We start from the raw sequence: 144,179 nt of genomic DNA, 5'->3' as shown, positions 1-144,179 counted from the left end.
CAAGGTGAAGTCAGAGAGACTTTGCTAATCAGGACAGATTCCTAGCTGTCGGGCCTGACGCAGTGTACATTTTCTGGATCCATCATTATCTCTTAGGGTATCTTGGCCCAGTGCCCAACAAATGATATAGTCAAGAGCTTCCAGCTAAAACAACACCCTCCACATCTTTATCTTCCCATCTATCAGAGGTTGGTGGAAGAGAGGTCTAATTTGTCACTCTATCCGTTGGGGGTGGGGGAGTTTGATAAATGGTTTAATTAGATTTTTGAAAAGAAAAGAAAAGAAAAGAAAAGAAAAGAAAAGAAAAGAAAAGAAAAGAAAAGAAAGAGGAAGTTGACAACTTGGCAGTTGGAAAAACAATGTGCAAGAGATTTATTGGTAAATGAAAATATTGTTTTTCCAACAAGCATCGGAGGACACTCAACTGTAACACAGAAGCAAAAGTGATAATGAACAGGACGAGTCCAAAGAGGCTGACTAGCAGTGCTAAATAAATACCCTTTAGTATGGGGTAGCAATTCTAAAGCAGACTCCCACAGTAATAATAGCATGCAAAGTTATGGCGCCAAACTGCCTGTGACATGAACGGTGTGTTTAAAATAGTGTGTTTTAGGATTAGATGAGCCCCCCTTTAAAAGAACGAAGAAGCATCATCATGCCCACCCCCACCAAGGATCAATACTGTGACTTGGGAGAAGGAAATTAACATCCCACCTCACAGTTCTCTCCTGCTGAAAATTTCCTTCAGAGCTATTATTGGCCCCAAGATGGCTATTTGCAAAAGTAGCATATTCAGAGGCAAACAGCCGCTTCCATGATGGTTTTCAGCTGGAAAACACTACAGGGGGAAATCGTTAACCCCCTCCCCATGCTCTGCATTCATATGAGGACCCTCCATAGCTATTTTTTTTGGCAAAAAAGGGGGGGGGGAGAAGAGTTGTGTCCTGTACTAAGCATGCTATTTTAAACATGTTCTTTATACATCATGTAGTATATTATGACAAAATGTAGTAATATATTTGACTATTTATTGGAATACCTCTTAAAGCCGTGGAATATTTAATTCAGCATAAGGCAACCACTCCATTGAGATTAATGCATGACTGGAGAACTAGGCCCAAACTAACAAAATCAATTTTACAAATATAAGACGGGGGATACTTGGCTTACAAGGAGTGCATGTGAAAAGGATCTAGACCACAAGCTTAACATGAGTCGACAATGTGATGCAGCAGGGGGGGAAACTGCTATTCTAGGCTGCATCAATAGAAGGTCTTTTCTGAGTTGCAAGTTTCTTACTTCCCTCCAGATATTATTTCCTGAAGGTGACTGGAGGCAGAAATAAACTTTCAGCTTCCAGCAAAATCTTTTAGGGTGCAAAAGACAAATATTTTCCAATTACGCAGATTTCAAAACTCTGCATCTATCATATGTTAATATGAAGTGACATCCAGGACAGGGCATCTATCCTCACATCCCTTAGGAAATGTCTTTTTTGACAAGGCATTTGACATAGCATTTCTTGCACTAACTAACACAGCCTGTTTTGGCTTCCTGTCAGTGGAAACCTTTTGTACTTTAAACTGTGGCTTTGGGGGAAAGCAAAGCAAAACAAGACAATGTCAACAAAACAAAATTCCCAGATCCCAGTTGTGCAACACCTTCTCAATGCACGTGCCTGTTAAAAGCTGTTTCTAGAATAGCTCAGCTGGTAGAGCAAGAGACTCTTAATTTCAGGGTCGTGGGTTCAAGCCCCACATAGGGCAAAATATTTCTACATTGCAGGGGGTTGGACTAGATGATCCTAGTGGCCCCACCCAACTGTACAATTCACATACCCTCAGTCCTAGAAGTCTTCCAAGCTAAACCCCTAGCGCGGCTATTATATGGAGCTCAGATTTGGACTGGTAACCACCTTGGCACTTTGGAAGCTGTTCAATCAAAGATTTTAAGGCAGATTTTTTCTGTACTGTCCTGCATCCCAAATGCATCATTGCGACTGGAGGCAAGTCTCCCCTCAGTAGAAGTAGGGATTTGGCAAAGAACTTTTAACTTCTGGCTCAGCCTAAACTCAAATCCCCCTGGTTTATTATCCCTAGTAGGTCAAGACTACCACAAAAGTGCCTGGCTTAAAACCGTCTACCAAAAACTCCACCCTAATGGCCTTTCCCCATAACAGCTACTCACCATAGGCCTTACCAAAGCAAACAGTCAAATTTGTCAACGTCTAAAAGATATTGAGCATCAGAACAACCTGGCTACTATAAGGAAATTCTGCCCATGGTATGATCAATTTCCATCTTCATATTTTGATTCTCTGGCTCCATACCTGCACAAACTAGCTAGCCCAAAATACAGATGTTCTTTCACACTTGCAAGACTGAACGTTTTGCCATCTGCTGTACTTGAGGGCCGATTCCAAAAGATCCTGCATGAGAAACGCCTTTGTCCCTTTGGAGACGGTAGCACCGAAAAAGTGGCACACGTCCTCCTGTCTTGCACTCTCTATAAAGACCTGAGGAACGAGAGAATCACCCCACTTGTCCTGACCATCCCAGGGTACACAACCACTACCACAATGTCTTTTCTCCTGGCAGACCAAACGGAGCAGATAACAGCAAAGGTTGCTAGGTTCTTAGCAGAGGCAATCAGAATAAGGGCCACTATCTGACTGTTGATTCAGGACCCTAAACTGTGCTTTTATACTAAATTTCCTTTTTTCTGTGTATATTGTAATGGTTTTTGTTGCTGTGGCCATCGGCTAGCGTGAATAAGGTTTCTATGCTTTCTATTCTATGATCATAACAAAACACACCTAAAATTAGAATGAGATCTTGTACTTTCAGTTGCTACTGATGTCTTTCTAAACTAATTGCATCACTGTAAGCTTCCCAAAAAAATCCTTGCAATGTCACCATAATCATCTGGTATAGCTGTTATTCTCTCTCCTGAGGATTCACACAACGTATATTAAACATGATGGTCATATAACTTTTACAACATTTTTACTAGAAATATGGAAGGATTCCATTATATCAAACATTTACAGACAGATAATTAAGGCAGCTCTAAAACAATGTTTTAGTATTAATGTAGGAATTATATATGCAGTTCTATCTCCCTCTTCATTGGTTAGCCTTGAAATTATCCTTATTTTGCAAAAGCATTTCAATGGGTGGAAAGAAGCAGGCAAATGACTAAGAAGTATGTTAGATAACAATGAATAACTATCCAGGGTATAACCATTCAGAAGGCCAAATTAAACAAGATGCTAAAACTGGCCCCTCCTACTGATTTATAAAAATGGAACGTGATACTTCAGAGCACTGTTTCCTGTTATATTTGGCTATAAGTGGATGGTTCATTTACAACTTGGCTGCCTTATTAGGTATCATATTGTTATGTGCCTAACCACATTCATTGTTTTGGTGATTTTTGTTGTACTTGTTAAATGTTTTTGATCATATGCTTTGGACAGTTATTACCCACAGTAAATTAATCACATCTGCTGCAAACGAAATATAAAAATAATCACGAGTGGAATAGTAGCTGCATGTTAAATGATAACAAACGATGTAGAAAATTCATGTATTCACAGAGAATGGTCTGCTTGCTTTAACTCCAGTGCAAAATTATTTTGGGATGTGTGAAATCAAACTAATGCATTATGTACCATGTACCATTTATTCATAGGTAGGGTAGAGTTTCAGTCATTCTTACATTTGGAAAGCCCCGACAGCTGCAGGAAGAAAGCAAAACACGGCTTAACAAGGGTTCTTTTGCATGTCTGAGGATTCTGTTTGATGGTTCTGAATGTTCTCCTGCTGCTGTAAAGCATCTTTTGTCCAATGACTCCTTGGCAGATCAGCTTCTTCCTACGTGCACTTGGATACATCTATGAAATTAGATATCAGCTCCTGTCAAAAGTAGAGAAGAAGGCCTGCACAGTGCCAGCAGAAGAACCACTCCAGTCCAAGAAAGGCAACATGGAAATGATTGTTCAGTCCTAGAGTTTCAAGATTCTATATTTAAATAATTGTGTTTTGTTTTGCAGGGTTACTTATTAACCCTAGAAGTAATTCATACTAATCTCTAGCATCAGCTTTCTTGGCTTTTCAAATATGTCTGAAGTAGAACTTTGGTGTCAATCTTTTGACATGTAAAATGTGAAACTTGTCAACTCTACTTTTCAGGGTTCAGCCATAACTGCAAGAAATAGTAATAATGTGATGACCTGCTGCTGTAACTATGTACAGTTCTGTGCCCTTGGGGGGAAAAGGCTCTCAGAACAGTTGCCTTTGGGATCCCATTGCTAGATTGAAAGCCTTCATGATGTAGACCTGAGCTTTCCAAACTGTGTGTTGTGACACGTTAGTGTGTCAGCTGCAGTGTGTAGGTGTGTCACACAAACGCTTCCCACACTCCTCCTGGGGCTGGAAAGGGGTTAATTTAACCTCTAATAAAACTGAATTACTGTGTCACGAAATGATGCACGTCTAAAAACTGTGTCACCAACATGAAAAGTTTGGAAAGCCCTGGTGTAGATAATATGACAGCATGTACAACAGACAAGGGAGTCTGCTGATATATATATGGTGGTATTTGGTTGATTAGAAAGAAACAGCTATATGATAAAATAAGAGAGATACAATGAGGGCAGAGGCCACAAATCAATGATAGTCAGCATTTGGGGGACCCAAAGTTCTTTGTGATAGTAGGATCCTGAAGGCAACTAATATGAGAGTCTTCCTCATATCTTATAGGTGTGAAATGGGAGGAGTTTTGATTTTGGCTGTGTCTTTTGCTGCCCAAAATTCAAAGAATAGGGCATTACTCTTCTGGGCACATGGTACAGAGTTCTACTGCACACTCAGCAGTAGAGCTGCCCCTGAAATTTCTAAAATTCCCATAGGAGGGAAGTGAGGAACATGTAAAAATGTGCAACAATATATACCAGGATGGTTAATTTGTCACCCTCTAGGTGGTGTTGGAATACAGCTCCCTTCATTCCCGTCATTTCATAAATGAACCTGGAACCTGACCTCTGTGTAGTCCTGAGGCTAAAGAATAGAAACTTCCTGTTCTTTGTACATGAAGGTGCCCTCAGATTTGGCCAAATGGTAATTTTGGAACAGGAGGATCCTCTGTTGACAGAAATCCAAAGCTCTCAGTGGACTTTCCTAATTGTGACAGGGGAACATTTCCTCGAGTTTTATTTTCAGAACAATATCATTTCTTATTCTGATGCTATAAAGTAAACAATTTACAATTTCCCATATATTACTGAAATATAAAAGAACCTTGACTGATTGGTACATAATGAAATGTGCCAGCTGTATGATGCAAATGTTTCAGAACACTTGAAACATTTTCATAATGCTATTGTTCACATTCTTTTTTTCTTTTCCTCCAATTATTCAGAACTTTAAACATTTTATCACATGTGACACCTGCAGCATGATGTTAAAATACCACTTTTCTCAATATTTACAAACCTGGCAACAGTGCACTTGGTTTCACAGGTTGTCTTCCCATTTTTTTGCCTTTTACAAATTATTTAACTTTTTCTGAAGATTTCACTGTCAGTTATTTGAGTTGATGTGCCCATGGGAGGCTATAATCCAGATTATGCTGGTTAATGTTTGATTGGCACATTTGAAAGATGACCACAATTCTAATGCACTTTGGGGCAACCCTAATCATACAATTCAAGATTAATCATTTAACGGAATAAACACTAACGTAAGATGAAGTGCCTCTCTAAAAGTGTCAGATTAAAATAATTGAATAAGGTGATTCATTTTGAGTGGACACTGACATAATTAAGACATGTTGCCGATAAGGATGGTCTGTTACTGCAGGGAACTGTGGGATAAAATTCTCACATAACTTCTCAGTACATTACCTTTCCACTTCTATAAGTAACTAAAAAGGCAGGAAACTTGAAAAAATGCAAAAGGCCAAAAAGTAAATTAACCATATTTGTTGGACATAAGCAATGAATGATGCATCAAAGGATACATGAGCTAGCATGAAACTGGATTTAAAAACTCAAAATGAGTCGATGTTATACAAAGTAATTCTTAACTGCCACGTGCTGCCGCAACAGAATAAAAGCAGAATAAATTATATAACACTTGCATTTTATGATTCTGCTGCAACTTCTGTGAGAGTCCAGTATGACCATATATCTCTGTCCTCAAACTGTCTTATAAAGAGGATTGTGTTTCTATATTAAGATGTTCATTATGATGTTCATTAGTGGGACAGAAAGCACAGTTTATTTATCACTTTTAAAAGAGAGATTAACCCCCCTTTGCTGTATTATTCAATGTGGACAACACTTTACAATTAAAAATGATGTAAAGCTGAAGGTCAATCTATCTATCCTATGTAAAATATAATAGCAGATCCACATCTATAAAATACAATGTGGCAAATCTACAGTGAAAATAATAATGATGGGTTGGCATCTAAGAGAAGAATGTTTGTTGAAAGCTTTCCTCCCTCTCTCCTCCATTACAGTCCCCCTAAACTACATATGATGGTTAGGATTGGGTGGGGGGGAGGCAAGGGGCAGGTAAGGGGCAGGGGGAAGGAAAATCCCCCAGTTTCCAGATGGCTCTGTAATAAACAATAGCAGCTTTTCAGGAGGCCCAAGGGATGGGCAGGGTGGGTAAGAAAGTCCCCTTCCACAATCTTTCACCTGCTCATGGTTCTAAGAATATGAACCTATGTCCATGCACCATACAAAATGGTCCATATGCGTTTGCATCACTGTATTCACTGTAACAGCCACACCACTAATGGTTTCCCATCTTTAAACTGCATTTCTTATTTCTGTATCTGCTCTGGTGCAATTAATAACATGTTGGCTTTGGGCTCCTTCAGAGCTTTAGAAATCAATCAAACCTCAGCAAATCGTTTCAGCTTAATTAGCTGTGCCAGTGCAGATAAGGCTAATTGTGTGATACTTGTTTTTTGTTTTATAAAAGCGTCTTCCGTCATTACATTTTAATGTGCTGTCCTGAAGTTTGTTGGAATATCCCTTTGCCCTTGAAGAGAGGGGGATATGCAGGTGTTTGGTGCTAACTCCTAGGAAGAGAGAACTCCTAACTCCCTTTGCAGCAGTTTGAGTTACATCTATCAGTCTCAAACTACAACAAGGACATTTCTATGAAAATGCAGTCTTCAGAGGGGCAGTGACTTCTTTCTAGATTAGATTGAGCAGGTATGAAACAGGCATTGGGGGGGATGATGTATTTCATGAAAGTTGTCCATTGGCTGCTCATCCTGTTTATTCTGTCTGTGGTTCTGTGAGCAGTAGTGACTATGGTGCTCCACCCCCCCCCCCAGTGCCAATCGTGGCCCCCTTCTTTTGGCTGCCCCAGAACAAGAAGCATTTTTTATTGGATGTACCACCTTGCAGCCAGATTTGCCTGTCTGTCATAATCACTGAGTATAATTGTGGACTCGGGCACAGTGAAGCCATGGGGAGTGTGCATGCACACAAAGAAGGAACTACACTAGTGGGAGACAGTGAAGTCATTCCCATAGCGCAGTGGGACTTCTCTGTGTTCCCACTGCACCCTCCCCAAATCTGTTCCAGAGGGTCAGGTAAACCCCCAGAACATGACATGGGGGAAAGAAAGGGGACATTATTCTGTTGAGCAAGCACTGACTGAATGATTGTCTTAGCACTATGTTAAATACAACCCAAAACATTCTCTAACAATAGTACTGGTTTTGTAGAACTCAGGATTGTGTTTGCACATCACCTATTTTTTAAACAGAAAATAATTTCTACAAATGAAAGATGGTTTTGACTCTTAACAATGTCCCTTCATTAAGATGCAACAAAGGGGGAAAGACCTTGGAAAGCAGTGATGGAGAGAAGTAAGGGACTGCTCTTTGGAATGCCCAATTTACTCTCACTACCAGCCAACCTGGTGCTTGTTCTAAAAACATATTGGAGCCAGATGTAAGGGTAAATTGAGTCATATAAGCTATAACCAGACCTACTCAAGTTATTTATGGCCAAGTTCCCCCATTCATGAGTTATTTTCAGACAAGGAAATGGAAAATTTGAGGTTCAGCTCAATGAGTTTTCTTGTAATTTTTCACACTAGGAAGGGTTGTTCCTTCTCCTACTATCCAGAAATGCTCCAGGTCTGCCCTATGTTCCTCATTCTCCTGCTTTCTGTTGCGTTTGTAGGTGTTTGCTTAGTGAGTCATCTCTTCCCTGCCCTCCATTGTTCAAGAAACAAAGGCATTTTTTAGAATAAAGCTGTTTTCGTCTTTAAAATGGCGGCTCCAGATGCTGTAAAGTGAAATGCCTGTGGAGAAACATGGTCCAAGAGCCAGAGGAAGAATAATCAATCAGTAGAGGATAGTATAGGAAACATAGCAGTAAACAAACTGATCGTTCTGAGGCCTTTCTTATTATATCAGCTAACTTCCTGTTCTGTCACTACACGGATGCCTCCCTGTATTCTGGCTGGTTCATTAATATAATAGGTGAAGTTATCCTGGCCTTATTTTCTTCATTCCCATTCTACCTACATCCTTTGTTTGTGCTCCATCCAATGAAGATACGTAGTTCCTTCCACGTTCAGAGAGTACCTAAAATATATAGACAATGATTTCAGATATTCATCATCCTGTTTAAGAGTGATATTTCTGGGAAATAAGCAAGCCTCACTGAGTATTAATACCCTATTGTTTTGATGAGGGTTTTTGTTTGGTTTTGCTTTATGCATTGCTGACTTCATGCTGAGATAATTCCAAGGGTGCATTTGCACTTACAATGTCAAAGGACATTAGTGTACTCCCATGTTAACTTAAGGGACGCAGGTGGCGCTGTGGGTTAAAGCCTCAGCGCCTAGGACTTGCCGATCGAAAGGTCGGCGGTTCGAATCCCTGCGGTGGGGTGCGCTCCCGCTGCTGGGTCCCAGCGCCTGCCAACCTAGCAGTTCGAAAGCACCTCCGGGTGCAAGTAGATAAATAGGGACCGCTTACCAGCGGGAAGGTAAACGGCGTTTCCGTGTGCGGCTCTGGCTCGCCAGAGCAGCGATGTCACGCTGGCCACGTGACCCGGAAGTGTCTCCGGACAGCGTTGGCCCCTGGCCTCTTGAGTGAGATGGGCGCACAACCCCAGAGTCTGTCAAGACTGGCCCATATGGGCAGGGGTACCTTTACCTTTACCTTTTTATGTTAACTTCTACACTGTTTTCCAATGCATTGTCAGAGGGGTAGACTAGAAACCACAGCTGCTCAATCTCCACACTGGGCAAATGAAAATATATTTTGTTGGAAGTACAACTGCAAGGGTTATTCAGTTAGTAATCTACAGGTTAATTCTGTTGACAGTCAGTCAGTCAGTCCTGGGGTGGGAGATGCTGGCAGAGGTGCTGCCTAGTAACCAAACGGAACGGCATGATCCTTGCTGAAGTAGTATGCTCCAATTGGCTATGCAGTTCTGAGTTTTCCTCTGTATGCTCAGTTGTTGAATGCCATCATAACAGTACCAGACCTGACCTAAGGAAGACAAAACCTCTGTGTTCCTTTCCCCTCAAATTATACACTGTTGTTGTTTAGTTTGCTCAGTAAAGCGTTATCAGGACTTTCTCATCTCTCTGGACTCCATCTGTGTTATTTAAGTGACTTTGCTAACATATTTTGTGGTCAGCAACTGAGTTTTCACTTTTTTAACCTGCTTTCTACCTCCAGTGTGGACATGTAGATGACACTTGTTTTGTGACATATCATTAAAAACATAGAGTGTGATCCAGTGGCTCTCCATTCCTTGTGTTTCCCACTCAGACTCCTGTTACCCCTTTGGCCCTATTCATGGACAACGTAACTTAGCTTGCATGAGTCCATTGCCATGTGCTGTTTTAATCATGTGCCCACAAAGTTTTTTACTGTGTAAGCTTACATTAAATTACTACAAGTGTAACAAATTCAGATTACTGAAAGACAGAGGACAATAATTATTATCACCATAACTGAAAACATTTATTTTTAAAGAATCCAGAGATTTATCAAAGACTTATCACTATGGATCAATGCTGAGCAAATGATCACTAGCCTGCTACTGTAAAAGGTTTAAAGGTGTGGCTATTTAATATACACTTAAACTCTAATTATCACTTACTGTAATTTCTGCATCTCATTGTCATTCAGTTCCCACCTCACATTTCTCTCCTGTCTCTATATCTGCCAATTATTATCAAGTTGTTGTTGTTGTCGTTAAGTTTATCAGCCACCCTTCACTGGCAGGTCACAAGCTAGGTTACAACAATTAATTTTTTAAAAACAGGTTACAATCACAGTAATAGAGTGGGCACTGAAAACACACATCTCAGGTGTCAAAAGCCAAGGTAAATAAATGCTAATATTCTTCAGTATCTGGCGAGGTGGGCCGGAGTCCAGGAATGCTTATTCCATAATATGTTTGTAAGTCTTGAAGGTGCCACAAGTCTCTTGGTTATTTTTATTTTGAAGATGCTCCTCTGTGCTAATTCCTCTCCAGTCACAGTAATTTCCTTGGTTTAAATTGGGGACTATTTCCCCCCTAAAACTTTAAATAATTACTTGGTTTTTATGGTAAATTTTGAAAACTGCCAAGTTTTAATATGACACTGACTGTTCTTAACAATGGCACTTCCTCTCTTTTGCAGAGACTAAAGGTCAAGTAAGGGGGGAAGTAGGTTATTTTTCTTCTTCTTTTCTGTAAAAGGAAAAACACATTCTTATTCTAACATGTCCTCTATTATACTATTAATTGGTTCAATGTGCCATCCATATTTTTAATAAAATAAATATACAATAAAGGTCAGGCGTTTTGGTTTTCAGCTGTTCCAGAACAAGGCAAACCACTCCTTATGTCCTTCCATTATAATCCATTCAGCATTTCCACCCAAAGGTTAGTAACTAATAAATTTCTGAGAATTGGGAGTGGATGGTCATTACTAATGTATTTGAATCATGGTTTTTGTTATACTTTATTTATGGCGTTCCCTCTTGGGAAACTCCTGCTGATGGTCACTTTCCATAAAAGTATGGAAGAGTTCAGAACTGAATCTATTCACTTAACTCATGAAATTTCCACAATATATTAAATTGATACTTTTAGGTCAAATTGTGCAGCTGCTTGTACAGAAGAAGAAGAAGAAGAAGAAGAAGAAGAAGAAGAAGAAGAAGAAGAAGAATTTGGATTTGATGTCCTGCTTTATCACTACCCGAAGGAGTCTCAAAGTGGCTAACATTTTCCTTTTCCTTCCTCCACCACAACAAACACTCTGTGAGGTGAGTGAGGCTGAGAGACTTCACAGAAGTGTGACTGGCCCAAGGTCACCCAGCAGCTGCATGTGGAGGAGCGGAGACGCGAACCTGGTTCCCCAGATTACGAGTCTACCGCTCTTAACCACTACACCACACTGAGTTCAAAACCCATGGTGTTAAAATTCTGGACAGTTGTCCTTGCGATATTTTCCTTTCAGTGTGTTAGAAACCCTGTTCAGACATCATGCACTGGAGTGGAATGGGATGGGGATGTGCATTGTGTGCCTGCCCACAGCCCACAGCCCAAAAAAGCAGAGCGCCCATGTGAAGTAAACAATTTTTGCATCCAGTGGAATGCATGAAGCTTGAGTGCATTTAATTCCACAACTACATATTAATCTAAGAGCCCAAACAGCTATCTAGGTCCAGATTTTCTCCCCTGCAAATGGAAGATGCTCTACAGGGTGTGAAGGAGGCACCTACCTGGCCTGACTATGCAGGGATGCCTCTACTGTTACTTCCACCCCTCCCAAACATTTTTTTTAAAGCAATTTGTAGCATGAAGTAAAAGGGATACTCACCAGGCCTGAATATTCAGGGATACCTCCCCAACCTAAAAATAAAATAAAATAAAATGAAGACACAGCACAGGATTAAGTAAACACCCATCTCTGGCTAATAGGAAGTAGTGGCAGCCTGGACTAAGGTATCAGCACTACATTCCGGAACATTCTGCCAGAAAAAAGCACTGGTAGTAGGTAAGTGGTTCCAAGGCTTGAAACTTAAGTCCAAGGGACAAGCATTTTGGAACAGGAGAAACAGAAGTGCAGTCATACCAACTCCATTTTAGCTATTGTTGACTTTCATATTTATACATTTTCTTGTTTACTCTATACCCTACACTTTTTACAAGCAGAAACGAAGCAGCTTGCAGCATAGCAAAATACAGTGAAATCCTGACTAAAAATTGATATACTGTGAAACGGTAAAATCTGCTATGATTAAGTGGGCACAGGATATTGGATATAACATTATGTTTGCTGACTGGGAACAGTTGTGGACCACAGGTATGAAATTTACGGCATGTAATGCCCTACGAGAGAATATTATGAAAATGATATACAGGTGGTACATGACACCAGTCAAGCTTGCAAAAATCTACCATTTGCCCGATAATAAATGCTGGAAATGTAAAGAAACTGAAGGCACATTCTTTCACCTTTGGTGGACGTGCCCAAGGATTAAGGCTTTCTGGGAAATGATTTATAATTAAATGAAAAAAGTATTTAAATATACTTTCCTGAAGAAACCAGAGGCCTTTCTCCTGGGCATGGTCGGCCAATTGGTGCAAAAGAAGGATAGAACTTTTTTTATGTATGCCACAGCAGCAGCACGAATACTCATCGCAAAGTATTGGAAGACACAAGACCTATCCACCTTGGAAGATTGGCAGATGAAAGTAATGGACTATATGGAACTGGCGGAAATGACTGGCAGAATCCGAGACCAGGGAGAAGAGTTGGTGGAAGAAGATTGGAAGAAATTTAAAGACTATTTATTGAAACATTGCAAAATTATGGAATGTTAAAATGATGTTGGAATGAAATGAAGTGGTTTTAGCAATAATGTTAAAAGGAATATGTAAAAAGGGATTGATATTAGATGGAAATTTGAAATTATAATGTGTGATGACAAAGAATTAAGAGAAAAAGAGAGGGTAAGGATTTGCTGAATTAAATATTTGAATTCGAATACAAAAAAGGGAGGTGTGAGGAAGTCATGAAAATAAGTAAATGAACTGCAAGATATAGAAAGAGGGATTTGTTTTTAATTGTTTCTTTATTTTTCTAATTGTTTTTGTTTTTCTTAGTGTGTGTATTTTTGGTGTTTTCTTTTTACCATTTTTGTAATCTTTTTTTGTGGAAACTTGAATAAATATTATTTTTTTAAAAAAAGGAAACGATACAGTATGAGCGAAGAGAAGGCAGAATCTTTATGAATCTTCAGTGTAAGCGGAAAATGTTTTCCTCTATGTTAAGCTCAGTCTACTTTCCTCATTTTAATTCGTATTTGCTAACAGCCAGCATAATCTCTAAAGTGCTACTTTTAATCTTATGACTGTCCATGCATGTTTATGTACACTATGAATCATTTTTTTGTTACCTAGTTTCTTTTAACTTCATTAGAATTCTCTTGATTCGTTTAAGACTATGATTCATAAGAATTTGTTTTGCTGTATCCATCAAACTATTCAGTCTGTAACCATTGCCCTTAAAATAAATCATTTTACATTTAAAAAAAAAATAAAAAAATTGATATACTGTACACAGAATCAGGAACCAGCAGTTGAAAACAGCTACAGATTCATAAGAAATCTATATTCTGAAGGGGAAAGGACCAGTTAAATAAAATGAACAAAATTTATGAGTTACTGTTTTTCCACCTTTAGAATCCTCAAAAGAATGCATGCACGAATAGATAATTTTATTTGTATGCCAGCTTTCCATTGTTCAAACCTTGCTCAAGGCAGCCTACAACATAACTACAATATAGTAAAACAAGTCATAAACAATAAATGAAACATTTAAAAAATACACTATTTCCACATAAATTACTACAAGATCTTTCATAAAGATACAAAAAACCAACAGCAACAACTCCACACAACAAAACTCCCCAAACACCACCCCTGCCCAGGAGTGAAGATGTGAAGACATCCACACCATGCATTTAAAAGACTCTTATACCACATTAACAGTCATTATTTCCTTGAAAGAATAATGAGAACTGTAGTTTGTTAAGGGTGCTGAGAGGGGTTAGGAAACCCCTCACCAGCTACAGTTAGCGACACCCTTAGGAGACCACAGTTCCTAAGATTCTTTGCAGGACTGTTTGCAGCATGGGTAGGCAAACTAAGGCCCAATCGCCTTCAAAATCCGGCCCACTGACAGTCCGGAAATCAGTGTGTTTTTACATGAGTAGAATGAGTCCTTTTATTTAAAATGCATCTCTGGATTATTTGTCAGGCATAGGAATTCGTTCATTATTATTTTTTTCAAAATATACTCTGGCCCCCCACAAGGTCTGAGGGACAGTGGACCATCCCCTTGCTGAAAAGGTTTGCTGACGCCTGGTTTAAAGTGGTATAAGGATGCTTTAGATATATGGTGTAGGTGGGACATTCAATCCTGTACATGTCTACTCAGAAGTCACTCTCACTGACTTCAGGTAAGGAGATACAGATTTACAGTATTTATTTATTTATTTTTGTCCTTATCGGGTGGTTTTTCTTTAGCTGTATCTTTGCCCCCAAAACTGTTCCAGAATAAAATCTGGCTTGTAAGGAATAGAACAAGCTGGTTTTGCAAATTGGAAAGATTCTCCAAAAGACTTGATCCCCACCCTGGTCATTTTTTTTTATTTTTTTTGTAAAATGCATACTTTGAATTTCTTAAAAAGAAGTAGCAGCTGTACTAATTGCTACCACACAAGCCTATTCATATTTCAGTGGCTGGCATTTAAACTGAAACGTATACATTCTGAGACAAACCACACCTTAATCTGCTTTAAATCCTGGCTCGCTGTATCATCTCATCTGACATTTAATTTAAGCATTTAGAGAGGAATGTTGAGCATTGCCATAATAAATAATAGCTCACACTGGTAATAAAAACTCTGGCTCTGTAAGAGTCATATTATACATTTATATTGTACCCAGAGAGATAAGAACTAGGCCAACCTATTCATACCAAGGAGAAATCACTGCAGATTTACAACTCTAGAACACAATCCTCTCTGAATTTTTCCTGCATAGATTCCATTGAGATGATTAAGAACTGCAAAAGAGCACATGTTCTTGCACCATTCTCCCATTCATTCCCATGGGATCTATGCAAAATAGACTTTTAGTAGGACTGCCAAATGTCTGGAATTCCCCAGATATAAGATGGAACATGGCAGTCGGAAAATCCGGACATATGGCAACCCTTTAAAATAGCTTTGTGTCCGGATTTTCACTTTTTGAAACCCTACCTTTAGACTGCAATTGCATCCCTTCACTTTCCTGGAAGTAAGCAACATTGAGCTAAATGGGATTTACTTCAAAGTAGACATGGATTGGCTTGCACTGTTTGCTCTCTGGGTATTTGTAGCATTTCCACCCATTTCTATCCAAACAAAAATATCAGCATGACCCCACCTGAATATAAATGTCTGTTTACATCCCCTTGCTTTGTTTTAGCATTATGAAACTGATCACATTTTCCATCTCCTTTCCATTTTGTATATTGTATGTTGCCATTTAAAAGCCCCCTTCTTCCTGATGTGACATGATTTGGGAGAAATATTAGACTGAAAAGTAGGATAAATAAGTAGATATAAACATCCATCTTTATGCCACCATCCTTCAGAATTCCAGTTGTTGGTAAAGTTTATTTATTTTCTTTAAAAGCCTTTTATATAGCCTTTCATTAAAAATGCCAAGGTAGTTCGCAACACTAATATAAAAACCTTTTACTGATTTTATTTATAACAGGGATCTCACAAGCCAGTTCTCCCTACAACCTCTGTACTATGCACTTAGACCACCTGCATCCTCCTCCTCCTCATTTACTTATTGTACCCCACCCATCTGACTGGTTTTCCCCAGCCAATCTGGGTGTCTTCCAACAGAGTATACAAAAACACAACGTAACGTTTTTAAAAGCTCCCCATTTCAGGGCTGCCTTCAGATGTCTATGGAAGGTTGTATAATTATTTGGCATCTGATGGGAGGGCATTCCATAGGGCGGGCATGACTACCGAGAAAGCCCTCTGCTTGTTTCCCTATAATCATACTTCTCGCAGGCCCTCAGAGCTAAACCTCAGCATCTGGGCTGAACGATGGAGGCAGAGACACTCCTTCAGGGCCAAAGCTATTTAGGACTTTAAAGGTCAGCACCAACACTTTGAATTGTGCTGGGAAATGTATTGGGAGCCAGTGTAAATCTTTTAGGACCAGTACTATAAGGTCCTGCCGGTCAGTCTGGCAGCCACATTCTGTATTAGTTGTAGTTTTCAAGTCCCCTTCAAAGATAGCCCCTCATAGAGCACATTGCAGTAGTCCAAGGAGGAGACAACCAGAGCATGTACCACTCTGGCAAGACAGTGTGCAGGCAGGTAGGGTCACAGATGGCGTACCATATGGAAGTGTTATACCTGCGCCTCCATGGAAAGCTGTGAGTCCTAAATCAGTTTAGCTGCCATGGTTTCTGCCACAGAACTCTGGAAACTGTGGCTTTGTGGTATGTGGAGAATTCCCTGACAAAGATATTTAGACACTCCATGGCAGATTTTGCCAGCCTGGCACCCTCCACATGCCCTGGACTACATTCCCACCAGTCCAGCCAGCCCATGTTTCACTGGTGATCCCATGGATAAGTAAATGTCTTGTGTTGACATTTGCTAAAGCCACCGATTGGATTCTGTGACCTTCCAGTCAGATCACCACCATATCCTCTGCGAGTTCTATAAACAGCTTTTATAAGTAATGGCAGAGCATTGACCCTTCTCACCATGAAATGAGAAGATGAGTCAGGGTTCTACCTCTTCCCCACACCATCCATTGTGATGTAGATGTGTTGTACCACAGGCATGAGCAAACACAATGAAAAGAGGGTTGTTGGTTTTTTTAAAATAAAACACACACACACAAATGTGACTCACATATTAAAACAAATATTACAAATTCCACACATGAACTTCATCTTTATATATGCCATATGTACTCATGTTCAGTCAACTCATGCTCTTTTAGGCTAGTCCTAAGAACCACAGTCCCCACAAATAAATAAGAATGCTTATTTGTGGTATATGCAAAAACTGGATGAATCACAAGAACCAGTAAATGACATTAGATCTGCATGGAAATGTTATAATGAATTCTTGTGTCGCAACCGTGTATGTTTTATAAAGGGAGCCAATGGAAACAACAGCTAAAACGTGGCATCTGGATTCTTCATTTCAGCCATTCAATCACGTTTTCAATATTTCATCCCTTTCAAAATTAAAACCAAACAATTCCAGAATGTCCCTTTAAAGGAACATGGCCACATCTCATTTTCTGAACACAGATGCCCCCCACACTCATTATTTATCGAGCCAAAATAAAATTGTGCTAACCAGTACTAGTCTACATCATTCAGGAGATATTCTCTTTAAAACTTTCTAGCAACTTAACAAAAAACCTACTCCTTAAGCAATTACTTTGCTTGCTGTGATAACAGGAAGCATACCAAGTCTTCTAGCAGAGTCCTCAGCTGCATTCAAGAAAACTCCAGCTATTACAACGGTGGCATAAAGGTACAGTGATACTGCTAATGCAGTAGTTACCAAATGATGGGTCTAGACCAACTGAGTGTGCAGTAAGGTGGACTGGTGTTACCAAAGGTTGTAGGCACACACACTAAGGTGTATTGTGAGATGAGCAAACAAACTGCTTCCTGTTCACTTTGCAAACCGTTTGTTAGACTCCTCAAATGATACCAATAAAGAGCCATACTACATGTTTAGTAAAATCCTTGGGATTCTATCACTTAAGATTGCTGGTGTGTAAACCTTAAAATAATAATAATAATACCTTCTTCGTGTAGAAATGCAGACTATTAAGACATTGGTAGGTTTTCTTTCTTTCTATTTATTTATTAAAATATTTATATCCGGCTGTTCAGGATAAATGTTCTCACAAGGCAGTACACAAAACCAGTCATATAACATAAAATTAGCTATTACGCTAGTTTAAAATGAGCAGTAAATACATCAATAAGATGCAGCAGTTAAAAATAATTATTATTATAAAAAGTGGATTAAAGCGCAAACATCGAGACGAAGGATTTTTATGACACTTTATGTATTAACTGACTTAACGTCAGCTTTATCAGCAACTCTTTTCTGAATGCAGTTACGGTAGTTACATAACTATCAGTGTCTGTTCTTTACTGCATTTTGTTTCCCTCTGACCTCACTGGGTGATATCCAGTGTTTGTCCTACTCAGAGTAGACCCACTGAAATCAGTGGACTGAAACAACTTTCTACTCTGAATGTGATTTGGTTGGATGACACCCACTTTTTACAATCTGTGCCCTCCACCACACCACAAAACTATGTTTATGAGTTGCAATTCAGGATGTAACACTTTATGCATCTGATGAAGTGGGTGTACGCCACAAAAGTTTATGCCACAATTAATTATTTTAGTCTTTAATGTGCTGCAAGACTCTTTGTTCTTTTAAAAGTCGCTAATGAAAGGTCCATATGTACTTCATAGGAAATCACGACTTTCCAAAAGCAGGGAACTGTGGTGGGGCATTTGGAGTACAGGCAGCCACAAACATAATTAAGTCATCTATACAGGAAAGCCATGTTGTGTGGTTTTTCTTCATGTGTTGATCAGCTCAAAATGTGCTGTGTATCTGTGGTGGTCACTTGGAACTGGAGAACCCAGTTAGGCTCAGCAAAAACCGCCCCAGCTCACCAGACAGCAAAGGCATATCGTTTTCCTAACAATTTGCTATTTTGTACAACATTAATAAAATAACAGTTTTCTGCGCTTTTATGATGCCCAGAATCTGTTGCCTTAGTCAACCACCTCATTGGGTAGGGATTCATTTCAGCTCGCATTTCTTTGCAAATCCATATAACTTACACTTTCTGAAAGTCTACGTGTATCAAAACATATGGATCCTTCGAAATCTGCACTTCTCTGAATTTTGCAATGTGAATTACTTCAGTCAAGTAATGTGTGCAAAAATGCATATGCTAAGGTGAAGTAACATACAAAAATGCATTATATTAGGGGAAATTGTTTTACAAAAATGTGTATATTAGAGGAAATTGTTTTACAAAAATGTGTATATTAGAGGAAATTTGCATTAAAGGGCTGAAAAATTATCATGAGGACTTGTTAAAAAATAATTTGCAAACTGAAGTCAAAGTGCAGAGAACTGAACTTCAGACTGGAAAAAAAAGAAAGAAACCAAGGCTGGAAGATTGGCCTATCCCTAATGGTATGCAAAGCAGCTGTTGTAGCCTTGTATTTGATTTCACTCAAGCCTCTTAGTGCAATGCTTCACATTTCCACACTGATGATCATGAACTTCTTTGTGATTCTGCAGTGGCCTGATATATTCTCATCTAGGCATACTGATACCAGAGACCTAAGCTGGTTCATTAGGCATTCATTTATTCTCTCCAAGAATTTCTTGAGAACTGTGAGGAGAGCCTACGATAATTCTCAGCATCCACACTAGATGCAGTTCCAAGTTTCTTTGGGAAAACCATGACAGAAGTGCTATAAAAGCAATGTAGGTTTGTAGTGTAGAAGTTAATCTTTCTAAGATATCACAACCTGTTTCTGATTTGACAGTGTTTCAAAAACCAAGGGGGAGATTAACTTAATTATATTATTATTATTATTATTATTATTATTATTATTATTATTATTATTATTTTATACCCTGCCCTTACTCACAAAGGAACTCACAACTTAGCAGTCCTAACCATGTCTATTCAGAAGTACAGTGGTACCTCAGGTTAAGTACTTAATTCATTCCGGAGGTCCGTTCTTAACCTGAAACTGTTCTTAACCTGAAGCACCACTTTAGCTAATGGGGCCTCCAGCTGCATGATTTCTGTTCTCATCCTGAAGCAAAGTTCTTAACCTGAAGCACTATTTCTGGGTTAGCAGAGTCTGTAACCTGAAGCATCTGTAACCTGAAGTACCACTGTAACCCCTATTTAATTCAATGGGGCTTGCTCCCAGGTCAGTGGAGTAAGATTTGCAACCTAAGGCATTATTGTTCCCAAATTGTGTGGCAGAAACCGTAAACTTTATCTTGCCAACTTAAAAATAATTAATTTATTGGATATCATGGAAAAAAATATTTTTAACTACCAAGAACTGGTATTGTCTTTTTCTGCTTGAAAGGTATACTGATTGTAGCACATCCCTCACCCAGCTAATCATACCACAAAGGTTGTGCTGAGAGGATCGATGTTCTGTTGTTTGCTAGCAGCACGGGAAGTCTGGCCTTACAAACCAGGCACATTAGCTGACAAGAACAGATTAGCTTTCTTCCTTGGCTCCAAGTTCTCAATAGGAAGCACAGACAATGCTCCCTTAATTTGAAACAATGGCTGGATATTCCTAGGCTGTATGATTCTAGGATGAGTTTGTAATTATGGCTTTCAAGAGGAAGGGGCCGTGAGAAAGCAGCACACGCAAAGAACCTTTCAGTGGGAGAATTACGAAGAGCTTTTCATGAATGTGAAATCATCGTTTTGATGTCTATGGACACACTCTCTATAGAAAGCATCTGCCTAGATAAAACATGCCGCCTTTAAACACGCTTCTGTTGGGTGTTTTAGAAGCATATTTATCTCTGCAGACATTCCTCCTTTCCCAGCCGTTTCCCTTTAGATTGGTTTTTCACCATGGCTGTATTACATACCGTAATGATCTCAAGGGCATGGATGGGAGAGAATGACAATTAAATGGCAATAATCAGCATTAGGGTCAATGCGGTATTATGGTGTGGCTTTAAATGTACAGGGAATTAGCATAAAGATGAAACTTATATGGAGACCCAAGATTGGTATGAGATTCTAACTTCCTATCTGTGAACACTGTTCACTGTTTAATTCATTTAGGATTTTTTAAAAAACTGAATTGAAAGTCTACTTAATTAAACTGGTTTATATCATTTAAGGCGTTTTGTGTTATTTGACCCATGTGCAAAACAGCAAAACCTGAAAGCTTAAGTGGATATTTTACTAATATGTTCTAAATAAGCAAATTATATGTCACTGGATTTCCCCTTTGGATATCTGAAAATGCCATGAGCTGCAGGAAAATACCAGCAAAAAAAGATTTCACTTTACATGAATTGGATTGTTGATAGTAAAAAAACCCCACAACTTTTACAAGGGCAAGTAGATTATACCATGTACTTTCTTTTTTCTTTCTTTTTAACACTATGTCCTATATTATTTGGTAATTTTATTTCCATTCTTTGCAACAAAGGAAATATGCACTGATAAAAACTTGGGAAATAATAAATATGATAAAATAATTAAACTTAAAAAGGGAGGCAGCCTTATAACTGTTTTGTGGAAAAGTGGAGTATGTTTCTAATGTATTGGTGCAACAGAGTACAGGAAACTGCAAAGTTCAATATACTTTTAGGAATGTTGTAATTCACCTATTTAATTATATTCTGCTGAATAAACAGCATTTTATAATACATTTGCTATTCTCACCATCTGTTTTTTATTTACGATATACATTATTTATATCAGTAATGGATCTTTTTTTGCTTCTAATTATATTTTGACTGACTGGCACTTTGATGACAACAACAAAGCAAAGCAGGAGGGAATCTGATCATTAATGACTGTCCTAGGATAGCTCAGTTGGTTAAAACATGGTGCTCATAATGCCAAGGTTCCAGGTTCAATCCCTGTATGGGGCAGTTCCTCAGGGTCCCTTTAACTGTGGTTCTATAATTCTAATGCAATTTCTTTCAAAAGATGACATTTAAGATGACAAGAATTTAAGGTGAGTGTAATTTATTTTTATAATTGCTGTTTTCCTTTTAAAGAACATTAAAAAGCCACTTGGGTCACAAGTAACTTCCATGGTTTAGAGAGAGGGGTACAGTGTAGTACATGAAAAGAATATACAAGCCTCCCATTATTGGTGATGGACTTTACACTGTATACATGTGCACCCCTGCACTCACATTGGTCAGGGAGCAAGGCAACAATATTCTGTTGAGACTTGTGGGCTCCAGATATATGCTCTGTGGGGGATAAATCAGCCTATATAACCAAGATGCTTAGCTCTAATTAGTGCATGAAGGGGTTAAGACCATAGAGCAAACTGTCCTGCCAGGCTTAACTAGCTCACACCCGTCACATTGGGAGGAAGCATTACCAAAGCCTTTGCTCTCTCTCCTTCCATCATGTGAACCCTTACAGCAAGGAGGTCTAAGCTGGATGCTCCAAGCTTAAACCACTTGCTGGGGTTCTCCCACCAAATACTACTTTCCCTAAACCTGGGTCTAGGCATCCAGGGAATTTTCCTTTTATTCTTTAACCAAATTACTTAAGACCTACACTCTGTTATCCCACTTGACTGGAGTGGGGCACACATCTCAGTCACTGGAGTGGACCAAAAATCTCAATCATGCATTGAAAATCTATTTTAGGGAAAATATATTCAAGTATTGAATGTCATTTTCTGTTTTGCCTAGTGAACATATTTGCATTAATCAGAATGATGTTCTTTTCAATGATGGTAAAGTATCAGACATCATTTAGTTTAGCTACTAACACTCATTTAAGAGAAACGCAAGCAAGCTTCTTAACTCTGCTTATTTATTTTCCATTTACAAGCACAACGTGCAACCAGAGAAATGGACCTGTCCCTGTTTTGCTTTCAAGACATATGGGCAATTATGGGCTTGAAATTACCGTCTTTTAATAAACAGCAAAAACAAATTCTGTGCCAATGGCATCAAATTAAGACTTGCTGGCTTTTTTTGCCTAATTATAAAAGAAAAAGCATCTTAATCAAAACACATGAAGCATTAATGATAGTGATTGGTTTTTGATTGCATGGATTTTTTTTTTTACAGCGCACTAAGGCACTTTGTGGAATATGACAGTATCCAAATGAGTAACACAGGCTACACGTAAAGTTCAGGCAATTAGACTCCACCAAAAGTGTTCAGCCTATTTATTTATTTAATTAATGCAACATATTTTTAACCCATCCTTCATCACGATGTGATACCACAGTGGGGTACAATAGCATACAACCTTTTCTTATCCCCAGTTCTAAGCCATGCACCTTGAGTAATTATAGTCGTCGACTGCAACACTTTTGAGGCAAGAGGTGCCACAATACGTTGAGCACTAGCATGGGGTTGTTTACAAGAAAATACTAACTATAACTTCTGTGGAGATTCAGCAACTTGTCTTAGCATCTCCCACCTCCAATAATAATACAGTGGTACCTCTGGTTGTGAACGGGATCCGTTCCAGAGGTCTGGCCGCATCCCGAGGAATTTGCAACCAGAGGTAGTGCTTCTGCGCATGCGCACAGTGCGACTTAGCGCTTCTGCGCATGCACACACAGCAAAACCTGGAAAAATACTTCCAGGTTTGCTGCGTATGTATCCCAAAGGATACGTAACCAGAGGTGAACACAACTAGAGGCTGGTTTGCTGCGTACGTATCCCAAAGGATACGTAATCGGAGGTGAACACAACTAGAGGTTGTTGTTGTTGTTGTTTAGTCGTGTCCGACTCTTCATGACCCCATGGACCAGAGCCTCTTCCTCTGCCTCCCGTAGTTTGGTCAAACTCATGCTGGTAGCTTCGAGAACACTGTTCAACCATCTCGTTCTCTGTCGTCCCCTTCTCCTTGTGCCCTCTATCTTTCCCAACATCAGGGTATTTCCAGGGAGTCTTCTCTTCTCATGAGGTGGCCAAAGTACTGGAGCCTCAGCTTCAGGATCTGTCCTTCCAGTGAGCACTCAGGGCTGATTTCCTTAAGAATGGATAGGTTTGATCTTCTTGCAGTCCATGGGACTCTCAAGAGTCTCCTCCAGCACCATAATTCAAAAGCATCAATTCTTCAGCGATCAGCCTTCTTTATGGTCCAGCTCTCACTTCCATACATCACTACTGGGAACACCATAGCTTTAACTACACAGGCCTTTGTTGGCAAGGTGATGTCTCTGCATTTTAAGAGGCTGTCTAGGTTTGTCATTGCACAACTAGAGGTACCATAACAACAACAACAACAACAACAACAGTAATGCAAGAGACCCAGGCAAGGATTATTAATGCAAATAAGTACATAAATGTGAAGAAGAAAAGGACGCTGGGGAGACCAGCACCAGCCACAGTGAATCTTGCTATGTTGATTCAGGCCCAGGAGCTGATGCTGAGCCACTTTGCTGCTGCTCCCTGTCATCTGCTATTCTCTGGGTGGTCGTTTGGGAGGCCTTGGAGTTCAGCCCCAAAGCACTTCTCTCAAGTAGCAACATGTTTTGGGCTGGCCCTGTCTAAAGAATCCGTTAAGCACCTTCCACTCCCCCAAGGGTTTTCAGATATAGGCCTGCCTCTTGGTGATGGATGGACATCAACTCTCCCGGCTTCTTCTGCTCTCTGAGTTGTCCCTTCTCAAGAAGGGAAAACGGGCTACAGTAAGTTTGGCCTTTCCTCAAGAATTTTCTGTGCTGAAGTATGAGTCAGTGTAGACTAAGCTGAAGAGTGACAGCCTGCAGCTGCAATGTGCTTGTATATGAGGCGTAAGAGAGTTATATGTAAACATGCTAAACGTGGATTAAATATGATTGCCGTGAAAGAGTTCTACTTCCCTTATCCTGACAATAGCAGAAATGAACATGTGTGGTGTGTGTTTAAGTCCTGTATAGCTCAGAGTTGTTCAGACGTTTTATTAAAAACATAGCTCTCTCTCCCTCCACTCTAAGTGTTCAAGAAAGAATGCCCAGAGCTTGTATCATTTGCTTCACATGTTGGGTATGGGTGTACTGATATATTTGCCATTTCTGCTGCTTTCATCTAGTGAAATAATGGCAATATTTTTGAGGGAACAGAAAGAATGAAGGAAGGCTTAGTACTAAAAGTCAAGAGATGAGAAAATGTCCCAATGTTTCTGCTACTGTATCTGTGTGCCTCATGTTTTTAGATTCCCCTGAACAGGGGCTTCTGTAAACAAAATGAATTGTCTCTGAATGAAAGAGGAAATCGGAGCTTTGTAATGTTCATTCCACATCTCTGTCATCATCAGGCCATCTCTACAGTATATGCTGTTTATAGAGTTTGTATAAGCAGGAAACACCACCTGGCTGTAAATATGCAAATTCTTGGGCTGTATTCACAAGCCAAGAATGGTTTGTGATAGATCACAGAGTTTGCTATACTAGGAAACAACTCTAGAATAATACAATGATATATTATTAAATAATCAGTGAAGTATTTAAAGGAGATATATAATCCTAACAATAAACTTTGTTTTTGACCTAGTCTGATGCCAGCATACAACATTTTACTTCAGTTTACAACATTTAACACAAGCATAACCTCAGAATCAAGCCCATTACGTGGACCTAAGGGTGAACAAATCTATACATTTCAGTTTTTCTCAGTTTCTAATTTCCCTTTTTATGTGTATTTTATGCACTCTTTTCCTCAACATTTTTGTATATATTGTGTGGTTGGGGAAATGTGAATTTCAGAATTAGCTGCATTTCAGTTTGCTTGCTGGTATTAAGTTCGAGTGCAAAATAAGTAGTTTCTCATTCAAATGCAAGCAAAATGCACTCAAAATGGGACAAATTTAATTTCTCCCCCAGCGATATATGGAACTTGCCATTGTGCTAACTCTGCTACAAGAGAGTAAAGATCTCTCTTTGAAACCTCTCTCTCCAGAAAGTAGTATAGTCTCATTCAATATCTACTAAGCATAGTTCACTCTGTTCTCTTGGTTTGCTATTCTAACCAACAGAGAATGAGAATTTGACTACATGTTAACCCTGCAGATTATATTAACTCTTTATTATTAAATTTTGTGGTGTGCTGAGATAATTTTGCTAGAGAATATGGAGCATGTGGAGAGCATTCTAATTCTATACTCCAAGGGAAGAGTAAACTTTGTTTAGTATTAAAAAATATATGAAAAGACACTGTCAAGTTAAATTGTCAATTAATGACTGTGGTTTTCAAATTGTCAGTTATCACTTGCAGGCACTTAAAGCCTGAAGTTCCATGACAAGCTGCCAATATCTTTTTAAAGACATTAATAGATTTTAAAGGCCAAGCTGAATTCTTAACTTTCATTTTTTAAAAAAACCTTATTTTCCAATTACATTTGAGTTATTTTAGTAAGCCTGGAGATGTATGTTGTAGTGGTTTGAATGCCATATTCTCTAGCAAAATTATCTCAGCACACCACAGACTAGGACTGGAGAGACCTGGGTTCAAATCCCTAAGATTACTGTTTGACCTTGACTCTCATTAGCTGAAAAACTCAAGAGCAGGATAGGATAAAGTTCCAAAAATCATCTAAAATCTAAAACACCCGGGGGAAATGCTGTAATGTTATTTTAAAAAAGCAACCCTGCAGTGTCTGAGTGCCACTGCAGAAAAGGCCCTTTCCTCTGTGGGAGCATAGCACACCCCTGGTAAAGAGAGTAGTTGAAGCAGGGTCTCTTCAGAAAGTCTTTAGACATTGCTATTGAGCTAAGAGGCAGCCTTTCAGGTATATGTGTCCCAAATCATGTAAGGCTTTAAAGGTAAGCAGCTGCATTTTAAAACGGGTCTCAAATGACTATGGTTCTAATGAAAGTAAGTATGGAAAGGTTAGGCATAGTGGTTCGGGACACTATCTCTTTTGTAAACATTGATCAACACTGGCTCAATAACTCTTAAAATTGTTTCCGTTAAAGGGCCTGAATTCTCCCACTGCCACCCCAATATCTTCTAAAAATTGTGTTTCATTTCAGGTCATCTTATTCTAAGCAAATATAGCTGCAATTCACAGTAGAGGTGGTTGCAATTAGTGGTTCCTGGAACCCGCTCAGGGAGGTCCATTCACTTAACAAAAACTCCCAGAGATACCAAAATTTTCATAAGTAGGGGATCCATGACTTGGCTTTTGAAAACCAGGGAGTCCACGGTACTTAGCTAGTTGGGAACCACTGCTGTAATGTAAATCCTTTCCTTATTCCAATCCCTTTGATGCTATTTTAGTTCAGGGGCATCTAATGTTGGCCATTTTTGATATTTTTGGACTATTATCCCCAGCCAGACTCAATGATGATGGGCTCTGTAGTCCAACATGTGGAGGGTGACACAGAGAACAGAGGAAGCTGCCTTATACTGAGTCAGACCATAGGCATATCTCACTCAGAACAATCCCACAGCTGTCAACTTTCCCTTTTTTAAAGGGAAATTCCCTTATTCTGAACAGGATTCCGCACAAGAAAAGGGAAACATTGACAGCTATGCAATCTACACTGATTGGCAGCAGCTCTCCAATTTTCAGGCAGCAGATAGTCTCACTCCTTCCTACCTGGAAATTGAATCTGAGACTGCCTACATGCAAAGGAACATTTGCTATCCTCACTTTGCTTTAGATCTGACCTTGCTGTGGTTTCTCCTCCTTTTAATCAAGAATTGTTCCAGCTGCCAATGTATCTGGTGTAAGTGACCTACATTTGTGTCTCTAACACAAATTGGTATGCAGGAAGGAGGACTCCACCTCACGGTCTCTTCTGGAATGAACCGCATGTGGCTAAGCCAATGTCAAATATTGCATGGAAGCCAGTGTTCCACTAGCCAAGGAATGCGGCAGGATTTATCAGCATTGCCTCAGGACTGGCTAGAGAGTTGATGTCTCTGCACGGCATTTGTACCTTCAGTGTACAATAGCAATTATCTTCCCTGCAGGGAAATTTAATCAGGCAGAAGGTCTTAACGGCCCCCTGCATGTCACACATAATTACCTGTACCTGTTAGAGATTAGTTCCAACTAATAAAGCAATAACATGAGTCTCCAGTGGATCGTCGTTTGACTTTAAAGTCTCTAACAAGAAAAAAGTACTTTTAAATACCAAGGATACAAAAGGAGGTGATTTACAATAATCAGAAAGAATGTAGCTAGTAGCAATAAAGCAGGAGAATTATGCAGGAGAATTCCTATCTGCATTGTAGGAGCAGAAAAATGTATCTAGGAAGCAACATGTGATCCTTTTAACTTTAGATTTACAGTAAGCCACAGAAATATATTTGCTTTGGAGAGTTAAGAAAAAGCTGAAATAAGCAAAGGAAAACCACTCTCTTGTTCTGAGACAGCTGCCGTCAGTCAATGTAGGTAATCCGGAATTTAGTTGGACCAATGGTCTCAGTTGGTATCAGACTTCTTCCTATGTAAACACAAAAACCCACACTTTGAATCATTGCAGTAACCCAATGAAGTGGAAAAAAACCTATAACAACAGGAATACCTCAGAAGCTTAATTTGCAGTGATTATGATTATATATAATTTATTGAATTTACATCCCACCCTTTCTCCTAAAAGAGACCTGGGTGATGACAGTATATCTTAGTATACATATTACCACATAAGTTTATAAATTAGATCTTAGTATTTTTAAAGCAAATTTGGAACCTTTAGAATACAGTTTTATCCAGTCTTTCTGGAAACCCGACAAACCAATATATGCATGTATTAAAGTTTTGCTTTAATACATGCATATAATATCACACATGCCTCTAAAAGAATTATAGTCTCATAATTCAAAGCTGCCTAAAATGTAATGCTTCACACTGTGGACTAATTTTTTTTTCCTAACTCACATTTCAGGGAAAAGGCTAGAATATATCTAGACCATAAATTATTGCAAGACCTCATAAAAGCTATATAGTATATTGCAAACATATTGGTAGAATAAAATGCTTCTCTTCATTCTTCAGTTGTGCAGTCTGAGGCCATAACACACAAGAGGAAAACTGAAAACTCATAACTCGACATTAGCAATTTTGTGTGTGAGAGAGATTGCACCATCTTTCTCAAAACATATACATGGCTGATTGAACTTTCCTTGTCCTTAATCTAGAAAGTAGTAATTGCTAATGCCATGAAAGAAATCATAAACGAACCAATAAATAGTTCATCAGAAATTATGCAGTGTATAATAAAATGAATATTGTAATGGGTTGGATCTAGATTAAATTAGTTGAAGTTAGTTCCCACTGATGGGAACTTCTCTTAGTCGTGACTAAAGGTAAAGGGACCCCTAACCATTAGGTCCAGTCATGACCGACTCTCGGGTGTGGCGCTCATCTCGCTTTATTGGCTGAGGGAGCCGGCGTACAACTTCCGGGTCATGTGGCCAGCATGACTAAGCTGCTTCTGGCGAACCAGAGTGGCACACGGAAATGGCATTTACCTTCCTGCCAGAGTGGTACCTATTTATCTACTTGCACTTTGATGTGTTTTCGAACTTCTAGGTTGGCAGGAGCAGGGAGCGAGCAACGGGAGCTCACCCCATCGCAGGGATTTGAACCGCCAACCTTCTGATCGGCAAGTCCTAGGCTCTGTGGTTTAACCCACAGTGCCACTCATCCCTAAATTCAATGCACTAACAGTACAATCCTATGTGTGTTTTCTGACAGGCAAGTTCAATGGGACTTGCTCCTAGGTAAGTATGAATGGGTTGTAGCTCCCTTGCAGTAAAGGTAAAGGGTAAAATGACCCCTGATCATTAGGTCCAGTCGTGACCGACTCTGGGGTTGCGGCGCTCATCTCGCTTTATTGGCCGAGGGAGCCGGCGTACAGCTTCCGGGTCATGTGGCCAGCATGACTAAGCCACTTCTGGCGAACCAGAGCAGCGCACGGAAATGCCGTTTACCATCCCGCCGGAGCTCCCTTGCAGCATCCCCAAAATGTGTTCTGGAGGGTTGGGAGATCCTTTGGAGTACAGCACTTGTGGGGGGAAGAGGAAAGTCCTGTTAAGTAAGTGAAACATGGTCACACAGCTTTGATTCCAACCCAAAAGGACTGTGATCCAGGTCTGGATCCAACCCTAGGCATTAAAATAAGAGATATCACAACTTTCCATAATTTATTTAACTACATTTCAATCCTAAAGTACACATAGTTAGTTCCCCACATTTTATCCTTATAACCATGTGAAATTAATTAGGCTGAGAAATGCTAACTGACCCAGGTCACCCAGTCAGTTTGACAGCTGAGTGGAAATCTGAATCTGGGTCTCCCCAGTCCTAATTAGACACACTAACCACCAGACTATCCCAATATTAGAGCAGAGTGGGGGAAAGCTGGTGATGCAATGTATCTTCTGATTCTGAAGAGCTTTGATTGTGTGGACCTGGGCTGGGCAACTAGTGATTCTCCAGATGTTATTAGACTACAGCTGCCATTAGTCTTAGCCAGTGTGGCCAGTGATCAGAAATGATGGGGGTTGTGGTCCAACAGTACCTGGAGAGCCACAGATTTTCCTGACTCTGGCCCAGAGATGGGGAAACGGTTATTGCACTCTATGTTCACTCTTCAGTGCTACCACAATGTTTCCTTTCTCTTTAGTATACTGGAAGTCTGTTCTGATTGCATGGCCAATGACACTTTATACAAAGCACATCATGAGTGCAATAGGGAGAAAAGGGAATGGTGTGGCCCATCCTGCACCATGCCTAATGCCCTTTGACTTTTCCAGTCTAAGAAACCAGGGCTCTTCTTAAAATATATTAGAAGAGGCAATAAAAATGTCTCGAAAAATTCCAGATTGGGGGGGGGAAGAACTGCATTACAAAATTCAGAGAAGGGCGGATTTCAAAAGATGGCTGTGTTTCAATTTGCATATTGTTGCAGAAAGTGCAAACTGTGTAGTTTTGCACTTAAATGTGACCTGAATAGAATCTCTTTCCCATCCCTATCGAGGATTAAGTGCCACTGGGGCTTAATTTTGAGCAGGCATGTAGAAGATTGCACTCTTGTGAGTTTGTCTCTGCTGCCGTCTTTCTTGCTCCACATAAATATATTGATGAACCACCACTGGCGAAAAGTTTTAGTCCTCTAAGAAATTGGTGGCACATGGATTCTGTCGGTATCACTTGGTGCTCGAACTATTTTGCAGTGTGCCAGTAACTACACTTCATCAGCTCTTGCCATAACACCTCATAGGCCCTTGTTAGTTTCCCTCCATTTTATGGTCTTCTAGGTGAAAAAGCTCATCTTGCTTAAATGGCCCTCAGGCTACTAGCAAGAAAATGCTGAAGAAAGAAAAGAAGCGAGAATAACGCTTGAATATAAAAAACAGATGCATATCTGCAGTTTGGGAATGAAATGCAGTATGAATGCTTGGGCAAAGCTACACTCCACTTCGAGTAATGACAGCCTAGTTTTATTTGACTGAAAGCTGCTCTAATTGTACTCCCGTGGAGAAAAAACCAGAACTGATCGTGGCAATTTTACTGTGACTCCCACAATAACCTTTACACATATTATAGGAAGTAGATATAGTTCCTTTCAATTTGTGAGATACCAATTTAAGATGACTCTATTTTTCCTGGATCTGTCACAGTATTCTTCTAACAGCTCTCCTTTATGTGTCAATAAAACAAACACAAAAACTATCAGTATATGAAACAGGAAAATTATTCCTGCAGCTTTTGTTTTCTAGTTAACTAGAACTAACTGACTCATGAACTGCCTTGTTAGAAATCATGGCAGACAGAGGTAGAAAAGATACACTGTAGATTACTGAGGGCTAACCTGTTGCCCTCCTAATATTGTTAGACTACAACTCCCATCACCCCTAACCATGACCATGCTGTAACTGTCCGGTTCACGGGCAATCGAAGTCCCGGCTGGGAATGTCAGGACCGGGGACAAGATGGCAGGGTGGGAGCAGGAACGGGAGTCCAGAAGCCAGGAGTTGGGAAGCCAAGAGTCCGAGGGTCAGAGAGCTGGGAGTCAAGAAGCCAAGGGTCCGAGGGTCAGGAAGCAAGGAGTCACAAAGTCAAGGGTCCGAGGATCAAGAAGCAAGGAGTCAAGGAACCAAACACAGCAAGGCAGGGAATGTGTTGCTGTGGCAAAGAGCTGAAGGGAAATGCTGACCTTATATCCCTTCCCAGCTTTTGCCACCAGGTGCTGTGAGTTACCAATCGGCCTCACCTGTGAGGCTGCGCCTTGCCTCTTCAGAACAAACTTAGGAAGGCCCCAGCCCTGGTCACAGGGCCTGGCTCCTGCACGCACACCTGACACATGCTAGCTGGGGCTGATGGGACCTGGGGTCCAATAATATCTGGAGGACTACATATTAGATTTAACCGGCCCATGGATCCCCGCTGCCTGCTCGGTCGGCTCCCGTGCACCGCACTAAACTGGCACGGAGTAGAGCAGGGACCCTCTTCTGCAATGCTGGCCGGCTTCCCATTGGCTGCAGAAGGAGCACTGGAAATAGCGTTTGTGCATGTGTGCGTGTGCACACACATTCTGGCCCACTGCGGCGTCTGTGGGACTGTGAAGCGACCCAAGCCACAAAAACTTTGCTGGCCCCTGGTTTAGGTGCTAGGCAAAAAAGTTCATCTTCAACCAAGCTTTTGGCTTATTGACATTCTATGCCCTTTTAAATGTGTTGTGGGAGAGGGGATTATTGATTTGTTTTTGTTCTTATTTTTATTATGTCTTTTGTGGGTTTTCATATTGTAATTCTATGCTGTGAACCACCCTGAGATCTACAGATGAAGGACAGTATACAAATTTTAATAATAATAATAATAATAATGCATGAAGAGGGCTACTGTTGCAGAATCACAGAAACATCCAACATTCTGCATTACATTTCTAGGCATTAACTGCAAATGGAGCCTTAAAATTACTGTGCTTTCCAAATCAGTTTTTACATTTATCCTTCAGATGGCATTGGCAAAATTCTAAATGTGTAGTAGATGCAAAGCCAAATTACAAATTACATGGAACATGGTATTGATAAGATTGGGGGGGGGGGGGTTCCCTCCAAGCCCCATAAACTGAGTAACACCTATGCTGGCAACCGAGCCAGTACTGAAACTATCCTGGCAGCCATAAACACGATTTAAGCTTAACTTATCCATCTACAGCTTTTCCTGATACTTTATCCCTGGTTTATCCCAGGTAGACCCATAAAAGACCCTCCTTACAGCATGTTAGAGAGGATTAAATCACATTAGGATGGAGAGAATGTTCATTCCTGGAAAAAATGCACATGATGCTGTTATGACACTGAATGATTTTTCTGTAGTTTCTCAGTACTCATCTATAACAGATTTTATTGGGATTTAATGGGGAAGGAGCCTATTGTGCAGTTGGGTTACTGGTTTGGAAAGTGTGTAATGTGGCACTGCTGAGTCTCTGTTCTTCATTCACGAACAACCTGGACTGTATCATCAAGGTATTTATTTTTGCAGCAAAGTATTATAAACCATTGCCAGTTCAATTGGCATTCCCTTTCCACAACCTTATTTTGCCAAGTTTTCCCAGCGTTGCTGACGCAGAGTGCATATGTTTATTTCATGGGCCATGTAGGAGTGAATTATGCAGGGCTGCCCATTCCAAACTGGAGGAAGAAACAATGGAGAGAGGGAGCGCTGGGCGGTTTGTGGAGAGGAAGATTTGTGTTGAAAAATTATCACTGATAAGCAGTCTTGGAAAAGTCTTCTTGACTTTCATCACAAACAACCGTGATCATGTTGATTATATTGTAAGATGGAAACCTTGCTAGTTAATATCTAGCCTTGTCTTGGGAAAACCTTCTTGGCCTTCATGAGAAAGAGCATTATTTTGATTTGCTATATGACAGTAGTAGCAATGTGTAATGAACGCTTTAAAAAAGTAATTACAAATAAGCAAAAGCAGAGCATTAAGAAAAAGATAATAACAGAAGCTTAAAATTTGGGTCTGCCCATCCATCTTTTCAGATCCTTGCTGGCCCTTTTAAAATTGGTTACAGCTTTCCTTCTCTGGCTTTGTAACCAGCCTGGTCTAATTTAATACCATTGTGATGTGATTCCAGAAAAGGTTTTTCAGCCTGCCAGCTTTGTATATATTCACCTTCTCTCCCTTCATGCATCACTCTGTATTTGTCTATATGAAATCCTTGTCCTTTTTTCAAACAGAGAACTGCTACACAAGAAGGAGAACCATATATATTGCAATATCCAATTTTTCTCTTATTGGGCTCCATTCAATAAATATGAGTTTGCCAACCTATAAACTATTTGGATTGACAAGACAGGCTCTATAAGTCTAGGTTTTGATGTCTTCTTTGTGGAATTTGCTCTATACCAATGATGTTTTTGAGTAATAACACAAAGTGGATATTATTTTAAGTTTAAAGCTTTGAGTTGTAACACACAGTAGGTATTTGTTTAAGGCTCCTATCCACACTTACCTGGCTACTTCTGAATAGACACCCATAAGCTGTATATTTCACAATTAAGCATATATTTAATTAGGCAGTAAATTATGTGAGAACCAGACTAAGTGTAATGTGCTTTAAACATAATACTTTTCCTTTTGGTTTCCTGAGGACTTGTTTAGAATATTAATACCAATTGGGCAATAGCTGTCTTAATTAGATATTGCCATGTATATAGGGTAGACAGTTGTGCATTGCCAAAAAGAAACAAAAATGTTTTTGCCTTACTGCAGAAGAGGACACCAATTAAAATAAAATTTGAAGGCAATTTATATGTATAGGCACAAATTTAGAAATAATTACTATAATTAAAATAGAAATACAGCACATCTCACCATAGCAGTGCTCTGTCAGCACACCAGGTGCTGCTAATTGTGGATGTGCAGCTTTGATGCTCCTGCTCTCCCTTCTTAGGATTCCTCATCTTTAAACCAGACCTGGACTGAACAGCCCTCGTGTACAGGACACCTTCAAATAGATGGTTGTCCACTGACAGCTCTACTAAATATCTGGGATGTTTGTACTGATTTACTACAGTAGTGGCTGGTGGGGCGGTGTTGCCCAGCTGACTTACCAACATGGAGTTTGCTGCCAACCAAGAGGAAGAGGAGGGAGGCAGTGTATCTGAAGAAGTGTGCATGCACAAGAAAGCTTATACAGTGGTTCCTCGGGTTACAAACACCTCAGGTTACTAACTCTTCGGGTTACAGACTCCACTAAGCCGGAAGTAGTACCTCGGGTTAAGAACTTTACCTCAGGATGAGAACAGAAATCGCGTGGTGGCGGCACAGCGGCAGCAAGAGGCTCCATTAGCTAAAGTGGTACCTCAGGTTAAGAACGGACCTCCGGAATGAATTAAGTTCATAGCCAAAGGTACCACTGTACCCAGAACAAACTTAGTTGGTCTCTAAGGTGCTACTGGACAATTTAATTTTTTAAATTTATTTCAACCTTCACTTTGGTGAGCAACATCACCCCCACTCCACTAGTTGCTACTATTTCTGTAAGATACCTTATACTTTCTTCAAGAGCTGTACAATCTGGCAAAACACAGCTCATTTATAACGTCTGCCCATACATATCTTGGTGCTGGGCGAAAGAAGGCTGTCCATAAATTGGAAGTATATATGTGTGTGTGTGTGTGTGTGCGCGCGTGTACACACACACACACACACACACACATATTTCATCATCAGATGGAATCTTATAAAGGAGGTATAGAGAATATGATCAACACTTACAAATATCTTTTTTAAAAAAAATTATTGAAAGATTTTCATGGATAAAAAAGTACATATAAAGTTTCTGTTTTCAGCTCATAAGAGTCCTATCTACAAGTTAGTTATGTTTGATGTGAGACATTGCTATCATACGCATTGTGAGGTTGCAGGGGGAGAAAAGGGGGGCAAGATAGAAGGGGGGTTAATGATTTTCCTTTTTTGCATAGTGTATGTGTGGGGTTTTCATGTCAGTGTCACATGGATCGGTTCTTCATCTATTCATTTATTAGTTGTCGGCAGTGAGAGAGATTGATATGGCTAAAGTGACCCAACAACCACTCCCCCTCATATACACAAATACTGATTTTTTTTTTTAAAAAAAAAAACCTTGTCAAATTGCGTCCTCATTCTCAGGCTGTTCTTTAGTACAGGTGTTGCTTTCCCCAGCAGAAGAGAGCAGCCCACCCCAGCATGGGGTCTTTGCAATGTGTCCCCATGTGAAGTATGAATGGGTCTTTTCTGTTGCACTGAGCATAATGCAAAGGGGGGGGGGGCAGCTATTCTTCCAGATAAATGACTGACTGACTGACTTTAAAGTCACTAAAAAGGAAAATCAAGAATGTCTGGACCTCCTCCTTTTTCCGAGCCTTCTTTTTCACAATGCTTAACATGCTAACACATAAAAAGGCATTTTGTTTTGCAAATGAAGTCTGGAAAAGGAATTGTGCTTCATAAAAGAAGTATCAACGCAGCAAGCTCAGTTAGAACTATATGCGTAAACAACACTGTCTCTTAAAATAAATACTGAATCTTTGTGCACATGCCAAAAAGCCCCAAAATGTTGTAGATGCGAACATTAAAGAAGACACATGAGAAAGAACGACAATTTCCTGTTTGGAAAATGAGGAATATACCATAATTATTTACAATAATCATTAAGAGTTGTAAAGTGGTTACAAAACAACATGTTTATGGTGCTGTTTTCCCCCTCCAAAATGAAATTTCTTATTAACAAAAGGTTTCTAAAAAACCTGTCCAGTACCAATTTAATTATGATCTTTAATTGGCTTCAGATTAAACAAACGGCACAATCCTCTGTCCACAAACTTGGGAGACGGACCCATTAAACAATCAGGACTTGTGTCTGAGTCAACATGTATTGGATTAAGCAGAAAGAAAGGTATAGAACAGCAATATGTTAGTAAACTGCAAATATAAACTAATGCAATACAAAGGTATGGTCTGTTATTTAACTTAATAAAAAATATTTGTCAACCACCTTTCATCAAAAGACTACAGGACAGTGCACACAAGTGTGAATAAATTCACAAAACATAAAATGCAGTTTGGAACATAACAAAATACAAGAGAAAGGAGGAGATCCTTTAAAAAAAGGCTCAGGACCGCCTCTTTCCATATGAACCTAACCTGACCCTGAGATCATCTTCTGATGCTCTCCGTGTGTCAGGAGCTTGTCCTACACTCAAGTAGGACCCTGGCAGAGACACATGCCCAACTGGCTTCGCAAATGGTGTGAACAGCTGGCTTCGCAAATGGTGTAAACAGGAATGGTTTGGATTCTTAGATCACGGACTGCAGTTTCTTGAAGATGGACTTCTGGCAAGCGATGGGCTGCACCTCACAACGGTTGGGAGGAATGTTTTTGCCAAAAATCTCAGAAACCTCATCAGGAGGGCTTTAAACTGACTAATGTGGGGGAGGAAGACAGTGCTCCTGAAGGTAGGAGTCTATCAATTGATGAACATGATCATCCAAATGTCATAGACCAAATGGAGCAAACAGCACGCAGACCTAGTGGTGGGAGGAAAAAATCCTTAAATAAGAGACACGGGGGAATGATTAATGGACTTCAATGTCTGTACACTAATGCGCAAAGCATGGGAAATAAACAAGATGAGCTTGAGCTCTTGGTACAGCAAACTAAATATGACATAATAGGCATCACTGAAACCTGGTGGGATAAGTCCCACGACTGGAATGTAAAAATGGAGGGTTACAATCTATTTCAGAGAAACAGACCAGACAAGAAAGGAGGAGGAGTGGCGTTATATGTCAGGGATGTGTATACCTGTAAAGAGATCCAAGATTTAGAACCTCAAAGCCAAAGTGAGAGCATTTGGGTCAAAATTAAGGGAGAGATGAATAACAGGGACCTCATTGTGGGAGTTTACTATAGATCCCCAAGCCAAACGGAGGACATAGATGATGCCTTCCTGGAACAGATGGCCAAGCATGCAAAAGGAAGGGAGACAGTAGTAATGGGGGACTTCAATTACCCGGATATTTGCTGGATGTCAAACTCAGCCAAGAGCATGAGGTCAAACAGATTCCACACTGGCCTTGCAGACAACTTCATTATCCAGAAAGTGGGAGAAGCAACAAGAGGAACAGCCATTTTAGATCTGGTCCTAACCAATGTTGATGACCTGGTTAGTGGGGTAGAAGTGGAAGGATCATTAGGCGCGAGTGATCATGCTCTTCTGAAGTTTACTATACAGCGGAAAGGAGCAGCCAAGCATACTAGGACTCAATTTCTTGACTTTAAGAAAGCCGACTTCATAAAACTTAGGGAAGTGCTGGGTGAGATCCCATGGACAGTAATACTAAAAGGAAAGGGAGTTCATGATGGCTGGGAGTTTGTTAAGAGGGAGATAGTAAAAGCACAACTTCAGGCAATACCAATGAGACGGAAACATGGAAGGTGCCTAAAGAAGCCAGGGTGGCTATCTAAAGAACTTTTAACTGAGTTAAGATTAAAAAAGGATGTGTACAAAAAATGGAAAAGGGGGGAAACCACCAAAGAGGAATTCAAACAAATAGCCAGCACGTGTAGACACAAAGTCAGAAAAGCTAAAGCACAGAATGAACTCAGGCTTGCTAGAGAGGTTAAAAGCAACAAAAAAGGCTTTTATGGGTATGTTCGTAGCAAAAGGAAGAACAAAGAAACCGTGGGGTCACTCAGAGGAGAAGATGGTGAAATGCAAACAGGGGACACAGAAAGGGCTGAACTCCTCAATGCCTTCTTTGCCTCAGTCTTCTCCGATAAAGAAAACAATGCCCGACCTGAAGAATTTGGAGCAAATGATTCAGCAGAGGAAACACAGCCCAGAATAACTAAGGAGATAGTACAAGAATACTTGGCTAGTTTAGATGTATTCAAGTCTCCAGGGCCAGATGAACTGCATCCAAGAGTATTAAAAGAACTGGCAGATGTGATCTCAGAACCACTGGCAGTCATCTTTGAGAATTCCTGGAGAACAGGTGAAGTCCCGGCAGACTGGAGGAGGGCAAATGTTGTCCCTATTTTCAAAAAGGGGAAAAGAGAGGACCCAAATAATTACCGCCCAGTCAGTCTGACATCAATACCAGGGAAGATTCTGGAGCAGATCATTAAGCAAACAGTTTGTGAGCACCTAGAAAGGAATACTGTGATCACCAATAGTCAGCATGGATTTCTGAAAAATAAGTCGTGTCAGACTAACCTGATCTCGTTTTTTGACAGAATTACAAGCCTGGTAGATGAAGGGAACGCAGTGGATGTAGCCTACCTTGATTTCAGCAAGGCATTTGACAAGGTGCCCCATGATATTCTTGTAAAGAAGCTGGTAAAATGCGGTCTTGACTATGCTACCACTCAGTGGATTTGTAACTGCCTGACTGACCGAACCCAAAGGGTGCTCATCAATGGTTCCTCTTCATCCTGGAGAAGAGTGACTAGTGGGGTGCCACAGGGTTCTGTCTTGGGTCCGGTCTTATTCAACATCTTTATCAACGACTTGGATGATGGACTCAAGGGCATCCTGATCAAATTTGCAGATGACACCAAACTGGGAGGGGTGGCTAACACCCCAGAGGACAGGATCACACTTCAAAACAACCTTGACAGATTAGAGAACTGGGCCAAAACAAACAAGATGAATTTTAATAGGGAGAAATGTAAAGTATTGCACTTGGGCAAAAAAAATGAGAGGCACAAATACAAGATGGGTGACACCTGGCTTGAGAGCAGTACATGTGAAAAGGATCTAGGAGTCTTGGTTGACCACAAACTTGACATGAACCAACAGTGTGACGCGGCAGCTAAAAAAGCCAATGCAATTCTGGGCTGCATCAATAGGAGTATTGCATCTAGATCAAGGGAAGTAATAGTGCCACTGTATTCTGCTCTGGTCAGACCTCACCTGGAGTACTGTGTCCAGTTCTGGGCACCACAGTTCAAGAAGGACACTGACAAACTGGAACGTGTCCAGAGGAGGGCAACCAAAATGGTCAAAGGCCTGGAAACGATGCCTTATGAAGAACGGCTAAGGGAGCTGGGCATGTTTAGCCTGGAGAAGAGGAGGTTAAGGGGTGATATGATAGCATGTTCAAATATATAAAAGGATGTCACATAGAGGAGGGAGAAAGGTTGTTTTCTGCTGCTCCAGAGAAGCGGACACGGAGCAATGGTTCCAAACTACAAGAAAGAAGATTCCACCTAAACATTAGGAAGAACTTCCTGACAGTAAGAGCTGTTCGACAGTGGAATTTGCTGCCAAGGAGTGTGGTGGAGTCTCCTTCTTTGGAGGTCTTTAAGCAGAGGCTTGACAACCATCTGTCAGGAGTGCTCTGATGGTGTTTCCTGCTTGGCAGGGGGTTGGACTCGATGGCCCTTGTGGTCTCTTCCAACTCTATGATTTTATGATTTCTATGATTTCTAACTGGCATGTTCTCTCCCTCCTAGTCGATTGTTCGGGAGCTTCAAAAGCTTTCTTCAGCCCGAACATCACAGTAACCGATGCCAACAGACATCAGCACACTTAGGGATCTGCAGAGTCTTCGCAGCCTGCGTACCAGACCTCAGCAGCTCAGCATTTTGGCTAATCTACTTTATTTACATATAAACACACATGGAGCACTGCAGCATGGCTCCCTCTCTCTCTAGCATCAGACAACAAAGAAAAAGAACAAAGGACAATACAGTGGTACCTCGGGTTAAGAACTTAATTCGTTCTGGAGGTCTGTTCTTAACTTGAAACTGTTCTTAACCTGAAGCACCACTTTAGCTAATGGAGCCTCGTGCTGCTGCTGCTGCGCCGCCACTGCACGATTTCTGTTCTCATCCTGAAGCAAAGTTCTTAACCTGAGGTAATATTTCTGGGTTAGCGTAGTCTGTAACCTGAAGTGTATGTAACCCGAGGTGCCACTGTAGTCCCCCTTCACGGAACACAGTAACACAAACATCCTGTCTCTGTCACTTCCCACTTTGTGGAGTCAAAAGATACACTGTCATGTGATAGACAAAAATCCCATGACTGCAATCATGGAGCAGGAATTCTAACACGTGTGCCTCCTCCTTGAGAGGTCCGGGGGGTGGAAACACAAGAATGGGCCTTCTCCGCAGTGGCTCCCCATCTGTGGAATGCTCTCCCCAGGGAAATTCACCTGGTGCCTTCATTATACACCTTTAAGCACTAAGCAAAATTGTTCCTTTATAACCAGGCCTTTGGTTGATTTGACTGACATCCTTCAAAATGTGGTTGGGGGGGGGGAGCAATTGGGTTGTTGTTTTTATTTTGATTATGTATTTTGTGGTTTTATATTGTCATTTTATTCTGTGAACCATCCTAAGACCTCCAGGGCGGTATATAAATTCAACAAATAAATAATAATCATAATAAAACAAATCTTAGAATAAAACACAATTCCAAAGCAAGAAGTAAAAACCTACAATGTAAAATATTGAGGAATGTATGATGCTTAGGTTATTATGAAATATATATAGTGTGGATTTTTTGGAACAGTGTTGCGGGCAGGCCATGTGGTCTCCCACTCACTGCAGGGGCGGGGCTAAGCCCCCACATCATGAGGGAGTTCCCAGCCACGTCACGGCCCCTGGCCGGCCAATCCGGTTGGCTGGGGTGGGTGAGCATGGCTTAGCGCATTTAAGCAGCTGCGTGGGTGGGAAATCTCCCTTCTTCCTGCTTCCGCAGATCTCGCTGCTCCCTTTCGGCTTAGCCTTGCTTCCTCCTGTGTAAACAAACAGTAGCTTTCGTGGTTTCTGCCTTTTCATGGGTGCTGGAACGCCCTCCAACCCAGCCTTCGACTCCATCAATCGATCAAGGGATTCCCTTGCTTGTGAACAGCTGAATGGCGGTGGAATTCCCCTGCTGGAGAACAGCTGACTGGTGGCAGCTGAAAACAGCTTGTGGGCACACGCTGCTACGAGGGCTTTTTCAGAGGTGTGTTTGGGTGCCGTTTGCATTGGAATTTGGGTTGGGAATTCCTGGCAACCGACTGGCACGAATGACGCAGCCTGCTGCTCACACAAGGAACAGTTTCATACATACACCCAGCTCGTCGGTGGCTGCACAACCACTGCCACCACCATCGAAAGAGTAAGCAGCTCTTCCCTGTTCCACTCCTGAACTTACAGGATAGAGCCACTGCAGGGATCTAGCACTGAGCTTTGTTTAACAGTCTGGCAGAAATGTAGCCGAAAATATAAAGAGCTCTAGCAGAAGCTCAAAAACATAGAAAATGGGTTTGGTCAGTTGCTGTGTATATTCCTTGGTTTCATGCACATGGCTGCAGAATTCAGCTTCCAGATACAGAATTCTCGAGATTCAAGTGTTTTCCATGAACCTCTGTGCAGTATTTTTTCCCCCACCTCATTTTTGCTATTAATACAATGAAAACAAAACAGTAACACAAACAATAACCAATATCTTTTGCCAAATTAATCTCTAACACACATTACAAACAAACAAGCAAACAAACAGAATCCTACTCATTTATGATTTAACTCAACATGTTAATAGCAGAGTTGACAGCCCCCTGCTATCTGACCTTCTTCATTTACCTTAATTATCCTAAATTGTGTTGACAGTCAGTCAAAACTATAAGTAGGAAGCTAGCTAAGTCAAATATCCTATGGGTCTGACTTGTCAGTAAAAAGACTGGTACATACTCTCCTACCAAAAATATTTTTTTCCTCAACAACTTTGCTCTAAATTTCTAGGGCAACAATATAGACTTTCCACAACTGGTTGTCAAGACTGATGTTGGTGCTCCTTCTGGGGAATCCCTCTGAACCGCAAAGGAGAAGCTATTCAACCCTGCCAAGGTGTTTTTTTATATGGTTGAAGGGAGCCATATTTTGAAATCATTGTAATTGCCAAGAGGTTTTCAAGGCAGCCCCACTTAGAACATAGGGCAGTAATCCAAATGAGTCATTATTTACTAGACCTAGAGCACAGATTGGTTACAACCAGTGCTTTTTAAAAAGAGGGTACCCAGTACCAGCACCTCTTTTCATTGTTGGCACTTACTGTAAGTGTGGCACTTACTGTAACAAGGTGTGGCACTTACTGTAACAAGGTACAGATTTGAGACTTTTAAAAAACTACAGGCCAATATCTTTATTGAATATAGACTATAAAATATTTACTGGAGTCCTTGCAAATAGAATGAAAACTCTGCTAAAAAGGATAATTAAAAAAGATCAGGCAGGATTTTTACCAGCCAGACAAATAAAGGACAACACTAGAATAATTATAGACTTAATAGAATATGCCGAAATGAATCCAAGTAAAGAAATTTCAATGCTTTTAGTAGACGCTGAAAAGGCATTTGACAGTGTCTCTTGGAAATTTATGATCAAAACATGTGAAAGCTTAAATTTAGGTAAAAGATTTATGAATGGAATTCAAGCAATCTACAAAAAACAAACAGCTAAATTAATCCTAAACAATGAAATTACAGAAGAATTCGACTTTGAGAGAGGGACACGACAGGGATGTCCTTTATCCCCACTCCTATTTATAACAATATTAGAAACTCTATTAATAGCTCTGAGAAAGGATGAAGAAATAAAGGGCATATGTCTTGGGACACAGTGTTATAAAGTAAGAGCAGACGATGTGATCATTACAACCGAAACACCAAAAGAAAGTATAAATAAAGCATTGGAAAGAATGAAAGAATTTGGTGAAGTAGCAGGATTCAAATTGAACAAAGATAAATCGAAATTGATAACTAAAAATATAGGCGAGAAAGGAAAAAAGGAATTAGAGGAAATAACAGGACTAAAAATAGAAAATAAAGTGAACTACTTAGGGATATGGATTACAAAGAAAAATACAAATTTATTTAAGGATAATTATATTTAAAAATGGAAAGAAATTAAAGGAAGTATGGACAAATGGGGAAATTAAAACTATCATTAGGAGGAAGAATATCTATGATTAAAATGATGATACTCCCCAAAATTCTATTTTTATTCCAAATGATTCCAATTGTAATAGGAACTAAATATTTTATAAGCTGGCAAAAAGACCTTGCAAATTTTATATGGCAGGGGGGGAAAGCAAGGATAAAATCAGAAGTAATGATGGGCCCAAAAGAAAGTGGAGGATTTGCAGTGCCAGATTTAAGGAAGTATTTTGAGGCAGCGTGTTGGTGCTGGATAAAAAAATGGATATTATTTAAAGATAATGAAGTCCTAACATTAGAGGGCTGGGACAAAATATATGGATGGCACGGCTACTTATTCTATGATAAAAAAGAACAAAACAAAACATTTACAAACCACATAGTAAGAAAGGCTCTATTGGATGTCTGGGAAAGAACAAAAGGAAAAATTATTGAGAAAACTCCCCAATGGGTTTCGCCAGTGGAAGCAACTACAACATTAAAGAGTAATGTAAAAGAGACTTGGCCAACATATAAGGAAATATTAGAGGAAGCAGATGGAAATATTAAATTAAAAACTTATGAACAATTACAAACATTTAGAATAAATTAGTTACAATATTATCAATTAAAAGCAACTTATGAAAAAGACATAAAAAGGGGGGGATTTGAAAATAAAACCTCAAAATTAGAAAAGGAAATACTACAGAGCGATCAAAAAATACTTGCAAAAATATATAGACTATTTATGAAAACCACCCTAGAACAAGAGACGAAAGGGGAAAACATGTTAAAATGGGAACACGATTTGGGATATGAGATAGATCTGGAAAGATGGAAAACTTTTTGGGAGGAAAATATAAATTTTACTGCTTGTGATTTATTAAGGGAGAATTTCAGAAAAATGCACCACAGATGGTACCTAACCCCTGACAGATTGTAAAAAATAAATAAAAGGAACAACGACAAATGTTGGAAATGTAACAGAACAAAAGGTACCGTATTTTTTGCACCATAACACTCACTTTTTTCCTCCTAGAAAGTAAGGGGAAATGTCTGTGCATGTTATGGAGGAAATGCCTACGGGTGGCATGCCTATGGATTTTCATCCTCTAAAAACTACGTGCGTATTATGGTCGGGTGCGTGTTATAGAGCGAAAAATACGGTACATTATATCACATGTGGTGGACTTGCCCAAAGATTAAAATCTTTTGGGACATGATCCATGACGAAATAAAAAAATTGATAAGGACATCACATAAAAAAAAGGCAGAGGCATATTTATTAGGAATCTTAGATAAAGATATCCCCAAAGAGAAATTTAACTTATTTCTATACGCGACAACAGCGGCAAGAATTTTGATTGCTAGCTACTGGAAAGAGGAAAGTATCCCAACAAAAAGAGAATGGTTGGGGAAACTTTGCGAGTACCTGGAATTAGCAAAATTGACAGATATAATAAGGAGAAAATCCAAAACTATGGTTATGAAGCAATGGGAGTGTTTAAATGATTAATTACAAAACCAGGGCTCAACTACAAAAATCTAGTTGTGTTTAGAATAACCTTGTGCGTAATATAAAAAAAATACAAAGTGAGACATTAAGGAAACCCAAAGGGAAAATATGAAGAACAGAGGCTCTGAAGAATGGATTATTAAAAACGTGTGAGCTAAACGGTGGAAGTCGGGGTTTTTTCTTTTTTTTCTTTTTTTTCCTTTTTTTCTTTCAAAAGAAACAATTTGTTTAAGGTAGATAAGGACAAGACGAAATTATACAATTGAATGTAAATATAGATGAGAAATGGCTATGTATTGTGAGTACTTATCTACTTTTTAAAAAAATTCATATATGACCTGTTTTTTACTTTTTTATTCTCTTTTTGTTCCCTTTTTCTTTATTCTGATATCTTACATTTCATTTCACTGTGTTATCATGAATAGCATTTTATAGAGGTATAAATAACTGTAAATATGAAAAGAGACAAAATATTCTCTAATTCCTTTTCCTTGGATAGATGTATTTGTTTTTCTCTTTTGTATTTTCTTTTGTTGTGATTATGTATGTATTTTAACTTGTATTGAATAAAATTATCTATTAAAAAAAAAAACTTCATGGTGAGTACTGGCACCTACTTTTGTTGGGAGGAAAGCATTGGTTACGACTATAGCCAATATTTCACCCAGCAAAACTATGGGAGACTAAATGTCCCTTCCCCCAATGTTTGGAAAACATATAAACTATGTGTGTGTGTGTGTGTGTGTGTGTGTGTATTTAAATATATATATGCCATATTTATATACATTTTTAATCATTATGCATTTTTCTTTCATTCTTTTTTTTTTAAAAAAACAACCTTTATAGCATAGATTGCTTTTCTGGACTTAAAAAGCCAATGTGTTTGAGGTCATTAAAAAGGAAATTACTTCAATTAATTCTGACCCACCACAGGTTTAAAAGAAATAAAGAGCTGTGAAACTTAAAAGGGAAAGGGTGGGCATTTTATGGATCCATGTGAAATATTTTGGTTACAATGAAAGAGAATTCTGATGGCTGCCAGACACCCAGAGTTTGGTCTCCTGTGACTAATTCTTTTTAGCTAGTTTGTAAATTAATCTCCATGTTCAGCTTTCCCTCCCCACTCCACTCACGCCCTAGCTCTAAACTAACAAAAGCAGCCTATACCAGAAATCTACAGGTAAAGGCTGGAAATTAAAACTACTTCACACCCTCATCTGACCCTGTGGCACACTTTTATCTGAAAAAATATTATTTTACAGGTCCTCTCCTGCCCCCACTTCAAATGTGTTTTTCATTTACAGCCTCTGGGCATTTACTTGACTTTTGCCGAGACAGCGCACACTTCTTCTTCTTCTTTATAAAAAAAGTGGCTCTCTTCCTTCCGTTGCGATGCTTTTAGTAGTTTCTACGAAGTAGTAACCTTTGGTCTCAGGGGATATGAAAGGGAAGCAAAACATGTTGTGGGAAAGTGACAAGGCTTTACAAAGCACCTTTCTCAAATAGGCTTCCAGATTTTTGAGCTGAAACGGGTAAATGTTTTCCAAAAGAAAGTATCATTGTACAAGATCTGTATACATAATTACTAAGCATGAAGCCAATCTCCTCCCCCCCTTTCCCTTTTCAGACCTACATTGCAAGTTGCTCATGATGAACAGGTCATGAGAAGACTCCCACACAAGCTCATAGTGCAGTTATTTTGCCAAGGAATGGAAGTCTTCCAAAATTTCCTTGAGTGATAATAGCACTCCCAAACCACAATCTTGGCCCATGGCAGGGTCCTTAGTTACTCTGAGCTGGCTTCTATACATTTTTAGTAACAGGATCTTGCATGTAAGATCCCCACATGGTTGTATCGGACAGTGGAGGAGAAGTTATCTATCCCTGTTATCCTTCTGAGATTTGGGGTGTCGTTTTTACCCCCAACACTTCGTCCCAGACCAGTAAAACTCATCATATGCCAATGCTGGAATGTGCAAATCAGTTGAGAGGGAGGTTATTGGCTCCTCTCTGCTCATCAAATGATCACTTTGATTACTAGGAAAGGGGAAATTTGCATCCCCATCACCATGCTGGACCGCCACCAGTATAGTGTCTACCTTATCCCCCCCCCCTTTTTTTCAGCTGCCCAAACCATTCAAGTCTTGGAGGGCCAGAAAAATTCACTCCAGGGGCTGTATAAGACTCCCCCCAAAAAACTGCAAATTAGCCATCCCTGCTATAAGCGACATTAAAATAATAATAAAAATCAGCAGCAGGCAATCCACACAATATACTAAAACCACCTTACCTGCAGAGGCCGCAAACCTCTCCAAAATAAGGATGGTTTAATGACTTTCCTAAAGGTGCTCATAGGTATTTCCAGCACAGATTGCAAAATGTTTTAGTAAGAACGTGGTGTATTTCAGATGCATGAAGTTCAGTGTTGAACTAAACAATGCAAACAGACTGATTACTTCTCAAAGCAAATGTCCAGGTTTCTTGTGATATGCCCCTCCCCCCGACAGACCAGCTGCTACTTTGACTTTTGAGGTTACAGCACGTGGATCTTCACAAAAGCAGATTCAAGCCCTGAAGGTGAAATCTGACAAACATTAATGGGAACATTTGGAAGTCATACTATTCATTTTGCACTATGAAAACAAAAACCCAGTACTTTAACATTCCATAGAATCATTGATGTGGTTATTCAACTAGGAGCACCCTTAACAGGGTGATAGCCAGCATTAGTCATACTTAGGAGTACACCCACTGAAATCAGTGGGTTTAAGTAACTGAAGCCTATTGATTTCCATCAGTTTACTCTGAGAACGACTATCCTAAATTGACGGATCTTCATATGCAATCAACAACCAATGACAACTCTCAAGCAATTGGATCAATGGAAATATCTAGGTGTGCCGTTTACCCGAGAGGGCCAAATAGCCATACGACCCCTTGAGAGATTGAAGGGGACATTAGAGTTTTTATGTGTGGGGTGGGGGTGGGGAAACCCACAATGCTTCCATCATATATTAAGCTTCTGCTCAGAGCTGTCATAAAACTTTCCCAAATCATCATAATCGTACTTGCCACCTGCTTACCTAAGCATCTTCTGAGACTGCCATTTAGGAGACCAAAACCACCCCCAAAACCTGCCAGACCTCCATCACTGGAGAAACCTGTTAAGACCACAAAGAATACCAAGAAGAAGGTGATTTCTGCTGATTTCCCTAACTTATCCTACAGCCCCTGTAATCAGCTCCAGAAAGTTGGGGTACCTTCCAAAATTGGGTGGAAGGTGGGATGAGGGACTGCAAGATCTAATAGTATAGTGTATAGGGTATAGTATACAATTACCCTTCTTTTCCCTCAGCAAAGGCATTTGTTGGATCAGCGGAGGTTAGCTCAGTTGGTTAGAGTGTGGTGCTGATAATGCCAAGGGTTCAATCTGTGTTCAGGCCAGCTGCATATTCCTGCCTTGCAGGAAGTCAAACTAGATCCTTGGCATCCCTTCCAACTCTACAATTCTATGATTCTATGAAAATCTCTTCCATGAGTACAAGGACGCCTAATGGGCTCCACCAAATATGCTTTCAGTGATTTGGAAATCTGAAGTGATGGTTTTGTCTTACTGATGAACAGTGCTTTTTTCTGAGGGGGGCGCAGGGGTATGCATACCCCTAAACATTCTGCATGTTCTTTGCACTTTTGTCCATTTACTATATTTATTTTCCCCAATTTGAACGATAAAGTGGTGATTTTCTTGAGTCAAAATGAGAGTATCCCTAAACATTTTTTTAAAGAAAAAAAGCACTGCTGATGAACCTGCAAACTACTTGTGAGACTGCAACTATCACATCATATTAACATATTTCAACACCCTCCTCCAAAGTTGTACGGTCATACTATGAATATTATCCTATTCTATCTTCACAACCAACTTATGTAGTAGAATAAACCAAGCTGATAATGAACAATTTTCCATTGATAAAAAGTGATTTTTATCAACACAAGTTATCTGATGGTATTGATTTCCATAAAGGAACTGATACCATACGAGATACTATCTTATCAGTTGAACATAGCCAGGACAGCTCCACTGTTACAAGACAGAATGTTGCTGAATACCTGTTGTTGGAGAGTGCAGCTAGGGAGAATCTTGTTGCACTCAGGTGCTGCTTGTGAGTGTCCTAAAGACATCTGGTCGGCCACTGGGAGAACAAGATGCAAGGCTAGAAGAACCTTTGGCCTGATCCTGTTGGATCTTCTTATGCTTTAATTTTTAAAAATAACATTTGCAAGGTTTGAGATTGATAATATGGGAGAAAACAGTCAGCCCATGTAAGAGATCTGTGACACCAACCACAAAACCTGTTGTTTTAGCTTATTCGGTTATCTCACACTTTCCTTTCAATAATAGCTCTTAATTGACACTTTTCATAATTGAATTTTGAAGTCTGTGTCGTTGTTTTTTAAATACAATGTTCAAATGTTACCATTTGTGGACGACTTACATTGCATACCATTTGTTCTATTATTAGAACACAGATGGGCAAAAATATTTGGTGGATGCAACCACCACACACAAAGATGTTAAGTTATTAGAGGAAGGTCAATCTTTGCTTCCCTGCTAAGCAAGCTGAGAAAACAATGAGAAGACAACTAGTGGGCTACACACATTGTCAGAATTAGAGGAAAAGATAAAACAAATAGGCCTTCCATTGTTCTATGATCTTGAAAAATGCAGAACATAAGGTGTTCCCCTCTCCTGTCTCTGTGCAACTAGTTGCTACTGATTTTCACCTGATGTGAAATGTGGGATAAATTTCTGGAGGTTTTCACTCAAGGGAATCATCCAAGAAATTGTGATTTACACAAACACACAAAGTGTGATGGTCAAATGGTGACAGTGCCTCTGATCCCCTCTCCCAGCCTCAATGCTCCCTTAGTCATGAGTTGGTGAGGTATCTGTTTCTCACCTGACAAGTATCTAGGGCTGAGGAAGTTGAAAGTGTGAGCTTTTCCCCAATTCCTCTTTCAGCTCCTTTTGCCTTTCAATATTGCTTCTACTGGATCACACTTTTACCAGAACTAGGACATTTTTTTCATCCAGAACTCACCGGAACTCAGTTCTGGCACCTCTCATTTGGGCACCATTGCCATTCTAAGAGAATGAGGGAGGTGTTCATGTTGAGTTCCGACATATCTTTTTCTAGAAAAATAGCACTGGGAAAGCAATGTGTGTGTCCATGTTATCTCAGCACAGGGTGATCCAGGAGATGGGCGAGATAACTGACCAGAAAAGAAAAAGTCCATGACATTCGTTCATAAATCCAGATGTGCAAAAAAAGTTTGCCAGCCCATGGTTCAGGTAATAAACGGCCAGTGGTTCTGACTTGTTATGGCCCCTTCCTGTGTGTGTAGTTCTGAAGTGCCCTTCCTCTCCTCATTTCCTGCAACAGTGACATATTGATTGACACTGAAGCCTTGAACTCACTGACCAAACTGCAGAAACATTGTAAAAACCATTCAGTCTGACTTTCAAAATGGCTGTTTTTGTACGTGGCGTGTGTTTGGACAGCTGCCCCTTCTATAGTTCTACCATATCATATCCCAGCAGGTTTGATGGTTTCCATCTTAAAATCACTTACTGAAAGCTTACTGTATTTTTATTGTTATGATTTAACCTTCCTAGCACTATTTTTAAATATAAAATCAGCACAGAATAATAATGAGAATATAATCACTAATTTAAACCAGGGAATTAGATGTTTCTGCGTATTATATAGTCATTGAGGGAATGTAAAAGAAACTCTTAGTTTAATTCCAGCTCCTTGCTTCACTAACCGCAAGCCACCTGCAATCATTATTTTCGGACATATTGCAATGTTTTGTTTTTTAAAAAAGATACAACTGTGAAAGGATATAGTGTGGTATTTTAGGTGATTGCTTTTCAGATGCATTGAAAGAGGGTCTAATTTTCAGTAATTTCATACATTAAGAATTTGATATGCCATTAAGAACTCAAGCCTTGACACTACTTCAGTGGAAATAAATGGATTTTTCAAAATATTTTCCTAGAGGCATGATCAAATTAAAGTATAGTACACAGTGGTTCAGCAGGTTCCAATTAATCAGTTCATATCGTGTTTACAGTATTTCCTGGCCTGATGTCTAGAATAACCTTAAACTTTTAGTTGGAGCAAAACACATAGTAATCTTGCATATAGTCAAACCTTCGACAAGCTGGAAAGATGGAGGTATTGAATGATGGTCTTGCGCTTCCGCAGTAACTATCCTTCCAGCTCACCTATTTGCATTTTCTCATTTTGCATACAAGATAAGTTACTCAAGTAATGCTATGAAAGAAATGGGCTGCTACGAGTTTAAATGAAGTGAAGGAGGCCCTCTGCCCAGCTCTTCCCAATACATCCACATGGTAGGTGGGTGGAAGCCAGTGTCCATGGATTTCAGCAGAAACACTTGAAATGGGATCACTGGCGGAGGAAGAAGAGTGCGGGAGGAGCCCTGCCCCCACCTGCTCTCCACCCCCACCCCCACTCCCACCCCCGGTGCCTGAGCATGAAGCTCTACCACTGAATGGGAAGTTTTGGAGCAGGGTGGGAGGGAAGCAACAGAGATGTACTAGCAAAGGATCCTAGACTGATCCTCCTGCTGTCGTGTAACAGCAATGGGCACAATATGGGCTTCTTTGCAGTGGCAGTCAAGATTTGGCATGGCAAAATGCAATTCCCCTCCCCTCTCACTTTCCATCTTCGCTGGCATGAGCAGTACAACAGTTCAGAACAAAATAGTAGAGCTTTGAGAATTAGTATTGGGGGATGTAAGAGCAAACTTCATATGAACATTTGTAGGATGTAAGCATATCCCTGAGGCACCAATGTTTTTAAAATCATTGTTTTTTGGCTTTAGACCAAATGCATATGCCTCTGTATTATGCAAATCTGAGGCACTCTGGATTTTCACTTTAAACTCTGCAAGTCCGATGGACTCAACAACAAGTTTGACTTCTCTGCGTATTTGTAGCATCTGTTTCTGATCATTAATGATTAGCCACATGAGAAATTACCCTCACAGCTATTCAAATTACGTTTCATGGAAGAGGTGTTTATTCCATTTTGTCCCGGGAGCAGTGTGAGAATGGAATTTGAGTGGAATAGTCTACTTTCATCCTATTAATTGTGTGCTGTTTATATATTTTGTGCATTTATACCACATAGAGCATGAGGTTGTAGGGATAGTTTATAATCCGCCAACAAAAAATGCAACTGCACAGGCAAAAGAACTTCTCTTGGCCAGTGAAAGAGACGATTCAGTCAAAATGGACTTTCAGCTGGGCTTCCGTCTTCCGATATACATTATATTTCTGTGTTTAATAGTATCTTTGCTTACTTTTTTGCTAAATTGTAATTATTCGTATATAGGAATTGCTTTGCCCATGTAAATACAGAGTCCACTATATTTTCATATTTTGAGTCTGGTTTATGCACCGACATAAAACAGTGGCATGTAGACTTGGTGATGGATTACTCTCTTTGCCTTCTGTAGCATGTATTAGTCCCCTCTTATTCCAGATCTGAGGGTGTCACCAAGAGGCACCAGGGAGATGTGGCCATTTATAACATTTTCAGTTGCTTTATGGGCCCCCTATTTTGCTAATAAAAACCATTCACAGGGATTTTCCTGTTGTTAGAACACCTGGACCTGTGTTTCAAATCTAGTATTTCTCTCTTTGCTATTTGATGCTGGGGTAGGTGGAAAGAGTCCATGTATTTTCAAATATAAATACTCAGCAAATGTGTACAAGGTGAAATATGTAAAGGTTCATTTGTGTCTGAAATTTGCCTTCAGGGAAATTCAGAAAGAACCTTCACATTTTATATTAAAGCTGGTGGTCAAACACAGAAAAGTGGCTGATGCTAGGTGTTTGCAATATATCGTTTTTATGCACAGGTGAGCTAATATACTGCCAGCCTAACCAGTCACACAACCCAGCTCTCCTGGACCGAAATTGCTGTTCTTAAAAACAGGTGATGGTATTACAGACTCTTATTTCTCTCAAAGCATGATAAAACTACCTGATTTATTTTACCACTGTGGTTGTATGGTTTTTTATGGTAAATTCAGTGTAATATAATATCTATAGGGCCTTCAGCTGCTACATTAAACAAAAAATCCATGCATTGGGGTCCAGGATTAGTGATACTTAAGGAGTAGTTAAGGTTATGAAGAAGCTCTATTAATGCAAGGATTTCTGTTTGTGCAACGGATCTCCCCCTACTTCTCCCCTCCACATGCACCCTTCCCAAACTCTTTCCACTGGTAGGCATTCTTTAACAGGAATGGTTGTGAGGTGGTCAAGGGGGCAGATTTCACACCTCAAACAATATTTTCTGGTGCTTCATAGACTTATACAAGTTTATTTTAATGTTAATCAGTGATTTTAGGAGGTGTGGCTAAAAGGTCTGCTCACAATTTCAGCTTCTAGGAAAAATGGAAGCTTCAAGGCTGTGACACAAAGAGATATTCCACATGATATCCGTGATGTCCAATGCCAACTTATTATGGAGCCTGAACAAGACACCCAGTGTGTTTTGATGCTTCTGGGTCTGTGGACCAGTATTTGAAGGATAGATCAGAGATGGTGGCAATCTCTGATCTACAGCACTATCAGAAAACTTGCTTCATTTTCTTCATTCCCCATACATGTAAACAAGGGAATTCTGGTCTATATTTATTCACAGTAGATGCACTATAGCAATAAAGAGTACAGCACTAAAAATTATGAGTGATTGCAGCACTTTGGCAAAATTATATAGATTGGAAGCACCAGCTATTCTCAAGAGAAAACAAATAATAGTAACACATTTGGCTAACAATATACAAATTATCTGGCTGGATAAAAAAAAAAAAGTGGTGGAAAATATGGAAGAGCTCATGGAATTTGGTGTGAATGATTTACAATTACATTTTTTGGCAGTTGTGTTATTTATTTGTTAAGGACACTTCGTCCCTTGTTAATACGGGATGTTGCAATATCATTTAGGGATTTCATCCAAAATTACTGAAAATGAGAGCCTATTAGCTGAATCGTCCAATTAAAAAAAAGAAAAAAGTTCCACGGCAACCAAAACCTGCCAAATAAACCTCCCTCACACAGCAGTCTCTTTTAACATCTGGCGATGTGAATCCTTACGTGTCTTTTTATATACGTACATATATATACACAAAAAGAGGGAAATTGCATTTCGAAAGTCTAGTGGGAAAGTGTGTTTTTAGGGCTGCAAATACTTAAGTGATCCACTCATGGTGTTGGAGCCATTCAACAAAATTACAGCTTTGCAACATACGATTCCGGGAGCTGACAATTCCAATTCAAAAATGGTACTTTTATTGTAACTGCTGAGTATGCCATATGACTTGCATGTCGTGTTTTTGTGCCGTAAGCAGCTTAGGCGGCCAGTTGTAGTCCAAAACATCTGGAGGTCACTAGGCTGGCAAAAGCTGAGCTACACACTTGTTCATCGTCCACCTGGCTGAAAGGGAATGAATGCAACAGTGATAAGGGATTAGCAATTAGGAGGAATAAAGTACATGCTGGACACTAAATACTCTTAAAGAACCTTGTTCATGGATCATGCCATAAATATTTTTATATTCATATCCATATCCTACTTTTCCTCCAAGGAGCTTGAGGTACAATATACCGTATGCTTCTTTCTCCCTTCTCCCCTCCCCTTTTATCCTCACAACCACCTTGTGATGTACGTTAGCCTAAGAGACGGTGACTGGTGTGAGGTCACCCAATGAGCCTCTCAGGTACCAGTCCAACACTTTACACCAACTGTCCCAATCGTTGGAAGCCTTGTAAATTAGCAAAAAAATTGCGAAATGTAAATTAGCAAAATTAATGTATGATGATTGTAGCAGTACCCCAAGTTGAGTTAGATGTACTTAAGACCTGGATAGCTCAGCTGGTTAGAGCATGGTGCTGATGATGTCAACGTTGTATGAGACAACTGCATATTTTTGAATTACAGGGGATTGGACTATCAGCCTTTCTCAACCTGTGGGTCCCCAGATGTTGTTGAACTACAACTCCCATCACCCCTAGCTAGCAAGGCCAGAGCTCAGGGATGATGGGAGTTGTAGTCCAACAACATCTGGGGAGGTTGAGAAACATTGGAATAGATGATCCTCAGGGTCCCTACTATTTGCTTAAGTAGGCCTAACACTGTGTTGGATTGGGCCAATAGAGGCCTTCAAAGAATGTCGTTTTTCTATCACTACAAATCGCCTTCTAAATCTGGCCCACGGACAGTCCAGGAATCAACATGTTTTTACATGAGTAGAATGTGTCCTTTTATTTAAAATGCATCTCTGGTTATTTGTGGGGCATACGAAATTGTTCATTCCCCCCCTCCAAAAAAAATATAGTCTGGCCCACCACAAGGTCTGAGGGACAGTGGACCGGCCCCCTGCTGAAAAAGTTTGCTGACCCCTGATTTAAGGGATGTATAAGTAGGTGACTGGACAGTGAACCAATAGATTCATTGTATACAGGTAACAACACACATGATTATTTGTGTACTAAGTTTTAAACTTGCCATACTTTGTGAAATGTTTCCTACACCAATGACTTTGCCAGTTGCAGTGGCGTAGCGTGGGGGGTGCAGGGGGGGCCGGCCGCACCGGGCGCAACATCTGGGGGTTAGGGAAATCCTCGGGTTAGGGGGCGCAAATCCATGGGTTAGGGGGCGCAAATTACTTGCCTTGCCCCGGGTGCTGATAACCCACGCTACGCCACTGGCCAGTTGCAAGTCTTGCTCATAAAGTTGTGGCCATTAACTCCAAAGTGTAGGTTACTTCTGTAGCTGTATGTTCCTTCCAACTCCTGCAGCAATTTTCACTAATTTTATGGGTATGTATTAAGTATGTCCCCCTTCATTCTTGTAGTTTACCCTTCTTGCTTTTTGTCCTTTTTCTGATACATTTAGGAAAGAATTTATGGCATGCTCCAAATTCCTCAGTGTATGAATTATGATCATACTCAGGTTTACAGAACTACTTCTTTTAGGCAAAGGATACACCATTGTACATAATGGGAGAAACCAGGATCTGTCCCTTAATGTGAAGTCAGAATCAAAGCCTCTCTTTATCTGCCATCTTACACCTAAGTAGACTATGCTCTTAACAGCTACATGGGGTGTGTCAGAGTTTATCTATTGGTTACCTAGGTCAAAAGTAATGATGGAATGTGAGATAACAAGCTCCAGTGTCTCAAAGCAAGAATCCCAAAACTCTAAGAGAATATGAACAAAAGACATTTTGTGACCACCAGAAACATGATTAATTGAGAGTGACATTCTGCACCAAGTACAGGTGACCCAATGATTGGGTCATGCCCTGAAGGTTTAAAGTCTCATGTCTTTCCCAAGGAAGTAGTCAAACAGGCATGTTTAACGGCCATTATCCAACTACTGTTTACAAATTTCAGGACTGCATACGGTCCATCTATTGTTGTCAGACATAAACACAAGCTATACCGGCATATGAAATGGCAGACGGACAGAATGGAGAGTGGCAGTGAGAGAATGCTAATTACCAATGACATTAATGATGAGTTAACCTTCCTTGCTTCACATTATGAAGTCATGTGTTCATTTATTTGCTCCAAATGGATAACAAATTACATGTGTAATGTTTGATACGGTAACAGAACTAAATTATCTGCTCTTTGGGGAGATTTGTTTTCTCCTAATTGCGCTAAACAAATCAATAAAAGAATTATCACTGGCATGATCCCACTGGGAGTTATGGTAGCAAAGACAAAGTCAATTAGTTTCCTGCAGCACAATGCACTCAAATGGAAAGAGTCATTATACCCAAATGTAAGATTCAAGCTATCTGGTATTTGCTTCCAGTGGAGAGAAAGGTTAGTAGGGAACTCTACACAAAGCAGGCCACACACGCTGCTGGTTCTGTGTCTATATCCAATTCTTTGTCTATATGCAGACTTTAGTCTGCCTTTTTTATTTTCAAGAAGAATATTTTCCACAAACCAATGACAGAATCTTTAGACTACTTGCTTTTAACAGAATGAAGTGATTCCCCTCCCCCTAACTCATAGCTCCCATTTTTCTCTTTCCGATAGCAAGAACTACACAAGGCCAATGTTTAGTCTCTTATGATGGCAAATGCTACTAACAAAGTGGAATATAACACCGTTGGGTTTAGCTGATGTTAGACATCTGAACATTTTACATTGGTGCTCTTCAGATAAACAAGGCACTTTTAAATAAAAATCTGAACCACTGCACGTGCCAAAATAGTAAAAAATAAAAATGTTCTGACATATATTTGCCATGTTCAGTTTTTGTCTGTGCCTTATATTTCTATGTCAGTTTTACATATTATATTAAGAAGTCTTCGGCCAACAGTTTTATTCATAATTGCACTCAGAAAAGGAAGGCAACAAATATAAGGTACAGTCTTGAGTTGATTGCATGTCTGCCACAATAAATAAAAGCTAGAAACAAAAGTATTTTCTAAAGTCAAATTGCATCATTGTCCCTTTTCCTCCCAGATTTTCTTTCTACTTTGGATTTATTATCTTTGCTATTAAAGCCTCAGTTTCCTAATAGACAAAAATCACTGACCACCCAAGGTTTTAATGCCTAGAGCAGTAAGCTGAACTCAGCAGTGATGTAATGTTGTATTTGAAAACACATTATCATTCTGGTTTCTGTTCTGTGCTTGCATACAAAGGACTCGATTGATTTTTACACGTCAATACAATTTCAAAGGCATCCCAAAACTGTTGTTAAAGGACCATGAGCAGTTATCAGAGTCAAAACAACGATTCTATTTAGAAGTAGCTAACAATGTGTGGTTGTCCTTGCCAGCAGGAATATATATATATGGCCACAGTTCCCTCTATTCGTAGTATATACGTGTGTATGTACAAGACAAGCCATAAAGCCACTAATTTAGTGCCACATTAAAACTCATTGTGTTTCTTCTCTTCTTCCCCTAGCAAAGTCAAGTACCATGACCTCTTTTTGGTCGTGATGGGACAACAATTCATGCGACTGGGATTGAATTTGAGCAGCTAATGAAGCTACCCAACATCATCATAAACAATGAGGTAGTATCTGTTAAAATAGACCAAAATGTTACAGATTATATCTGTATACATTATAGTCCTATCACACTAATTTCCCTATTTTTTAAATAGTCTCAAAGTCTGCAACCCAATGTACATTTATCTGGGAATAACCACCACTGAATGTAGTGGGACTTGTTTCTGAATAAATATTCGTAGGATTAGGCCTGTGCCCCAGAGAGGCCACTTTGTGCTAATGCAGCAAAAAACAACATGGGAGGCAGCAGTTGTGAGTTACTGGTCTCTGCAGACACAACAGGCGCTGTGATTCTCCAGCGATTCAACTTCACCCCGGAGGAATATTCCATTGTCTCTTGAGACAGGTGGATGGCAAGAACAACAATGATTCATAGGATCAAGGTACCTGATACATTAACAGTGAAATCTAAACTTGTCCACTAAGAAGTGAGTTCCATGTGGCCTGTTCCCAGGTTATTAGTACAAGATTTCCACTTAAATGAGGAAAATGGCCCTGCCTTTTTTTTTAGTGAACTACTCTCTGGGTGACATACACACAAATGGATATGCAAAACATTATTTACCAGCCACGTGTAAGAATAACTATACAGTACAATAATGAGACATAGAACAGATTGTTTATGTGTTTTGTGAGCCTCCCTGTTTGCCTGTAACAATAATGTGAACAATTTGATTCTCACAGAGTTAATGAACTGGATCGGTTAACAACTTCAGCCTCATTCAGTGAAATGGATCTACTAAACAATTTCTGACAGTGAACGAATAACCACTTTGTATAGACATTGGAGGGTTGGCGGGTGCAAAATGAGGTTTAAACATTTTTAAAAAGCAAATGGACAGAATTCAGTTGTTGTATTGGGGTTACTTAACAGAACATGATACCTGAAGCTTAGGACTCCTGAGACTGTCAGAAAATTCATACAGTTTATGATAGGTATGATAATGCTTCTGAATCTGTAATGATTACTAATGTTCTCTTTGGGGCTTTGATTAGGGCTTGTATTGTGCAATTATGCCTCTTGACAAGGGTTTTGAATTACCCTCATGATATGATTAATGTCATTTTTCCCTTCAAAAACTGGGGAAATTTCTTCCCCTAAAAGTGGACTTAATTTGCATTGCTATAGGCTTTGATGGCTTAATGATAAATAATTCCATGCAAAACCTTCAGATTAAATTGCCCTTTCTTCAGTTTTGCTTCCGTTTTCAATGTTATTTTCAAATGCATTCTTCTTTCATTTGCTGCTTGTTTTATCTTATCTATCTATCTTATCTTATCTTATCTTATCTTTGTTTTGGGGTTCTATTAATACCCCGGCACTGCATTTCATCTTAATCACAAGAAAGCCATTTTATTAAAATTCGTATTTAAAAATCATTTTATTTAAATTTCGCCATCACTTCTCTTCTCATTTTATACCATCAGGTTTTGTGCCACTGGAGTCTTCAATGCCCCCAAATCAATATGGCACTTTAATTTAACACAGTTCATTTCTTTGGCTACTGATGGATTCAAAGAGTTCATTGTACAACACTGCCAGTACATGAAATGCTCTACAATTGTTGTCTCAACCACCCTCATGACAAAGCCTGTGTGGTTATGTATTAAAGAAGGTCAGTTTTCGTGATCAACTTTCAGTTATTTGGGAGAGCATAGTAAACACGGTTGAATTGCAAAGCAGGCATGAATCAAAGCAAAGCACACAACCAATTTTATACCTTTAAATATAATGTCTATACAAATCTAGTCTGGTCAAATTCTTAACACTTCAGTTAGCCTGTGTGAGAGTCACACTAGACAAGACACCATACAATTAGCAAGGAGTAGGTCCTGGTGGGGCAGTCTGTGATTAGATCCCACTCAAAAATAAGGGCAATCTAGAAGCGCCACAGGGTTAAAACCAAGCAAATTGGTAACAAAAAAAAGTTCAGGGCATTTCAAATAAACATTCAATGCTGTAAAAATGTTTAAATGTTCTAACATATGGGAATCCAACTTCTTTTAGCCATGCCTCCTTTCTCATACAATGGGGGGACTCCAGCTTCAAAAATTATTAAATTCCTTAACCAGCATTTTCAATTTTGCTGTTTCATAATGGAAAAAAAATGAATCACAAAACAAATGTGTATCAAATATCCAGATGTGGGTGTAACTCTGCTGGTATGTATTTGCATACATACAGAGGCAGACTAGATAGGAGGGTGCATCAAATGGGAAAAAAACAGTTCATAGAAGAAAACCTTCTCTGAACCTTCCCCACCGCTTAAATATTTCAGTTTCCTTTTTTTTTCATCGGGGACAATAGCATATATAGAAAACTTTTATAGTTTCTTTTGATGGGAAGCCTAACTGACTGCATGGTGCTCTTTTAGGAACAGTGCTGGCACATTAAGGTTTCATAATGACAACTAAGGAATGAAGAGGTTGGAGGATAAAATATATCTACCCTATAATCATGATTTTTCCTCATGTATGTTCTGAGATGTGGAGAGATATCCTGCTGAAGACTATATTAAAGATGCCACAGAGTTTTCATTGACGCAATGAAGGCCTTGTTTGAAACACTACTTTTCTGGAGGAGCAAAATGGAAGTGCTGTATTTTCTAGAAAGGGGGTGGCAGAAATTTGATGGCTAAACTGGTATTAAGTCCCAATTCTGTTGCATTCAGGTGCTAGGTCACTCTTCTGCCCATTGCCATGGAAGATGGAGGTCAAAAGTTGAATTATTTTGCCATTAACTGCTAGTGTTTGGCAGCTAGAAACAGACAAAATGGAGGCAAGCAGACAAAATGGAAGTGACCTAGCAAAATATGCCCTGGGCAGGAGCAACTATAGTAAAGATTTTAATTCTCACCACAAAACTTGTGCAGTATATTATAGCTAATTTTGGGCAATATGATATTAGTGACACTGTTAGTAATATTCCATTGCAGAAGATAAATATAAAAAGTTTTACACATAAGCCGTTGTTGCTTTCAGAATCAGCCTAGATCCCTCCTGTTCAAATGCTATCCTTCATCCGCTTGACGTGCTTAGAAGAGGAGATAATCTCATACACATGTGCTTCTGGTAAAATGGCAACCATCCCTGGCTAAGAAATTAACACCCCCTTTAAGTTTATCCCTTTTTTCTCAGCTTCCAACAGATAAATTAAAACCAGCATTAAGCAAGTGCAGTTTTGCTTCATATGCAATTTCCGATCATCGCTCCACAAACGCGGCATCGTGAAACAGCCTCAGGCCCTGTTGCAATTGAATCATAACCAGTGACACTCTGTTTCCCATCCTGCTGTATTGATTTATCTCCAAAGCCCCCTGCAGAGGACTCTACATGCATTCCACTAGGGAACAATGTTGGTAACAGCTGAAAAGTGTTATTAAACATCTCTTTCAGCTTCAACTTGAACGCAGGCAAATTCAACCGGTACCCAAAACATCGACTCAGTAGGATTACACACACAGCCGTAACTATGGGACCCATTCATAGTAATTGATTAATAATGAAGACATGTGCTGATAATCTCTTTACATGTGAACTCTCCCCTCATTGACAGCTACCACATAACAAAATGATCAAAGGAAGAACTACCACAGGAAAGAATCGGATTGATTAGACATGTGACTGTTGTAGTTTTAGGGCCAGTTCATGCATAGGAGTGGCAATGGGGGAGGGGAATGCAAAGGGCTGCAGTGGAAGGGGGGAGGGGAGAGTCAAGAAAGCTTCCACTGTACAATTTTGCTCATGCTCCTCTAGATCTCATCTGCTCCAAGGGAATAAAAGCTCCTATACCCGATCCAGAGACTGCATGTGAATGGGAACAGCCCAGGCAGAATGTAGCTGCCCAAAGGACAAGAGCAGTTAACCAAACTCAACAGTAGCCTAGGGAAAGCCACTGATGAAAAGAAAAGATCCCCAGTGGGATAGGTAGCCCAATGGTAGAAGCACATGCTTAGCATCAGGTTCAATCCCTCGAACATCTAATTAAAAGAGTAAGGTAGCAGTTAATATGGAAGATCTCTGTCTGAGGTCCCAGAGATCCGTTGCTAGTGAGAAATAGACAATACCAGGCTAGATGGACAAATAATGACTGTCGAAAGGAAGTTTCCTATGATATTGTTTCTGTTTTTGGCACATGCCACTTGCAGTCCTTGGGCATGAAATGGAGATAACAATATATGTATATCGTAATTTGTTCTTGTTTCACACATCCTCTTCCATATTAGAAATACAGCTGAAATAACAACTTTCCATTACTTTGTAACTGACACGATTCATTCTTTACCTGTAGGCCTCCCTTTTCATATGCAAGCTTTTTAGTTCAAGTCTTCATCTTAATGCAGAATATCTCTCTAGATACTGTCAACACAGAAACCAATTAGAGTCAATCATTATTAACTTTCTGTTATTTCCCTTTTCTGACAATGGGAAGGTCTAGCTTACACTTATCTTGTAAGCTTCACAGAAAAGCCAAGGGCAATCTTTAAGTTGTCATTGAGCTTGCGTTCCTCAAACATTGCTAGAGATGCAAATTATCCCACCCACCCATTTCCCAAAAAGTGGGAGGTGGGAGGTTTTTCCAAACCTAAAGGTAGGCCAAAAAGTCTTGATGTGAAAAATAAAATTGCCTTCTTTATTATCCATGTTTTAAGATTGCTACCCTATTACACTCAGCAACCTACCATTATTGGGAAAAAAGGTTTGCTGTTTTGCCTACTTAAACCAAGGTTATCCAAACAATAAGCATGAACATTACTGAAAATCAGCGTGCTGAACAATGCTGTTGACCTCATGAGGACACAGTGGCTTTCCTTCTCTTGTGCATCTGGAAAGAGCATCACAGGAATGTTCACCTCCTCACAGGAGAGCTATGCTGAGCTCATTCATTTGGAAATCAGTGCAGACTGTTAGTTCTTCTTGTCCTGATTGGCTTTTTTAGTTGTCTTTAATCATTTTGGCTTGGAATTTCATAATAGAGTTTAATATAGCTTTGAAATTCTTCCTATTGAAGGTAATGGCAGAACTGCTACTGGCTAAGAACACAGAAACAGGAAAGAGAACTGCAAGCATATTACTGAAAGTTCAAGGAAGTGTTATCCCGATTAAAATCTTTTTTGAGTGCTTTTGCACAGACAACACTGGCTCTAGCGCAACTCAACTTTGACATCATGCGCTATATGGTTGGAAAACAGATGTCGTGGACTTTCTAGCCCAGAACAAAACTGAATCTAGGCATTGATATGGAGATTTGGTGAGAGCCATTTTCAAAGGGAAACTGACAGTAACTTTATTCCAAAATGTAGGTGATGTTGTTTGGGCCTAATCCACTTAGTTAAAAAAGACATCACTGGGAGCAAGTGACCTCCTATAAATATTGAGGTATACACTTTTCAGAGAAGCTGGAGAGCCTACACTGAACACATCAAGCTTTAAGATGAAGAATGCCTCTAAACAATAATCAAATTTTCCAGTGGCAAAAGACGAAATTTGATTAATGCTGCATTGCATTGTCTTCATTCTGAACTTCCGCAACTGCAGACAGCAGTGACAGTGGATCCATACAGATTGCAAAATACTCCATCCTGCACTTGAATTAGAAGGAAGTAGCAGGGGAACTAGTGTCTGGGAAGGTAGCTTCAGTATTATAAATATTCACAGAGTTTCACTCCCCCACACTATTCAGACCACTCACTAGCTGCATTCCTATGTGATGATAAATTAGAGGTTTGGAACCTGGGCCCCCCAGATATACAATACCCATTATCCCTAAGGATTGGCTAGGCCGGCTGAGGCTGAAGGAAATTATAGAGCCCAACAATATCTGAAGAGCTGAATGATGTTAGTTGGGGGGTGTTGGGGGGTGCTGTGGTCTAAACCACTGAGCTCCCGTTGCTCTGTCCCCAGCACCTGCCTTACCTAGCAGTTTGAAGTAGTAAGTAGATACATAGGTACTGCTGCGGCGGGAAGGTAAATGGTGTTTCTGTTCGCTCTGGCTTCCATCATGGTGTTCCGTTGTGCCAGAAGCGGTTTAGTCATGCTGGCCACATGGCGCAGAAAGCTGTCTGTGGACAAACACCGGTTCCCTTGGCCTGAAAGCGAGTTGAGTGCCACAACCCCATAGTTGGCTTTGACTGTCCTTTACCTTTCAATGTTTGTATAAAAGCAGTTAAAATTGCATAAAGAAAAAGATGGGTAGTTTGGAAGCTTTCTCTCTGTTGTCTGTTGTTTTGTCCTAAACAACAAACAGTGACTCTTTCAAGCTTATTCATGTCGTGCTAAACTATTTTTTAGAATAATGTGTGAACATAGCAACCGATAAAGTGAACTGCAAGCCCATTAAAATTATTGTTGCCTGCAAAGTGTAAAGGAAATATTCTGGTAGATCACCTTCTCACTTACTCATATGTGTATTCCCAGCAATACGCTATGGCGTGTTACACTACCACCATCTGCTGGACACGCTTTAAAATACGCTTTCATAAATAAGGCCTTCTCATTTAATTGTATCGAAACAAGAGCTTTTCACTGTAATTAGTAATACAACAAATATCCATAGTTTTCCATTCTCAAACAAAAGATGCAATATTCCCAGCTACATATAAGTATTCTGCGCAAAACAACAAATTTCTGAACAGTTATTGTAGATCATCAAAAAGCCCCAAAGAGTAGTGACTTCTGCAAAGGGTTCCAGTTAAGCCATCTACAAATAATAGAGATGGGTGCATAATGATCTGTGACTTATGATCAGATTATGCATTATCAAGCTAGTCTGAACTTTGATGGGAAAATAATAAAACATAGCCTAGGGGCATAGCCAACTGTGAACAAGTCAGCGCTTTGAATAGTGAACAATCCATGTAGTTATGTGAAGGTTGTTGGCATCCGTCTGTCTTGAGAGACAATGGAGTGTGCCTCCTGGGGCACAAGCCTGGGCAGTGTGTATGCAGATCCTGAGTTGCCTTTATCTGGCTGTACCAAGTGTCCAGAAAGGTGGAGTCTCTGTGATATTGTTATGCACTAAGCTTGGATCCTAGAACAATAGGCAAGTAGGATCGTAGAATGCAGCAGCTGATTGGCCTGCAGGAAAAGACCAATCAGGCTTCAGGAGGGAAGCAGAATCAGCCAATCAGACGGGACTCATTGTGTACATAATGTATATAAAAGCCTGAGGTTTGGGGGGGCAATTCAATCACTGTTTTACAAGCTGCAATAAAGAGCATGAAATCACTACAGGACTCCGAGTATATTTCAGATATACAGTGGTACCTCGGACTACATACGCTTCAGGTTACAGACTCCGCTAACCCAGAAATAGTACCTCGAGTTAAGAACTTTGCTTCAGGATGAGAACAGAAATCGTGCTCCGGCGGTGCGGCGGCAGCAGGAGGCCCCATTAGCTAAAGTGGTGCTTCAGGTTAAGAACAGTTTCAGGTTAAGAACGGACCTCCGGAACAAATTAAGTACTTAACCCGAGGTACCACTGTACAGGCAACCCACGATTTGTGTGGGAATTGTGTTCTGGGTCATCACATATGATGGAGGTGCATGTATAAGCCTGCCCACCCTGCCCTTTTCTCCTGCTACTTCCAGGTTCTTGGCGATGTCCACTTGCAGAGTTGCATGTGCTTTGAACCCAGACAAAATGGTCATTGCCTGTATTTATTACTGTTACGATTTTGGTTCTCTCCCTTTGCTACTTTGAAATTGGTGTGGGAGACAGACCCTATAGGCAAAGTGAAAGATTCTCAATGGCTTAAGATCTGGTCCACCCATCCCATCAGGTCCAGGTCAGAATTCCTCATCCGGAGATTCCCCCCCCCCCCATGGGTAACTCAGGGTATCAGACAAGGAGGAGTACAGCACATACTTTGCATTCGTGATAAACCAGGCTCTCCAGTTTAAAAGGATCACAAATCAAAGTCTGGGTATCAGTTGTTGACAGTCCTGTTCTACATGAATTGTCTGATCTGTTCCTGAAGATGCCTTAAACTAAAAAAGAAAAAGAAAAAAAAGCCTTAACAAATAGTTTAGTATATCTTTCAATAAACGCAAATAAAAATTTTGAGGAGAGGAGCCAAAAATAATTGCTAACTGAATTAAACAAAGCAGAAAACTAAGGGACAGATATAGTGGCATAAGATTGCTGGACTTAGAAGTAGGTCTTGTGGTTGGCTGATTGATGGCCGGTTTTCAGCATATTGTATTAGACCTACAAGGAATAATTGGATAATCCCTATAAAACGCAATGATTTTTCCAAAAGGTTTGTAAAGTTAACACCAAACAGTAGAATGGAAACAGGAATCTGGTTGCAGAAATTATTGGCAGAAATGTATAATGAGCAGGTTTCAGTTAGCAGAAGCTTGTAGGAGAAATATATGGACATAAAAAGAAAGGAAATTAAAAATACTGCTGAAATAGCAGAGTTTCTGATCTCATGCCAAGCTTTGTGACTGTTGATTTCGTAGTGCATGATTCAACATCCTTTTTTATGGGCATGAAATTTGGAACCGAGTATCTTTATGACACCCGTTAAATCCAACAAAATTTAAGGCTGCATCAATTTTTTTAAAAGTTTCAATACTTCCCCGCATCACTGTAACCTTATTTAAAAATATCTGGGTATGATCCAGGTTGAGTTAAGCACTTCCACATCCCATTGATTTCAAAAGAGGATGGATATACTGTAAAATCATGGGCATAAACTCTTTTAGATAATGTTTTCAGAACACATTAAGGTCCTTTGCTTTTTTTATTGAAAGACTACGATCATAAAACAAATTTAACATCAAGTTCAATAGTACTTATCACTAAATCATGTATTTAGAATTGCATTTCAAAATGGGCACGTAAGAGATACTGTCTTTACAATATCCATCATAAATTCACAAACTGTAAACATTAAAGAAATTCCATAATTTACTGTTTATTATTATTTTCTATAAAACCACTTAATTTTACAACTGAAACCTAACGTTTTAAAATTTAAATTCAAAAGGAAAAACTTTTAAAAATTATCTAATTAAATCTAGAAACAAAAAATAAATATTAAAAAGGCATTATAGTTTGCATGGATGACTTATTATATTACATGGAACCTTACAGTTCTGTTGTTTATTTTTGTAATAGCTGTCATTAGTTTATATGCTGTCTATTATTATGTTTGTGTGTGATACATATTACACACTATATCGAAATGATATGTACAGTATATATGTTGGGCTGGATCCAGAATTCCACCCGTGAAAGTGGGTGTGTGTAGGGGTTGTGAGTTGCTTTGGGTTGTCCTGGGCAAGATAAAGTGACCAACCAATTTAATAAACAATAAAATAATAGAAAGGTGATCTTCCCACATCCTCTCCCTCACAGATCCACAAGCCTCGCCCTCCCCCCCGCGTCTCCCAAAAGTCAGGGAAAACCTGCTGAATGGACTGGACTGTGGCAGGGGAGATGACAGAAAATTGATCGGAGGCACTTACTGTGAGTGGGTATAGAGCAGTGGTCGGCAACCTAAAGCCTGGATATGGCTCATGGGGGTCGTTTAACCGGCCCCCAAGCCACCCCCGAACCCTGCCGCCCGCTGGGCAAGTCCCCGCCCACTGCGCTAAAGCAGCACAGTACGGCTCGGGGACTCACTTCTGCGGCACTGGCGGGGCGGAGCCAGTGTGGTGTAGTGGTTAAGAGCGGTAGACTCGTAATCTGGGGAACCGGATTTGCGTCTCCGCTCCTCCACATGCAGCTGCTGGGTGACCATGGGCTAGTCACACTTCTCTGAAGTCTCTCAGTCTCACTCACCTCACAGAGTGTTTGTTGTGGGGGAGGAAGGGAAAGGAGAATGTTAGCCGCTTTGAGACTCCTTCGAGTAGTGATAAAGCCGTATATCAAATCCAAACTCCTCCTCCTCCTCTTCTTCTTCCTCCGCACCGGAAATAGTGTCTGCGCATGCGCGTGCACACGTCTCCTCTGCGCCGTAACGCAAGTGTACACGTGTGTGATCCAGCCCACAGAGAGATCTCTGAGGGAGTGAAGCAGCCCAGGCTGCTTAAGCCTTGCTGACCCCTGGTATAGAGCATGCAGTATCCTGGCTCCCAGTTATCAGGGTAAAGTTGCCTTTTAAAGAAGAAAGTAGTGAGGCATAACTGTGAACTGAAGTCGCAAAGTACAACTGAGATGCTTTTACAATTTCTAAAGCAAAGTCAGAATTTTGTATTATGAAGTCAGTTGCAGTACTCCTGTGTATTAAGTTCATAAGCTTCTCAACCTGGCAATGTCCCACCTTTGTTATCTCCCCCCGCCCAAAAGAAACTGAACTCAGATCCCCCAAGACCAAACCGTTATTGTATCAATTAAGACCAACAAATTCCCCCCCCCCCAACAGTCTACGCAAATAAATAATAGGAATAAAACTTTACATTTTGTGGAAATCACAAAAGCTGTTTGTAATTTGTTGTTGGGTCAGTTCCATGGGTGCAAAAAAACAGTTGGAAGTTCTTTGAGACAAATCATAAAAGAATGTATTAAACAAATAAATTAAAATACATTGCATAATGCAATCAAGTTTCAAGCTTTACAGTCCTGAAGCAGCTCTCAGATATGCTCTGCCCAAAGACGATTTGCGATGAAAGGCTAGTTGATATTTCCTTAGTAATAGCTGTAACTTTTGATTACATTAAATTTAATAGTTTCCATTGACCTAATTGTATCCAAGATCTTTGAATGTCGCTATAGAAAAATTCTATTAAACTTACTCCGTGCAAACAGGAGGGGGAAGAAAAACATTTATGTTGAAATGGCTTGAAAGTTTAACCTTTTGACATATTTGGGAACAGTGATCAAGGACAAACCTCGTCTTTTGCAGTAAAAACAATTCTCTGGCATATCCCTTAGCCTCAAAATAAATATTTTGCTATATTATCCCTTGGTAGAACATGTTTCCTGCCTTTCCTGCATTTGTCATTTTGATTATTAATCTTTACAAGACAAAGACAAGTTTCTTTCCCATCTTGCATGGAATAAAGCATATGTGTGGGTACAAATACATTTTAAAAACCTTATGAAATAATTACCTGTTAACCTTTAGGGTGTGTTTAAAGAGTGGCACAAGGGAAATAAAGTATTTTTCCATCCTTTCAATGCCTATGTTTGAACAAAGTGTAAGTTTCAACTCATATTAGTGAACCTCAGTATCAAACACAGCTATTCACCTGTGGTTCCAAGGGCATTCCATACTTTGGAATAGCTCCTCCCACTAGCTCTGGCAGGTAGGTTCTAATCTTCTGACCTCACTTAGTGGGAGGAGACATCTTACCCTCCAGACCAGACTGCCCTCTTGTTTTGGTCAGGTTTTGGCTGAGTTCCCTAATAACCAGCCACCTTTCCCTTTCTAGAACCTCACCCTTCCCTTCCCTCACCTTTTTTTCCCTTGGATTACTGTATTTTTCTGTGTATAAGACATGTATAAGACAACGCCCTGTTTGGGGGAAGATTGCCAGAATTGTTGAGGGGTTTTTTTAGCAGAGGAGAGCCCAGAGTGCTTGAGCTTTTTGGGGGGGCGGGTTGCCGAAAATTGCTACACCGCCGGAGCGGCTGAAAGTCACACGCGCCACTAAAAATATCTATTGACTGCCTGCTCTGAGCCAGCAGCCGCCAGTCAACCTTCCAATTGACGCAGCTGCAGCCAACAGACAGTAGACCTTGCCGCAGTCACCAATCACCCGCCCCATCACCGCTAAAACTCTCCCAATTGTGGCTAAAAGCAATCACCCGTGCCACCAAGGCACTATCCATGTATAAGATGCCCCCCTTTTGGGGGGCTTTGTTTTGGGATGAAAAAACCTCATCTCATACACAGAAATATGGTACTTTTAGTTACCTATTTATTTATTTATTTATTTATTTACTTACTTACTTACTTAATGCCTCTCCCCCAAATCTGGTATGGGGCAAGCTGGGAAGACATATAGTAAGCCATGGGGCCTGTAGTACGATGAGGGAGCTTGATTGGTTTCACAGATTGTGCCCTCTTAATGAAGGGCAAACAGACAATAGTTTGTGTTGATTAAGCAGCTGCAGCTGATTCTCTTGCAGATAAGTAGGGAGAAACACTATCAACAATACGGATTCCTAGTCCCTCTTCACCCCAACCCTAGAATCAGCAGAGACAGAATTCCACTATAGCTAGCAGGATGGGACACAGGTGGCGCTGTGGTCTAAACCACTGAGCCTAGGGCTTGCCGATCAAAACTTACGCTGTAACACACATCTAGATCACGCATTTTAATGTTCCACAAATAAACTGAATGAATTTGAAGTTAGAAGTTGACTTTTTTCTAAATTAAAATGCAAACACATTTTTTATGAATGCCGAAATGTTATTGAAATGTTTTAGATTACTAAAAATGAAATATTTATAAGTGATGAAAACAGAAACTTCAAGCAAGTTGTAGAGATTTCCTAAGTTTGGTAATAATAATAATAATAATAATAATACCCCACCCATCTGGCTGTTTCCCTAGCTACGTTGGGTGGCTCCCAACAGAATATTAAAAACACAATAAAACGTCAAACATTAAAAACTTCCCTAAGAAGTTACTAAGCATTTAACAGTCCGCACCTTTCAGTTCAATGAAGCCCACCACAGAAATAGCATACTGTACCTCAATATTATCTTAAAACATACTGCTTTGCTAAGTGAATGCCTGCAAAGAGATCACATTCTGTCTTGCTGCACATCTCTGTGATGAAACAGAATCGCCCTCTTCAAGCACTTCTGCTTAAGAGATCTTCACTGTGCTCGAGAGTCCTTTGTTTCCCTCCTGCTTCAGAAGTACAGTACTCCATACATTCCTTTGAAATAATTCCCTCACTAGGTTCAGACTTCACGCAGCCTGAACCTGCTTGAGTACTGCTGGAAGTAAGCCCCACTGAGTTCAATGCAATAGGCTTGCAGCCTTGGTTCAGAACTTGTGGTCCCTGTAATATTTCCAGTAGTTTGTTTTGCATTTCACTTCTATCTGTAAACTACTGATAAACGTTTATTTCATACAGGCATCCGAAACATTGTGAGCCACTGTACAAAGAGTAACTGCAGACATTAATTAATAAGGAAAAGCATGTTTAGCTCTATCAGAAAAAAAAAACACTGGGTGATCTGTCATTCTAAGAAGCTCACTATATTATTGAATTCACTTACTTTGGGCACAATCATTCTCAAGTTGGAAAACTTGAGCACATGTTTAACAATCAATCCCACTGAAATCAAAGGGACTTGATAATCCTGTTTAACGTCAGCTGAAATGCAACCATTATTTAATTCTGCATTCCCTACTTCCGATTGTTTACATGAAAATGGCTTTGAGAGCTGTTTTTATTAGAGTTCCAGCCGTAGCCTTAGCTCTGTGCTTCATTATTTCAAAAGATTTATTTAATTTTAGAACACATGTCCCAATCAATGTTAACACATGTTTTAACATTTAGGTTTATTGTCCTTTAAGCAGTTAAGACACACATTTTCATTAATTCAGTTACAAATACAATGCATTTGCACACATGAGAGATTTTAGCTTGCAAACTTCCTGACAAGTTACTGGAAAAGTTTCTTAGTGGTATGCTATGACATTGTATATCTGTAGTAAATGTTATTTTAAAATTGTAGCACAGTTCCCATAAAATTGGTGTGGTTGGTCTATTCGCAAGGATTTTGGATAACGATCAGAAGATATTCCTTATCTGTGGAAAAAGATAATAAACAATGAAAGTGGTAGCAAATGCTTACAGCTTGTTCTATTTCGGCTATTCCTTATTTTTACAATATACATTTCAAAATAGTTCTATAAGCCAAATATTTTCATAGTTGTAATATTTTGTTGTATTTGGTGAATCCTTTTCCCAATATTGATTGTTAACTATTTTGGGGGATTGATCTTGGGCAAAATAATAAAGAACACTGCTTGTGCCCACTCAGTAGACAAAATGAAACACTTCAAAAAATAGTAACAGCCATTGTTTATCAAATACCATCTTGATGTACAAACACAAGTACTAAAAGTTAAAAGCAAATCTATCCCATATTAGATTGGTGGTTTGGGAGTCATTTGTCACCAACAGTAAGTAGCTGCAGTTTTATGTGCTAACTGGCCAAATCCAGCTTTGGGAAAATGGTTGTTCCTCATACCTAGGAAAGTCAGGCACAGCAATCAGCCTTGCCACACAACATGATAGATAAATGCTGGGCCCTGTCTATTTAAGCCCGGGGTGCCCAAACTTTTTTCAAAGAGGGCCAGATTTGATGAAGTGAACATGCATGAGGGCCGAACAAAGTTGTTGAGCTTTTTTAAATCCCGGGACATATACTGCCACAGGGGCAAGATTAAATTGACTGGCGGGCTGGATTGGGCCCCAAAACGGACTTTGGACATGCCTGATTTAAGCAATTAAAGGATCTAAAGGCAAGCACATCCCTTATGCTTTTATCTTCCTAACTGAAACAGGAAGACGGATGCTTAACAGCAGCATTGGAGCAATGAAAGGAACCTCAAAAGCTACCCACACAGCAGTAAGAGCAATATTTTCTTTTGGAAGACAAAAATATATTACCTGGGGCAACCATGATTTCATGTTTCTTTGATCTAATCCTGAGAAAGGTCAGATCATTCTGGGGATCGATATCTCTCACTGTGCTTTTTGCTTTCATCGTGAGCTGATGAAGGAGACCTGCGTATTGGACTGTGGTTGAGTTGTCGAGAGTGGTTCTGATTGGGATGCCTGAAAAGGAAGTCATTTGCTGCTTTAGGATTAAACAGGGCAACATCAGTACCAAACTGCATCTGAGGTTAAGGACACATCTGAAAAAGCCATTTTTACTCTGGGGAAAGAACAGCCAATCAGCAACTGTTACAGGTGAGGAGAGGCAATTAAACCATAAATAGGAATCTGTTCCCTCCTTTTGCTGCCCTGTATCAGAGACTGGGAAGAAAAAGAAGGGACGCCTAGTTGGGAAGTAAGCTGCCAGACCCTACGACATGCATTTTAATGAGATTTCAGTAACCTATGAGACAAAAGTTGTAGACCAAGATTGTCAGGCTGTAATCAAAATTACTTGGGCAAACTCTATAAAAAAGAGTTTTCAACAATCTTCTCCATGCAGCTTGATATCCACTTCTGCTTAAACTGAATAACTATTACCAATGCTTACCAGCCAAAATAGGTATGTTTTACCTCCACTGCCAGAGGAATTATGCTTTTAATAAATTAGTTTCTGAGAATCACAACCAGAGGGTGTGCTATTGTACTCCGGTCCTGCTTACAAGCTTCCCACAGGCATCTAGTTGGCCACTGTGAGAACAGGATGCTAGACTAGAAGGGTCATTTGCCTAATCCAGCAGGTTGCTCTTATGCCCTCACAGACCCTCCAAGTGTCCATATTTTCCAGGGCAGTCCAAGATTTTCAGAAGCCATCCTGGTTTCTGATCTGATCCCAGAATGCCCCACTTTTCCTTAGGACGTCCCTATTTTCATCTGAGAAATGTTGGAGGGTATGAAGTTACACAACTCCTGAGCCAAGGAAATAACTATATAACCTTTAGAAGACATCTGAAGGAAGTTATTTAATGTTTAATGGGTGGTGTATGTATGTATGTATGTATGTATAAATAAATAATGGAATAGGACGGCCCTATTTTCATTGGAGAAATGTTGGAGGGTATGCCCTTATGTTCATTAGGTAGAAACATCTGGAGATACTGTAAAACCTACTACTGGAGTAGGCACATGAATCTTTCCTCAAGAATCTCAGTATTTTGGGTAACTAGACAAATAGCTACAAAAATAATAAATGGTCACAGACACTTGAGATCATTAGAGTAGTTACATACTGGGTGAAACCCCAACTTCCAGTAAATGGGAATGCTGCCACCAATTTCAAAAAAACATAATTGTATCCAGTGCTTTTAAATATAAATTGTAAATTAGAATAACCAACTTAGCTTAAAGGAGATTTCGAATAGCAAAAGAAAAATTCCAAAAAGCATCTTTTTGTACAAAGCGTTGAGTGTACTTCTGAGAACACCCAAAAGGTAGATCTTTACCTTCTGCATTTACGACAATAGTTCCAATAACTCCTTTATGTGACTGGATCCTCTTTAAAGTTTCTTCTACCTCTGCCTGCAAAAGAAGCAAAATCACTGTAACAAAATGTGAGCACTAGCCCATAAAATTTTGGCAGCAGCCAATATTTCTAACCAATTTCTAACCAATTTGGTCTCCAGCTCCAGAACATGGGATAGTATCCCACTAAATCAAAATCAGAGCAAACCCACTGAAATTAATAAAGTTAGTCATAACCATTAACTTCACTGGGTCTACTCTAGCACTGGATCCAGCCCATTGAACTAGCTACTGAATTAACAGCAATGGATCACTTGTGGAGGGAGCCCTGTTGCAGAACAGCATCTGGAATTATGGCATCACGCTGAAGGCACTAGGGAACTTGGCTGCTCTGCATTAGTGGGGCAAGTCGGAAGGGACATGCTCTTAGTGAAGCAAGAGAAGTGCTATGTTAAAGGGTAGATGGTAAGATGGAGGCTTAAAATGCCATCTATATTTTCCTTTAAAACCCAGCATTAAGACAGCCACCTGCAGCACCCTCTACTCCTACATATAGTAGTCTGCTCATGTGGGGTTTCTTGCTACCAACACCCTGATAGCAATACTGAGAGCAGAAAGCCACACTCACGAGTTGATAAGAAACCAAATGGGTTGGCTCCTTACAATCCAAGTTAAACTCAAGTTTTGGTTGATTTACCCAGGCAAGAACCAGCATATAGTGGTACCTCAGGTTACATACACTTCAGGTTACAGATTCTGCTAACCCAGAAATATTACCTCAGGTTAAGAACTTTGCTTCAGGATGAGAACAGAAATCGCGCAGCAGTGGTGCGGCAGCAGCGGGAGGCCCCATTAGCTAAAGTGGTGCTTCAGGTTAAGAACAGTTTCAGGTTAAGAACGGACCTCCAGAATGAATTAAGTACTTAACCCGAGGTACCACTGTAACTGCTAACAAAAATAACTTGCGTTCAATTTGCTCCTGGATGCAAAAAAAATTACATGACTCATAGATAGAAGGATGGAAACCGCCCCCCCCCCCCAATTAAGCAATGGTTCCACAAGATTTGGGAGAGAGTAGTCCTATAATAAGTAATCCATCATGTCCTGGTTATATGGCACTGTTCTTATTTATAATTTTCTGAAAGGCTGGATATCAACTGAGAAAAGTGCCAGCACATTATAAAGCAGGCTTCCTCAACCTTGGCCCTCCAGATGTTTTGAGACTACAATTCCCATCATCCCTGAACACTGGTCCTGCTAGCTAGGGATCCTGGGAGTTGTAGGCCAAAAACATCTGGAGGGCCAAGTTTGAGGAAGCCTGTTATAAAGCAATGGTTATAACTGTAAAAGGGGATGCGGGTGGCGCTGTGGGTTAAACCACTGAGCCTAGGACTTGCCAAACAGAAGGTCGGCGGTTCGAATCCCTGCAATGGGGTGAGCTCCCGTTGCTCGGTCCCTGCTCCTGCCAACCTAGCAGTTCAAAAGCACGTCAAAGTGCAAGTAGATAAATAGGTACCGCTCCGGCGGGAAGATAAACGGCATTTCCGTGCGCTGCTCTGGTTTGCCAGAAGTGACCTAGTCATGCTGGCCACATGACCCGGAAGCTGTACGCCGGCTCCTTCGGCCAGTAAAGCGAGATGAGTGCCGCAACCACAGAGTCGGTCATGACTGGACCTAATGGTCAGGGGTCCTTTTACTTTTTTAATAACTGTAAAAGTCTAATCCAGTTCAGGAAAGATTTGTGGGTGTGGGTGTTATCTATCTCTTCTATCTGCAAGTCCCAAAGTAGCTTACAAGTTAAAGGCAATAAAAACAGCAAGAATAAAAACAATTATGTCAATTATTTTTTCGTCTTCCCTCCCAATCCCTCTTACTTTTCAGTGAGCCTCAGAGCAGGGACTGTCTTATGGTTGTTATCTGCAAGCCATGTTGAAAGCCTTATTTGGCTTAAAAGTGTTGTTGTTTGTCCTTCTACGCAACTATTAAAAAGCTGGATAAGCCCCACCCTCATTGTTTGCACTCCGCCATCCTAACAGTTGAGCTCAAGAAAACCTACCTGCCCTGTTCTTCACTCTACATCAGGTCACTGGTCCATCTAATACCGTGTAGTTCATCCCCCCCCCCCCCCCCGGTTTCCAGGCGGGGGACCAACAACATTTCCCCACCTGGAGATGCCAGAGGCTGAACCTTGAGCCTTCTGCATGCTAAGCTGATGCTGTACCAGAGAGCTCAGGCCTTTCCCCTATATAGGAACCCAGATACCGAGTCAGACCATGGACCCACGTAAGCTCAGTGTTACCTGCACTGATCGGCAGCGGCTCTCCAAGGTATCTGACAGGAGCCTCTCCCAAGCCTCCCTTGCGATGCCGTCGGGGGTAGGCGCCCTGCCACCGCCTTTCTCCTCCCACCTGCACACTCGCTTGAAATCTACCTTGGCTCCCCCCATTTCGCGCCCCCCCCTTCTCCCTACACATACAAACCCGGCAAGATCACGGCTTCCTCACCGCCTCCCCCCTGAATCCCATCACAGCATAAGCTTTCCCTTCCCTCACCATGGCTCCGCTGGGAAGGCTCCAAGGCGGCAGCGCTTCAGCAGGCCTCCGTTGCTATGGTGCTCTGCCTGCAAGCGCAGGGCTGGGCGAGAGGAAGGGCCCGGAAGTGAGGGGGCGGGTCATAGAGAGCCGTCAGAGTTCTGCGCCTGCCTGTTTCCGCCTCCCCATCAGAGCCCTTTCGCTTGCTTTGCAAGGAGGGCAAACTGTGCTTATTTAGGGAGCAACGGAGCAGTAATAGCAGGAGCGGCAGGAGCTTCTTTTTGGAAAGGGAAATGTTTTCCCTCTTCCTTCCCTCCCCCCGCCTGCTTTCCCTCACGGGGAGGAAAAACAGCCTATAAAATAGACTTGTTCTCCTCTCTCTCACGATAAAGCCAACTGCCTTGCTAGGAAGCCTCCGTGTAAAAAAAACAAAAACAGTGGTTCCTCCAGTCGCATGAGCGGGAGAAGCGGGGCTCCTCCGTGGAGCTGCCTTGAGACTTCCCTTCCCTCTCCCGGACAGAGACGCTTGCTTAGAAGTTAAGAGGGGGTGGAAATTGCCATGCCTTTCAAGTCCCGTTTGCTCCATTCTCAGTGTTTGTCCTGCCTTCCCTTCCTCCCTGTGTGTTGTCTGTCTCTACTATTTTCTCCTCCTCACCCTTGAACTCTTCTCAATTCTCTCCTCCTCCCTTTGCTTTTTCACGCATCTGTTTCCCCAACCCTAAACATCATTTTTTGCTGCTGCTTCATTTTTCTTCCCTCGCACCCACCCCTACTGGCAGAAAAGGAAGGGGGGGGGAGTATTTTTGTTTTTATTTACTGGTTATGTTTATATTCTTGGTTTCCCCTAAATAGCTTCCCTGTTCCCTCCATATTAAAAATGAAAAATAAAATAAAGGAGGCTTTATTTTATCTTTGCTTGCTTGCCCCCCCCCCTCAATAAAAAAGTAGGATTGGGGCTTTCAAGGGGCATCTTCTGTGTTGCAATGGGGTTTAATGGAGGGGAAAGATTTAATTGGCTGTCTTGTGCTCTCTTAACTTGAGGCTGCTTGAGTTGATGTACTTCCATTGCAGGGGTTGGACTAGATGATCCTCTCAGGTCTCTTCTTAATCTGTGATTCTGTGACCATCTCACAGTAGTCTCAAACTTCGCTTCCAACTCTGCCCTCAGCTTTCTATCTCTTTCTCTCCTCTTCTGGACTTCGCAAGACAGCAAAACAGCTTTTCTGCACTGCTAGGATGTTTCCCATTTCCCCTTTAAAGCAGCTCCTTGGGCAAAAAACTACACTTTCAGAAGTTAGAAGAAGAAGAAGAATTTGGATTTGATATCCCGCTTTATCACTACCTGAAGGAGTCTCAAAGCGGCTAACATTCTCCTTTCCCTTCCTCCCCCACAACAAACACTCTGTGAGGTGAGTGGGGCTGAGAGACTTCAAAGAAGTGTGACTGGCCCATGGTCACCCAGCAGCTGCATGTGGAGGAGCGGAGACGCGAACCCGGTTCCCCAGATTACGAGTCTATCGCTCTTAACCACTACACCACACTGCCTCAAAAATGGGAGACAGCTCTGTCAAGGTTTGAGGCAAAACACTGGATGGGATAGAAGGGATGGGACGGAGGGGGAGCTTCTGACAAGACACTGCAACCCTCACCCAATCTATTCTGAAGTGAATCCCATTCACTTCAATGGGACTCACTGCCACTAGGATTGTAGGTTTTGCAAAGAAGATAGGAAGTGGGGAAAGCAAACCAGGGAGGCAGTGAAGAAAGAAAAATGGGGGAGACACTAAGACTGAAGTAGCCCGTGTGTGTGTGTGTGTGTTGGCTCTTGTGGATTTCATGACAGCTGAAACTGCCATCCCGAGTGAAGGTGGAAGAAGCAGGGGACCAAACAGCTAGTGAAGGGTGAGTATTAGGCATCTGAGGTCACAGTGCAAGCCTAGCCATGTTTACTAGGAAGCGGGGGGGTGGGGGTAATGTGACACCTGGGTAACTGAGTTACCTTACCTTAAATAAATTAAATTATATACAGGGTCAGTCCTTTAAGAGGCCCCGTGGATACAGAGTACACATGTTCTATGGGGCCTCTTTTAAAAGACTCACCCTGTCTATTGTATGGAACAGATATACACCCAATGCCCAAGGCAAAAATCTACCTGCATCTCTCTCTTCAATAAAGTTGTGGGCATTTCTTACCCAGATCATTGTCTGCTTGTGTTTATTAATCACATCTTATATTTAGCCACTGCCTGGGGTATGGGTTTGTGCCACTACAACTGGGCCCAGAATCAATATCTATCTATCTCACATCTTGTAAGTTTCCCCATCTTTTTCCAGAAAAAAGCACTGCTTGGAACTTGCCTTGAAGCCTCCCTTTTTCTCTTACAATGGCAATGGCACCCACCTGAGAGGGGGCTGGAACTGAGTTCTGGCAAGTTCCAGCTGCAAAAAAGCACTGCCCAAATCTCCAGCAACCATTTTTTGGTATTACTAGACTTAGCAAGAATATCCATCTGTCTCTCTCTGTGTGTGTCTGTCAGCCTACCTTTATTTTAAAAATATATAAAATATCAATCCAATTCAAAACATAAAACCCAAAATATACTTAAAAGCTGTTATGTAAATCATTGCTGATGGCAACTTAGGGTCCATTCCACCATTTTTGAGATGAGAGAGTCAATGTGACTTTGGTGATAAATGCTGGTTAAGTTTCTTTTGAGAATAATGGTTTTGGGGTAATTTTAAGCTGTCAGAATAAAGAGCAGATCCAGCCCAGTTTCTAGTGGCTTGGCCTAGCAGCACTGAAAGATGCTCCACATTGCAGTGGTGTAGGTAGGGGGGAAGCAGCCCGGGAGCGCAGGGCAATGGCACCCTCTCCCCCGTGACTCCCAAGCCTCCCCCGAGCTGTCAAAACATCAGGAAGAGCTTTCTAGCAGGCAGATCTGTTCGACAGTGGAAAGAACTCCCTCAGGAGGAGGTGGCTTCTCCTTCCTTGGACGTCTTAAAAAGAGGCTGGATGGCCATCAGTCAGGGATGGTCTAGTTGAGATTCTTTCATTGCCCCAGGGGGTTGGCTAGATGACCCTCAGGGGTCCCTTCCAACTCTACAATTCTCTGGTGCAGGTTTGTGCAGATTTTTAAGTACAAGTTGAATGCAAGGGGTGCATAGGATTCCAGCCAATCTTATGTACCGTTGGTTCGGGAATAAGTCCAACTGAACATGATGAGACTCGCAGGCGAGTAGATTGCTGCTGTGCAGTCCTGCTTTTTAAATAAATGTTTTCTTTTTCAGATAATACAGAGCGTGGTGAAATCACAATAAATAAAACCTTCCCTTCAGTAGTTTCAAGCACTATTACAGGTTTCACATAATGTCTGTACTGCATTGTTTAGTGTGGCAGCACCTGCACTTTGGAACTCCCAGCCTATTGCAATAAAGCACGTGCCTTTGCTATACTCTTTTCAGGCACCTGCTAAAAGCATTGTTTAGGCAAGCATATCCAGATGCTTAGGAAGTTGGAAGTAATATTAATCTGTTTTAATATTTTAGCTTTTGTATGTTTTAAAGTAGAGTTGTTAATTTTTCTTGATTTTACTGCTATGGTGTTCTTTGGTTTTTGTAAACCACTTTGCAGGTTTTTTAAAAAATAAATAAATAAATTTTATAAATAAACAATAAATATAAATAAAATAACAAGCCAAAACACAATCCATTCTGTAGATTTAAGTATCTGTCCACAGTCGCCTACTTGTTATCAGAGGCCCAGAATCCACATTCCTTTGTAAGAGAATATGAAATAAAGTCAAACCATTTTTGCAGGCAAATAAAATAAAATTTCAGTGGGGGGCGGGTGACAAGGAATTTTCTGCACCAGGTACCACTTGACCTTGCTACGCCACTCGCTGAAACGCTGAACCAGGGAGGCAGAAAGAGCCATGTTGAGTCGGCTCAGTGGCGTCACCCAGGCCGTGCCTCATTTCCCAAGAGATCTTCAATATGGGGATTTTTAAAAAGAGGGTTCCTAGTAATGAAGGGTAGCTCCTTCGTTAGGGAACTGCAGTAGTACAAACAGGTCCAAGTTGCAATCTACAATTCCCCTGCCTCTTGAGCTGCTCCTCTTTTGAATAGGGTTACTCATGAGAATACAACTCGTCTTCAGAGTGCAAGAGGGCGTGCTCAGGGCTTTAGAATTGGGTCCTTAGCTGTTTGCCTTTGGGAGTAAATTCAACCCAAAAGGAATGGGCTGCGTGGTTCCCAGTCTCTGCGTTAACTTCACACTTCTTTCCTAAGCTCATTTAGGGAGAAGTTCTTTGAGTGAAATTCTTAATAAATTTTAAATGGGTGGAGTGGGGCAGAACCAGGGAGAGTCTGCCCTCTAAACCTAAAGACTATTTTTTATTTTAGATTTTTAAGAATGCAGTATATATACGTTTGAGCTCTGACCATTTATATCTTTTTCAAACTATAGTCCGGCCCCCAACAGTGTCTGAGGGACTGGCCCCCTGTTTAAAAATTTTGAGGACCCCTGACTTAGGCATTTCATATTATTTATTTTGTTTACTTTCTCTTCTATTCTTGCTTATCTGTTCAAAAGATTATATTGCATTGGATCATTTGCTGGGTTTAATTATGGAAAAATGCAGCAGCTTGGAGCCCATAAATGGTAAGTAGGGAAAAAAGCAATCCCTGGTTATAAAGGTGCGGCTTTGCCTGCCTTGACAAGGTGCTTTCTGGTGGTGGATTGCTAGAAATCGAGTCACACTTGCAAAGCTGAGCAGAGTTCAAGGGGGTTTAGTGGTGGAGATGCACCCACAAGGGAAACTAATCAGGTATGGGGTACTGGAGGTGTGGATGTGACCGAGTCACCCCCATCAGCAGACGCTGTGGTGCCACCCCTTCCTTCAGGAACATTCACCAGCTATGGGGAGACAGGAAGAGGAGCAGGCGAGTCCACATTATCAGTGCTGCCCCACCCTGATCTATAGGGTGCAGTTTAGAGCGGGGGTCAGCAACCTTTTTCAGCTGTGGGCCAGTTCACCGTCCCTCAGAAAATGTGGTGGGCCAGACTATTTTTTTTTTTTTTTTTTTTTTGAGGGGGGGAATGAATTCCTATGCCCCACAAATAACCCAGAGATGCATTTTAAATAAAAGGACGCATTCTACTCATGTAGAAACATGCTGATTCCCGGACCGTCCACGGGCCACATTGAGAAGGTAATTGGGCTGCATCCGGCCCATGGGCCTTAGGTTGCCTACCCTGGGTTTAGAGGGATGCCATCCCATTTTCAGAGCCATCAGCCCCACTGGGTTTTCATCTTCTCCCAGCTACCAGGGAGAGGATTTGGAAAGGGGAATATGTTTATGTGTTTTCAACAAGAAATCCTTCAGGGGACCAAAACGTGGCAAATATCTGGAACTTGAAGCTAGGGTTCTTTCCTATGTGCAAGATATGAGAAAAGACAGAATGTCTATTTCATGAGAAGTAATACAACTGAAGGCCTTGGAAATTGCAAGGACCTTAAACATACAGCAGAGGGAATTCCAGACAAGTATTTGTTGGTGCTGTTGGTTTATGCAGAGAAATGGTCTCGCTCTTTGACGAAGCACTGCATTAGCACAGAGACTGCCAGCACATTTTGAGGAGAAACGGACTAATTTCCAGCGGTACGTCATCAAAATGCGTCACTCATACCCATTACACCAATCAGTAATGCTGACAAGACGCCCATATTTTTCGACATGCCAAGCAATACAACAGTAGACTATGGTTACCAGACATCCCCGTTTCCTGGGGACAGTCCCCAGATTTGCAAATCTGTCCCTGGACAAATTCCATCCCCAGATTTCATTAAATGTCCCTAGGAAACGTGGCGGCAGCAGCGGCAGTTTCAGCAGCCCAGAGCCAGCCTGGTAGCGCAGTTGGCTCTGGAGTCTGGCTGGCTTCAGGAGTTGCTCATGGCCGTGACGCCCACCATTTTTCCTTGCCAGAAGTCCCCATATGATGTGTTGCGCACAAGACACATGATGTGGGGACTTTCGTCGAGGAAAAATGGTGGGCGCTGCAAGCAGCTCCTGAAGCCAACCAGACTCCAGAGCCAACTGCACTACCAGGCTGGCTCCGGGCTGCTGAGACTGCCGCTGCTGCTCCCATGTTTCCCGGGAACATTTAATGAAATCCGGGGACATTCTGGGGGTGGAATTTGTCCGGGGACAGATTTGCAAATCCGGGGACTGTCCCCGAGAAACGAGGATGTCTGGTAACCCTATTTCTAATCTAAAATGTATATAGCTTAAAGCACATCAAATCTTTGAGAAGAGATGAACTGTAAATGAACTTCTAGATTAAGGATAAGAAACCTCCAGTTTGATTACTCTCAGTTGAGATGCTCCCCTTCTTAAATTTGCACTTACAGGCTATTCCCCATATCACTTTTGCAAATGTCAGCTTTGGGGGGTTTGGCCCTCCCCCCCCCCCCGATTTCCCAGGTTAGACAGTTGTCTTACTCTCTTCCTGTGGCACTGGCAACCTTTCTGTATGTGCATGCACTCAATGGGTGTGTCCCCCCCCTCTTTTTTAGTTTGGAATTAAGACAATGCTTGAAACAGAGGAGGCGATCCTGCTTTTGCCAAGAGCAGCTGACCCCAAAGTCCCATCCATGATGATTGATGCTATCACGCTACTGTCTACCCTCTGTATTCTGCCTCAGCCTGTGGATATGTTAGCGACTAAAGGTGATTTATCTTTTGGTTTAGTTGTATTTCATAGGTGGGCAATCTAGCACTTGGGATCCTTTTAAAAATACATAAAAAACTGGAAGGCTACATCTAAATTGCAAGTTTTAATGTGCATGTAATCTGCACAACGGCCTGAAGCCTAAGAAGCACAAGCTGAACAAAGCTTGTGTAAGGTTTGGGGGTCATCCCTGCTTTGAAGCACCACATCTTACTCCATATTGCTTAGGAGAGTTTTTGGTTCCCCTGGATCCAAGCCAACATTGGTTCTTAACAGTTTTTAGAAATTTTAACAGATGTACAATTTATCAAACTCTTACATAGTTTCTTGTTGCAAGTGTATGAAAGACTCTCCTCCCTGAAAGAGAGGGGAGTGGTTGTGGACGGGAGCCCGAGCACCGCTCCTAGCAGGGGGCGTTGCCCCCTGCCTCCAGCACACCTGGCTGGCACTCACGCCCCCCCCCCCAGTGGCTGTCCAACCAGGTGCCATGGGGGGCGTGTCCAGCAGCCTTTATGCTGCAGTGCCAGCCTCCCCCCTGGCCTCATTTCTCTTTGTCGTCCTGGGCGAGTCACCCACCCTCCACTCCCTTTGAGTTAGGGCTTAGGTCATTGGCCTTGCTATGGACCTTAGGTTGGTCGCCCCGGTTGCCCGGGGGGCCTGGTAGGAGTTTTTCCATTTGGCATTAGGCTTTTTGGTTTTTTCGCCTACCTCGTAGCAATCGTCACAACTTTTTGGTGGTATTGGTGGGTAGGTTAGGCATTGGAATAATGTGTTGTGGAGTGTCGAAGTGCTAGGTGTGGCCATCGCCTATGCCTTCAATTTCTAGGGGTATTCCGTTAATGGAATCTGGCGGTCGTGTATTCTGTCCGAAGCCTGCTTGGCGGGAGGCCATGGCACGACCCTCGGTGACATCAGGGGTGAGCCTATAGTTGAATTAGCATCAACAGGTGATGAACCCCTGGTGAATAAACCCACTTGTTTCGCGATCCAATGCCTAAGCCAATACCTTTTCATTGCTGTAATCAATAAAGTTGTGGCCTTTTCTAGCCCATTAACCTTATATCACGTGTCCCTGTGTCTTCATTTTACTTCGCGGGGGTCGGGTCCTCGAACCACAATGTCAGACTGCCGACCAGGGAGAAGAGACGGTGGAAGAAGATTGGAAAAAAAGTTTAAAAGTTATTTATAGAAATATTGTATAATTAATGAGTGTTAGAAAAATGTTGGAATGAAATTACATGGCTTTAGTAGAAATGATATAAGGAGTTAAGTACAAATAAGTTTTATGGTATTAATGGTAAGATAAGGTTAAAATAAATTAAGATAAGAATGGATTTGCTGAAATAATTAATAACTAGAATACAAAAAAGGGAGGTGTGAGGTCGATGAAACAAGCAAATGAAAGACAAAGAAATGGAAAAATTGGATGTGTTTTTAACTGTTTTTGCTTTTATTTTTGTTTTGGATGTATTGTTTTTTGTGTGTGTGTATTGTAATGTATTGATTTGTTTTGCTTAATTTTTTTTCTTTCTTCTTCTTTCTGTAATCTTTAAACTTGTAATAAATATTATTTTTTTAAAAAAATTGCCATCTTTAAAGCACCTGGGAGTGCATCTCATTGAGACTAGCAAGAAGACATGGCTAGCACTGCACTGTCAGATAATCTGTTACTGATTTGTTTTCCTTATTCTTACATAGGCTTGAGCAAGTTCTGGCAGCATTGACACAATGAGCAGAAATGGATGAAATGGAATGATTCAAACCCATCTTGGATGGCCTGAAGAGTGACACCTCAGTGCCATTAAAGGTAACAAGTAGGGCCTGCAGCAAAAAAAGATTTTTCTGTACTTCTGCAGACCTCAAGGTACTGCTGATACCTCTTTATTATTTCTCAGTCCTCATTTTGTCCATATAGCCCTGGTACTTATGTCTTGAATTTGCTACTTATTATACCAGCTTCTTGGACTTTTTTGTACAGCTTTGATATGAGTTAAGGAGTGAGTGTTTGTTTGTTCGTGTGTGTGTGTGCACACACACACACACACACTGCAGAGTCTTAACTGGCAAACTTCTTATAACTTCTTTGTCAGGTTTACTGCAAGGGCTTAGCCTGCTATTTCTGAGAATGCTTGGCTAGATCTGACATGGAATCTCTCTTCAATATTTCATAGGTTGCCTGCCTACAGTTGATCAATGCCCTAATCATTCCATGAGATGAACTTGACTTCAGAGTTCATATCCGCAGTGAGCTCATGCGTTCTGGACTCTAGCAGATCCTCAAGGTGAGGTGCATCTTTCTTTTCTGCTGCCAGGTGTTTTTAGGGACATCTGATGTCTCAGTGCTTTGTTTGAAGTGTAAAAGAAGTGAGAGCAGCTGTGGGCTGTCTTGAATATGCTGAAGATGTGCACTGGACCAGCAGTTTCCCCAAATGGCCAGGATTTGCAAGAATTTTTAACACCACCTTGTTTACAGTCCTCCAATTGAGTTTTGCTTCAGCAGTCGCAGAGCCTTTTATTTCTTAAGAGATAACGGATCCCTTAATGGTAAACTGGCACGGCGTGGGTGGCAGATTAGCTCCACATGGGGACTGACTTCCGGCAAGTAGCCATGGCTTCCTATTAGAAATAGGAAGCCAATAGGAAGACGAAGACGCCGCCTCCCCCCCCCCCCCCCGACTCCGAAAGCCAGTGGGGAAAGAGGTGGTTTCGGAGCCATGGAGGAGGAGGCATCTGCGGCTTCCTATTGGCTGCAGGAGCTTCTTGAAACCAATAGGAAGCCACAAACGCCGCCTCCCCACCCATGGCTCTGAAAGCCAGCACATAAAGAGCGATGTGTGTGCGCGCACACACTCCTGCCTGCTGGCAAAAAAGTTGTCGATCCCTGCTTTATAGGCTTGGTCTCAGGATGACTTAAGCAAGCCTGCACTCTTGTACATTGACACTAACATTATTTTCCATTTCCTTTCTCCTGCCTTAGGCCTCAGTATTTTAAGCTGATTGATGAATGTTTTTCTCAGATAGTCCTGCACAAGAATGGTGCTGATCCAGATTTCAAGTGCAAGCACCTTGACCTTAATATTGAAGGTCTGGTAGGTGGACCAGGGGTCAGCAAACTTTTTCAACAGGGGGCCAGTCCACTGTCCCTCAGACCTTGTGGGGGGCCAGACTATATATTTTGGGGGGAATGTCTATGCCACACAAATAACCCAGAGATGCATTTTAAATAAAAGGACACATTCAACTCATGTAAAAACACGCTGATTCCTGGACCGTCCACGGACTGGATTTAGAAGGCGATTGGGCAAACTAAGGCCCGGGGGCCAGATCTGGTCCAATCACCTTCTAAATCTGGCCTGCAGACAGTCCATGAATCAGCGTGTTTTTACATGAGTAGAATGTGGGGCAGATGGCATTGTAAAAAGTAACACTGCATGTAAGTTAAATCTTCTTAAATTAGGCAGACCAGTCCCAGACCAGACACACATCAGAATTATGGGACTGGAAGGAGCCTTCAAACCCAAACCCCGGTGCTTTGGGATAAATCACACATTCACATACATAAATGTGATCTCTCATCACTTGGTAATTCACAGCTATCCGTGCAAACTGGATGCATTTGAAAGTATTACATTTGAGTTAATGTCAGATGATATGAAAGTCTGTATTGTAATGTTTGATCTGGGATGGTTATCTTAAACTTACAGGTCATTACTTGATGATGCATTGCAGTCATCAAATGATGAATGTGCATGCATGAAAATGTCTACACACAGGATTTAAAATATCCTTCACAGATCTCTTAAAGACCCTCTTGTGATGTATTTTTAAACTATCTCATGCTGGCAAATCCTTCTGCCAACAATGTCTGGAATTCAACTCTCTCTAGGAAAGCTAGGAAAGTTTATTAGAAGTGTCTTTGCAACAGTTATATTTGAAACATTTTCTGTTTCATGTAAAGAACGCAATCTCATTTTCTGTTTCATGTAAAGAACGCAATCTCCTTTTTCAGAGAGAGACTTTCAAGATACAGCAGCCTGTCTGTGGCAAATCACTCCTCAAATGCCTGGAGAGTGTGTTTGATAACTCAAAGTCCCAACTGTCTATAGAAATGGAGAAAAATGAAAGGCAGCAAACAATTAGGGAAGGCCTGATGATTTGAGAAGTCTGCTAAATATCAAATTAAGTTTAGGAAGATATTCCAGCATTGTTGTGACTGAGAACTTTTGCATGTATAGCCTTTGCATCTTTTATAGACAGGATAAAGGAAACAAACTAATTCTGATGTAAATAGTTAAAATTTCATGTGTTGTAGTGAAACCGTTCAACTCATTTAGGTTTGAAATAACATTTTTTGGAGTTAATAGATTTCAGAAATTTTAAAATGCTGCTACCTGTTCTAAGTTTCTAATATGAGGCACTAAAGCAAAGCTTTCTAAACTGTGGGTCATGACACTTTAGTGGGTCAGCTATAGTGTGTAGGTGTGTCGTGCAAATGCTCTCTCCACTCCTCCCAGGGCTGGAAAAGGGATAGTTTAACTTCTGGTTTGCTAGTAAAACTGAATTACCATGTCATGAAATGATGCATGTCTATAAACTGTGTCACTAACACGAAAAGTTTGGAAAGCTGTGTACTAGAGCTTATGTACTGTGTACGTACGCAAGCTTCCCCTCATCTACCTGTGTTGGAGCTAGCTGTGGCTGCTCAAGGATAAGGGAAAGACACACTACAGATGTTCTATGTGCAGAGGACAGTGTCACGTCAACTAAACACCAACCAGGCAACTATTTTTCTATTTGCCACCGCTTGCTTATGTGTCGCTTACGAACATGGCTGCTGTTATGTACTGAGCTGAATCCTAGAATAGGATCCAGAATGCAGCAGTCTGATTGGTCCGCAGGAGCCACCCAATCCAGCTCCAGGTAGAGGTGAATCAAATGACCTGATTGGCCTGCAGGAGCAGCCAATCAGGCTTCTGGAGATGAACCACAACCTGATTGGCCTGCAGGAGCAGCCCGGAATTAGCCAATCACACGGGGCCCATTGTGTAAATAATGTATATATAGCTAGATGTTTTGGGGAGTTTCATTCATTGATACTATGAGCTGAATAAAGAGCATGAAATTCACACTCAACTCCAAATATATTTCAGCTGCCTACTGGGCTACTTCAGCCTGTCTCCCCTCCAGAAATTCAATTAAGTAGTTTATTCAAAAGGTGTATAGAAAACTGAGTATCAAAATGAAAATAAAACACTACCAGAATGTTGGAGAAGCAACACATGGTTTTTGGAATGCCCTTGTGTTGTTAATTTATCCATTATCCATTATTTGCCAGTTTGTGGCTGAGAATCAATAGTACTTTCTTTACTTTCCAATCTCTGTAAACCATAGCCTGTTGGTTTCCATCATCCTTTCCCACTGACTCAGTGCATTTTTTCTGGGATGTCTCAAAATTAGACATCCAAGTCATATTGTCTTGGTTTATACCAAATGAGGACGAGGCCTTGAGTTTTCACCTGGCTATTAGAAGAAAATGGGATTTCTTTTTGAGGGGAGTGGGGCTGTGCTACTAACACTTTTAATGCTGTTCTCAAGGGATCAGTGAATTGGAAATTTTTTCTTAATGAAAAGTTTCTCAGCCACTGATTCAATACATTTCAGACGCACTTATTATCTGAACCAATGCACACAGGAGCACCTAATGTAGTTCCTTTCATGGGAAATAGAAATTTTGATGTGTCTTTCATGTTGCACAATTCCATCAGTCATATATTTTGAAGCCATTATACTCCTGAAAATAGTTGAACTTATCATTACTATAGAGAGATGTTGAACCGGTTCATAAAATCTCAGGAAGATAAGCAGCAGTTTACTTGCTGTGTCTACTATATATGTTGGGAAATGGTTTGCCCTGTGTTTTTCGGAAGCCTCTTGAACTGTTGTTACCAAACTTGCATGAGGGTTCCCAAGGTAGGCACAGTGGTTTTCACCAATGTTAGGATACTAGCTGCTATTCTGAATCAAGATAGTTGGCCTGGAGTGACTTTGCCCGAATTTCGGCATGGCATGATAGGTCCAAACTGCACCAATTGCAAACTTGGCATGAAATTGAGGCAGGTTGTTTTGTTTTGTTAATATTGGGCTGCTGGGTGCCATTTTAGATTAAGATGGTGGACAAAAACATACTTTGGCAAGACTTTGCCCGACTTTTGGCATGACAGGTCCACATTGCATTGATTTGGATACTGTCACCACATCTGAAGGGACACTGCCAAATTTTGTGTAACAGGCCTAACCTGTGCAAATTTTGATACCCCTTAAGATATTGTCACTAACTCAACATGAGGGTTCCTGAGTGGGAGGTGGTGATCTTCATCTACATTTGGATGCCAAGCACCCATTCTGAAACAAGGTGTTTGACTGAAATATGACTTTGCTTAATTTTTGGTGCGGTGGGTCCTAACTGTGCTGATGTGAATGCCCCTTATGTAGATATTATCCCCTTAATAACCCGTTTTTATCCTGTCTCTTGTGGTGCAGTGCATCTCATGACCAAGTCTAATAAACACCTTTACAATGAGGTTTTGAAGCCTTCCGAGGGAACTGGCAGCAGCAAAGAACTTAAAGAAACAAGACACAGCTACTTCAGACAAGTGAAGCTGAGGGACCAGGTCCCTGACACTGTGGTAGGAACAGGATTTCTCCATTAAGATTTTACATTCTTATAAAAGACCCTTTTGGGCTAATGTCCTTTCAGCCATAATAACAAAAAGCAATTTTTTTTCATGGCAATTTAAAGTTATGTTGTTTTATGCATACCTTTAAAACCTGTGTGTATTTTCTGAAGTGTAATAAATGGATAACCTTTTTAAAAAATAAAACCACTAGCTATGGTACTCTTTCTCAGTTATCTATATTGAATTTATCTAATCATAATACATTTTCATTTATTGCTTTGCTTCCTACTCATCTGTAATTTTTTTCAACTGGTTCTCCACTTCTTGCACAAATGCTGGGAAGCTCTGATCCAAGAGACACAATCGAATGAAACTGCCTAGATCTTCAGCATTCCACTGGGAGTGTTGATATGCAAGAGGAAGCTCTATGTTTGATGTCAACACATACTGCAGAAGCAAGAAGATATGGTCAACTGCTTACAAAAAAAATAACAATGCTTTCTACCAATTTTGCTCTGCCTAATTAAATCTTTCTCTTGATGAAATCCGAAGGCATTGGAACAACTTACGTACTCTTTCAGAATTATCCTTTCCCTATTTACTCAGAATGGCCATTTACCATCCTCCCGGTGAGCACTGGTTGCAGCACCTCCTCTTTCGCCTGAACGTGACACAACATCTTCGTTGGTCTTCCCCCTTGGCCCTTCTTGTGCTTAAGGGCTGCAATACATAGCCTGCTGCAGCTAATTCTTATATAGATTATAGACGTATATTTACAGTGTGCATAAAGGGTTTGCATCACTTGAACATTAAGGCACTTGCTGCAGTTAAAGAGATGTTGGGCTGCCTTAATATGCAGGAACATTAAATCAGATAGCTCAGTGGTTGGAGCTTGAGACTCTTAATCTCAGGGTCTTCGATATATCTATATCTATATACATATCATTGTGTTCCACAGTGTTTACTTCCAAATAAGCATGCACAGGATTGAAGATTTTGTCTTCTAAATATGCCATTAAAAATAATAAAATGCTTAAAATGCAGAAAACATTTTATTATACTGTTTGCTTGTTTGTAATTGTATTTTTATATTGTCTTCTTCTTGGGTGTTTTTTTGAGGGGGTTTGGTTGGTCTAGCCGTTTTGTCTCTGGGGACATTCATAGGAACACGTGGCTCTCTTTTTTGCCTTTTACTAGGGTGTCTGGTTCCTCTGAGCTGGTAGTTTTGTCTCCCCCTCCCACCGCTCCATTTACAGAGAGCACCAGGTTAACTTACATAAGATAGGGCAAAGCGATGGCCATCCATAGCCAATCATAGTAAAATCTGTGAGCATATCTAATGTTGTCTTTCTCTTTTCAGTGCACCATGTTCTCAAAGCGAGGCAGACAGGTATCTTGCTCACAGTGAGGAGGGGGGTTCTGGAGATGGAGGGGTGATTCTTGCCCCTTTTGGCTGCCACCAGTGTTTTGATTTCCCCCTTACTTATTAGGGGGTATGTTATTATATGTGTCCTTAGATGAATGTCTGTGTTGTTATCATCAGTTTCATTATTCTGCTCTGTCAGAGATATTATATGTCCTGTGCTCAACTATTTACCTGTGCTAGCTCTGCTACAGATGCTCTTTCTTGTGCTGGAGGTTGATTTACAATCTAAAAAGTATGAAGATAAATTCAATAAAATTCAATAAAACATAAATGAAGGAACAAAAATAACGGAAAAATGGAATGAGCATTTTTTCCAGTTTGTGTGATCCAAAATATTTAGAATTTGTGTGCTCTAAAAATTACTAAAATCAGAAGAGCCTTCTAAAGCATCACTCCAGTAGCATGTTTGTATTTCACAGCAGACAGCTGGGGTCAAGGTGACCTGAAAATGGTCAGGATCCCATGACATTTGATACCTAAGGGCTATAAAGGTATAAAAAGGTAATCAAAAGAATAGGCAAACATGCATTCCTGGAAGCCCATGGGACAACAGTTGGCTATTCCTGCAGGGCCAGCCCTTACATTAGGCACGCTGAGACAATCCCATGAGGCGGGGGTGGGGGTGGGGAGGCAATCTATTTTGCTAACCCTGTATTCCTACTTTATAGAAGAAATGTAAACAATACACAAAAGTGAAAGCAGTACTTTTCCGTTCCTTCTATCAACCCACCCCCTACATACACCCCACCACCTTACAATGTGCTCCGTTGGTGAATTTTGCTCAGCATCTTTCATCTGACGCTCATTATCTAGCAGCAGGCTGTGAACTGGTTGCAATTCCCGTCTTGCTGCATCCATTACTTGAACTGGAACATAATCAACAAGCTTCTGCACACAGTTATTGCAGTGCTCTTCTGCCTGTGTTTTGGAGTCTCCAATAAACTGAACACGAAACATACGGTGTTTGCTCTATTTCAAAGTCACAAGAGAGAAAATGAAACTAACTTTCCAGCTTCTTAATTTAATTCATGCTGCCTGCCTGTTCTAGGTGTTTAAAGATGTAGTGCTAAAACCATCAACCTAGGTATATACATATTACAGTTGTGATATATTACCATCATTTCCCAATGGAAACTAAGGAGTAGCTAGCAATAGCTTGCACATCTAATCTTGCTTTTTCTGAAAAATAGCTCATTTTTTTTATGAAAAGCTTTTCTTTTAGATCTTACTGAATTGGTGCAGCATTGACAACACAACTCAGAATGGCCACTTACTGTAAGACCCCTGGGAGCAGTGGTTTGTTACCTGGCACAACTGTGGCTGAGCTAGGCGCCCTCTTCCCATCCTGTGCAGTTGTTGGGGGACAAAATCCTCCTGTGGCTGCGCAAGTGGATGGGAGCCTACCTGTTTGAACAGGCCAATGATGGGCTGGCTAGTGGGCATGGCTGCATCATTCATAAAGGAGAGCTCCCAGTGCATTCAGTGGTGGGCAAGGCATTGGGTTGGATCCTGGGGGGGCAGGATCATCTCATGTGAGCCCGTGTTATTTATTAACAGGTAATGCTGCTTTTTCTTGTCTACCTTACGGTTGCATAGACATTATCTGCTTAAATCCCAGCTAGGTCATCCTTTTTTCAATTTGGATCAAAACTGGTTTGAGGAAAAACACATCAAAACACAGTATTTCATAAGAAACAACAGACTCTCGGGTGGGGGGCGTCTTTTTGGCTCACATTCTGATGGGTGGGATACTGATAAAACTTATCGCATTTATTTGAATAGAACTTAAATGTAACTTGCTTTTTCCAACCTCAGAGCTTCTTTTTCAGGTATTTATTATTTAAAAATCAGTGTTGTATTTAATGTGACTATATTAAGACCTTTATCAAAAAACACTGTAGGCTGCTTCATGGTCATTTTTGCCATACCAATAATTACCAGTCACACAACTTTATGAAGCAAAGTATTTTGTGAACGGTGATTGTTGCAACAGTATTCACAGCTGGGACAATTCTTTAGCAAGGTCTTCAGATATATAAAAAAGAGGACTTGAATATATAAATAAATATGACACCTGATTAAGTACATCAAAATATGACATCTAAGTAAATGATTTTTCTTGAGTGTACCAAATCACATGTAGGAACTCCAAATTGTATTTTTAATAAAATAAAATAAAACCACTTCTAATAGTTGTGATGAACTATTACAAACTTTTTTCAAAGCATGTAATCCTATTATTTCCATGTTTCTTTGGCATAAAGCTGTCAGGAAGGTAGATTTATAATCAGGCAGCAGGAAACCAAAGAGTACAGAAATTATGGAGGGTTTTTTCCCATATAGCATCTGATAGCATTCTTCAGCAAGAAATGCAGTAGTTCCAGATCTGGGCAAGCTGTCAAATTTTCTGTGGTACTGTGGATGGTAAGGAAGGAGGGGGCTACCAGGCAACATACAGCACAAAACAGAAGGGTTTTCTTTAATTTGGATTCTGTGTGCACATAATCTTAAAATGCCAACAAAATAGATGTGTAAGAAGCACACGCATACCTGGACCTATTCAATGTTTATTAAGTGAAAATAATTAAAGTATAGAATAACGAGGGGAAAGTAATCTAGACAACTGTGTCAGAGAACACCAAAGAGAGATATATAAAAACAAGCTAAGAAAAGAATTTTGAAGCTTGAAACAGCATACCTTTGTTTTTGAACCAAACAAAATGCAATCTGCATTTCTAACTATCTTCAGCCATTGAGAAGCATCAATTAATGAAAAACCTTCCTGGGGGGGAAAAACATGGCTCAATTTATCTACAGAAATAGCTCTGAAGCAGGAATACATCTTACAGTCTATTTCAAGGGCTATCTGATCCAAGTCCAGCCTAAAGATAAATAACCATAAGAAGGAAGAGCAGGGGCCTTGAAGTTGCTCATAAACTATTAACAGTTTGACAGGTGCATTAGTATATATACAGTAATGATTAGGAATATTCTGCAGGGACTGTATTTTTTAAAAAGTGTATTAGAAGGGAGTTAGCAGAAAAGACCCTCCTCAAAAGAAAGAAAAAACCCCAAATAGCAGGAACAAACCTCATTGTTCCCTTTTGGAATTATTGTTCAATCACAGTGGTGTTGTTGCCTTTCTCAGTGGAGAAAACAGGAGCTTGCAAGGTGAGCCTGTGAGCCACTTTGCACACGCAGGAGACATCTAAATGTTAAATACTTTTATTTCTTTGGCAAACTACTGAGATCAAAGCCATCAATGAGGGATTCATTTTTAAAGGGAAAGGGAAATCTTTCAAACAAGGCGTTTCCTGCGCAATGTGGGGAAAGTAGGCTGCAAGTTATGTTTGACTTAAATAATTTCACATTCCTCCCCAGTTTATTCTCACCTTTATATTACATTTTGGATGGTAAGCTCTTTGGGGCAGGGACCTGTTATCTTATACTTGATAATGCACAATGCGCACTGATGGTACAATAATAATACTGACAAGCACAGCAATCACTATCAATAGCATGGGTCTGGAGATCAAAGTGTATTCAGAGCGGTCAGAGCCCTTAAATGGTTACAGCATCTTGGGGTAGGTGGCTAGGGTATTATTCTGTTTTATTTTGTATTCCAGCTAAAATTTAGTCCATCCAAATCAGGACCATGACATTGGGGAGACTTTCTGTAAATTCTATTTTACAGCTGGATCTAAATTACAAACTCTATGGCTAAAATATCCAGCCAACTTTGTTTTTTCTCCTGCACGCCCGAATCTGCTGGGCACCCCTTCTGAGTGCTTGAAAGCTTTCTCACTGTTTTGTGATACTGGGTTTGTCCTAATAAATTATTGCCCAACTGTGAACTTTTAACTGGATAGTATGGCTTTCTTTGCATTTTGTGCAAATTTGAAAGCATCTAGCAAAGTTCTTACACTTGCAAATCATTAAACAGTGTTTAGTAAAACCAATATAACATTCCTACAATGAACACTGTGAAACTGAAGGGATAATTTAAATGGACACAATTACTTATGAAAATGAATACTCACCATTACTTCCTTTCCTCTGGAAATGAAGAAATGGCCGGAAATAACTATGGTAAGAACAAGGAAGCCAGATTCCTTGTTTGATTCCAAAACCTTATTTATAACGACAATGAAAAAGACAATGTGTATGAGGAATTTATCTTTTGCTTCAAAGCAGCTATTTTTACAAGATATACAAATTACTTAAATCTGTTGGTGCCTATTGTAAAAAACCCATAGTAGTTTTATTCATTTTGTGTGTAGAAGTAATAAATAAATAAATAAATAAATGGAAAGCTTCTCTTATTTAGATCTGACAGCCTTTCGTAAATCATGAGAAAGGTGCATAGAGATGAAAGTCTGATCCAAAATCATGCTGGAAGCTTGCACTTCAATGCTAGAGGTTTCACTGAATGGTGTAAGGAAGAAAACTCTGAAACTAAAAACAAGTTTAAATCTAACTTAAGAACATAAAGCTTGCTGTATCAGGACCAAGGTCCACTGAACCCACATTTCTTCCTGCATCCCAATTTCTGTGCCCAATCATGTCTCTGGGTTAGGTCACAAATAGGGCTTGATAGGTTTACCCTCAAATGCTAAACAGTAGCACATCTAGGACCTTCAACCAGTGCTATTTTTCTAGAAAAAGAGGTGCCGCAACTCACCATGAACACCTCCCTCTTTCTCTTACAATGGCAAGAGAGGTGCTGGAACTGAGTTCCTATGAGTTCCCCCTAAAAAAAGCCCTGCCTACAATAAAAGTAGATTATAGACACTGGCAGTAGCCCAGCAGGGTACAACATCGATTTCAGTCACAATGATGATCTCGCTTCCCATCAAAGCATACAGACCAAAACCCAAATCAATGCATGGAAAGGCCTTCAGCCAGTGACACTCTCACTACTCACCTAAGAATCCATTGACAAGGTTGAAGTTTTATAGGTGCAGAATTTTCTTGAACTTTTTAGATTTCTCAAAAACACATACCGCAGCTATTGTTTACCTATGTTAAGTCTCAGAGACTCAAGGTCAATGCTCAGGGACAGACGGTTTATTGTTACAAAAGTCTGGGGCCTGCCCCTCTCTCAGCCGAACAGTGGCAAGAGCCCATGGAGTTCCAAGCACACAAACGGTCTGTGTCCTTTTGGAGAATGAAATACATGCATGGATGGCATATTTTATTGACATACAGGGTCCTCCATATAGGCTCAGCTAAATTAAGCTTACCTTCCAAGAGCCTGAGGAACTGCCTGATGTTCCAGGTATGAATGTGCCATAACGTTTCAGCATCCATTCTGCAGCGTTAAGGCAGGAAGCAGCATCCCGTGACTGTTCTGTTTCGGGAATTTGGCCTGGCAGTGGTTGCTCTACTTCAGAGCATGAAGCTGGATCACAACTGACCCACCCAATTTTGGGGAAACAATACGCAGGGTGAACAATATGGAAATAAAACAAAACAGGAGTGTGGGGAAAGTTCAGGGGAGGAAGGTGGAAATATGAAAAATTGTTAAAGACATATTGTTAGAAAAATCAATTTAAAATATTTTTTTAAAAACAAACAACTGACCCACCCATGGCTGTTACTGCTGCCTGTCGCCATCTTCTAGGCTACAGTCACCTGAGAAGAAACCACAAAATGGGGGAACCTACAAAAATCAACACGATTGTAAATTTTAGGCAATGGTCCAATGAAGCCTGTCCATCCTAATACTGGAGGGGTGACAGAAGTAACTTTAGTCCACACTGCTTAAAAAATCTGGGACTAGTAGACCCAGTTTGAGTTGCACAACTCAAACTGATTTTTTTTTTTTCCATATATTTCAACAATCCCCCAAGTTTGAGACATATGTTGTAATTTGCCTGTAAGGTTTCGATACCTTCCCCTCTGGATTAAAGAAATAAAATGATTGCTGAACTTAGGAAAGCTGGAAGTTTGTGGGGCTAAAACTGAAGTTTGGAACATTGGGAAATACTGATGAGAACAGGATGGAATAATACCAGGAAAAAAGCAGATTTATCCATATAGGGGTGAACTTTTAAAATTCAGTGGCTGGATACATTGGTTTGAGTATGCTTGTTTTAAGGGGACAGCAATTAAGATTCATTTGTCAATGTTCTCAAGGAAATATCTTCTGCCTTTCTTTGACATAATGGGCTGTTTGCTATGAAGACAGCTGTGGGGAAATACCTTAAGCCAGATGATCAGCCTTGAAATTCCTATTTTAAAATGGTCAAATGAGGAGATACATGGATTGAAAATTAAAGAGGATTTTGAATGGAAGAATTTTGGAAAAAGTGGACTGTGCTGTTAAGAAGTAAAAGGAAAACATCTAGTGAAAGAGAACTATTAGGTTCTACTGTACATTAGATGTCAAATCCACCTGTTTTAATCTAAGGATGAGCAAGCTAATAACTAACTGTAGGTCACCAGGCACATGACAAAATTTATGTATAATATTTTGACAGCATGGATAAAACAGAAAACTGTACTTGATTGATTTGCATTAAATTATGCCTCAGTGCTCACTTGCCGTACTCTCCTTTTGATGCTACTTTCCATAAGAAAATGAAATGAAAGTATCATTTTGAAATGCGTATTAAGTCAACAAGCCACTACTACAGAACTTTATTCTGGTGTTCTCTAACACAAACAATTTATGTAACCACAGCAGTCGTTAAAATTCTCCTAAAACCTTCTCAAATGTTTTCCTTGTTAAGGGTTACATGTCATTTTTGTTTAGCCAACTTGTTATAATTTTGAGAGACTTCAAGTACAAACAAGGAGGTAATAAAAGTTATTGTTGTCCATGTAAGCCACCAAGACCCAGAAAGTCACTTCTCTCTCCTCTTCCCACACTATTTTGTTCAAAAGTCTGTCATGGCAGAAATTCTGTGCAAGGTACTACCAAACTGTGAATACCCTTTACGATGTTCAAATTGTAGGATCAAGGCCCAAATTCAGTTTGAAGAAAAGAGCACAATGGCAGCGTGCCCAAATACCTACAGCAGGTCTTCAGTGCAACTGCATTATTTGAATGATTGCTTCACATGTGCAACTGCATTGCCTCATGGTGGGAGGGGGGGGGAGAGGTTCATTTTTTAACTATTATTTACAAACACACACAATTCTATTGTCAGATTAAAGTTGTATGCTGCTTTCTTAGTCCAAAAATAGGCTTCTCACTGTGTTTAGAAAACAATAATGGCAAAACAGATTAACAACAGAAATCATAATTATAGAAGAGCTGCCTCATAGAAAGAAAAAAGCAGTCAGGCGCTGAGGTACTTGGTTAGGCCTGGGAGGGGGGGGGGCTCTTAGAAAATATGCCTCCTCCAAATTAAAAAAATCCCAGCGATTTGGATCCCTACCCCAGCCATTTCCCCTATTTTGTCTCACAGGCCTGAACTAACATCCATTTACAGAAGCTGTGCAATTTCCTCAGCTGAGGAGGCCTAAGAGATGAGGGCCTGCATCCAGTCAAAAAGCCTGCTGAAAATATGAACAGTGGCTTGACAAGACAGGCTCTTGAAGGAGCAAAGAGAACTCACCCTCAAAAGGCAATCCCTCTATTCTGTCTGAGGGTTAGATACTGTTGAGAACTCAGAAGGGATGGTGTTAAGATATTTTTAAGATTTTCCACAACAACTATTTGAAAAAGCAGGCTGGAATCCTTTCTATTTCCTCGCTTCTTATAGTGCTTAGCTTCCCCAACACATCCCAACTGTTTCATTCTTGTCCTTAACACAGATTATTTATGTTCTATTTCTATGCCTTTCAAATATTTCTTCAGTCATGTAAATTTTTGGTTTGTCTGTAGTAAATGTAGGGGTGTAGCATCATGGGAAAAGTTATGGTGTTTCCAGATAGGGCCTTAATATTGCATAAAGCGTCGTTGAGGCATTACAAATCTAGAAGTATGGAATCATTAACCATTTTTAAAGAAGGGTAATTTGACCTTTGTTATAAAGAATTAATTTCTTGTAAAAGCAGCATTCCTGCTAGTGGCATGAATTAGAAAGGACTGGAAACCGCAGGTAGAAAAACTGGGATGGACTGTCCTGAGTGGTAAGGAGGGAGGAAATATGGTGTGTTTAGGACATGGGGATATGGGTTTATGATTTAGTGTCCCCCAGTCGTGTAGCCTGGGGCTGTGCTTGCAGGGCACTGAGCTGCTGAGGGCGGCTGAGAAGGACACAACTGGGACGTGCTGGCCCTGTAGCACATCTGAGCCATGGTGTCGCTCCTGGGAGTGATGCACTGGCATGGACACCTGCAAGTACCGTATGGCCAGAAAAAGCAGCATGGGCCTGGCCTCCACCCAGAGGCAGCAGCAGACTCCCTGCAGGCTCCACAATGCTTAGCTATGCTCAGGCACTTTGATTTCAGTAGTGCGCCCTGCCCCACAGGTGGCTTGCCTTGCTCCCTAGCAGCTAGCTATGCCACTGGCGTCCCCAGAAATTACTGGGCTTTGCTTCTTTTGTTATCTTTCCTTTCATCCTCTTCCCACAACTTCACTGCTTTCGAAGCTTCCCTATCTGCGCCCAATCCTATGCATGTTTACTCAGAAGTGTGTCCCATTGCAATTAATGATAATATTCAGTGAGGTTATGTATAGAGGATTTGCCACCTCAGTTGGGGGTAAGGGCTCGCCTACTAATTTTCTGCTATGCACTCATTTCTGTTAGTCTTTAGCTTTCCTCCCAAGGAGTTCAGGGTTCTCCCCCTCTTCAACTTACCCTCACAACAATCAAGTATATAAGTTGAGAGCCAGGTAGCAAGGGGATTCTGCAAGCTGGTGGGAGCCCAAAGTCTGAAGATATCATGGGAGCACCCAGACAAATTCAAATATATCACCATAATTAGAGTAGGTGTATTACACAAAATATGCACCTTTTTTAGCCTCTACTAGTGCATGGTTTCAGGACCAGGATTGCATGGTTTGTGCACTGAGTAGGCAAAATTGCAGATGTTTCAGTAGCAGGAGTAATGTAATGGATGGTCACAAGAATAACCACACAGTGAGACTGACATGCATGCAGAAGACATTGTATGTTTGGATGACACAATGAACAGCATAAGTAACCTGTCAACATATATGCACTTTCATAACCTGAGAAAATCTTTAATAAAAACTTATTTTTTAAAATAGCAATCCTTTTGAAGAATAAAAAAGCTCTTAGACGAGTACCATAACTACCCAAGATGTTAGACATGGTGGAAATTATCATGAGAAAGTGATTGGTTGTTTTACCTGACATGCTGCATCATAAGGAATGACAGACTAGTATTGTCAAGGATTGGACAGAGGAGGAATGGTGGAGACCACCTCCCCAGCTTGAACCTTCCAGAGAAGAGGAAGACAGGTTTTATTCTGTTTAACCAGATTTTCTTTGTGCCTCCTGATCTTGCTATGCTTGTTGTATTTGGAGCCAGGAAGGTATTTGCTTGTAGAAAAATTGGCCAGTCTAGAGGTTTTGCCTTCCCTATAGCAAAATATCACAACTTTTGGCCGTTAAGACACTGGGTGGAATCCTAGTCTTCAAGCTTTGGGTGAAGAGGGTTTATCTGCTTAAAATAATTTTAAGTCACAGGTTTCTGTGGCAAAAAAGCAATTAACAAATTCAATAAATAAAGTAATAGCCCTGTTCAGTTATGTATTCTGGGAAACTGACAGGGAAAGGCATTGTGGCAACGTGCTCAGTGAAGCCATTTTGGGAGTTAAAATGTTAAGCAAGGAAGTCATTTTGTTGATCTAGGCCAGGCCCCCATATCCAGTAAATATACTCACTACCCAGACACACAGAGATAGGCTGATAAGGATTACCAAACAAGGACATGGAAGGGTAATGTCCTACTCCTCATGCCCTGTCTCTAGGCAGAACCTATTGTATCTATCAGAGTATGTGTAATGCTATAACTTTTGATTGGATAAAGACCTGATTCAAGAATGTATAAAGGGAAGGCTCCCCTGTTGGGGAGAACCGGACTTTGGAACTTATTCCTTCGTGCCATTGCTTGCTGCCGGCAAACAATTAAAACTTTCTTGCTTTATTTCTGTTTCTGCATGGTCCTTTGACTGGCCTGTTTGCTACACGCTAACCTTTGATATGCCATCTAATAGGACTGTTGATCTGAAAGGTGCCAAAACTATCACCATGAAAACCTCCGGACATGAGAAAACCCACTAGATGGTTGTGTTGTCTTGCTGTGCAGACGACACCAAATTGCCACCCATGTTAATTTTCAAAAGGAAAACATTTCCAAAAGAAGTGATTCCAAGAGGAGTTGTACATGTTCATGAGAAAGAATGGGTGGATGAAAATGGAATGAGAGTATGGGTTGAAAAAGTGGTCCAAACGTCCTGGAGGGCTTCTGAAAAAACCTGCCTTATTAGTACTTGAACAGTTTAGAGCACATATTAGCGAAACTACAAAAAAGTGCTTTAAAGAAGTGAAGACTCACATAGCTGTAATTCCTGGAGGTCTTACCAACCAGTTTCAACCTCTCAACATTTCCATCAACGAGCCATTTAAGTTCTTCATGTGAGAAGAGTGGAACAAATGGATGGCTGCTGGTAATCATGATCTGACACCTACTAGACGAATGAAGAGGTCCACTATCACTCAAGTTTGTGAATGGGTGAAAACATCATGGCACTCGGTGGAGGAAATCATTGTCCAGTCATTCAAAAAAATGTGGCATTAGCAATGCTTTGGATGGAAACAAAGATGGTATCTTATATGAAGATAGCGAAGAAAGTAATGTCAGTGATTGTGAGCAACAGAGCTTCATAAATTCTGACTCTAGCAATGATGAGTTCTTTGGGTTCACAGAAGACCAGAAGAGTACTTGAACCTTAAAGTCTCTCTTCATTTGTTAATGACAGTGGTGATGGTTCTTGTCAGGGAACTGCCATCGGAGCCAAGGGTGGAGGTACGGCTTCCCAATGACGCCAGAGAGGGAACCAGCAAGGAGAGAGGGAGAGCTTCCTCTGGGGAAGGAAATCAGCGTGACGCCAGGAAGAAAGGGGAGGCTGAGAGGGCTTCGGAGGGAGGGCTCCGAGACTCTTCCACCAGCGGGGAGAGCAGAGGACCTCCGCTGGGCACGCCCACTCTGCGCAGAATGCTTCCGCGCAGGGAGGCTAGGCGGAGACTTGGTGTCAAAAGAACTTTTATGTTGGAAGAAGTTCAGGAAACACCCTTGACGGATTCTGCCAGTGATTAAGACAGCCACGGTGTAAGGGCTGTCCAGCCAGGGAAAAGTTTTAGCCAGACAACCCAGCTTGGAGCGGTTGCGGCTTACGCACAAGCAACCCCAATTCCCATTACAGTTCTCAATGCCACTGTTGACTTCTGTTCACTTTACATGGTTGAAATATTATTCTGATATACCAGTAGTTTATCTTATGGAGCGAAAAATACAGTATGCTAAAAGAATGAAAAGGAAGTAGGTGGTACCTCGGGTTAAGTACTTAATTTGTTCCAGAGGTCTGTACTTAACCTGAAACTGTTCTTAACCTGAAGCACCACTTTAGCTAATGGGGCCTCCTGCTGCCGCCGTAGCACGATTTCTGTTCTCATCCTGAAGCAAAGTTCTTAACCTGAAGCGATATTTCTGGGTTAGCGGAGTCTGTAACCTGAAGCGTATGTAACGTGAAGCGTATGTAACCCGAGGTACCACTGTATCCACATTGGCTGAAAGCATCCTGAAGAAGTTTACTCAAGCCTGAGAACTTGGGAAAGGATCTGGAGTGGAAGCATTTTTGGTTCCCCCATTCCCTGTACTGAGATGGGCCTCTTGATAAATTCTAGATTGCACGTGTAAAAGTCAGTATAAGATACAGAGACCACTAAATTTAAGACTGCCTCATAAAACAAGGGGCTCCAGTGCCTCCCTCTCTATTCCACAAGGCCTTCCCCATGATGTGTGTTTGCTCTTATTGTGTACATACTTCCTGATAAGTTCAGTAGAAATGCCATTTCTTTCCTGCAGTTGCACCTTGTTAAGTCATATGTTTGTCACATCTAGTTTCCAACTGCTTTTTATCTGGAATACTAACTTTCATTGGCATAGGTTTTGTCATGATGCTTTTACTCTTGGACTCTTCTCATGCGTTTATGTTCATTCCCCCACCCCTTGCTAATAAGATGCTGACCTTTGCCAGACATTCCTCTTTGATTTATAGAGCTTCAATCTTCCCATTCCCAAGAGCAATTTTTCTCCTTTTTACTAAATTATTTAATCTTATTTAAATGATCTTACTAGATTTTGGCTGAAGAACCCTATTTTCCCTAATGGAGGGAAGTGAGCTTGAGAACATTGTGTTTCTTTCCCTTGTTATAAACCTTGTCCAGATTGAGAACTTCTCATCACAAGGGTATTTAGAATGATTGGGGGGAAGTGGGACTGCTCAGTGATTGGCACAACCCTATTTTGCTTCAATACATCTGGCTCATCTCAATCTTATTATTATTCAGAATAAAATCTCTGTATTTTTCTCATCAACTTCGTTTCTGCAATAATGAAGTTTGAAAGGAAGTGAAAGTCCCAAGCCCGTTGTCTTTAAGATAGGAAGCTGCCTTGTAACAAGCCAGAGCAAGGAGCAGTGTGGTGGGACAGTACAACATCTGGCCTGTGTGCATGGGGATGTGCGCTGGGCATGTATATAAGTATCTACTTGATCAGGCCAATGGGCCATCTAACCCAACACCCATCCTGTTCTCAGACACTTGTAGAAAACATGCAGGCAGGACCAAGCATAAGAGTGATCTCCCCTCCTGAGGTTTCCCGCAAATGGTAAAAAAATCTCCATCCACTTTCTTCATGCCTTGCTTATTTTAATACATCTTGTTGGCTCTTTCTTGCCTTTTTTATACGTACACTCCAGGAAAAAAATGTTTAAGACTAGGCAAGATATACATTAATGAGAAAGCAGCAAAACAGTTTGTGCATTTCATTCTTTGTGTGCCTCCTTCCACAACAGGTCCGAAGGGTGACAGCATGAAACGGGCCATTTCTGCAGTGGCTCCCCGTTTGTGGTGAGAGCTCATCAACCCAAGGAAGGCCACAGGGCCAGATGGGGTAGCTGGAAGGGTATTGAGAGACTGTGCAGATCAACTAGCAGGAGTTTTCACTGGGATCTTAAATCGATCCCTAGCCCAGGCTATTGTTCCATCCTGCCTAAAGTCTTCTGCTATCGTGGTGGACTTCAGGAGACAGAAGAGCAATGTCCAGCCACTTTTGATTGATGGGGTCTGTGTGGAGAGGGTAACAACGTTCAGATTTTTGGGTATTGAATTACAAGAGGATTTGTCCTGGAGTGTCAACACAAGGGGGCTTGTGAAGAAGGCGCAGCAGAGACTGTACTTTTTGAGAATCCTAAGGAAAAACCATCTTCCGCAGAAACTGCTGCTTGCCTTCTATCACTGTGCCATTGAGAGCGTGCTCACTTATGGCTTATGTGTGTGGTACGGAAGCTGTACTACCCAGGACAGGATGGGGTTGTGCAGAGTTGTTAAGGCAGCAGAGAGCATTGTTGGCTACCCACTCTCCACCTTAGAGCAGATTTATGCCACAAGGTGCCATAGGAAGGCACTGGACATAGTAAAAGATCCATCGCATCCTGGTCGCTGTCTCTTCGAGCTCCTGCCGTCGGAACGGAGATACAGGACGATGAAGACAAGAACGAGCCGTCTCAAGAACAGCTTCTTCTCCAGAGCCATCTCAGCCCTGAATGGGAAACCTGGACATTGAAAGTCATCTAATCTCCCTTGCTGTATTATACTGTATTGTTTTAACTAGTGTTTTTATAGTTGTTCTGATTTTGTGTGGAGTGCCCTACCTGGGTGGATGGAGCAGCCAAGTAATTTTCGTTGTCCCCGAGAGGGGGCAATGACAATAAAGATATTATTATTATTATTATTATATCACTTAATCTATCTTGTGGCAGTGCAGTGAAGTCAGCAAAGTCTAATAAGCAACACTACTAGTGTTATTTCTGTATGAAATGGCATTTGGATATAATAATGTAGGAACAATATGTAACTAGAAACAGCTCAGAAATTACAGAAAAGCATCTCATAATATTGAGGGAACATGGTAGAGAAGAACTTCTAGGTAAGCACTGCCATCTTGTGGGTAATTCAAAGGGGAAGCTACCAAAAAATCATACTAATTGAAAGGCAAATATTTTTGGATAAATCACTTTGAGACTGTGTTTGATTAATGACTTAACTGTAATAACATTAATGACATAACTGTAATACTAATTCAGCTAATTCTGCAGTTACTATTCTTTCTATTCACTATGTAGAGGAAAAAATCCTTCAGGAAAAAATACAGAATTTCCCTCGCTTCACAGTATGTTCTCAATCTTCCACCAGGATCATTGAGATAAAGCAGAAAACAAACAGACTCCTTGTGATTTCTATATTGATTAAAGGTAAAGGGTAAAGGGAACCCTGACCATTAGGTCCAGTCGTGACCGACTGGGGTTGCGGCGCTCATCTCGCTTTATTGGCCGAGGGAGCCAGCGTACAGCTTCCGGGTCATGTGGCCAGCATGACTAAGCCACTTCTGGCAAACCAGAGCAGCGCACGGAAACACCGTTTACCTTCCCACCGTAGCAGTACCTATTTATCTACTTGCACTTTGACGCGCTTTCGAACTGCTAGGTTGGCAGGAGCTGGGACTGAGCAACGGGAGCTCACCCCGTCCCGGGGATTCGAACCGCCGACCTTCTGATCGGCAAGCCCTAGGCTGTGGTTTAACCCACAGCGCCACCCGCGTCCCATCTATATTGATTAGTGCGGTCTAAATGCCCATGACCATTAAAAGTTTATTTTCTTCAATATATTTCAAGACCACTGCCCAAACTGTCAATGGGCAGCCATGTTAGATACTCTTGCAGCAAACAATGAGCCTCATAGTACCTTACAGACTCAATTTCTTTTACCAAAGGTGGACTTTTTGTTGATTAAAGCCCACATCATCATATCCTGTTATTAGATACACACTTAAGTCCCGAAGAAAATAAACTGTGGCACCAAACAACCTCGATATAAAAGGCTATTACCATTTGTTTACTGGGGTGTGAAAAGGATAGATCACAAATCTTGCACTGAATACTAAGCAATGCATTATTGTTGTTAAATGGCAAGAACTCTCTTCCCAGAGTATTAGTTATGCCTTCCAAATGCACCCAATATGCACTTTTACTTGAAGAATGTAAAACCCCTTGGTGGACTACAAATACTCTAATATTTTTATCTAGAAATCTATTAAACACAACTCTGGAACCCATTTAAGAGCTTTAAAAAATATTTTAAATAAACATTCTGCTACTCCACACGAGGATCTCAAGCCTAGTTTCCTTTTTATTCTATGTTACTGCATTTTGAACATATAGAGAAGTATCACCTGTTTTCATTTTATATTTTTAATCAATCCACTAAGTATTCCTGGGGCATTTTTAATTCCTGAGATTTTAGGGGCTGTGGCTGAATGCCTGCCTTACTATGGCAACCCTGTCAGATGGGCGTGGTACAAATTTGTTGTTGTTGCTAATGCAGTGTTTCCCAAACTTAAAATAACCATATACTCCTTTTGAAATTTAGACTTAATGGTGTACCTCTTCTTGGAAGATTAATTGGGAGATTGTTTTAAATACTATTTTATCCAGCCTAAATTCTGCCATATATCGTTTTGAAACCCTTTCATGTACCCCTGTAGGTACTGTACAAGCATTTCCCTCCCAAAAGACATCATGAAGCCCCAAAATACTTCAGCAGCCTTACAGCCTCTAAATAAAAAGTGGCAAATAATATAATTGTTGTTAATAATAAAAAGCCGACCTTTATGTTTATTAGTTACCCACCCTTAACGATAAGGTCCCAGGTGGGATCCAACGACAAAAAAGACCCCATGTTGCAAATGATTTAACACAGAAAAATAAAGCGGGCTCCTAAAATACACATCTCCAGTAGCAAAAGCAAGGATAAAGATTTGCACAGAAGATACAGGAGACCAACCTCGCTCCTAGAACAATGCCTGGTTCAAAAAGTAGGTTTTTTAAAAAATCATAAAAGGTATGAATGGAATTTAATTGAAATCTAAAAAGGGGAAGGGGCGACCACACTGCACATAAGTTTACATTAATTTTCTTTGCTAATAAGCCTCAGCGTATTTTCTTTCTTTTTTTGCCACGTGCTCCAGCACTGTAACTTTTAAAGCTGAAACCGCTTGCAGGTTTCAAGTTAAGATTTTACATTGCAGCAACCCCTTCCCTAGAGAAAAAAATACACGCCCCAAAATATAAACCTCTCCTTATGAGAAACAAGAATCAATCCCCGCTTCTCCCCGTTATTAACAAAAACCCACGGAGCTCCCTAATCAACCACCATGAAAGGACGTAGGGGCGGAAACGCTCAAAAACTTCACGCATGCGCGTTTCCATAGTCTAGAGAGGCACCAGAACGCTTTACGGCACATAGCCTTCGGGGATAACGACGCTTGCCTTGCTGTTGGCCCCACCCCCTTTCCTGCTGCGCACGCGCAACGGGAGTGCGCCCTCTGTTGCCTTGTACTCTCGCGCGACGCGAAGGAGGCGGAACTGGATTTTGAATCAGGTGGCGGGAAGATCGTCCGGAGTCCGAGCTCAACCCCCGTCGCCTCGTCCTCTTCGAATGGCGAAGCAGCAGAGCCGGGAGCAGGGCATCACCTTGCGGGGCAGCGCCGAGATCGTCGCCGAGTTTTTCTGTGAGTTAGCCGGGAAAGGAGAGTGGAGGGACTCGGTTGGGCGGGCTGCTCCTAGGGGAGCCGCTTACTTTGGAGTAAGCCCCGCTGAATCCAAGGGGCTTTACTTCCGAGTAGGGACGCCCGCCTAGGATCGGGAGGAGGGGATGCTGCTGCTGCGAGGGAATGATCGTGCCCGAGCTGGAGGGAAGGACCGGGACGCAGCATAGGCCAGCCATCCTTTCTTCTCTTTTCCTTTACTTTCCCCCACGTTGATTTATTTGCTTTACACAAACATCCTGTGCTGAGGGTATAGCGCCCCACAGCGTGCCAGCAAAAGTTTGCATCGCAATATATAAAAGAAAAGAAAAATACCTTAATGGCTCTGCGTGGAGTAGCTTTCCAAGGTAAGGAGTTCCAGGCTGCAATCCTGCACTCGTTTGCCCGGGAGTAAGCGCCCTTGAAAAGAACGTGCTTCTGAGCAGGCACCTGTAGTATTGCGCCGTCAACTTCCTTGCTACAGAAGCTTGTATTATAACTACAGAAGCTTGTAGTTATAATAAATATATTAGTGTTAAGGTACCACAAGGCTTCGTTGTTTTAGATGTTGATAGTCACTCACACGTCTGTAGCACCACGCTGGTGAGTTTTCCGAGCTTTGTGGACAAAGCACTGGATCGCACTGCCTGTTCTCCTTAGAGTCTTTATCTGCTTTCATTTTAAACTTTATATCGGAAAAGGGTGACCCTTTAAAATAAGCATGCTTATTCCAATTTGTCCACTCTTGGGCCAGTTATGAGCATTTGTGGTTTGGTTTAAGCTTCCCTTCAAGTTAGTATCCCTCAGCCATAAGTCCTTGTAGATACTGATTTACAAACGCTTGTCATATTACTTCATCTAATAGAAGTATTGTGAGAGAGCAGCATTACCTGTTTCACATTTTGCATAAGTCCACCTGATATCATTTAATCAAGTATTCTATGAGCTGTGGAATTTCAGTTCTAGGTGTTGGGTAAAATTATGATACGGATAGCAAACAAAGTTGGAGGTGTACAAATAACCTACCACACAAACTTAGGTCTAAAGATGATTGTTTTCATTAAATAATAAACAATGTGAAGTTACGTTTTAAAGCTAACAATGTAAGATTTTTGGCAAGTGTAGCTTTAACCTACCAACTGTAGTATTAAAGCAGAAGTTGCACTGACCAAAATAAAAGCACATGTGCAATTATTAGAGTCCTTATCTGCTTTCATTTTAAACTTTATGTCAAAAAGGGTGACTCTTTAAAATAAGCATGCTATGTGTGTTACTGGTTTGTAGCCACAATAAAATAATAGACTGCTAATTCCAATTTTGTCAACCAATAGCTTTGGCACCTGGCATGAACTCTGCCCCTTGAGCCATTATCTGTGCCCTGCAGAGAAGATTGCCACTTATAAAAACAGGCACATGCTATGCTTTCTGCTGGAAGCAACTGAATGAATTTAAAAGTAAGGTGATGGTCCTTGTATTGTTAACACTTGAATATTTTTTCCCTTCTAGCATATGGTATCAACAGTATCTTATACCAACGTGGGATCTATCCTGCTGAAACATTTACACGTGTTCAGAAATATGGACTTACTATGCTTGTAACTGCAGACTCTGAACTTAAAAATTATCTGAACAATGTGGTGGGACAGCTAAAAGGTATTTTTTTATGATTTCCTGACAGTTTTCTTATTACTGCATAGAAATTAAGAAAACAACACAGTCCCTGTCCTCAGACTTATAATAATTTAAAATGACCCCAGTAGCTCAACAAATTGGCCAAAAGTAGTTTTAAAACTTTCTGCACTTTCACTTAAAGAAAATATTGTTGTCAAAATTGCACAAAATAGATGAATACAAGATCTTTCTTTGGATGACAGTGCCTATGTGCTCTCAGCAAAATCTTATGCCACCTCTTGTTTCTTTTCTATTCAATCACTTAAAGGGCAGACATCAGAAAAGCAGGATTACTAAACTTTAAAATCATAACAGAAGAAAAATGTATGGTCTGCCTGCCTAAAAACAATCAAATATAGGCTCAGTTAGACTTACTTAGGGGAGGGTTCCACAACTGGGGTCCTGCCAGTGAAAAAACCTTTGTTACCTTTTACAGCCAAACATTCCCTCCTTGGTTGTGGAGCTCAGAACAGGCCTTCTGGTGGTTCATTTATTAAATTTATATTCCTTCCAAAGGAACCCAAGGTGATTGATTACTACAACTGAGGTCCTGGTTCATATGGAAGCAGGAGGCCTTTCAGATAACCTGCCCTCAAACCAGGACTTTATAGGTAATAGCCAGCACCTTGAATTGGACCTAGAAACAAATTGGAAGTAGTGCTGATGGAACAAGACTGGTAACATGATCTGAATTGTGAGCACCAGAAAGCATTCTGGCCACCAAATTTTTCACTGATTGTAGTTCCTAAATGCTCTTACAAGGGCAGCTCCTTTCAGTAATCTAACCTGGATGCAGCAATTGGCCAGATTTGTGTTCTTTAGGAAGGGACATAACTGGAGAATCAGTTGAAGCTGAGCAGACACTTCCTTTTTAAAGAAATGGAAAGGTAGATAAACTCATCTTTATTGGGCTTTTGCATCCGTGAAGTGCTGTTTCTGCAGTCCCAGAAGATAGTACAAAGGTAAACACTCCTTTATTCTTAGTCCTTTTTCATGATGGGAACAGTTAGCAACAACCTCAATAATGGGTGTTGGTGATACATTTGTATTACCTTTGTAATTTGTATATACCTTGCATATATGTTCCAGAACTCTGAAATCACTACTGCTAGATGGGAGAAACTGGTAAAGCCTGAAGCCATATAATAAGATCAGTTTGTGTGGCAAAACATACTGTGGACTCCCAAGCAATTTAGAAAAACAGATCCACTACCAAGAATACAGAAGTTGGCCATTCCTCATGTATAAAGTCACCTCATTTATGTCCAGTCAAACCTCAGTTGTCTAACGTAATCCGTTCCAGAAGACCTTTCGACTTCCGAAACATTTGACAACCGAGGATCAAAGGGCAAAGTCAATGGTGAAAACCGGAGCAGTTACTTCCAGGTTTTTGGCGTTTGGGAGCCGAGGTTTGATGGTATAGGAATACTATTTGAAATTTCTATTTAGTTGACATTCTGGCATAATTCTTGCACATCAGGCTTCCTAAATCAAGTGTACCATGTGTATCCTATAAACTGCAGGTTGTCTGTATGGTTAATAGTTTGCAGAAAGGAAGTGGTAGTGTTTATTTCAGGTGGTTTAGTAACACTGGGACTTCTGGGAAGCTATTTTTCGTCTTGGTTTTTTTTCCAGAATGGCTCTATGAATGCCTAGTTCAGCGGCTAGTAGTGGTGATCTCCAGTAAAGAAACCAGTGAAGTTCTGGAAAGGTGGCAGTTTGACATTGAATGTGACAAAGCTGCAAAGGATGAAAGGTAAGTGCATTCAAACACCATTGTTTCAAACAGTGCAAAATGTAGGCATTTATTCAGCTTTGTATTCAAATTGTGCTCCTCCCTCACCCCAGGTCCAAAAAAGCATATTGCAAATTGTGGTGACAACATAATTGTCTTGTAGAGATGGATGATATGGATATGCTTGTGGATATAGAGATATGTAGTTGCCTCCTTCAAAATGGGGACTTCCAAAGGGGGAGACATGGCTTGCAAATGAGTAAAGCAAGGGTTGTGCTTGCAAAGTCATCAGCTAGTCCATTCTAAGGCCTGGGGTGTCAGCAGCAAATGCACACAAGTACAATGCTATAGATGTAGGCCAGGAGTGGGGAAAAAGATTTGACGGGCAGACCAGCTCCTGACATCCACCATCCTACCCCACCCCCGTGGACCATTCTGACAGATGAGCATGTCCTGTCAATTGCATGATGTCAAGTGACCCAAAGTAAGCTTTTCCCTTTCATCACTGCTCTGAATTCACCAAGCCACAATTTATAGTCAGGTATTGGCTGCGCTTAGGGACGCAGGTGGCGCTGTGGGTTAAAGCCTCAGCGCCTAGGGCTTGCCGACCGAAAGGTCGGCGGTTCGAATCCCTGCGGCGGGGTGCGCTCCCGCTGCTCGGTCCCAGCGCCTGCCAACCTAGCAGTTCGAAAGCACCTCCGGGTGCAAGTAGATAAATAGGGACCGCTTACCAGCGGGAAGGTAAACGGCGTTTCCGTGTGCGGCTCTGGCTCGCCAGAGCAGCGATGTCACGCTGGCCACGTGACCCGGAAGTGTCTCCGGACAGCGCTGGCCTCTTAAGTGAGATGGGCGCACAACCCCAGAGTCTGTCAAGACTGGCCCGTACGGGCAGGGGTACCTTTACCTTTACCTTTATTGACTGCGCTTGGAGTAAAGAGTCCAATATTCTATAGCCCAGCACATACTTGCCTGAAGTGGACTTGCCAGAAGTGTAACTGTAAGGCTGCTAATCGACCAAGAGGTAGAATGGAAAATTAAAATGATGAATCAGAGAACGTTTGAGTCAGCAAATAAGATAGGAAAATACCTGGCGTGGCAAATAAGAGAAAGAAGAAAACAAAATACGATTAGTAGGATAAGGGAAGGAGAAAGGATTGTGGAAGAGCCAAAAGAGATAAGAAAGATATTTCAAAAATATTACAAGGATTTATATAAAAGAGGAAAGGAAACAAAGCAAGAAATAGACCACTTTTTACAAGTGCATCACCTAAAACGAATTTCAAAAGAAGAAAATGAGATATTAGACCAGACAATTACTCAAGAAGAGATAAAAAAGGCTATTAAAAGGATGAAAAGTGGGAAAGTCCCAGGGCCAGATGGCCTTTCAGCCAAATATTATAAAACATTAAGTAACCAAATATCCCCAGTGCTAGGAGAAGTGATGAATAATATATTAAAGGAAGGAAGGATCCCGAACACCTGGAAGGAAGCATATATTACTTTGATTCCTAAAAAAGATGCAGATACTCTGGAAGTGAAAAACTATAGGCCAATTTCATTATTAAATAATGATTATAAACTATTCACAGATATAATGGCAGAAAGACTAAAAAAGGTTTTGAACAACAAAATACATAAAGATCAAACGGGTTTCCTTCCAGGGAGGCAATTAAGGGAAAATGTAAGGAATTTGATAGATATTATTGAATATTTGGATATGAGTATAGACAGACAAGCGGCCTTGGTATTTATAGACGCTGAAAAGGCGTTTGATAACATCTCATGGGAGTTCTTGAAGAAAAGTCTGGAAACGATGGGAATGGGAGAGAAATTTAGAAGAGGGATAGAAGCAATATACAAGGAACAGAAGGCAAAATTGGTAATAAACAACACCACAACAGAATATTTTGGTATATATAAAGGAACTAGACAGGGTTGCCCCCTGTCCCCTTTACTGTTTATAACGGTACTAGAAATACTGAATGAGAGACTGAGGGGGGCAACAGAAATAAAAGGAGTGCAGGTAGGAAAGAGGGAATATAAAATCAAGGCCTTCGCAGATGACATCGTACTAACTTTAGAAGACCCAAAAAAGAGTGTAAAAGAAGCTTTACTAAAGATTGACGAATTTGGAGCCGTGGCAGGACTTAAGATAAATAAAAATAAAACCAAAATGTTGGTTAAAAATTTAACAAAGGAAGAAATAATAGATTTAGAGAGAAGGACGGAAATTGCAGTAGTTAAGAAAGTGAAGTATCTTGGGATATGGGTCACAGCTAAGAACATAAATTTATATAAGGATAACTATGATGTCACCTGGAGGAGTATAAAGAAAGACATGGAATTTTGGGGGAGGATGAAACTCTCCTTTTTGGGGAGGATAGCTGTTGTCAAAATGAATATTCTGCCTAGAATGCTATTTCTATTCCAGACCATCCCCATACTTAAAGACCTAAAACAATGTAAAGAGTGGCAGAGAGTCTTGGCAAAGTATATCTGGCAGGGGAAAAGGCCACGGATAAAAATGAAAATTTTGATAGATAAAAAAGAAAGAGGGGGCTTTTCTCTCCCGGATCTAAGTCTATACTACGAAGCGGCCTGTATACTTTGGTTAAAAGATTGGATAAAACTGGAGAATAGAGATCTACTGGATTTAGAAGGCTTTAATAATTGGTACGGATGGCATTCGTACCTTTGGTATGGGAAAGTGAAGGTCCACAAGAGCTTTCTAAATCATATTTTTAGAGGACCTTTATACCAATCATGGGAAAGGAATAAAAATCTCCTTGAAAGAAAGACCCCATGGTGGATCTCACCAATTGAGGCTTTAACGGTGAAGAAAACAAACATGGAGGAAAAAAACGCCACCTATGAGGAAATGTTAAGAAAAACAGACCAAGGGCCAAGACTTAGACCTTATGAAGAGATAAAAAATCTATACACTGGGTGGTTGCAATACCACCAGGTGAATGACTTGCTAAAAGAGGACAAGAAGAAGTTGGGTTTTGATGACAAAAAATCAAAATTCAATGTAGAAGTAATAGAAGGTAAAAACAAAACCCTATCTAGAATCTATGACATACTTTTAGAGTGGTATACAAAGGACGAGGAGGTGAAGGAGGCAATGATTAAATGGGCAATTGACTTTGGTTATAATATCGATTTTGAAAGGTGGCTGGAAGTGTGGAATTGTAATATAAAGTTTACAGCATGTATGTCTCTGAGAGAAAATGTTTGGAAGATGCTATATAGGTGGTACCACACCCCTGTGAAGTTGGCCAAAATGTATAGACTAAAAGATAAGAAATGCTGGAAATGTGGGGAGGTGGAGGGTGACCTATATCATCTATGGTGGACATGCAAAAAGGTGAAAGGCTTTTGGGAATCGGTTTACAATGAGCTTAAAAGAATATTTAAATACACTTTTCCCAAAAGACCCGAAGCCTTTTTGCTGGGAATGACGGGTAAAGATATTAAGAAAGAAGATAGAACGATATTCCTCTATGCCACCACAGCAGCGAGAATTTTATTGGCACAATATTGGAAAGTGGAAACTATCCCCAATATAAATGATTGGCAAATTAAAATGATAAATTATGCTGAGCTTGATAAATTAACAGGTAAATTAAGAGACCACGATGAACAGAAATCTCTGAATAATTGGAGTAAATACTGGAACTATATTGGAATAAATGCTTAATGTGATTGGCGGGGTCAGAACAATACTACCAGCGTGTGAATTTAGGCCCATAGATTAAAAATCAAATACGTAATGGAAGCAGATATTTGATACTTACCAAAAGGATGGAAGGAAGTCCAGGAGGTGGTTTTTGCGTGTGTTTTTTTTTTTTTTTTTAAATCGTTTACTGTTTTGTGAAACAGCCAGATTAATCTATCTTTGTATAGTTAGAGAGAGGAAAAAGATGGCTTGTATATCCTGACGCTTTTTTGTTTTTTTTTTTTTGTTATATTTTTTTCTTTTGTATCTGTTTGTATGTTTGTTATGTGTATAACCTCAATAAAAATGTATTTGGGGAAAAAAAAAAAATTGTTCCTGTCCCACCTCTAATGTTGCATATTACATCAGGTGTGGAGTAGGTTTAGGGCCTGCCAGGCCTAACTTGGCCTGTAAGCCAATGGTTCTTCCTCCCTGGCATAGGCAATGGAAACCTGCAAAGCAACCACACCAAACATGGCATATAAGTTGGACCAGTGGATATTTACCATGTAAAATACGAATAGCTTTGTTAATTTATGATGTCAGACTTGTTTAATGACAGCTTTTGATTGCTATTTTAGTGCACCGAGAGAGAAATCACAGAAAGCTATACAGGATGAAATAAAATCTGTTATCAGACAGATAACAGCCACAGTAACTTTCCTTCCTTTACTAGAAACAACATGTAAGTATCTTGTCACTTGATGCTCTTGACAGAATGCAGCAAATCTATTTGGGGGCTTATTCGTAGTATAGGCTACAGAGCAAGGAAATGAGTACAACCTAATTTCTGTAAAGAAGTACATTGCCAAGCGTTTAAGGAATGTGAACAATTTATCTGGAATAAGGTGAACAATGAGTTCATTTTCAGATGATGCCATATTATTTTATAAAATCTGAGTGGGCTGAACAGCTCCAAAATAGTGTCTTCAAACTGGATGGTGCTGTATCCTTTCCCTGCCCATGCTCTCCCCAGCCTTTTCTCAGTGGTGCTCTGAGATCAGGTGTAACACCTGTTGGAAAGAAAATAGGGTGGGATAGCAGGAACAATTATAGGGTGGAAGGGAAGAGGTTTATCACCCTCATCCTGCCCCGCTTACTCGCACTTCACAGCAATTCAAACAAGCAGACTTCTGACACTGGTGCTGCTGCTGTTTGCAGGAAATGCTGTCAAAGTTCAATGAAAGTGATTCACATTTAATTTGACATAACATAGAGGGGGTCTTTCATAGGGAGGAAGGCTATAAGTGTAATGAGCTGCATCAGTAAAATTGTTTGGAGGCATAGTGGTATGACAATGACCCTAAATCTGGTGAGCACTCGTTCAGTAAACTGCAGTTCTGATAATCCTATTTCAGTTAGCCATCAAGTGATGGATATGAATGAATGATCCAGTCCTAATTTCATTCAATTAATGTATTGTTGCAGCATTAATACAGAAAAAGTATGAATGTGGTTGAATTTTAAATACAAGCATATAATTTTATTCTACCCTTAAAAATGAATTTAGAATATAGGCACGCAATATAAATCTAGTAACACTGGGTTTTTCCTTGCAGGTGCATTTGACTTGCTGATTTTCACAGACAAAGACTTAGCTGTTCCAGAAAAATGGGAAGAGTCTGGTCCACAGTTCATTGCTAACTCTGAAGAAGTTCGTCTTCGTTCCTTCACAACTACAATACACAAAGTCAACAGTATGGTGGCCTACAAAAAGGACAGCTTCCCCTGACCGTGCAAATAAGACTGTACATAAGCTTCCTCTCAACTTCTTTAGCAAATAGTAATTACATTCTGCATAGATCCTTTGCATTCCAGTAAAACTAACAGGGAAAACATACTTTGTACATAGCTTGAATATACTGTGGATGTATTTCTAAGAATGAACACTGAAATCCTGTTCTTTGATATGCGACTGAATTTCCTCATTCTGGTTATTACAGGAGTGTGGACTGAATGTTTTTAATTGTATTTTGTAGGATAAAAAAATAAAGTAAAACTTTAACTGGTCTTTGTATCATAAGTGTCCTGCATAACTGCCTATATTTACTTAAATGTGAGTCTACTGCCAATAAACTACTTAATTTTGTCTTTGTTGTGGTTGTGGCTAAAGTTAGCAAAATATTACAAGACCTTAGGGACTGGAAACATCAGCTTGATCTGGCTCACAGCCCTGCACATAGCTGTTAGGCTTAAGACACCTAGGATTGGCACCAATAGAAGTTTTTCCTACTGATTTTAATTGCTGTGGAGCGTTTTCACTAGAATATTGGCATCTATATATACACAGCAATACCTTGGTTCTCGAACTGAATCCGTTCAACTTTCGAAAACGAAGGCGTGGCTTCTGATTGGCTGCAAGAGCTTCCTGCACTCAATCGGAAGCAGCATCAGACATTCGCATTCCAAAGAATGTTTGCAAACCGGAGCACTCCCAGGTTTGCGGCATTCGGAAGCCAAAACTTTCGCCTCACAAGGTATTCGACAACCAAGGTACGACTGTACTGCCATCCTGACAAATTGTCTCTAGCTTAATGTTTCCCTCTGCAGCTCTACTAATGGCTAATGAAAAAATTGTCTTTTTTCCAAGTTTATTTATGCCAGGAGGGTGGACAAGGGGAGATACAGTGGTGCCTCGCAAGACGAAATTAATCTGTTCCGTGAGGCTCTTCGTATAGCGGTTTTTTCGTCTTGTGAAGCAAGCCCATTGACAGTTTAGCGGATTAGCGCTATTAGCGGATCAGCTGATAAGCGGCTTAGGAAAAGGGGGAAAACCCCGCAGGAACGCGCAAGACATTTCGTCTTGCGAAGCAAGCCCATAGGGAAATTCGTTTTGCGAAGCGCCTCCAAAACGGAAAACCCTTTCGTCTAGCGGGTTTTCCGTCTTGCGAGACGTTCGTCTTGCGGGGCACCACTGTAGTTGTCATGGTGAGAAGTGTATGAACTGGGGTGGGCATGGCTCACCTTTTGCTGTAACCCTTAATACCCTGAAGAAAATGTGCCCATCAATGGGAAGAGGGGGGAATTCTCTCAGAAGCCAGCTCCAAATACTTCCAACAGGAACAACTGCTCATCTTTTCAGTCAATAGCTTTTAAGCTTCAAAAGCTAATAGTTCTTGCATTTGTCCGGTATATAAGCAAGCCGCACAAAGCAAAAATTTAATAAATCTTTTTATTCGAGACTTTATATACAAAAGAAGTTTGAGAACTACGTTCAAAGTGGCTATTTTAGACATGGGCTGACCAAAGGGTTTGACAGGAGAATTTAAGGCATCAACTACTTGCCAGCCAATTCAAGCAATCTGGGAAGAGGATCCTGACATGTTCAGGATATTCCTGCAGAAGATGATCACCAGGTTTAGATCATATTAGGTTTCCTACTGCAGGTGTGCATCTTAAAAATGCCAAGTTTTCCCACTTTTGTATTCAAAATGAAACTCCATGCAAAAAGCAGTGCTGGGTTTCAAAACATCCCCGCTGTCTTTGTAAGCAATATATTAATTTCAGAGGGCTGTGCAAGTGGAATTTTAGGAGTTCTTCCATTCTTTTTCCATTCTTCTTCCATTCTTTTTCCATTCTATTCTATGTGCAGGATAACATTTAAATCACATCTTAGGTCTCTTTCAACTCAACTATGGAAGTGTAGTTTCACCATCACACAGAGAGAAAGGAACAGAAGTAATGTCATGTTGCAGACTCGGGAGTCTCTGAAGAGCCAATGTACATCATGGAGTACAAATAAATATCTTCCAGAACATCCTTAACAGCGTTCATAACCTGTTAGAAAAAGTAAAAAGAAATCACTATAATTATGTTTAGTGCCTACTGAAGAAAGCTGTTGGAAAAATATTAAGAGCAAATGTTATTTTTATGACTAAGCTGGAAAAAAGTATACAATGAAGTTGCTGTTGAGAGTTAAACTCATTACTGTCTAGCACACAAACATGCAGTGTATCTGGAGATGGAATCCTGAACAGTTTAAAAAAACCACCTCAAAACACTGAGAACTTAAGATGGTGCTTGGAATTAACTGCTCTTTAAATGAATTGGGTTTAAGAATTGCCAGTTATGCTTTCATAGTATGTAAGAACCTAAACTACTATTACTATTACTACTGACGAGAATTTTCTCCACCTTTCTCTGAAGCATATGACCTAATATACACAAACCATGTGAATTTTTATAAAGTATGATCCAATGCAGAGTAAACTTTTAGTCCTGCTCTGTTTTTTGCATACAACTTACTGGAATCTACCAGATGCTGCCAAACATGAGGACAACTGAATATGAAGTCACATGAACTTGTCTCATTCTGGCCCTGACCATCAGCTCATCCATCTCTGTACCACCTACTCTACAGGAGGTCCAAGAAAAAGTATTTTCCATCTCTGCTACTCAATCTTGCAAATTTAAGATGCTGAGGAGTCAAACTTCAGATCACTCCCATCTTCTGGTTTTATACCCCGAGATTGAAACTTGATGGTTTTGGCTTCCTTATCTTCCTATAATTTCACAATCCAACAGCAGGATGAATAATTTGAGATGTGGTCCACTTTTCTGAACTATGGCCATTCTTCGTAAGGAACTCCAAGACCATTTTTAACATATAACTAAGCAGTAATTGAAATCCATAAAAGCAAGTGTTAAGAGCACCCACCTGAGCCTAGTTCAAATGACGGATGAGTTTGTTGATTCCACTACCTCGAAATCCAGTATCACCAATCTCTTTGTGGAACCCCGCTTTATTGCGGGCGGCATGGCGAGCTACTGACAGGTGGAATGGCCACAAGAAGTTGTTGACTTCATGAAAATGTTTCCCAGCTGAGTAAATTTCATGAATAAGATCTTCCAAACAAATAATACCAGAGTTTCCTAAGAGGGAGAAATGATTTTAGAAACACAGTAGCATCCAATTTCTTTGGTCATTTCACTACCCTTTTCCTAGATCACAATAAAGCACATGCTGCCCCAAAGCTTAGTGTCCTCCCCTACATTAAATCTCTTACCCAAATGCTCCTCTATCAGAATGTTGTCTGTCAAAGCAAGCTTTTTCTTATTGACCTTTGCATGGCCTCGTTTCAGGATCAACTCTCGAATAGATTTCAGGTTTGGATAACTGTGTAAACAAAATTAGTGGTGATGCTGCTGGAGAATTTTTCAAAAACTACAAGATCCTTCCAAAATGGCAACTTATTTGGTAAGTAACTGCTATTTAGCTCCTATAGAATGGCCACAACACTAGTCATTTTAAAGCACAGTATGTAACAGTTTCCTACTTGTTTTTAATACTCCCACCATCCTTAGAACATACCTCTTCTCAATGGGACTCAAGGTATAGAACTAGTCAAGATTTGTGCAAACTACTGCTCCTAGACAGAATGCACTGTGGCATGTATTTTTATAATCAAAGTTTTGTTATTGCATTAACAGCCTATTTTATAGTTCAGTTACGAAGTGGATTATTGCAGCAGATTCATGCCTAAATTGTTTTCAGAAGACAAATGCACAAAATCTTCTTTGAAGCAGACTGCAAACGCCACCTGATCTGAGCCCAACCTGTGTCACATGATTAACCCCCTGCACAAATGTATATTATGCTGTTAACGCACCTTCATGCAAAACGTCTATTGATGTCAACAGATAAAAAGACCCACACTAAATATATTAAATGTATATATAGCTATATTTCAAGTCAGGCTAATAGGCCCTGGATGATTGTACCATTTCCAAAGACAGCAGTAACACACACACACACACACACATTGAGAGATCCCACCCCTATCCTCAAAAAGGTCACAGAAAAATAGATAGAGAGCAGTTTGTGGTTGCCAGTTATTCTTTCCTGACATTAGCATGCAAAAAAGAAATCTACTTAACTTTTTCAAAGTTATGATACCTTTTATATTCATTTCATTGCCTTTAACCATCCCTCCCACACACAAAAATAAAAGTTGTACTAACCCCCATGCCACATAAGGCTCCACAGTTCGCAGCATTTTCAGAGATGTTGGCGACAATTTAACAAACGTGCCACTGTAAATCTTTCTCAACCGTAGCCTATGTATGACATGCCGCACGCGTAGGCTCACACCTTTAATTCTAAAGCAAAGTAGGAGAAATCAGCCAAATTCTCCCCTTGGACAGAAAGCTCCATAGTAAGCAAAAACAAATATAGATATGCATCAACAATCACCTTTTTACATTTTCTTGAAACTTGTGTCCTAAAGCTACAGCCTGATGTTTCATTTCTCCCTTTAGCAGGAAGCAACAAACTATGAGCCCTGGCTTAGCGGAGGCATAGGGAACCTCCAGCCCACAGGTCACATTTGGCCCAGAAGGCTGTTTTTCTCTAGCCAGAGCTACTTCTTTGACATCAGTTGTGGGGTGGGTAAAATCATAGCTGTAAAGGGACCATAAGTGGCCTGTTTCTCTGCAAACCGGATTTGACAGTAAGTCCAAGCCCCAATTGACAAAGCAAGAAGTGCTTTGTTGCCCAAAGGTCCTTTGAAATCAAGCCATTCTGTAAAGGAAAAAGCTTTACCTAGTGTCATAATGGTGTCCAATGGGTGCCCCTGCCTAAATTTTGAAGTGCACTATGGGTGGGGTGGGGGGGACATCAGGAACCCGTCACATCATTGGATCAAATTCCCTACCCTTGGGCTTAGCATAATGTCCAAACCAATGCTCATGGTTTGCTTCACGCAAACAAACCAAAAACAGGAAGCCAAGGTTTGGTCTTACTGCTTTTATTCAGTGTTCAGTTCAAGAAGGTTTTTTGTTCTGTCATAATTCATCAATACAGTACTGTACACCAATTCACTGTTCTGCAAACGTGTCCATGGATGGTAATTATTTTTTTAAAACAGCAATCCACATAATCTGCGCAAATTGGAAAACTAGAATGAGCAAAGCAGTGAAAACCTGCAGATTGCTGTAAAACTAAGTTACAGATGACAAACAGATGCTTACTCTGCAATCCGTACTGCGAAAGCCAGTTTGTGTCCCTCAGGCATTAGCAGCAGCCGGGGCTTATGTTCCATGCGCCTCAGACGGACATCATCTCTGTGTTTCCGATGAGAATCCCGCAAAAATGTCTCAAGACGTTTGAATCTGATTTGTTTTCCTTTCTGATGCTACAATAAGGAAATTAAATTTTAAAAGACATGCCTTTATTTTAAGTCATTATTTGTATGCTACTCAGTTTAGTACATAACGGTCAACATGCTCAGCATGTTTTTTCAGTACAAAATGTTCAGTACAATGACATGCCAGCTGTTGTACAGCACTCAAGAGTATCACAGTTTTGTATCTTTGGGGTTATGCTCTAAAATACAGGGAAACTGTTATAAATGAAAAAAAGTAATAACAGAATATGAACTTCCGATAATCTATTCATAACGTGTTTTATTAGCAGCCGCAAAACACATAATATACCTGGCTAACATGTGGCCTACTGTTATAAGTGGAAAAAAACACTTACTCCCTTCCTGGATGACAGCATAAGAATATGGGAGCAAGCACACCTGAATGACTGATAATGTAAAGGTCAAATAATTTATTGAAAAACTGAGCATTTTCAATACGTATCAATACAATAAGTTACAGGGCAATGTTTAACCACAAAGTTTGTTGGAAACAATATAGCAACAGATCATCTTAATTTAACCTAACCTTATTTCTGCTCTCTGAACTGAAATACTTATGTGGTTACTTCCTTTTCCTTTTAGAAAAAGGGCTGGATTTCAGTTTAAGGAGCTTAATCTACAATTGGGGCAGGCAAGTTACCACGGAAAAGTAGATGGGATGTGATAAGAATTTGGAACTTTCTATCAAAAATAGCATCCTAGTTTGATTCAGTCACAAAAGGGTTCAAGCAAGTCTTGGTTACAGAGTCATACAGAGGAACTTCAAGAAAAAGGCTTGATAAAGGAAGGACCGAAAAAGTCATTCTAAGAAAAAGTTGTGAGGGAGTACCTATTCTTACAATACTGGACAGGTGAAAAGGGTGAGAATACTTCCTACAAATCCAAGTAAGCAAGAATACATCCTTCTAAAGCAAAAGGATATACACCCTTGATTTCTACCACTTCTCTTTTCTGAAACCTGATTTCACATTACAGTCACGGTTACAGACGCTTTAGGTTGCACGTTTTCGGGATACGGACGCACTGAAACCCGGAAGTACCAGAATAGGTTACTTCCGGGTTTCAGCGCTTGTGCAAAAGCACTAAATCGCGTTTTGTGCATGCGCAGAAGCACCGAATCACAACCCACATGTGTGCAGATGTGGTGCTGTGGGTTGCGGGTGCTGCGGGTTGTGAACATTCCTCCCGCACGGATCACGTTCGCAACCCGAGTGTCCACTGTACATGCATCATTTATCTAACATGTATTACAGCTGGCCTGATCAAGGCAATGCCTGCCTGAGCTGATCAGGTGAACATACAGTGTCCTGACCTACAATATGCCTCCCCTACCTTTCTTTTGTCCAACAGCGCCTGCTTTGCTTGGGTGGCTTTGATTGCTTGATATGCCTTTCTTTTTTTTAGTAGATTTTCTGGCACCCGGGGAATCTTCTTTGGTGGCCTAAAACACAAGAGTTTGAACAGGTCAGAGAGAACACAAAAACAGGCCTAATGGAAAGCGATTTTCACACATTCATATACATAATGCATTGCACAAATGGGTCCTATTCAAGGACTTATTCGTTCTAGTAAACATACACACAGACGCCTAGAAGCGGTCGTTTTCCATATTGTACGATCTCCCTCCACCGATCCGGTACAAAGCACTGTGACCCGTATCTATTGTTCTTACAGGCCTCTGACTATGCCTCCATCCAACAAACAAAGCAGAAGCCCAAGCCCTCCCCGAGGATGGACACGGATTCTCTCCCGATCTACTTTCCCCCTCGAAAACTCACTCAGGCTCCGCCATGTTTCCTCGCCACCTGTGTCCCGTTTCGATCCACTACGCATGCGTACCCCTTCCGGAAGGAAGCGTTTCGCATCTCGCGCACAGGCGCGTCGAGGCGCTGCCCTTAAATGGCATGGTTTAATCCGCTCTAGCATCTATCTCTATGGTTCTCGTCCTCAAGAGATATACGGTAACCCTAGCATATAGAGCTAAGAAAATTTAGGAACCCATCTCATTGTGCGAACTTCCGGGTTCATTTTTAAACATAGGTTCCATCCTGTGGAGAGCAGTGAGAGCTGCCCATAAAAGGAAATACGCGGAGAATTCCAGGGTTTTAGGGTAGCTGTCATAAAGCAGCAGCGCTCAGAAGAAGAAAAAAACCAGTGGAAAATACAGTTCCCTCTCCTTCGTGTCTTATTTCGTGTTGAAAAAATGATCTTCAGTTTTAAACCCTTTTTTAAATGTTCATGCTGATGCCTTGCGAGAGTGGGGCGAGGGGCGGTGAATGACACATGTTTTACAACAGCCTTGTAATGTAGTCTAGTATAGATATGTTCCGTTTATGCATGTTAAAAATACCCCCCAAAAAGCCCCCCACTACTGTTTACACGAAAGAAGAGCTGAATTATAAGAATAAAGAAAATTCCTGAGTTTTGCTGCTGTCTTTGCGGCAGCAGAGAAGGGGGCTTGTAAAATGAGAGCGTTTTCCATGGATGTCTATTCGCAACTCTCGGAGAGTTGCCGGGCGGGCAGGTGATTATTAAAATAGGGAGCTGTCCTCCTCATGGTCATCCACCAGGCAACATCCCAGGGAGGGAGGGAGGTGAGTCGGAGAGAAGGGTTCAATGATGTGGCGCCCAAATTGTGATTTGAAAATTGTGGTGTGGCTCCTGCCAGGACAGCATTCTGGGGAACTAAGTTATTGGACTTGGAAGTGGAATATCTCATTTCATTGGAGAAAACAGCAGTGATGATTATTTTAACACTTGAGGCCCAATTTATTGTTATTGACATAGCTGTCAACTTTCAGATTTGAAAATAAGGGATCAGCAGCCTCACCTGTCCTGGGGACAGTCTACGGGATATCTAACAATCTGGGATAGCAGAGGGAAGCAGTGGGAAACGGCGCTGGAATAAGGGAATTTCCCGCAAAAAAAAAGGGAAAGTTGACAGCTATGTTTATTGATTGACGGTCGTTTTATATATGTGTGTGTGTGTGTAATGGGATATTGAGAGAGACACAGGTGACGCTGTGGGTTAAACCACAGAGCCTAGGACTTGCCGATCAGAAGGTCGGCGGTTCGAATCCCCGCGACGGGGTGAGCTCCTATTGCTCGGTCCCTGCTCCTGCCAACCTAGCAGTTCAAAAGCACGTCCAAGTGCAAGTAGATAAATAGGTACCACTCCGGCGGGAAGGTAAACGGTGTTTCCGTGCGCTGCTCTGGTTCACCAGAAGCAGCTTAGTCATGGTGGCCACTTGACCCGGAAGCTGCACGTTGGCTCCCTCGGCCAATAAAGCGAGATGAGCGCCGCAACCCCAGAGTTGGCCACGACTGCACCTAATGGTCAGGGGTCCCTTAACCTTTACCTTTATGTGTTTTCTGTAGACTGATGGACTGCTGGATGGCTGGCCATGGTGAAGGCTAGGACAACATGCCAACTCCATTCAGTGGACCAGACTGGTGCTCTCACATATTCATATTGGCTAAAGGGTATTTTTATCCTATTATGTTAGACCACATTATGTAATCTCATAATAACTCTTCTTATATCTCAGCCAAATAAACAAATGTGATAATGATTCATTGCTGATGCAGCTTTATGGGCAGAAAAGCTGTGATGCAGTGCAGCATCATTCCAAATAGGCAACTGAACTTTAAAATCACAAGATCCTTGATGCAATGAACAGCAATCAGAATCCTGTACATGCTGTACATTATGGAGAACTTGAACTGTGTCAAACATTTAAAAAAAAAACAAGTAATTATGAACATGAACATATAATTGGGCAAACTTTGTCATAACCAGTGGATTTTCTATCAAAACCACCTGCAAGTCATCCCAGTGACTTAACAAATGACCAAATTTTTTTAAAAAAAAATTAAAAAATTATCCCCATCTCATTATGGTAACTGCTGGGAGCATTCAGCATTGATAATGGTTAGATCTCTCTTGCTTGTGCTATAAGCTTCTTCCTAGGAATGTATTTTAATCATGGCCACACCTTTTAAATTAGCTTTAAGAAAGGTTGACTTGCGGGTGTTCCACCTTTATTTTCTTAACACTTACAGATGTGTTTGCCAAGCATTGTTTCTACCTCAAAATGTTAATGAAGTTCAATATCTCACTTTTCAGGTGCAAATTAAATCCAGTTGCTCTCTGCAATGTCTCCTCTCACAGTATATGTAACTAAGGAAAATTTGGATCTCCATAAATGTGACCATAGTAGCTTCATGCGATGAGATTAAATGCTTGTGCAGTAAGTCTCATAAAATATACTGTAATCAAGTGGTAGAATTAAGTATGCTTAAGTCCATTAAAATCAATTGACTTAAATATACTTAACTCTTGTGTTGGAGTATGGCTTTAGTTATGTCTGCAGTATTCATCTTCAAAACTCACATCTTGGATAATTTTGAAGCAGGGTGAGCTGTGATAGCAGTTAGCAAACTATCGTGGGGTTTTGTTGGGAGCTGAGAGAATTTCCCTAACAATTTTGCTTTAAGTAGGATTTGATTTGATTACATTTTCCCGGTCTCTTTGATTAATTGATGTAAATTTGTATAAACATATCTGGTGTAAGAGCTCTGCCATAAAGTAACTTTATCCATAAAGACATGTAATCATAATATAAATATTATATTACAAATATTGACGTTATAGTCAATGCAGGTATCAGGGTCATTTGCACAGCTGTGTATATATTTCTGCTCCTTCCAACAAATCTGTGATATTCACTGAGCAATTTTTTTTTGGCAACAATACACGTGCTATGTTATGAAAAATAATAGTTTCAGTCTGAAGTGTTTCCTTCATCTTAAGTTATTCTTCCATGCTGTGCAAGTAATCTCATATCCTTTGTTTTGTAGGACAAGAGTTTAGGTATTGATTCTCACCGGAGAGCTAAACAGGCAATAGTATCTGGCTAATGTTTGTGAACATATATAATTCACATTAAAATATGGTTTTGAATATAATATATATTAATGCATTGGCAAGGCGTAATCACTGTAAAACAATTACAAAATCTCCCATAGTTTGAAAGCCATCAGGATTTGGTGTAAATGCCAAAAAGAGACAGAAATGACAAATACTAAATATTTAAACTCCTGCCCACCTAGCAGTTCAAAAGCACATCAAAGTGCAAGTAGATAAATAAGTACCGCTCCGGCGGGAAGTTAAACGGCGTTTCCGTGTGCTGCTCTGGTTCGCCAGAAGCGGCTTAGTCATGCTGGCCACATGACCCGGAAGCTATACGCCGGCTCCCTCGGCCAATAAAGCGAGATGAGCGCCGCAACCCCAGAGTCGGTCGTGACTGGACCTAATGGTCAGGGGTCCCTTTACCTTTACCTTTACCTAAATATTTAAAATTAAAAACAATAGCATCAGAGAATCTTGAGTCAGGGCATTTTTAAACTCATCCTAAGTAAACTTGAAGCAATACATTTCTTTTTGCCTTGCATATTTTAAAATCTAGGGCAGCTGATCGAAAACTAATCATGGAAGACCCGCATTAAAACAAGTACATGGTTGCCTTCTCCATGAGCAGGTAAGGAGTTCTCGGGGGGGGGGGGGGGGGTTAACAAGCAAACATGTGCACCAGCTAGACAGCAGATAGCCAAATATTTGAAGGCAAAGCTGGAACAGATGCGTTGCATGTGCAAGTTCTTCTATTCAATCCCAGTTTTTAACTCATTGTAACCCACTCTGGCTGGGACCTGCTGGTGAAAAACAGATAATCATAATACTCATCACCATCTCCAGTTGTTCTCTGATGGCAGAACCGAGAAATATTTCTTCCTAAAAAAAGTTTGATAGCTGATGCCAGAGAACATAAGCAGTACAGTTTTTGGCTAGATAGACCAAGGATCTGCCCATGTACATTCACCTGTGTTACCTGCATCAAGTAGCTCTGTTGCCTGAGTACATAAGGTGTAAGTAATTTGTATAGTTGATTGGTGCCTGTTTGTTGCTTACAGAGTGGGGTTGCTAGTGTGGGGGTTACTAGACGTGTAGGGTTGCAAGGGAGCTTTGTAATACATATATGTGTATATACGCATGGGGTTGCATAGGATGTATCCATTAGGTGGCTCCCTCTACAAACATTAAAGTCCTGACAAGTTTTCATTTCATAATTTACAATGCATGCACACCATATCATTTTGCCAGCAATTGTTTCCAGAAGCTTTAAGGGGGCAGAAGAACTTTAAGAACTTTTGAGCTGTTGCTCAGAACTTCAACCAACCCAGAAAACTTTTCACAGCCTGCTATCTCACCTCCCTGCTCACGTTGGTCTCACTTTCCACCCATGTGCATGAAGATCTGCCAACTGAGGCAGGCTTTTCTGACATCTAATGTAGAGGATATGAATATGCCCAGGCTGCCTTAAGGACACGGCCAGCTGGCTATATCCCAGCTTATGTCTGCCACCACCCCTCCACTCACCTGAATTCCTGAGAAAAAGAAACCCATACTAAAAGCTCCCCAGTCATCACTAAGGATGGAAGGCAACGTTCATTTCAGTTCTGTTTTTCATTTTTCCAGCCTCAAATTCAGTTCTCCAAATTTCTGCAGCAGCTTGTGAATTGTTATTTTTTAATCCTCATAAAAATTATTCAGCATTTTAGTGTGAATTTCTCTTAAACACATTTGTTGCTAGCAATTTATCCTAGCATACAAATGCACTTTGTATGATAATTTCACTAATACGTTCATTAATGCACTGCAAAATTTGGATTTATTTGGTTCTCATCTTGCTCCAGAAAGTATGAATTCAGCTTAAATGTGAACTGAATACAACCCTTCCCCCTAAAAAAATCTCCAAATATAGTGTCAAGGGAAGTAATAGTACCATTGTATTCTGCCTTGGCCAGACTCTACATAGAGCAGCCACTCTGGGCAGCTTCCAGCAAAATATAAAAAATAATAAAATGTCAGGCATTAAAAACTTCCCTGAACTGTGCTGCCTTCAGATGTTTTCTAATAGTTGTGTAATTCTTTATCTCCCTGACATCTGATTGGAGGGCACTCTACAGAGAGGGCGCCACTGCCGAGAAGGATATTGAGAAGTTGGGATGTGTGCGGAGGGTGACCAAGATGATAAATGGGGTGGAAACCAAGCCTTATGATAAATGATTAATGGAGCTGGGTATGTTTTGTCTGGAGAAGAGAATAATAATAGCCATCTTCAAATGGTTGAAGGGCTGTCACATGGACGATGGGGTGAGCTTGTTTTCTGCTGCTCCAGAGGGTAGGACCCAAGCCAATTGATTCAAATTGCAAGAAAGCAGATTCCGACCAAATACTAGGAAGAACTTTCTGATGGTAAGAGCTTTTCAACTGTGGAACAGACTACCTACGTAGAAAGGTGGTAGGCTCTACTTCATTGGACGTTTTAAAGTAGCGGTTGGATGGCCATCTGTCAGGAATTCTTTAGCTGTGATTCCTGCATTGCAGGGAGTTGGGATAACCCTTGGAATCACCTTCCAACTCCACAATTCTGTGATTCTACGATTTGGTGTATAGGATAATAATGTACACAGTTTTGGTTACCCCATCTCAAAGAATATATTTTTGATGGACAAAATACAGAACAGAGTGACTAGCAAATCAGATATGCTTGCTCCTAAGTAAGTCCCACAGAGTCAAATGGGCCATACTCGAAAGAGTTCTTAGGACTTTAGGCTGAAATTTATCATTGGGGTGGAGCTTTGTTCATATTTACACAGAGTATGTTGTACTGTGAGTCTCCTCCCAGATCAATATACCTAGGATTGTAGACTTAGGTTCTTATCCATACCTTTCCTTCTGTTTCTCCAAAAATGGTCATAAAAGGTAAAGGTAAAGGTACCCCTGCCCATACGGGCCAGTCTTGACAGACTCTGGGGTTGTGCGCCCATCTCACTTAAGAGGCCAGGGGCCAGCGCTGTCCGGAGACACTTCCGGGTCACGTGGCCAGCGTGACATCGCTGCTCTGGCGAGCCAGAGCCGCACACGGAAACGCCGTTTACCTTCCCGCTGGTAAGCGGTCCCTATTTATCTACTTGCACCCGGAGGTGCTTTCGAACTGCTAGGTTGGCAGGCGCTGGGACCGAGCAGCGGGAGCGCACCCCGCCGCAGGGATTCGAACCGCCGACCTTTCGATCGGCAAGTCCTAGGCGCTGAGGCTTTAACCCACAGCGCCACCTTCTAGTTTCTTTTGATTAATATACAGAACAATTCTTTGGATACCTTTGAGGTTCGCCCCCTCTCTTGCCAGAAACTACTTGCCAGAAACTACAGACAGCTGAAGTGATTACCCTGCAGCTGCAGAGTTATATAAGCTCAACCCCATAAATTCGATGCTGCTTTAATAAGCAAGGATTCGGACCTGTCATTCAGCAGAGAATATTGAGGGTGGCTGCATTTCTTTTGGGGAGAAAAGAGAAGTTTGCTCTTTGCATGCAGTACATTAATCAGAAATTCTACTCTTTATATTAGATCTGTTCAAATCATGTAAATCCAAATTAGTAAATCTGTTAAAACAAACAGGTGAACAGATCAGGTTTCACTTGGCGCCCAAAATGATAGCACCAAGCAAATTTGCCATGGGAAGGAAGTTCACAAATGGGTGCCCCCACATAAAAAAACTCTTCGGTAGCCTGCCATCTGAAGGCAGTAGGATCTCTTTTAAGGACTTACTGGAGGAGATTTTTAGAATAGCATTGCTACTATTCATTACCACCATTGGTAGTACTTTGTCCTCTATTTAAGGCCTAAGATAACAAGAATGATGAGTTTATGCTTTCTGGAGCAATATTTTTGTCTGCCTGTCTATATTTTATTCTATTTTAGCCATCATTAAACCAATTACCAATTTCAATGTGAGTTGGACTTGCATTCTGCTTTGACTAGAGCTATGGCACTAATGGGCTACTCACAAGATTTTCTGAACCAGTAAACAAGTGCTTAGGATGAGATGCATTGAATGCTTCTAAAGCTGAGGAAGTAGAAAGGAAATCCACGGTGTTCATTTTTATTATTCTGAAATAGAAGGTTAAGGAAGTATGATGTGCTCTTCAAAAGTGTTACTTTGGTACTGTGTGAAATAAATCATCATTAGCAGTTTGGTGCCAGTTAACAAAGGAAATGAGTTGTGAGGACATGCTGGTACTTGGCACTTTAGGAGAGAATTAATTACAAGTGCTTAGAACACTTCTGACCCATACTAGCAAAAAGTTTCAAACTATGGTTAATATGTGCAGAGGTGGACAATCTTTTTGTTGTTGTTGAGGAACACTATCCCTCAGGAGTAATTTGACAGGGGCAAGTTACCTACAGTGAGCAGGGCTGGAGTCAAATGAGCAGGGCTGCCAACAAAACTTGGGAGGGAGTTAAGAGAAATGGGCCCTTTTCTATCTCTTTATTCACTTCCTCTCTCCCTTTCTGCCATCTCCTTTTCCTCCTCTTCACCATGAAATTGTGCCAAGAGGACTTCATGGAATTCGGCTGAGACCACAGGTTGGCTACCTCAGCTTTCCAAGAACTTGATGAAATGTTAAAATGTTGTCTTTTACTCCAATATATGCAAATGATGTCCTTCAAAGTTATTTTCCCATAATCGTCTAGTCTCACCCATTACCCATTACTGGGCTGCTACCTGACCTAAGATAGGTTGCAGTGGCACTACAACCACCAAAGCATAGTAAAGTCCCCAAACAGCCTAGGCTGAAGACCACCAAAACTGAATTAGTCCCTGTTATGTACTGTTCTCACCCTGGGCCAGCAGGGGGACACTGTAGATAGTTTTCACTCAGGTCCACATATGCAAAGAAGGAATTGAAAGTTACATTCAGTGATTGGATAGTTACAGAAAGTTGTTACTGTTGCTTTGTAGTTGAGCTCTATATAAGCAGGCTGGCTGAATCCTTCAGCCCAGTTCTGTTCTGGCCTGTGAATAAACAAGAGCTGTCTGAAGAATTGCTGTGTCGTCTGATATGTTCACCCACAACCTAACAGTCCCAATTCTAGGACAATGACTACTGTTGTTTTGGTTCCTTTGCTTTAAGCTTTCTTCTACATATTGTTAGCAGCCTCGGGCCAGGAAAAAATAATTGTACCCTAGAGATATTGCCACGTTATGCTGGGTGTGGTGCTTGCCTCTGGTGAGTAATTTCTAACATCCTTTGCAATTTAACAACTCAGCTGCTATGAGTGGAATTATGCATTATGAGGCAAACGTAAGTGCTTTGTAAAGTTAATGCAGAGCGTTCAACAATATGCCTTGCTTACCATAATGGAGTGAATTCAGGAACACCAAGCCTTCCATGTCACGTGTGAAACACATGATGCACAAGGCTCGGGAAATGGTTGAAATCTGGATTATATGGATTTCTTCTGGCTTGATGGCAATTTGGTTGTGAAAGAGCATATTTGTAAAATCCGGAGGCTGAGGATTCAGATTGTTTAGGTTTTTCATTTTGTTTTGTTTTCTTCCACATCAAAGGACTGCCTTCCTTTATTTGTTGAGGACTTATGGAGATTACTGGGGAAAGCAAGCCTGTATTCAATTCTAATAATTTTGCAGGGTAAGAGAAAGAGAAAATGCATGGATCTGTGGCATTTTGCAGGAAGGTTTATATTAGAAGATACTTCATCTCCTGATGATTGTTTTCTTCTTGTAAACGGAGACATGGACCACCCAGTCTATCTCTCAATTAATCCACTGGCATGTTTTTGTGTATATAGCTGTCGGTAGGTCTCCTTACAAATTATATAAACTCACCTCTCATAAATGACCAAAAGTGGTTATAATTGAAGTTCACAAGGTGTTTTTCTTCATAGAGTATTCCACATCAGAACATAGCAAAATAAATCAAGTTTAGTTCTTTGGGTGTCTGAATACACGAAATTAACTACAAAATGGTTTCACTTGATGTTACTGGAACCTCGGTCGTAAGGTGATATACCCTTATGTTAAATACTTGTAGTTATATTATAATGCTAAATAAAGTGCACAATTTTACATAGAACCTGAACCTGTTTAAAAGAAGTGCAGACCTTATGGCATAGGTATTTATGCAATTACAAATCCTCAAAAAATGCATTCAGATATATAGATATATATTTACATATATACACACGTATAGTTGACATGGGGGTGGCTATTTTTTATTCCCCTCCTTTTATTGATGTCAATGAAAGGGAAATCCTTTTCACCAGGAAGGGCTCACAAGTTGTGCTGTCAGTAGGGCTGTGGACTGAAGGGCTATTGGGTACAACATGCATTTGCATCTCTCTTATGCTGCACACATTCCTTTGTCATGCCAGTCAAATGGGTGGCCAGAGGAGTATACATGCTGCGGCACATATTGTCAGGTGGTAGGGCCAGTTCATGCACCCTCCAGCTCTCCTCCTACATTTCTTTCATCGTGTGTACAGGTGGGAGGGTTGCCTGAACCCATGCGCTCTGTGGTGGTTCAAATCTACACAGCGAGTTCTCCTGGGTAACAGACCCTACAGGCTTTTGACATTATAGATCAGGCAATGTTTCCCACGCACCCCTTGCCCAAGGTCTGCCAGGCCCTCTGCCCAACTTTTAACATGTTACAGGACACAATATATTTGTTGAAAGTGAGACTGAAATAATAGCACAGCCTTTTTACGAAACCAAATTCTGATATATTGGAGGCTCCAATGTTTGCATCATACACGGACCTCAATCTTAGAAGACTGCTGCTAGCTAATCTAGTTAAAAGGGAAACCATTCCTGCCCCTGTAATTGACAAAGTTAGAAGTCTATCCCTGCCTAACATAATTAGAAAGGGAAATGGCTTTATTTATAATTGACGAAGGCTGCGATTCATTACATAGTTATATGAGCATGAGGTTTAAGCATGCATAATTGTGCTCTGGCCTGCAGCCAAGCATATTATATTTCTGTTCCAGGCATATTCAAGTGTCCGTGCAAGTGCTTTGTAAAGAGACTAGGATTAATTTTCAGTTCATCTTTTTACAGGGATATTAGTATTAGAAACATTCCCGTAGAATCAACTTTGTTTAAATTGGAAATAAGAGTAGTGTTAAACGGTTGTCTCTGAAGTCCATAATTAAAATACATATTTATATTAAGTATTGGTTCTCTATTATGAGCTGTAACAACCAATGGTCTGGTTCACATGTAGTGCTCAGCCAAACCTTGGTTTATCATGAACAAGCAAACAAGTGGGCTCCCAGAGAGGAGACTGCTGCTGTGCTATGTGGTTGTCCAAATCTGGCCTCATGGTTTAACTCAGGCATAGGCAAACTCGGCCCTCCAGATGTTTTGGGACTACAACTCCCATCATCCCTAGCTAACAGGACCAGGAGTCAGGGATGATGGGAGTTGTAGTCCCAAAATATCTGGAGGGCCGAGTTTGCCTATGCCTGGTTTAACTCTCTCAGACAAAACAAAGCTGTAAAGCAGGGGTCAGCAAATTTTTTCAGCAGGGGACTGGTCCACTGTCCCTCAGACCTTGTGGGGGGTGGACTATTTTTTTTGGGGGGGGACGGACAAATTCCTATGCCCCACAAATAACCCAGAGATGCATTTTAAATAAAAGGACACATTCTACCCATGTAAAAACACACTGATTCCCGGACCATCCGCAGGCCGGATTTAGAAGGCGATTGGGCTGAATCCGGCCCCCGGGCCTTAGTTTGCCTACCCATGCTGTAAATCTTGGTTAGCTCATGGTTTGTCTGGAGATTGCTAAACCATGGCTTAGCAAAGCACAGCAGCCACAGAGGAGCAGAATATGTTAAAAAATGCGTAAGGATGTAATTAACTGTATTATAATGATGACTGAGCAAGTCATAGCTAGAGAAGAAAATGTGGTTTCTAGCTTATCTTCTAAAATCAAACACATCCATAAGGAATTACAATTAAAGTTAGCTGCTCTTCTTCTTAATGCTATACATACAAACCATATGCCTCTTCCTGTACTATTGTATTTGGACAATTGCTTCAAGTCATGGTGTTTTGTACGAATTGCTGTACACTAGGGTCAAATAAAATACTTTAACAGCTCTTTACCAAATATACATAATCGTGAGGCCATATCAGTATATTGTCCTGTTCCAGAATAAACATCTGTTGGTGTGAATATTTGCAGTAGCTTTTGTAGTTGGAAATATCATCAAAGCATCTATGTGCTTTTTATCTGAACAAATGTTTGAGAATATTTTCCATGGCCTTCGTCCAGCTTTAATTAAAATTAAAATTAATATGAGTATGGATGAAACATACCAAAGTAAAATTGTGGGGAACTCAACAGTTATAATCTTCCTGCCGTGTTGCTGCGATACTGTGCTGCACACTTTATGTTCCTGATAAAGGACCATATGGATTATAGCAGTAGGAAGCCCAGTTGTGTAGTGCTGATTCTCAATTTCTTTTTCTAATCACACAGCATTCCAGTCTGAACATGTTTTTAGCTTGTTTATTTTAATTAATGCTTTCTTTTTCAGAATTAATGTGCCATCCCTACAACAACGGTTGTTGCAATTCTCTGCTTTAATGCTGGTACAACTTTCTTTAAACAGGAGGCAACAGTTTGCCATGTAAGATTCTTGCTAGAGAAATGGCCATTTATAAATTCTCTTCAAAGGAAGGTCTCTAGACAGACAGATTTGTATTCCATGACTACAGCTCTCCTTCTACTCAAGGAGCAACAACACTGGATGCCACCCCATGACTGGCTTGCCCTATGGTAGTGAAGCTCACTCGGATGGGCTAGAGAATGTAAGATAAACCTGGCTGGATCAAGCCAGAGTAAGGTTACCAGATTTTTTTCAATGAATCCGGGGACACTTTAAATAAACAAATAAATAAATAAATAATACATGTTCGGGACGATGCTGCAGCAATGGCAGTGGCAGAGACCTCAAACGCCACATTTCCCCTTCCTCCGAGGCTTCTGTCTGCTTTCTCCATGGGCCTGGGCAACCCCCGAGTTGTGGGTTCTTCAGTGGTGGTGGTGGGGAAGTGGTGTGCGGTGGGTCAAGCATGGAAGGTGGAGAAGGAGGGCCGAGAGCGGCAGCGGCGAGGCTCAGGCAGCACGATGCCTCCCTTCCCATCAGAGCAGCCCCAATCCCATTCCTACTTGCATGCAAGCAGGAGGGGGCAGGGATCCCTCAGCTGGGAAGCGAGGCTTCCCATTGCCTAACTGAGAGATCCCTGCCCCCTCCTGCTTGCACGCAAGCTCTGATAGGCAGCTTGAAGCCTCTCTTCACAGCTGAGAGATCCCCGCCCCGCTCCAGCTTGCACGCAAGTAGGATCATAGAATCATAGAATCATAGAATCACAGAATCATAGAATCATAGAGTTGGAAGAGACCACAAGGGCCATCGAGTCCAACCCCCTGCCAAGCAGGAAACACCATCAGAGCACTCCTGACATATGGTTGTCAAGCCTCTGCTTAAAGACCTCCAAAGAAGGAGACTCCACCACAGTCCTTGGCAGCAAATTCCACTGTCGAACAGCTCTTACTGTCAGGAAGTTCTTCCTAATGTTTAGGTGGAATCTTCTTTCTTGTAGTTTGGATCCATTACTCTGTGTCCGCTTCTCTGGAGCAGCAGAAAACAACCTTTCTCCCTCCTCTATGTGACATCCTTTTATATATTTGAACATGGCTATCATATCACCCCTTAACCTCCTCTTCTCCAGGCTAAACATGCCCAGCTCCCTTAGCCGTTCCTCATAAGGCATCGTTTCCAGGCCTTTGACCATATTCGTTGCCCTCCTCTGGACACGTTCCAGTTTGTCAGTGTCCTTCTTGAACTGTGGTGCCCAAAACTGGACACAGTACTCCAGGTGAGGTCTGACCAGAGCAGAATACAGTGGCACTATTACTTCCCTTGATCTAGATGCTATACTCCTATTGATGCAGCCCAGAATTGCATTGGCTTTTTTAGCTGCTGCGTCACACTGTCGGCTCATGTCAAGTTTGTGGTCAACCAAGACTCCTAGATCCTTTTCACATGTACTGCTCTCAAGCCAGGTGTCACCCATCTTGTATTTGTGCCTCTCATTTTTTTAAATTTTTTTTTTGCCCAAGTGCAATACTTTACATTTCTCCCTGTTAAAATTCATCTTGTTTGTTTTGGCCCAGTTCTCTAATCTGTCAAGGTCATTTTGAAGTGCGATCCTGTCCTCTGGGGTGTTAGCCACCCCTCCCAGTTTGGTGTCATCTGCAAATTTGATCAGGATGCCCTTGAGTCCATCATCCAAGTCGTTGATAAATATGTTGAATAAGACCGGGCCCAAGACAGAACCCTGTGGCACCCCACTAGTCACTCTTCTCCAGGATGAAGAGGAACCATTGATGAGCACCCTTTGGGTTCGGTCAGTCAGCCAGTTACAAATCCACTGAGTGGTAGCATAGTCAAGACCGCATTTTACCAGCTTTCTTTACAAGAATATCATGGGGCACCTTGTCAAATGCCTTGCTGAAATCAAGGTAGGCTACATCCACTGCGTTCCCTTCATCTACCGGGCTTGTAATTCTGTCAAAAAACGAGATCAGGTTAGTCTGACATGACTTATTTTTCAGAAATCCATGCTGACTATTGGTGATCACAGCATTCCTTTCTAGGTGCTCACAGACTGTTTGCTTAATGATCTGCTCCAGAATCTTCCCTGGTATTGATGTCAGACTGACTGGGCGGTAATTATTTGGGTCCTCTCTTTTCCCCTTTTTGAAAATAGGGACAACATTTGCCCTCCTCCAGTCTGCCGGGACTTCGCCTGTTCTCCAGGAATTCTCAAAGATGACTGCCAGTGGTTCTGAGATCACATCTGCCAGTTCTTTTAATACTCTTGGATGCAGTTCATCTGGCCCTGGAGACTTGAATACATCTAGACTAGCCAAGTATTCTTGTACTATCTCCTTAGTTATTCTGGGCTGTGTTTCCTCTGCTGAATCATTTGCTCCAAATTCTTCAGGTCGGGCATTGTTTTCTTTATCGGAGAAGACTGAGGCAAAGAAGGCATTGAGGAGTTCAGCCCTTTCTGTGTCCCCTGTTTGCATTTCACCATCTTCTCCTCTGAGTGACCCCACTGTTCCTTTGTTCTTCCTTTTGCTATGAACATACCCATAAAAGCCTTTTTTGTTGCTTTTAACCTCTCTAGCAAGCCTGAGTTCATTCTGTGCTTTAGCTTTTCTGACTTTGTGTCTACATGTGCTGGCTATTTGTTTGAATTCCTCTTTGGTGGTTTCCCCCCTTTTCCATTTTTTGTACACATCCTTTTTTCATCTTAACTCAGTTAAAAGTTCTTTAGATAGCCACCCTGGCTTCTTTAGGCACCTTCCATGTTTCCGTCTCATTGGTATTGCCTGAAGTTGTGCTTTTACTATCTCCCTCTTAACAAACTCCCAGCCATCATGAACTTCCTTTCCTTTTAGTATTACTGTCCATGGGATCTCACCCAGCACTTCCCTAAGTTTTATGAAGTCGGCTTTCTTAAAGTCAAGAAATTGAGTCCTAGTATGCTTGGCTGCTCCTTTCCGCTGTATAGTAAACTTCAGAAGAGCATGATCACTCGCACCTAATGATCCTTCCACTTCTACCCCACTAACCAGGTCATCAACATTGGTTAGGACCAGATCTAAAATGAATGTTCCTCTTGTTGCTTCTTCCACTTTCTGGACAATGAAGTTGTCTGCAAGGCCAGTGAGGAATCTGTTTGACCTTATGCTCTTGGCTGAGTTTGACATCCAACAAATATCCGGGTAATTGAAGTCCCCCAGTACTACTAGCTCCCTTCCTTTTGCATGCTTGGCCATCTTTTCCAGGAAGGCATCATCTATGTCCTCCGTTTGGCTTGGGGATCTATAGTAAGCTCCCACAATGAGGTCACTGTTATTCTTCTCTCCCTTAATTTTGACCCAAATGCTCTCACTTTGGCTTTGAGGTTCTAAATCTTAGATCTCTTCACAGGTATACACATCCCTGACATATAACGCCACTCCTCCTCCTTTCTTGTCTGGTCTGTTTCTCTGAAATAGATTGTATCCCTCCATTATTACATTCCAATTGTGGGACTTATCCCACCAGGTTTCAGTGATGCCTACTATGTCATATTTATTTTGCTGTACCAAGAGCTCAAGCTCATCTTGTTTATTTCCCATGCTTTGCGCATTAGTATACAGACATTGAAGTCCATTAATCATTCCCCCGTGTCTCTTATTTAATGATTTTTTCCTCCCATCACTAGGTCTGCGTGCTGTTTGCTCCATTTGGTCTATGACATTTGGATGATCATCTTCATCAATTGATAGACTCCTACCTTCAGGAGCACTGTCTCCCTCCCCCACATTAGTCAGTTTAAAGCTCTCCTGATGAGGTTTCTGAGATTTTTGGCAAAAACATTCCTCCCAACCGTTGTGAGGTGCAGCCCATCGCTTGCCAGAAGTCCATCTTCAAGAAACTGCAGTCCGTGATCTAAGAATCCAAACCGTTCCTGTTTACACCATTTGCGAAGCCAGCTGTTCACTTCCATTATTTTTCCCTCTCTCCCTGGGCCACGTCGTTCAACTGAGAGGACAGATGAGATGACAATTTGTGCATTTAATTGCTTCAATTTCCTGCCCAGAGCCTCGTAGTCTCTTTTGATCTTCTGGAGGCTATTGCTTGCAGTGTCATTGGTTCCCACATGAACCAAGAGGAAGGGGTATTTGTCAGTGGGTTTTATGATTCCTTGCAGTCGTTCAAGGAACGTTGCAGGAGTTGCAGGAGTTGGGAGGCTGCTCTGATAAGCAGAACGAAGCCTCCCTTCACAGCTTAGTTGCTGGGGTCAAGGAAAGTGGAGGCAGCCCAGAAGCTGCATCTTAGAGCCCCTGCACCACCATCATAATGGGACTTCTGAGCAGCTTCTGAAGCCAGCCAGAGCCAACTGCTCCAGGCTGCTGAGACTGCCACTGCTGTGTTTCCCGGGGACATTAGATGAAATCCGGGGACATTCCGGGGACTTATTCGCAAATCCGGGGACTGTCCCCGGGAAACAGGGACGTCTGGTAACCCTAAGCCAGAGGCCCATCCAGTCCAGCACCTTGTTCTCTCTTTTTTAGTGGCATCCATCTGTCTTGAGAAACATTGGAGTGTGCCTCTGGCGGTGAAGTCAAACTGCTGCATTAGCATCACTGAAATGACCTCTCTGGGACACAAGCCCTAGCAGTATATATAGTGGTCTTAGGCTGCCCAGATGACAAGACTCTCAGCCTCACTGATGTGCTCCAAAGGAAACAGTGCAATGCATTTGGCACCAGTTTGGCTGCAGAAGATCCATCAGCTACCCTCATCTGGTTTAGCCGGCCAGTCAAGGCCATTTCCTGGGGTGTGGCTGCTGTTACATGTTGACAGCTTCTAGGAGCCACAGATGAGCTGAGTGCAGGGTGGAGACCAAAGGTGAACAAAGTACCCCAGAAGGAGCATGACATGTCCCCCACCAGAGGTATTGCCCCTCCCCTAACACCTAATACACCCTAGCATAGTGGCAAAGTAGAAGCCTATGGGAAGTCTACAAGCAGGACTTCGGTGCAATAGCATTCTTTCCACTTGTGATACCCAGCAATAAGTATTCAGCAAGGTGTACTGCCAGACCTTATCAAAATCAGCTGGAAATTATTATTAAATTCTTTTATCCAGGAAGAGCCAAATACTAATGATTTTCAAATCTGGAGAATTCTCTAGCAAACTGTTAGACACCATCTGGTTTCTATTTTGGAATTGAAATTGTTTTCATATATGTAATTAGCTGTCATTATATACATAATTGCTTTAACTATTTTTATACAAGAGATGGGCAGATTTTGAGTCTATAATTGATCTACTTGGTGGACAAGAGAAATAAACACTTTTTGTCACTAACAAATGAGAGGAGAAAATTCTTAAGAAAGAATGATATGTCCTGCCATGTAGACAGGAATTCACAATTCTAGCTTTGTTTTATGCTTTCACTCATTTAGGGTTTATGTAATTTGACTCAGATTGTCATTGTACTTTGTTGCATTTTAATATTTGCTTGAAAAGGAGCAATTTTTCCTCTTTAACGGAGCATGCTGTGATTTGCCAGGCAAATTCAGCATTTCAAGCTTGTTTATGTTGTAGTTTATTTGGGTCATCTAGTCCAACTCCCTGCAATGAAAATTTAAAAATATATTCAGTAGTTTCCAAAACAATTTTGTGACATTTGTACTTTTCAGCTCCTTTGCTGCTGCTATGTTCAATAGTGGCTTCCTGAAAGAAGACTACACAGGCTTAATTGGCCCAGCCAGAAGCTCCCAAGATGGCAGGGTTTAGAGTGGGAAGTTTAGCAACTTCAATTTGTTCCCAAGTCTCCGTGCTTCCTAGATACTCTTGCTGTTTACTGTGGACAGCTTTTAGGGGGAACAGTATTCAAGTCACCCTAAGTCTGTGGTCCAAGTTACATAGGATTGCACTACTGCAAAGGGTGGCAGGGGTTGTATGCACTTAAATCTTTGATATAACAAAATTTATAGAGGGAGAGTTGTTCCAAATTACATGAAGAAACCTTTCAATCTTCTTGAAGTTTGTGTGTGTGTGTGTGTGTGTGTGTGTGTATCCAGAATTAATCAAATGCCCCATCCCTTAGAGAAACAGGTCAGCTTCTTCTTTTCCCCCTATGGCCTAAATATTTTTTCACATGCATTTTTTTCCACTTCTTTCTTCTGCTTGTACCTTAACAAAGCACTTTAGTTCCACTTTGTAAGCTTCATGCCAATTAGTGAGGTGTAACACCTTTCCCTGGGAGATTTCCTGGACATCATGGCCAATGCATGAAAAAACTGAATGTGTAAATTTACCTTCTCATGAGTTCAATCTATTTTAGGGGCGATGGGGATTGTTGTTTATGTTGCCTGTCCCTGCACATTAATCTTCCTCAACGATAGATGTTTAGCCTTTTCATAACCCTGTTGTGTGTGCTTTAAAATATCTTTGTATGGTCCTGCTTGAGCCACTGGACAACTTTTAACTGAATCCAAAATTACCATGTCACTGGAAATACTTTTTTGATTTATCATCATTTTCTTCAAAGGTAATTGTTTAATGACCACAGTTCCTTTCATTTGAACGAATGCAGCGATGGGCAAAGTCTTTATCTTAATAATCCAAGTGACAAAATGTGGGTAGATTATGTCTCCCCATCACCATCACTACCTGTTTCTTTCTCAATTCCTTCTTGTAGGTCTGCAGTGGTAATTTTCCAGCACGCTTAAGAAGTTTCCAAAGTTGAACACAAACAAATTGCTGTCAACCTGGTACACCTTCCCTGATGTCAATGATTAAGAAAGATATTCAAGAGGTGTTGTTTTTTTTAAAAAAAGAGAATTCGGTTCAGTTATCATTGTTCAGGAGACAGAAATAAAACAGCCTTCCTGTTTAGAAGAACTCTTTGTCATGAACTCGTAACAAGATGAACAACATAGAATAACACTGAGCTTCCAAAGACTACAACATGGAAGAAGTTCAAAGCACATTCCTTTACTATCCAAAAGAAAACAAGATTTCAAAATAAGACTCTCCTGGGATAATTTCTAATCTATCCTGGGTTTGAATGGGCTAGCAGCTGTTCCATCAAAGATTTTCCCTAAATTGGTTGGAGGTGTAATCCTATACATTTCTGAAATGTCTGAAGAGGGCCATTTTTATATATATAACTACATGGGATTTGGGGACCACAGAGCCTAGGACTTGCCGATCAGAAAGTCGGCGGTTTGAATCCCCGCGACAGGGTGAGCTCCCATTGCTCAGTCCCTGCTCCTGCCAACCTAACAGTTCAAAAGCATGTCAAAGTGCAAGTAGATAAATAGGTACTGCTCTGGCTGGAAGGTAAACGGCGTTTCTGTGCACTGCTCTGGTTCGCCAGGAGTGGCTTAGTCATGATGGCCACATGGCCCGGAAGCTGTACGCCGGCTCCCTCCGCCAATAAAACAAGAAAAGCGCCGCAACCCCAGAGTTGGTCATGACTGGACCTAATGGTCAGGGGTCCCGTTACCTTTACTTACATGGGATTTTGGGGGGGGGGAGTGGTCTGCTAAAGTGGTCAAATGAGTTTTTCTAAAATAAATAGCTTAGCTGGGTCTGTTAAGTATCTTCTTCATAATGGGTTATCACAGAAACTATTAGATAAGGCATAAAGGTATTTCTAGAACATGCCTTTCCCTTCCCAATCCTGGGTGGAGGTGGTATCTGTGAGGTGTCTGTGTTGGTATG

The 144,179-nt window shown here is 40.9% G+C and overlaps 4 protein-coding genes and 1 long non-coding RNA gene across 27 annotated transcripts; 2 read left to right on the top strand and 3 right to left on the bottom strand.

Annotated features, from left to right (window-relative positions):
- Nucleotides 1–71,869: 71,869 nt before the first annotated feature.
- DYNLRB2 (dynein light chain roadblock-type 2) lies at nt 71,870–77,214 on the bottom strand. Of its 2 annotated transcripts, none has more exons than XM_079990122.1 (4): nt 77,067–77,214; nt 74,496–74,571; nt 73,006–73,173; nt 71,870–72,138 (listed from the first exon to the last, which is right to left on the bottom strand). In XM_079990122.1, the coding sequence occupies exons 1-4, from the start codon at nt 77,067–77,069 to the stop codon at nt 72,095–72,097; spliced, it is 291 nt and encodes a 96-aa protein (XP_079846248.1). In that variant the 5' UTR covers nt 77,070–77,214; the 3' UTR covers nt 71,870–72,094. The 2 variants fall into 2 exon arrangements, with proteins under 2 accessions (XP_079846248.1, XP_079846247.1); XM_079990121.1 differs by lacking the exon at nt 77,067–77,214 and adding an exon at nt 76,814–76,975.
- A 13,450-nt stretch (nt 77,215–90,664) lies between these two features.
- REC114 (REC114 meiotic recombination protein) lies at nt 90,665–107,911 on the bottom strand. 22 transcript variants are annotated; one of them, XM_079990550.1, is made up of 9 exons: nt 98,895–99,234; nt 98,422–98,446; nt 97,466–97,540; nt 97,122–97,290; nt 95,919–96,008; nt 94,577–94,660; nt 92,635–92,847; nt 92,050–92,103; nt 90,665–90,899 (listed from the first exon to the last, which is right to left on the bottom strand). In XM_079990550.1, the coding sequence occupies exons 3-9, from the start codon at nt 97,492–97,494 to the stop codon at nt 90,738–90,740; spliced, it is 801 nt and encodes a 266-aa protein (XP_079846676.1). In that variant the 5' UTR covers nt 97,495–97,540; nt 98,422–98,446; nt 98,895–99,234; the 3' UTR covers nt 90,665–90,737. The 22 variants fall into 22 exon arrangements, with proteins under 22 accessions (XP_079846676.1, XP_079846680.1, XP_079846682.1 ...); XM_079990554.1 differs by lacking the exons at nt 98,422–98,446; nt 98,895–99,234 and adding an exon at nt 107,748–107,911; XM_079990556.1 differs by lacking the exons at nt 98,422–98,446; nt 98,895–99,234 and adding an exon at nt 107,771–107,911.
- A 40-nt stretch (nt 107,912–107,951) lies between these two features.
- On the top strand, nt 107,952–117,879 carry MAD2L1 (mitotic arrest deficient 2 like 1). Its single transcript, XM_079990566.1, has 5 exons — nt 107,952–108,651; nt 110,173–110,319; nt 111,973–112,093; nt 116,372–116,475; nt 117,350–117,879. Exons 1-5 carry the CDS (start codon nt 108,579–108,581, stop codon nt 117,520–117,522), a joined length of 618 nt encoding a protein of 205 aa, XP_079846692.1. The 5' UTR covers nt 107,952–108,578; the 3' UTR covers nt 117,523–117,879.
- A 1,069-nt stretch (nt 117,880–118,948) lies between these two features.
- Nucleotides 118,949–124,839, bottom strand: RPL7L1 (ribosomal protein L7 like 1). Its single transcript, XM_079990565.1, has 7 exons — nt 124,714–124,839; nt 124,268–124,376; nt 122,760–122,923; nt 121,752–121,889; nt 120,797–120,906; nt 120,448–120,662; nt 118,949–119,567 (listed from the first exon to the last, which is right to left on the bottom strand). Exons 1-6 carry the CDS (start codon nt 124,725–124,727, stop codon nt 120,454–120,456), a joined length of 744 nt encoding a protein of 247 aa, XP_079846691.1. The 5' UTR covers nt 124,728–124,839; the 3' UTR covers nt 118,949–119,567; nt 120,448–120,453.
- Nucleotides 124,840–126,315: 1,476 nt separating this feature from the next.
- LOC307223978 lies at nt 126,316–143,274 on the top strand. Its single transcript, XR_013842359.1, has 3 exons — nt 126,316–126,418; nt 128,404–128,475; nt 143,152–143,274. It is a non-coding gene; the product is annotated as an uncharacterized lncRNA (long non-coding RNA).
- Nucleotides 143,275–144,179: the final 905 nt, after the last annotated feature.

The sequence above is a fragment of the Podarcis cretensis genome (assembly GCF_951804945.1).
Source record: "Podarcis cretensis genome assembly, chromosome: 9".
NCBI lineage: Eukaryota > Metazoa > Chordata > Lepidosauria > Squamata > Lacertidae > Podarcis > Podarcis cretensis.
The sequence above is the reverse complement of the archived record's forward strand: the minus strand, read 5'-3'. Positions and strand labels throughout refer to the sequence as shown.

Bases quoted from the DNA above. Each gene is read 5' to 3' on its own strand.
- DYNLRB2 (XM_079990121.1), bottom strand. From the start codon at position 76,960: ATGGGGGGAGCCAAGGTAGATTTCAAGCGAGTGTGCAGGTGGGAGGAG. The intron at 74,572-76,813 runs GTAACACTGAGC...CTTCTTTTGCAG, and splicing joins GCCGCTGCCGATCAGTGCAG to GCAGAGGTAGAAGAAACTTT. The intron at 72,139-73,005 runs GTAATATATTTT...CTTTTTCCACAG, and splicing joins TGAAATCATGGTTGCCCCAG to ATAAGGAATATCTTCTGATC.
- REC114 (XM_079990554.1), bottom strand. From the start codon at position 97,494: ATGGCGACAGGCAGCAGTAACAGCCATGG. The intron at 92,848-94,576 runs GTATGCTGTTTC...ACTTTGAAATAG, and splicing joins TGTTTGGTTCAAAAACAAAG to AGCAAACACCGTATGTTTCG. The intron at 92,104-92,634 runs GTAAGGTGGTGG...CATACTTTTTAG, and splicing joins ATTCACCAACGGAGCACATT to ATTGTAAATCAACCTCCAGC.
- MAD2L1 (XM_079990566.1), top strand. From the start codon at position 108,579: ATGGCGAAGCAGCAGAGCCGGGAGCAGGGCATCACCTTGCGGGGCAGC. The intron at 108,652-110,172 runs GTGAGTTAGCCG...TTTCCCTTCTAG, and splicing joins GATCGTCGCCGAGTTTTTCT to CATATGGTATCAACAGTATC. The intron at 110,320-111,972 runs GTATTTTTTTAT...TTTTTTTTCCAG, and splicing joins TGTGGTGGGACAGCTAAAAG to AATGGCTCTATGAATGCCTA.
- RPL7L1 (XM_079990565.1), bottom strand. The intron at 122,924-124,267 runs GTAGGGGAGGCA...TCCTTATTGTAG, and splicing joins CGCTGTTGGACAAAAGAAAG to CATCAGAAAGGAAAACAAAT. The intron at 120,907-121,751 runs GTTAGTACAACT...TTGTTTACACAG, and splicing joins GAGCCTTATGTGGCATGGGG to TTATCCAAACCTGAAATCTA.